Raw genomic sequence first — 144,179 nt, 5'->3', positions numbered from 1 at the left:
CAAAAGACACACTTCAATGCTGCTAAAATCATTACCCCCTTGCAAGATACAACATGACAACAGTGCCATGTCACCCAACCCCTCCCCAGCACCGCCACCCAACACACCATGACATGTCATGCTATGTGAGAGCAAACAAAGGAATCCCCAAAACATGACACAAGTGTCACAAAGTAGAGTGTCCAGAATGGAAACTGGCCACACACAATATGCTCCCATTAATGTAGAACTGACAACACACATGACCAAATACTTACCACACTACAATGCAGCTACCCAACCCCAAACATAGCATTCACATGACAGTACTAAGTTAAAGGATACGTAGTCTTACAACCTGGTGATGCTAGCACATCGACCACTTCCAACTGTACAGTGTTGGTGCCACGCAAATCTGGAAGTGCACTGCTTACAACATGAACTCCATCTCCAAAGTAGACGGCCTTGTGAAGACATGAGGAATGAACCTGCAAATCAGGAGGGAGACATGGATGCACAAGCACACATCAATACACCACGCAGTGTACAATACTACAACAATATGCACTAGGAATGTATACACAGTATTGACTACAGACTGACCACACATGTCATAGGAGTCCAACGTCGCGTGTAAGTCACTGTCACTTGGGCACACCCTTTGCAAGCCCATGGAAACGGGAAGCAGGCGGGGTGTGTGTCTCACGAACCCAAGCATCAAACCCAAACTCAGGACACGCCTGCATCTGCCCAGCCGGAATACAGTGGATGCCCACGGGAGCCACACAAGGCAACACACTGTAACAAAAAATCAAAAATCAAAAATGGCCATATGGGGGTCAGGGGGGGTGTGGGAGGCCACCCAGGAGGTCCGAGGACAGGGTGCACACCAACAGCCACCTGAGTGGATGTTGCGAAAAAAAAGACCCCCATGGGCTCATGGCCTGCACGGCTACGCTATTGTGAGAGATTCAGAATCGCTGTGGTCGCTCACATCACTCTGTGCTGCTGCCGCCACAGGAGGTGGTGGTGCAATGGGAGGTAGCCCACGCAAAGCCCTAGTCTGGTCCTCCATGGCAGCAAGCATGCGGGTGTGGAAGGTCTCGTTCTGGAGGAATATGGTGCAGATATCCCCATGCACCACCTGACGTGATGCCCGGACCTCCTCCCGAGTTCCCTGCACCTCTGCTGAGAGCGTACGTGTGACCGGCTCCAGCAGCTGTTCTGTCCTCATGACAGTGGAAGCCTCAAGGTCCACAAGAGTCTGCCTGAGGTGATGGACTTCTACCCTCAGGGCTTCTCTCTGGCCCTGGGACTCTAAAGAAATGGCTTCCCGCAGAGTGTCCAGGGCCGCCTGTATGTCCCTGTTGGATGACAACATGTCCTCCCTGAGTAATTGGCAAATGGAGTCTGTTGCCTGCTGTAGTTGCTCCATCTGCCTTTCTTGGGGGACAATGGAAGTGGCCACCCTCTCCATTGCTTGAGCCATCATCTCAGATGATGCTGCCTGTTGGTTTGCCATACCGTATATGAATTGCTCCCAGGCGGTATTGCCTGGTGGCGTACGGCCACCGCGTCGGCGGGCACCAAATCTGTCTGGGGCAAGGCGAACTGTGCCTTGCTGTGTCGGCACTGCCTGAGGCTGCAGGACTGCATTCCCCCTCTGATCTGCTGGCCCAGGAACAGGATCAGATGTTGCGGAGTGTGGCCCTGCATCCGTAACCACCAAAGGCGGACCTACCAACACTGACATCCCCATAGTGGGCTGTACCCCTGGTGCAGGTGGGTTGTACAGAACAAAATCCCTTCCAGAAACACCTACTTGCGAAGCCACATAGGTCTCATCATCCGAATCAACACCAGAATAGAGGTCTGGGGAGGTGCACCCATAGACACCCCTGGAGAGAACGGTCTGCAGCAAGAGTGGGTTCTCACCCACCACCACAACCTGTCCCCCACTGGTGCCCGGTCGTGCCTGAGATCCCTGCTGGGTCTGCACCATCTCTCACCCTCAACAGCATCAAGTGCGTCATCCGCTGCAAAAACATGAAAGACAAAAAATGGAAACAGGCATTAGCATCATGGCACACAATTAGGCCTGACAAGCTACAGAACCAGTACTTCATTGACACATGTCCCACATGACTATAACCCTCCCATGCATGCACTGTCACTGAGTTTGAAGGGGAGGAAAATGTCAGACACTGATGACACCAAGATGGAAGAGCAACACATTAGTTGCATGCTGGCTAGCAGTGCCATCACACATTGGCCTGTGAGTGGCATCTCCAATCCACATACATGACACATGCCATCACACAGATGGCATGTACCATAGGCATGTCACATATTGTTTGACAATAGGGCTGAGAAATGCGTAGTGAAAGTGTAGGAATTGAAACAATCAGCCTGAATGAACACTGAAAAATACGGAACAATGTTGTTGCAAGATGCTACTTCAAGGGCAACTGGCGTGATGTTGCACACAATGTCTACTGTGGGCAGAAGGGATACTGTAATACCCAAATCCAGGGGCGCAGAATGTTTTGGATGAAGCACATGGGTGACCCAAACAACTCAGGCACACACACCCTCACCTGGCACTCAATCAGAACCCCTCACACACACAACATACACATGGATCACACACACATGCATGTGCACTCACCGGACAATGACTCGTAATCTGGCAGTTCTCCCTCACCTTGGATCTGTTCCTCTGTGACGTAGGTCCCAGCAACAGACTCATGTACAGTGAGTTCAATGTCCTCTTTTGGACACCCACTTCCAGTCACCAGAGTAGCGGCATGACTTGAGGCCAGCTTTTTCTGGTCATTCCAGCGCTTGTAGCACTCACCAGCTGTGTGCCTCACAAATCCAAGGGCACTTATGATGTCCGCGACAGTCTGCCAGTGTGCCTGACGTCGAGCAGGTGTGGTCTTGCACCCTGAAGTGATCAAAATTTCGCTGTCATGTGCGGACACATACTGCACAAGTGCATCACGTTCGGCATCATTGAAGCTAGGCTTCCTTGGCGTGCTGGACTGTGTAGCCGTATCTGGGGTATCAGCCTGTACTGGACGAGCACTCTTCCTCTTTCTTTTGGAAGGTGGTGGGGATCCTGAGTGGCCTATGCCACTCTGGCCAGTAGGGGCAGGAGCACCGGTGGACTGGGTAGTTGGAGTGTGGGAATGCACACTGAGCATGGGACTTGGTGCAGGCATTGGCTGAAGTGTGACGTAGTCAGGGGGAACGTTAGCAAGATGGACTGGGACCAACACTGCCCTGGCTGGGAGAGTCAGAGCTGGGGTGGATGGAGCTGCAGCTGCCCTTGCAGCCTCCCCACCCTGCCTACTCGGGGCAGCAGATGACATAGCTGCCCCTGATCCACGTGGCCTGGTGACACCAACTTGCACCGCCACACGAGGCCTAGACTTGACGACCTGGAAGTCAGCCTGGGAGTCACCAAGTGCCAGGTCAGGTGCCACAATGGGCCGGTCCAACAAGGGCTGAGCAGAGATGGTGTCAGCCACGTTTCCCTCAACCATGGGGGGGGCATGGGTGTCCCTGACTGGTCCTCCACACATGGGGGGCTAGGGGTACCCTGCAAATCCCGGCCACATCCCCTACCGCGCCCACCACGCCCACCTCTTGAGGCTCGGCCACCTTTGCCACCCTTACCTCTTGGTCGCCTCCCAACCATGGCACTGATGTTGTTGTGCTTATGGGAGTTGCAGTAAACTATTGTCCTGGGCAATTGGGGGTCAAAGGGGTAGGGTACGAGATGGAATTCGTACCCTAGTGCTCTAGCAAGGCTGTATGTGACCCCTGGGGAAAGATGACGGGTCACGCAACGCACAGGCACCCCAAAAACAGAAAATAACGTGCACGCAACCCCTCGTAGACCACATGCATGGAAAAATTAACCCGCACTACGCTGTGGCACCCAGAAACACAAAAATGAACGTACGCGTCTCACACGCAGCCTACAATGACCTCTGAAGTGGTACACGACACACGGGGCAAGCACAGTTGGTAAATATGTGCGCGACTCACCGTCTGCCTGTAAAAAGAGTGTGAAAAATATGCGCGTGTGCGCGTTGGCAACACCCCCGCCAAAAGAACAATTGCACGCTGTCTGAGGAGACAGGACAAAAGAAGAAGTGAACTCTGTTTGAGGAAACAGGCCCAACAGAAATCAGAAAAAAGCTGTCAGAGGTAACAGGGAGTACGAACTAGAAACGCTGTGAAGTAAATCGCGTGTGAACCGACAAGAAGTACAGAATTCACCCACTCGCTCTCCACGAAAAAGCACGTACAAGTAAATGACATCCTTTTGAACCGGCCCACACGTCCAACCTCACTTCCGCGTATACGAGCTAAGGCTGTATCCTCCAATTACACGAGCTGACACTCTGAAGTGCAGTTCTTGGACGTGTAACATGCACCCGGGTTCAGGGAAACGCCCCCGCACGCACGTCACAGACGCGCTTATGCGCTAAGGGCCTTTGGTCCAATGAAATCGCGTACATGTGCTGACGTGCTTACGCGCTAAGGGCCTTTCCTCGAATTACACGCTGACATGCAAGATTTTCACGTGCAAAATCACTCCGTATCAAGCTGGCCACGTGTTCGCACAGGGAAGACCACGCTCCTGCCCAGAAGGCCGAATTACTGCCCCCCAGAGTCCTGAGCACGCTCCCACCTGCCATCTGCTGCTGTCTGATTGCCTGCTGCCCACGTGCCCTGCCATTTGCTGCCTGCACATCAGCCTGGGGTGCTGTTGCTGTGACCACCCCTGCTGGAACCGAAGACTCCCGACTGCTATTCCATCGCTCCACAGCCCAGCCCCAGGACCCAGTTGCCCACCCACACCTGCCTCTGGGGTTGCCATGTCGGGCACTACACCATCTGGCACCACTGGCAACCCCCAGCCAGAGAGGCAGAGGGCCACCAGCTTCACTGCCACAGAAGTTGGTGTCCTGGTGGAGCAAGTCCTGGGGCAGTATGATGCCCTCTTCGGAAGGTCGGCCGCTGACAAGGAAGGACGGACTCGGATCTGGACGGACATCGTAACTGCCATCAACGCGGAAGGGGTGGCAGTCCGCGACTTCCAACATGTCAAGAAGCGCTGGGAGGACTTCAGGTCCACCTGTCGGAACATCAGATGAGGGTCCTGGAACGCATATGCCCAGCGCTCCACGTCCAGGTCCTTGAGAGGCAGACCCGTCTGGAGTCGAGCGGTAAGTGTACATGCATACTGATTGGAAGCTGTGCATGTGGTGGTGTGCCAGTAGTGTGCAGGTTGTACATGTGGTTTTGTAGGGCCATGTATGGATGTGTATGTACAGGGCTGTGAGGCTGACACATGCAAGTCCTTTCATGTGTGAGACACATGGATGGTGTATGTGTGGGTAAGCATGCAGGCCAAATGCAGATGTGTGAGCACACATGTTTGGATTACTGTGTATGTAAGTTGGCATGGTTGTGGTGTCACACATGGATGTTGGTTCCAGCTGCATGTATCTGCACTGTGTACATGTGCATGTGTGTGTATTTGACATGGGTGCAACAGTGATGCAACATGGATGCATGTGAGACTGATATGTAGAAGACTGATTGCCAGATGTGACATGGATGCCAATCTCATCACTGCGACAGTTGGCGGAGGTGTACACATGCATGTAATTGTGGTGGCGTGTGTGCATGTCTAGTGCACTCCCTGTGTTTCATGTGATGTCTGGCTCACCTTTGGCTGCTCATGCTGTTGTATGTGTATTGATAGTGCTGGCTGTTGCAATATGGCTGTGGAATAGCTCATGTGTGTGAATGCAATGACATGCGTGTTGGGGATTGTGATGCCATGTCTGCATTTTGACAATGCCACTCATGTAGAACTGTCATGTGTGTATGAGTCCATTGTACAGTGCCCTGATGCCTGTCTCCTATCTCTCCCTGTCTGCAGCGTCAACTAATGAAGAGGGCGGAGAATGTGCTGTGGAGCACATCGGCAGGGATCGCACCGCCAGCCAGAGACGCAAGGCCCGGCTCCCCTCCCAGGTTGTCATCTCGTCGGGGAGTGAGGAGTCCGGTGCCGTGTCCCAGGTCGCAGCTGCCAAGGGGAGGTCCAAGAGGCGGAGGTTGGAGTTGGACTCCTCGGCAGCCGAAGGGGCAGCTGAGACCCCACAGGGCCCGACAGAGGAAGATGGCACGGAGTCATCCAGGTTGGTGTGGGGTTTGGTGGAGGAGGAGGCCGTGCAAGGGGCAGAGACGGGTTCTGGAGGTAGGGATTCCACTGGTGCTAGTGGTGCAGTGCAGGGGCAGGTACAGGAGGCAGCACAGGCCACCGCGGAGGTGTCTGTGTGTAATCCTGTCCCTGATCCTGTGACTGCATCATCTTGCACCAGCAGGGATACCTACGTCAAGACCCGTTCTCAGGGAGGGGATTGGCTTACACCAACTGGCCTTCCTCTCCCTGCGGATGTGGCTATCCAGCACCGGGTTGAGCCTGTCCTAGGTGGGGTGGCGTTGCCTCAACGTGCCATGCGAGCTGACCTGCAGTCTTTTCATGATGAGACTGCATTTCTGCTCGCATGGCTCGTTGACCGCGTTGACCCACTGGGACAGCTCACCAGGGCCGGATTCTTCCTTTTTCTGGACCTTGTTCCGACCCCCACCTCAACTGAACCCCCTATGCGCCAGTCGTCCTCCGTGCCATCTTCCCACCCATGTGTCACCTGGGAGCCCTGTGGAGCTGCCTCTGATCATGCGGCCAGGCTGGTGGAGGACACATCCCTGCCACAGTCGGGAGTCGGACGTCAGCAGGGGTGGCCACCTCAACAACTGCACCCCAGCTGGAGGAGGATGTGCAGGCAGCAGGAGCCAGGCCACAGGCAGCGGCACAGCAGCAGCAGCAACAAGGTGGGAGCCATGATGGCTCGGGGCCTTCATCATCGGAGGGGCAGGCATCGGCCGGAGGGCAGGAGGACCCTGGTCGGGAAGTGTCTTCCGTGTGGCAGCGGTTGGGCATTTTGTGATAGATGCGGAGCGGCAGCAGGCGGAAGAGGCACGGCTCACGATGGTCAGGGCGGAGAACTCCATGCGTAGGGCCCTTAGGCGGGCCGAGTGCCTCAAGGCCATTTGCAGGGACCTGGAGTTCCAGATGTCATTGTTCCTGCGAACCCTCGGGGCCATGGAAGAGGACCGCCTCCGGGACATCAAGCAGGAGTTCGATGATGCCCTAGCCCAGGACATCAACATGTGAGCCGTTGGACTTGCCCGCTGCCCTTGTAAATAGTTAGATAGTGTTAGGTTTCCTTTGGTTTTTTCTTTATTTTGGTTGCGCTTGGACAATGGACCACGTTTCTGTATATAGTTTTTCATTAGGTAGTATTTTCGATAGGTTTCATTCCTTCAGTTGGGATCATGGACCCTGGATTGTTCTTCTGTATATAGTTCACTATTGGATTCATCTTTTTTTTGGGGATTTCCCCATGGAGCAATGGTTTTCACTTTTGTTTTACCCTTGGATTTGCTTTGTTGGACTGTACTTTGGACACCTTTCCTTTGGATTATGATTTCTTGGTTTTCATTTTTTTACGGACATGCAGCTTTTCTTTTTTTATTCGCATTGTTGTTTGTTTGATTTTAATTCCATTCATGTTGCTTTTAATAAATTTTTTCTTCATACTTCCATGTGTGGTTTTATCTCATTGGTTTCATGCATGTCATGATATGGGTTTTGACATTCACTTGCACCCATTGTGTGTGTGTGATGGACATGTGTTCATTTACATACTTGCCATTGGGGTTGTATCATGTAATTGGCATTTCTATGTGGGTGGATGCAATATTTGGGTGGGTCTTTGGCATGTGGAGGCTGGCCATAAGGGCCAGGGATCTAGATTGTGATGACATGTTTGCTGGGGGACATGTGTCGGGGCCTGCTGGCAGGTGCCCTGCACTGCTGTGGGGTGGGGGTTCAGGGGGTAATGTGTTGGTTATCACTAGTGCAAGGTGACATGTGGCTTGGCTGGGGGGGCATGCCCATGGTGGATGGGCTGCCTGCGGGACATGACCAGGGGTGCAGGGTAGTCCCCTGTGGTGTGGTCTGCCTGCAGGGGCCGTGGAGGGTGTAGAGGGAACACCTGGGAGGACCCACACTGCCAATTCACGTGAAGAACTTCCCCGCACCCCTGAAATACACGTACCCTGCTGAAATCGCGTGTGGAACTTCCCGCGCACCCCTGTAATACATGTACCCTGCTGAAATTGCGTGTTAAACCTCCCCGCACCCCCGAAATACACGTACCCTGCTGAGATCACGTGTGGAACTTCATGCGCACCCCTGTAATACACGTACCCTGCTGAAATTGCGTGTGGAACTTCACGCGTACCCCTGTAATACACGTACCCTGCTGGAATTGCGTGTAAAACTTCCCCACACCCCAGAAATACACGTACCCTGCTGAAATCGCGTGTGGAACTTCCCGCGCACCCCTGTAATACACATACACTGCTGAAATCGCATGTAAAACTTCCCCGCACCCCTGAAATACACGTACCCTGCTGCAATCGCGTGTGGAACTTCCCGCGCACCCCTGTAATACACATACCCTGCTGAAATCGTGTGTGGAACTTCCCACGCACCCCTGTAATACACGTACCCTGCTGAAATCGCGTGTAAACCTTCCCCGCACCCCAGAAGTACACGTACCCTGCTGAAATTCCCGCGCACCCCTGTAATACACGTACCCTGCTGAAATTGCGTGTAAAACTTCCCCGCACCCCCGACATACATGTACCCTGCTGAAATGGCGTGTGGAACTTCCTGTGCACCCCTGTAATACATGTACCCTACTGAAATCGTGTGTAAAACTTCCCCGCACCCCCGAAATACACGTACCCTGCTGAAATCGCGTGTGGAACTTCCCGCACACCCCTGTAGTACACATACCCTGCTAAAATCGCGTGTAAAACTTCCCCGCACCCCAGAAATACACGTACCCTGCTGAAATCGCGTGTGGAACTTCCCACACACACCTGTAATACACGTACCCTGCTGGAATCGCATGTAGATCTTCCCCGCACCCCAGAAATAAACGTACCCTGCTGAAATCGCGTGTGGAATTTCCCACGCACCCCTGTAATACACGTACCCTGCTGAAATCGCATGTAAAACTTCCCCAGACCCCAGAAATACATGTACCCTGCTGAAATCGCGTGTGGAAATTCCCGCGCACCCCTGTAATACACGTACCCTGCTGAAATCACGTGGAAATCTTCCCTGCACCCCCAAAATACACGTACCCTGCTGAAATCGCGTGTGGAACTTCACGCACACCCCTGTAATACACGTAACCTCCTGGAATCGCATGTAAAACTTCCCCGCACCGCAGAAATACACGTACCCTGCTGAAATCGCGTGTAAAACTTCCCCACACCCCAGAAATACACGTACCCTGCTGAAATCGCGTGTGGAATTCCCACGCACACCTGTAATACACGTACCCTGCTGGAATCGCATGTAGATCTTCCCCGTGCCCCAGAAATACACGTACCCTGCTGAAATCGCGTGTGGAACTTCCCGCGCACCCCTGTAATACACATACCCTGCTGAAATCGTGTGCAAAACTTCCCCACACCCCAGAAATACACGTACCCTGCTGAAATCGCATGTGGAACTTCCCGCGCACCCCTGTAATACACGTACCCTGCTGCAATTGCGTGTAAAACATCCCCGCACCCCTGAAATACACGTACCCTGTTGCAATCGCATGTGGAACTTCCCGCGCACCCCTGTAATACACGTACCCTGCTGAAATTGCGTGTAAAACTTCCCCGCACCCCAGAAATACACGTAGCCTGCTGAAATCGCGTGTGGAACTTCCCGCGCACCTCTGTAATACAAGTACCCTCCTGGAATCGCATGTAGAACTTCCCCGCACCCCACAAATACACGTACCCTGCTGAAATTGCATGTGGAACTTCCCGTGCACCCCTGTAATACACGTACCCTGCTGAAATCATGTGTAAAACTTCCCCGCACCCAGAAATACATGTACCCTGCTGAAATCGCGTGTGGAACTTCCCGCGCACCCCTGTAATACACATACCCTGCTGAAATCACGTTTAAAACTTCCCCGCACCCCAGAAATACACGTACCCTGCTGAAATCGTGTGGGGAACTTCCCATGCACCCCTGTAATACACGTACCCTGCTGGAATTGCGTGTAGAACTTCCCCGCACCCCAGAAATACACGTACCCTGCTGAAATCGCGTGTGGAACTTCCCGCGCACCACTGTAATACACGTACCCTGCTGAAATCACGTGTAAAACTTCCCCGCACCCCAGAAATACACGTACCCTGCTGAAATCGCGTGTGGAACTTCCTGCGCACCCCTGTAATACACGTACCCTGCTGAAATTGCGTGTAGAACTTCCCCGCACCCCAGAAATACACGTACCCTGCTGAAATCGTGTGTGGAACTTCCCGCGCACCCCTGTAATACACGTACCCTGCTGAAATTGCGTGTAGAACTTCCCCGCACCCCAGAAATACACGTACTCTGCTGAAATCGCGTGTGGAACTTCCCGCGCACCCCTGTAATACACGTACCCTGCTGTGATCGCATGTAGAACTTCCCCGCACCCCAGAAATACACGTACCCTGCTGAAATTGCGTGTGGAACTTCCCGCGCACCCCAGTAATACACGTTCCCCGCTCCGCGTTTGCTGTTTGCCAGCCCTGTACACTGGTCCAGGGTTAGCGCAGCCCTTTGCGCTGAATTGGGAATTTTGATGGCTTTTCCTTGCGCGAGGGCGTTCTTGGGGGCGTAACTGGCGCTGCTGCAGGGTCGCTGCGCCACTCTGCGCCACGGCTGGTTTTGGAGGGTAAAATCCATGAATACGCTGTGCACGGATATCGATTTTAGCGCACGTGGCTGGCGCAGACATTCACACGCGCACACTGTGCGCCAGCGGCGTGCGCCACTTTTGTGAGACATTCTATGAATTACCCTTATAAGTTAGCCTGGTAAGCCCCTTGTATTATTTGGACAGAATAAGTGAATTCATCTAAGCACAGAGGCATGACAACAGAAATCCCTGCAGCGGGATTTTAAATTCTTAAATTTTAATGTGTTAAGCATTACTGTAAATTGCTTTTAGGTTGTTCTTAACTTCATACCGGTGTAATGAGCATTGGTTCTTAGATACCCTAGAGTTGGACTCTCTCCAAAGACTTGAAATGGGTACAGCCCTATTCTCTGCTGCAAAACCTGCCACAGCCCCAGGTGGGCCATTAGACTACCTTTGCGGTGGAGATTAATCTCTGGTAATGCAGGGTATGATAGAACTCTTGACACTGATTTTGCATATTAAGTATATTACATAACTGTGTATTGGCATAGTGCATGATCAGCTCTAAAAGGGTATCCTGGAACTACAGACAGATAACAGCTGTGTATTGCTACCAATACACAATAAATTCAATTTTACACGTTTTATTAACCATGGGAAGATGAAGGTCTCAGTTGACACATCAGCATCAGCTTCCAATGCTGTGACCATGAATCCAAACACAGAGCCCTGTTGAAATTCTTTAGTACACTGAGCCACAGACCCCTAATTGCTTCATATGTTAATCCACAGCTATAGCATACCCCTCAATGTGACTATTATTGTCCCCCGCAGTCCCTAAACTCTCTGGCAGCGTTCAGCGGCGAGCATGAAGGCAAGTTGGTTTTGGTTTGCAGGTTCCTTGAATTGGTGATCAAGGAGATTGGAAGGACCTCCTCTGAAAAGACACAAAAAAAGTTCTTCATAAAGGATATGGCTCTTTGGGAATGTTGCTCAAATGGTAGATCTAAATCACAAGTAAACATCTCACATAGTCTATTTATATCTTGTAAAGGCTACTTTATTTTAGAGACAAAGGCAAATGTAGAGATCTGAAGCATTTCAGACTTGAGTCCTTCTTCCCAAGAGTTTCATAGCATCGACCAGATATCTGACTCCTGCCTCTCTCAATAGCGCCTGCAGGTAGATTTTCAGGGTCCTGCTAAAGAGCAAGAAAAAATGCATGACTGATTTGTTGACCACATCGCATAGGCGACATGTACTTGTGTTATTTGGTTGCCATTTTTGGATAAAGGAAGCCAACAGGAGAGTCCCCATTCTGAATCGCAGGTACAGAGCCTTTTCATAGGAAGGATAAATAACATCCAAATATGATTTGTACCCTGGTTGGTAACTTTAATAACGATAAGCAGGGCCCAGTTTCAGGCTTGAGGTGTCAACCAGGATGCAATTATTGCTTCTCTGCTTAACCATTTTTTTCATATTATCAATGAAATGCGAACCGTGAGGTGGAGCGCGATCCACACTTTGGTCAAATTGTGGTCCTGGTACTGGGACCTGACGTGGGATGCCCATTGTATGTTCCTTTCTCCTACCATAGCTAGCAGGTGAAGTGCTGCATTTAAGTAGCCTGTCAAACCCTGGTGTGTCCTTAGCTTAGCCCAAAACAATGAGGGTCTTGCACGGATCTGGTCGGCAACCGGGGTGCAGCAAAAGTTTCTTCAGAAATGAATGTTTGTTTTTGGATAATTTCGGAATATTACTATACCCCCAGAGTTCAGAGCCGTATATTGCAGCATGCATGGCTTGTTTCTGATAGAAGTCCAGGGCTGGGGATACTGCACCTCTTCCGTGTTTTGCATAGAATGCCACAATTGCGCTGCTTACTTTTTAAAAAGTGGCTGTAGATTTTGTAATTTGGGCACCCCAGCTACCATGTTCTTTAAAACGTAGTCCTAAATGATCATAATAGTAGACCTGGTCAAGCACTAAACCCTCTAGTTCAATCTTCAGTACTTTACTCTTAATAAATTTGGGTCTAAAGACCATCAACTTTGTTTTATCGGTGTTCAGATCAAGCCCCCTGCATTTTTTCAAAAGCACAGTTAGTGTCTTCCTCACTCCTTGCGGTGATGTTGAGATGAGAAATGCATGGTCGGCGTAGAAAAGAGCTGGGAATTTTTTTTGTTTCTATTTTGGGGGCAATTTTGGCGCTCACTCAGCAGTGCATCTACAATTTCTTGTATATAGATGTTGAAAACGAGGGGGTCACAGTGCAGCCGTGCCTAACCCCCTTTTCAACATCAAATGCACGAGTTATAACTGTTGAATTATATTGACCAGAGCACCTGGTGCTCTCTGCTCGTTTAATATCTGCTATAGTGTTTCTCTGCAGACGCAGCGAATATAAGGCCCATCTTTTTTAAAAAACAATATATTTCTGTAAAAAGATCAAAAGCATAAAACATTGGTCTATTGTTCCTCTTTTTTCTCTAAAGCCCGCCTGGAGATCGCAGATTATTGATTCACTTACAACTCAATCTTGTAGATGTTTTAGAATTACTTTTCTGAAAAGTGTACCTATCCTATCTAGAAGTGAGATTGGGTGGTAGCTTTCCGTTTTATCTCTACCACCCTTTTTATAGATGGGTATAATTCCAGGATTCTGGGACTTCTCCCCTGCTCAGTATTGTATTTAACACCATACAAAAGGCTGGCACCCAAATATCTACTTCATTTTTGATTAAATCAATGGGGATAAGGTCTGGACTGGCTGCTTTGATGCTTTTAAGAGAGTCAAGAGCTATTGTCACTGCTTCAATTGTTATAGTGAAAACTTTCACATCCAATACTTAGTTATTCAGGAGAGTTGTCAATGCCATGGGCATGGCCATCCGTAAAAGTTGGTGAAATGTAATCGGCAACAGTTTTCATGGATATGGCAGATCGACGGTTGCCCACCCCCCTTATTTAAACAGGGCCAATTTCCAAAACAGTGAGTAGTCCCCTGAATTTATGGCAATATGAAGGGCATTCCATTCCTCCTGGATGAAGTCCCTTTTTTTTCTTAGCATCAGATTTGTGTATTTTGATCGGTGCTCACAGAGATTTTGCCTATCCAACATCCCACTTGATATAATACAGTTTAGGATATCAGCCTTTGCCTGGCGACATTCTCGTTCATACGACCCTGCCTTTATTAATGTTTGGGGGTTTATATCTTTTGCTTGCACTGAGAAGTGAAGAATTAGATTTGTTTTTAAGTTTCGAAGTTCTGCCACAATCCCTTTGGCGCTGGAATTAACATCACATATTGCTTCCAAGTTCTCAAGTATGGAATTGTAAAGATTGGGTTTAATTTCTGGCTTCATGGAATTGGACCACCTAATAGTTTTTATAGCATGGCCACTAGCCGATAATGGGTTGGGTTGTATATTGTCACTGTTAGAACCCATGGGCGTTGCACTCCCCCTCATTGTCAAGGTTAATGGAAGATGATAACTTTCCATTTTTTCGACTACTTCAAAGTCTCCTCGACCAATCCCGACATGATATAAAGATATAATTCATATGTGAGTTCCCTGTAGGGCCCATAAAGGTCAGTTTTGAAGGTTGATCTTTCCTAAAGTGCCCATTACACGCACTCAGATTTGGGTTAGCAAACATACAGCAAGTCTCTGGGGCCAATCTGTGCGACCCTTTCAGGGAAGTGGCTACCAAAGTTGGGATTTCCCCTCCTTGATCCTGGTCAACCCACACATTGTCTAACTTCCTGACTGGTTCACATTGCAGATTAATGTCCCCTGCGAAAAGAATACTGCTTCCTGACAGCTTGGATAGGGGGTCTGTTAGATATGTGCTCTTCAAGGGAAAACAATGTGGATCGATTGAATGTCGAGGGTGGTCTGTTATAGATATTATATAGATAAGTAAAGTTGGTAGAGTTTGTCCTGATCGAAAGTGCCAACAGGTCCACCGAGCCAGTTCGAATCTGTTCTATCCTCCAACCCAGAGTAATATTGATCCAAATCAAAAGGATGCCACTAGGGCACCCCCTGGGACCTTTGGTGGCTGGGTTTGCTAATGTCTGATCCACCTGTAAGTGAAAGCAGTGAAAGCACAATGGCTAATGCCTCATAGTTTGTATTTGGGTTTTTCATCAGCAACGCATCAAATGTGCTTGACTCCTTTTGTTTAGGTATGCCATTAAACATCCCTTTGTTTGTGCATATCTTTCACTTCATATGTCCATGCTTTATCATATATTTTTAAATTGTGAAAGAAATGTTAACTGTGGCACATAAGATCAGCACACTTTTAATTTAGGATTAACATCCCAAAAATGTACTATACCAATCACACATGCATCACAACCTGACAAACTCAGTGCTCACCCATTGAATTTTACTCTGCTCATCTTATTCCATGCTATACGTGCTGCGCAATACCAACCCAGATTATTCCAGCAGTCAGACCAGATCTTTATATGGGGCATTTTCTAACAATGCAGCACTTGATTTGTAATGTCTAATCCATACTATCACATTTAGATGGGGTTAACAGTTGGGTTAAACATGAAATGCTTATTCAAGTGAGGATATTCATTTGGTTTACTGGTTGAGCTGAACCTGAACAACATAGTAAATGCCTGTGCCTTAGTAGGTAATGCTAATGCAGCAGAACTGGTGAAGAATATCCTATCAAACTCTATGGGTAATTGGACTTTAATGTAACAGAGAATATGGGCTAGCATCCATTTTGGCCCACATTTCAAACAATGAAAGATCAATTGTCAACCATATATCTCAGGGATGGGTGGGCTCCAGTGCATGCAATGGTGCTTACAATTATACTACCCATAGTGTTCTAGATGCAATACAGTGATGGAACATACTTTCAAATCTGTCACAGAAACGCTAGACTCAATTTCACATATATTTTTGATGATTAAACTGAGCATACAACAATTAGATTTGCGAGCATGTGCTGTACTGTTAAAATATGCCCCATGTTCAACTTTGCTCTGAAAGCTGGAATAATCTGGAATGGAATTGTGCTGCTCAAATAGGGAAAATAAGATGAGGAAAATAGAGTTAGAGTAGACACTGGACAAGCATGGATTGTGTCTCAGTTGCTTATTACCGTTCCACAGTTGCAACTAAAACATAAATCCAGGCTCTGTGACACCCTCCCTAGAAGGCATGTGTAAAGTAGGGAGGCCATGTGCACTAGGCGGGTGCACCGCAGCAAGTACCCTCAAGTACCGCTTGGCCGCACACTCTCTGCGCTACAAGGGACAAGCGAACTGCCTTTTTTGCTATCAGCGCTTTCCTGGACTTATATTTCGCTACTACATACTGTGTGGACTTCAACATCCAGCAGGTGAATGCGTTAGGTTAATATAAGGACTATTATATCACTTTAAATTGTATTTTAATTGTATTTTCTTTGTTTGTGTAGGTTCTGTGACACACCCCCTAGAAGGCGTGTATAAAATAGGGAGGCCGCGCGCACCGCACGGGCGCACCGCAACAAGTACCCTCAAGTACCGCTTGGCCGCTTTGCCGCGTAGCTGCAGTGCTGCGGCATAATGCTTTTTGTCCCCCCCTTTTGTCTTTTTATTTTTTATTTTATTTTATTACTGTGAATGTTTACTTCCATGAGACAATTATAGTGCTTAACCAAGTTAAGATAATACACTATATCTGCAGAATTCAATTTGTAAGTACATATACAGAGTCCGTAGAGCTAAGATTTGACAGTTTTTCATGCTTTCTTACACGCTCAAATCTAACATGCCTGACTTACTTGAACTTCCCTTGACTACCACGCCAAAACCAGCGAAATCTGCAGCAAAAACAAAACGTCTGTCAACTCGAAAATCCATAACGCTTACACCTGTGTCAAGAACGCAACATCTTAATCAAGATATACACACCTTCTGCGTGTTACTGAAAAACGATGAAAATCCGGTGGTAACGGATCCTCAACAGGTGGAAATAATTAGAACGGCTGAAAGAGAGAAAAGTCAAAAACAACAAAGTGGCGAACAAATAATCTCTGACAATACTCTACTACATACGGTGAAGTCACCTAGTAACAAACAAAGACAAAAGGCTCATTTAGCACTGGTGGAGAAAAGTGCAGAAAATGATGAAGTATTTTCAAACATTTCAATACATGCAAGTATCGCAAACATAAATTTGTCTTCAATTTCAATTTCCCCGGATTATCGGGCCCCCTGTTCGATGGATTCCAGCATATCACTTGCTGCATCATTCATTCACCCGACGCCATGACGACGTCTTGTGACTGTAGAACAACCTGCCATAGTAACAACCAATGGCTTGTTAGAAATTACCTTAACAGCTGTAAATTCAACGATCAAAAGTCTTCATAAAATGTTCGAGTCACTTGAGCTCAAATTACAACAACAATCAATTCAAACCGAGAAAATAGTAACTTGGATGGAATCACATTCTCAAGCGTCGAATACTCTTAACTTGGAAGCAATTTCTGGTGAAAATGGTGGTAATGGACATCAACATGCTCAATCCCCTAATTCAGGTGGTGTTAAAACTGCGGTGCCAATATTTTCACAAATAATTTGTCCTGTTGAATGCAGAGACGTTGTCAACGTAGATGCAAATTCGTCTTGGATTAGTGTTGATCAACCACTAGCCACTTCACATCAAGTTGCCGCTTTGGAGCCATATGAAGTCTTCAGTATGCAATCTCGCATCACAAACCGTCCAAGACACTTAATTTCAAAACCATACCAAAACAATAGTAAGCCCAGAAGAAAGGTGAAGACGAAACTACGGGTTCCAATTGTAGCTCCAATTGTAGATCCAACACAAACTGCAATAATAACAATCCCTCATGCCGTGACTCCAACACAAGCTGTTCCGACTGAAACTCACCCCCCAACAGTTGTAATGTTGACTCAAATGACAAGTGCATCTGAGCACAAAGTAATTAAGGATGGTGTTCAACTACCCTTAACAACGAAAAACTCACCTGTTCACTCACCATTAAATGCATTAGTGGCAATTGCAGAGAAATCGGCTGAAGAACGAACTAACGCACAAGCGAATCTGATGGAACAAAAGAAAATCGCAAGTCAGTACACACTCGACTTGCCAATGCCGCAAGATACCTCAAGTCAGCATTACATCAACGAAAGTGCTGACCAAATTAAAGCCGCAGTCGATAAATACTTACTGCAGAGGATAACAAATTGTAAATCAGCAGTTCCTATTAAGATGCCTGTCGTGGAAACTCCTTCACAAATTTATAACAAGGACTGCACATCAAGAGCTAAATTTGGTCTACCTGGAGCTCAAAATAACAATCCAACTAAGTATACAGTTTCCGAACACAATGAAGCACAGAATTGGAAACTAGAAAAACATAGTAGACCAGAGCAGACCAATGAAGACAGAAACGAAAAACAATCAAAGAAGGAAATTAAAAAAAATAATTTCCTAAAATACCACACTCTAATACTCAAATGTCGGAATGCTCCATATGAAAAATACAACCTGTGCAGATCTAGTATTCTGAATATCTTCAACGAACTACAAGAGCTGGAAGACATCTCATCAGCAGGCATCGACCAGGTTGAATTCCTATGTGACAGCAACCTTTCAATCGTGCCACTTTGGAATAAATCTGGCTTAGTATTAAACACACTATGGAGAGCAAAAATTGCACTTTTCGAAATGGGCTTCTTATTGGCCCAAGATCCAGAAAGAATTACAAACGTAAGCAACATTCAAACACCATCAGAAAACCAATCTCAATTAATCAGACAAGTCCAACCAGAGTGCCAATGCACTTTCTGCAAAATAGCACCATTACCGGTCACAGCAGGATGTAATGTTTCCTTGGCTTGTTGGAACTCCAGAGGGCACAATCATTTACAAACGGAACAACATACTAGTTTAAATAACTTTGAAATTGTGGCCCTCCAGGAAACCTGGGTGATGACTGCGCTGATATGGGATGACCATTCATTAGCTTTTATAACAGCAATCCCCTCAGCAAAGGGTCGGCCGATGGCAGGCTTATTAATGACTGTCAAAAGTAGTGAAGGCTTTTCTATACATGAATGGGCATCTCCAAACAATTTTATGCAGTTGGTAAAAATGTCCAAAGGCAACACAGATATAGCCTTGATTAACCTATATAGGAAACCGGCTGCAATATCTGATAACATCTTTTATAAAGATCTATCTAGCTTGCTAGAAATGATAGCAAAAGCACCTAAAACCACGGCAACCATAATCGCAGGAGATTTCAACCTAAACAATATGGCATTAACCATCAGGAGCAAACTCGAAGAAATTCGAAGAGGGCAACATTTCATGAAGGACTGGAACCTAAAGATGGCGAATGGCTCTTTGCCAGGAGACATACCATCAAAATCGACTTGGCAAAGAGGCACTTCTATAAGTACTATTGATTATATATTTCTGTCTAAAGAACTATTCCTGAATGCTTCCAGATTCGAGATCTTGAAACAATCAGCAAGCGACCACAACATCTTGCTCCTAACTTGGCCATTCATCAAGAACATCAGCAATGGATGACACCAAACTTAAAAATTAATAATGCTAAAACTCGGTTCAAATGAACTCATTAAAAATTAAACTCAATGATTGAGATCTTACAAGCCCATGAATCACTTCCAACTTATGAATCTTATCTCAATGTGCTGGTGTTGTTTAAGAATGTACAGAACATACATGTTCTTGGCCCAAAGAAACATAAGCATACTTATGACAGCCAATTACATCAGGAAAAGACAAATTATAGGAGGGCGCTAAGAGCAACTTGTAACCTCCGGCCGAGTGAAAGACAGAAAGCCATAAGCGCTATCAAATGTAAATACAAAAACTGGACACGATCACGCAAGAGCATCATGTACCAAAATGATAGCAAACATTTCATGTCATTGATACACAGCAAGAATACAACCCAAATATGGTCGTTACTGAATGAAATGACAGGTCAAAATCAAGTCAATACACAGTTAAATGGTGTATCCGAAGCCCAATGGATAGAACACTTCACAACTGTCAGGGTAATTCATAGAATTTCGCAGAAAAGTTTCGCAAGCGGCTGGCGCAGAGTGTCCGCGTGCGATTGTCTGCGCCAGGCACGTGCGCTAAAACCGATTTCCGCGCACAGCGTATTCATGGATTTTAGGCTCCCAAACCAGCCATGGCGCAGAGTATCGCAGCGACCCTGCAGCAGCGCCAGTAACGCCCCCAAGAACGCCCTCGCGCAAGGAAAAGCCATCAAAATCGCAAAATCATCGCAAAGGGCTGCGCTAACCCTGGACCAGTTTACAGGGCTGCCAAACAAGGAACGCAAAGGGGGTAACGTGCATATCAGGGGTACGTGTGAAGTTATACACGCTATTAGCCAGGGTACATGTATTACAGGGGTACGCGGGAAGTTTAACACGCGATTGACCAGGGTACGTGTATTACAGGGGTATGCGTGAAGTTTCACACGCGATTAGCCAGGGCACGTGTATCACAGGGGTACGCGGGAATTATCACACGCGATTTGGCTGGGTACGTGTATTACAGGGGTACATGGGAAGTTTTACACGTGATTCGGCTGGGTACATGTATTACAGGGGTGCGCGGGAATTCTCAGATGCGATTTGGCCAGGTACGTGTATTACAGGGGTGCGCGGGAATTATCATACGCAATTTGGCTTGGTACGTGTATTACAGGGGTGCGTGGGAAGCTACACACGCGATTAGGCTGGGTGGGTCCTCACAGGTGTTCCCTGTACACCCTCCACGGCCCCTGCAGGCAGCCCACAAAACAGGGGACTACCCTGCACACCTGCTCATGTCCCCCTGCACCCCCACCCCCCAGCAGTGCAGGGGCACCCTCCACCAGGCCCCCACTCATGTCTACCACCACCCCCACCCCCCAGCCACCAGGGGAACCCTCCACCAGGCCCCCACTCATGTCTCCCACCACCCCCACCCCCACCCCCCAGCCACCAGGGGCACCCTCCACCAGGCTCCCACTCATGTCTCCCACCACCCCCACCCCCCAGCAGTGCAGGGGCACCCTCCACCAGGCCCCCACTCATGTCTCCCACCACCCCCACCCCCCAGCAGTGCAGGGGCAGCCTCCACCAGGCCCCCACCCATGTCTCCCACCACCCCCACCCCCCAGCAGTGCAGGGGCACCCTCCACCAGGCCCCCACCCATGTCTACCACCACCCCCACCCCCCAGCCACCAGGGGCACCCTCGACCAGGCCCCCACCCATGTCTCCCACCACCCCCACCCCCCAGCCACCAGGGGCACCCTCCACCAGGCCCTCACCCATGTCTCCCACCAACCCCACCCCCCAGCAGTGCAGGGGCACCCTCCACCAGGCCCCCACCCATGTCTCCCACCACCCCCACCCCCCAGCCACCAGGGGCACCCTCCACCAGGCTCCCACCCATGTCTCCCACCACCCCCACCCCCCAGCCACCAGGGGCACCCTCCACCAGGCCCCCACCCCCCAGCAGTGCAGGGGCACCCTCCACCAGGCCCCCACTCATGTCTACCACCACCCCCACCCCCCAGCCACCAGGGGCAGCCTCCACCAGGCCCCCACTCATGTCTCCCACCACCCCCCAGCCACCAGGGGCACCCTCCACCAGGCCCCCACTCATGTCTCCCACCACCCCCACCCCCCAGCAGTGCAGGGGCAGCCTCCACCAGGCCCCCAGTCATGTCTACCACCACCCCCACCCCCCAGCCACCAGGGGTACCCTCCACCAGGCCCCCACTCATGTCTCCCACCACCCCCACCCCCCAGCCACCAGGGGCACCCTCCACCAGGCCCCCACTCATGTCTCCCACCACCCCCACCCCCCAGCCACCAGGGGCAGCCTCCACCAGGCCCCCACTCATGTCCCCTATCACCTCCACCCCCCAGCAGTGCAGCGGCACCCTCCACCAGGCCCCCACTCATGTCTCCCACCACCCCCACCCCCAAGCAGTGCAGGGGCAGCCTCCACCAGGGCCCCACCCATGTCTCCCACCACCCCCACCCCCCAGCAGTGCAGGGGCCTCCTCCACCAGGCCCCCACTCATGTCTACCACCACCCCCACCCCCCAGCCACCAGGGGCACCCTCCGCCAGGCCCCCACCCATGTCTCCCACCACCCCCACCCCCCAGCCACCAGGGGCACCCTCCACCAGGCCCCCACCCATGTCTCCCACCACCCCCACCCCCCAGCAGTGCAGGGGCACCCTCCACCAGGCCCCCTCTCATGTCTACCACCACCCCCACCCCCCAGCAGTGCAGGGGCAGCCTCCACCAGGCCCCCACTCATGTCTACCACCACCCCCACCCCCCAGCCACCAGGGGCACCCTCCACCAGGCCCCCACCCATGTCTCCCACCACCCCCACCCCCCAGCCACCAGGGGCACCCTCCACCAGGCCCCCACCCATGTCTCCCACCACCCCCACCCCCAGCCACCAGGGGCACCCTCCACCAGGCCCCCACCCATGTCTCCCACCACCCCCACCCCCCAGCAGTGCAGGGGCAGCCTCCACCAGGCCCCCACTCATGTCTACCACCACCCCCACCCCCTAGCCACCAGGGGCACCCTCCACCAGGCCCCCACCCATGTATCCCACCACCCCCACCCCCCAGCCACCAGGGGCACCCTCCACCAGGCCCCCACCCATGTCTCCCACCACCCCCACCCCCCAGCAGTGCAGGGGCAGCCTCCACCAGGCCCCCACTCATGTCTACCACCACCCCCACCCCCTAGCCACCAGGGGCACCCTCCACCAGGCCCCCACCCATGTATCCCACCACCCCCACCCCCCAGCCACCAGGGGCACCCTCCACCAGGCCCCCACCCATGTCTCCCACCACCCCCACCCCCCAGCAGTGCAGGGGCAGCCTCCACCAGGCCCCCACTCATGTCCCCTATCACCCCCACCCCCCCGCCACCAGGGGCACCCTCCACCAGGCCCCCACTCATGTCCCCTATCACCCCCACCCCCCAGCATTGCAGGGGCAGCCTCCACCAGGCCCCCACTCATGTCTACCACCACCCCCACCCCCCAGCCACCAGGGGCACCCTCCACCAGGCCCCCACTCATGTCTCCCACCACCCCCACCCCCCAGCAGTGCAGGGGCAGCCTCCACCAGGCCCCCACCCATGTCTCCCACCACCCCCACCCCCCAGCAGTGCAGGGGCACTCTCCACCAGGCCCCCACTCATGTCCCCCTGCCCACAGGCCCTGACAATCCTCAAGCATGTGCCTCATGGCCAGTCACCACAGCCCAAAGACACAACCAAGTATTACATGTGCCCATGATACTACCCCAATGGAAACAATGTAAATCAACACATGTGTCTCACACACACACAATGGTTGCAAGGGAACCTGAAAACCCATATCATGACATGCATGAAAACAATGAGATGAAACCACACATTGAAGAATGAAAAAATCAAAATAATGTATTAAAAACAACAGCAATGGCTATCAAAATCAACCAAAATACACAAGTAAAATAATCAAAAAATTAAGCAGGCTGTCTCTTTTCAAAATGAAATCAATAAATGACAATACGAAAAAATATCTTCCAAAGTTCAAGTCCATGAAAAGTAAATGAAGGTAAAAAAGAAATAGAAAACCATTGCTCCATGGCAAAAAATATTCATAGTTAAAACAATATCCAAATCCAAAGTCCAACTATGTACAAAGTATTCAGAGTCCATCATCCCAAGAGAAGAAATGAAACCTACCAAAAAACCTATCTAAAATGGAACTATATACAAAAGGTGGAGCAGTGTCCGTCGACTCCAAAGAAAAATAAACTGCAAAGGAAACCTATCACTAAATAACTATATACAATGGCGGCGGGCCAGTCCAGCGGCTCACTTAGTGGTGTTCCGGGCCAGGGCATCATCGAACTCCTCGTCTATGTCCCGGAGGCGGTCCTGTTCCATGGCCCCGACGGTCCGCAGGGACGCCGACATGTTCACCTCCAACTCCCTGCGGATTGCCTCGAGGCACTCGGCCCGCCTCAGGGCCCTCCGCCTGGATTTCTCCGCCCTGACCATCGTGAGCCGCGCCTCTTCTGCCTGCCGCCGCTCCGCATCTATGACGTGGCCCAACCGCTGCCACACGGAAGACACTTCCCGTCCAGGGTCCTCCTGCCCTCCGGCCGATGCCTGCCCCTCCGATGTTGAAGGCCCCGAGCTATCGTGGCTCCCACCTACAGCCTCCTGCTGCTGCAGCTGCTGCTGTCCATGTGCCCTGTCCGATGGTGCCTGCACATCCTCCTCCAGCTGGGGTGCAGTCGTTGACGTGGCCACCCCTGCTGGACGTCCGACTCCCGACTGTGGCAGGGATCTGTTGTCCACCAGACTGGCCGCACGGTCGGAGGCAGCTCCACAGGGCACCCAGGTGACACATGGGTGGGAAGATGGCATGGAGGATGACTGGGGCATAGGGGGTTCTGTGGAGAAGGGGGTCAGAACAAGGTCCAGGAAACGGAGGAATCCAGCCCTGGTGAGCTGTCCCAGTGGGTCAACGCGGTCAACGAGCCATGCGAGAAGACGTGCAGACTCATCATGAAAAGACTGCAGGTCAGCTCGCATGGCCCGTTGACGCAACACCACCCCACCCTGGACAGGCACAACCTGGTGCAGGATAGCCACATCCGCAGGGAGTGGAAGGCCAGGTGTCGTTAGCCAATCCTCTCCCTGAGAACGGGTCTGGAGGTAGGCATCCCCGCTGGTGCAAGATGATGCAGTGACAGGAGCAGGGACAGGATTGCACACAGGCACCTCCGCGGCGGCCTGTGCTGCCTCCTGTCCCTGATCCTGCACTGCACCACTAGCACCAGTGGAATCCCCACCTCCAGACCCCGCCACTGTCGCTTGCACGGCCTCCTCCCCCACCAAACCCCCCACCAACCTGGATGACTCCGTGCCATCTTCCCCCGTTGGGCCCTGTGGGGTCCCAGCTGCCCCTTCTGCTGCAGAGGAGTCCAACTCCAACCTCCGCCTCTTGGACCTCCCCTCGGCAGCTGCGGCCTGGGACGCGGCACCGGACTCCTCACTCCCCGACGAGATCACAACCTGGGAGGGGATCCGGGCCTTGCGTCTCCGGCGGGTGGTGCGACCCCTGCTGCTGTGCTCCACAGCACCTTCTCCGCCCTCTTCATCAGTTGACGCTGCAGAAAGGGAGAAAGAAAACACAGGCATCAGGGCACTGTAAAATGGACTCATACACACATGACAGTTATACATGAGTGGCATTGGTAAACCTCAGACATGGCATCACAATCCCCAACACACATGTCATTTCAACTTGCACACATGAGCCATACCACAGCCATAATGCAACAGCCAGCACCATCCATTCACATACAACAGCATGAGCAGCCAAAGGTCATCCACACATCACATGCAACATAGGGAGTACACTACACATGCACACACAACACCAAACTTGCATGCATGTGTACACCTCCGCCAACTGTCGCAGTGTTTTGATCGACATCCATGTCACACCTGACAATCATTCCTCCACATCCTGTGCCATGCAAGCCCACACACACAAGCACCATCCATGTGTCACACATGAGACCCCTCGCATGTGTCACCCTCACGGCCCTGTACACCCCCCCTACTTGGCCACATAAAAATACATGTTCAACCTGCACACTCCTGGCACACCACCACACGCACAGCTTACAATCAGTATGCATGTACACTTACCGCTCGACTCCAGACGGGTCTGCTTCTCAAGGACCTGGATGTGGAGCGCTGGGGATATGCGTTCCAGGACCCTCATCTGATCTTCCGACAAGTGGCCCCGGCGCCCCTTAGCATCCGCTTCCTTCAGGAGGCGCCGGGCCTTGTTGAGGGTCCTGGACCTGAAGTCCTCCCAGCGCTTCCTGACACGTTCGTAGTCGCGGACTGCCACCTCCTCCGCGTTGATGGCAGTCACGATGTCCATCCAGATCCGAGTCCGTCCTTCCTTGTCGGCTCGCAACCTTCCGAAGAGGGCATCATACTGCCCCAGGACATGCTCCACCAGGACACCAACTTCGGTGGCAGTGAAGCTGGTGCCCCTCTGCCTCCTTGGCCGGGGGTTGCCACTGGTGCCAGATGTTGCAGTGCCCGACATGGCAACCCCAGAGGCAGGAGTGGGTGGGCAACTGGTTCCTGGGGCTGGGCTGTGGGGCGATGGAAAATCAGTCGGGAGTCTTCGGTTCCAGCAGGGGTGGTCACAGCAACAGCACCCCTGGCTGATGTGCAGGCAGCAAATGGCAGGGCACGTGGACAACAGGCAGTCAGGCAGCAGCAGATGGCAGGTGGGAGCGTGCTCAGGGCTCTGGGGGGCAGTAATTTGGACTTCTGGGCAGGAGCGTGGTCTTCCGTGTGTGAACGCGTGGCCAGCTTGATACGGAGTGATTTGGCACATGAAAATCCAACACGTCTGTGTGTAATTCGAGGAAAGGCCCTTAGCGCGTAAACGCGTCGCCAGCGTATGCGCGTCTATGAAGTCACGTGCCCGTTGAATTGGGCACACGTTGGAAAATGTTGCGTGTGAAAAAAATGAAAGACACGTCCGAGTGTCAAAGCGTGTAATTGGTGGGAATGGGCCTAGCGCGTACACGCGGCAGTGACAAAGCGTGTAATTGGTGAAAATGGACCTACACGCAGAAGTGACAAAGCGTGTAATTGGTGGAAATGGCCCTACACGCAGAAGTGACAAAGCGTGTAATTGGTGGAAATGGCCCTCTACGCAGAAGTGACAAAGCGTGTAATTGGTGGAAATGGCCCTACACGCGGAAGTGACAAAGCGTGTAATTGGTGGAAATGGCCCTACACGCAGAAGTGACAAAGCGTGTAATTGGTGGAAATGGCCCTAGCGCGTACACGCCGCGTAAGTGACGCTGGACGTGTGGGCCTGCATAAAAGGTACGTGTAGAACACCATTTCCTTGTACGTGCTTTTCGTGGAGAGCGAGTGGATGAATTCTGTACTTCTTGTCGTTTCACACGCGATTTACTTCACAGCGTTTCAAGTTCGTACTCCCTGTTACCTCTGACAGCTTTTTCTCTTTTTTCTCTTTTACTGGTTTACCTGGGCCTGTTCCCTCAAACAGTGTTCCCTTCTACTGTTGTCCTGTCTCCTTAGACAGCGTACAAATCTTCTTTTGGCGGGGGTGTTGCCAACCAAACGCGCTCCTTTTTCACGCTCTTTTACCTGGCAGACGGTGAGTCACGCACGTATCTAACATCTGTGCTTGCCCCGTGTGTAGCCTACCCCTTCAGAGGTCATTCTAGGCTGCGTGTGACACGATTACGTTCATTCTTGTGTTACTGGGTGCCACAGCGTAGTGCAGGTTTTTCTTTCTGCACACGTGGTCTAGGAGGGGTTGCGTGCACGTCATCTCCCTTTTTTGGGCCTCCTCTGCGTAGCGTGACCCGTCATCTTTCCCCAGGGGTTACATTCAGCCTTGCTAGAGCACTAGGGTACAATTAAAATCTGGTACCCAACCCCTTTGACCCCCAATTGCCCAGGACAATAGTTTACAGCCACTCCCATACGCACATTAACATCAGTGCCATGGCTGGGAGGCGAGGATTCCGTAAGGGTGGCAAAGGTGGCCGAGCCACAAGTGGTGGCCGTGGTGGATCCGGTAGGGGACGTGGTCGTTACTTGCAGGGTGAGCCTGTCCCCCCATGTGTGGAGGACCAGTCAAGGGCACCCATAATCCCCCCCCCCTCCCGTTGAGGCTGATGTGGCTGACACCATCCATGCTCAGCCCTTGTTGGACCAGCCCATTGTGGCACCAGACCTGGCTGACTCCATGGCTGACTTCCAGGTCAGCAGGCCTATGACACGTGCGCTGGTGCACGTTGATGTCATCATGCCACGTGGATCTGGGGCAGCAAGGTCATCTGCTGCCCCAAGTAGGCAGGGCGGAGAGGCTGCAGGGTCAGCTGCGGCTCCATCCACCCCAGCTCTCACACACCCAGCCAGGACAGTGTCAGTCCTAGTCCATCCTGCTGACATTCCCCCTGACACCATTACACTTGAGCCAATGCCTGCACCAACTCCCATGCTGAGTGTGCAATCCCACACTCCTGATACAGAGTCCACCAGGGCTCCTGCCCCTAGTGTCCAGAGCGGCGCAGGACACTCAGGATCACCACCACCTTCCAAGCGGAAGAGGAAGAGTGCTCGTCCGGCACAGGCTGATGCCCCAGACACGGCTACACAGTCCGGCCCGTCGAGGAAGCCCAGCTTTACGGATGACGAACTGAATGCACTTGTCGAGTATGTGTCCGGACATGATAACGAGATGGTCATTGTTGCAGGATCCAAGACCACACCTGCACAATGCCAGGCACACTGGCAGACCGTTGCGGACATCGTAAGTGCCCTTGGAATCGTGAGGCGCACAGCCAATGATTGCTATAAGCGCTGGAATGACCTAAAGCGCAGGGCAAAGAATAAGCTGGCCTCAAGTCATGCCGCAACTCTAGTGACTGGAGGTGGGTCTCCAGTAGTGGACATGGAACTCACTCCACATGAGTCAGTCGCTGGGACCTACGTCACGGAGGAACAGATCCAAGGCGTGGGAGATCTGCCTGATTACGAGGCATTGTCCGGTGAGTGCACATGCATGTGTGTGTCATCCATGTGCATGGTGTGTGTGTGAGGGCTTCTGTTTGTGTGCCAGGTGAGAGTGTGTGCACCTGAGTCGTATGGGTCAGCCATGTGCTTCATGCAATACATCCTGCGCAGCTGCATTTGGCCATAGGAGTATCCCTTCTGCCAACAGTAGACATCTAGCCCAACAGCACGCCAGTTGCCCTTGAAGTGTCACCTTGCCACAACATTGTTGCTTATTTTTCTCTGTTCATTCAGGCAGATTGTTTGCATTCCACCACTTTTACTAGGCATTTCTCAGTCCTCTAGTCACATGTCTGACATGGCTATGGTAAAGTGGAGTGACTTTGTTACCTGGATATCATTTGTTCACACATGTCCCTGTGCAATTGGACCATTTTGGACTGGCAGCTCCAGGTGAAAAATCTGACCTGTTTGAATTAGAAAAGCTATTACATGCGGGAACTGGACTGAATGAATAGGTGCTGCCCTCCTCTCCATCTTCACTCAATAGCAATGGTACATGCCATCTGTGTGATGGCATGTGTGTTTCACCTGGCAATCACAGGCCAATGTGTGATGCCACTGCCAGGCAGCATGCAGAAAATGTGTTCATCTTCCATCTTGGTGTCATCAGTGTGTGCCATTTGCCTGCCCTTCATATGCAGTGAGGGTGCATGCATGGGAGGGTTTTAGTCATGTGGGACATGTGTCAATCAAGTACTGGTTCTCTTGCTTCTCAGCCCTCATTGTGTGCCATGGTGCTAATGCCTGTTTCCATTTCTTTGTTTTTATGTCTTTGCAGGGGAAGACGCACCTGATACTGCTGGGGTTGTGGAGATGGTGCAGACCCAGGAGGGGTCCGAGGGCCGACCAACCACCAGTGAGGGACGTGGTGTGGTGGTGGGTGAGAACCCACAAGTGCTGCAGGTCGTGCTCTCAAGGGGTGTCTCTGGCTGCACCTCCCCCGAGCTGTACTCAGGTGTTGATTCGGATGATGAGACCTACGTGCCGTCGCAGGTGAGTGTTCCAGGGAGGGATTCTGTTCTGTCCCACCCACCTGCACCAGGGTCAGATCCCTCAATGGGGATGTCAGTGTTGGCAGCTACGCCTTTGGTGGTTACGGATGCAGGGTCACACTCCGTGACATCTGATCCTGTTCCTGGGCCAGCAGATCAGAGGGGGAATGCAGTCCTGCAGCCTCAGGCAGTGCCGGCACAGCAAGGCGCAGCTCGCCTTGCCCCAGACAGGTGTGGTGCCCGCCGACGTGGTGGCCGTACACCACCTGGCAATACCGCATGGGAGCAATCCATTTACGGTATGGCAACCCAACAGGCAGCATCATCCGAGATGATGGCTCAGGCCATGGATAGGGTGGCCACTTCCATTGTCCCCCCTGAAAGGCTGATGGAGCGACTACAGCAGGCAACCGACTCCATCTGCCAGTCACACAGGGAGGACATGTTGGCATCCAACAGGGACAGGCGGGCGGCACTGGCGACTCTGCAGGAGGCCATCTCCATAGAGTCCCAGGGCCACAGGGAAGCCCTGAGGCAGGAGCTGCTTCACCTCAGGACGACTCTTGTTGAGCTTGAGGCTTCAACACACCAAAGGACAGAACAGCAGCTGGAGTGTCTCACCCGTATGCTCTCAGCTGAGATGCAGGCAACGAGGGCGGAGGTCCGGGCATCCCGTGAGTTGTTGTATGGGGACCTCCACACACTCATCCTCCAGAACGAGACCTACCACACCCGCATGCTTGCAGCCATGGAGGAGCAGACTAGGGCCTTGCGTGGGCTGCCTCCCATAGTGCAACCACCTCCGGATGCAGCTGCACAGGGTGATAATAGCGACAGCAGTGATACTCCCACAATAGGGTAGCCGTGTGGGCCATGAGCCCATGGAGGTGTTTTTTTTCCCAGGATCCACACAGGTGGGTTTTGGTGTGCACCCTGTCCTCGGACCTCCTGGGTGGCCTCCCCAGCCCCCCGAGCCCATCAATGGCCATTTTTGATTTTTTTTTATTTTTATTTTTATTTTTATTTTTATTTTTATTTTTCCCAATTTTTTCGGGACAATTTGTTGCCTTCCGTGGTTCCTGTGGGCATACGCTGCATTGTGGCTGGGCACATGCAGGCTTGTCATGTATTTGGTTCAGATGCTTGGGTTTGAGTCACACACACCCCTCCTGCTTCCCGTTTCCATGGGCTTGCAAAGGGTGTGCCCAAGTGACATTGACGTACATGGTGACATTGGACTCCCACTACATGTGTGGGTAGTCTAGTCAATACTGTGTATACATTCCTAGTGCATATTGCTGTTGTGTTGTACACTGCATGTTGCATTGATGTGTAACTCATCATCTGTGTCTACCTCCCAATTTTCAGGTCCCTTCCTCATGTCTACACAAGGCCCTCTAGTTTGGAGATGGGGTCCATGTTGGCAGCAGTGCACCTACAACTCTACATGGCGCCAACACTGTACAGTTGGAAGTGGTGGGAGTGCAGGCATTTCCAGGTGGTGAGACTACTAATTTATTACATTTGTGATGTCATGTTAATGGTAGTACCTGCTCAAGTTTGTTGTTGGTCCTGCATTACTGTGAGCATTTCAGATGTTGCAAGTTTCAATTAGGGACACTGTACATTGTGACACTTGTGTCATATTGTGGGGATTACTTTGTTTACCTGCAAATAGCATGACATGGCACGGTGTGTCGTGTGGCGGTGCTGGGGATGGGTTGGCTGACATGGCACTGTCCTCTTGTTGCATTTTGCAAGTGGGTATTCATTTTAGCTGCTTGAATGTGTTTCTTCCAAAACTGCATTGGTGGTGTCTGTGTGGGTAGGGATGCACACATTGTAACACTTCCAGGTGAACAATCTCAGGCTGATATGGTTTTCACGGTTGATTCTCCAGACATTCAGGATCAGTGTCAGGTTGAGTCATCATTGATTGTCAGATGGAATGTGCCAGGGCAGTGTGCATTCCACAAGGGTGTGATTTCTATGTGAAGTAATTAGCCACTAGCTGTGTACGGGCTGCCTCCCCCCATGCCCTTTCCCCTCCCATGCGCAGCGGCTGTGCATGTGGTTGGGGATGTGGGGCCACCACCATGTCCACGGCCAGGCCCCGGTGTGTTGCAACGTTGTGCAGGACACATGCTGGCACTATGATCCTGCACACTACTGGGGGAGCGTATAACAGCTGCCCGCCAGAACGGCCAAGGGAGCGAAAGCGTGACTTTAGCACTCCGAATGTGCGCTCCACTATGCCCCGGGTTGTAATGTGGGCTGTGTTATATCTTACCTCGGGTGGCGTGGTGGGGTTCCGAATTGGCGTCATCATGTGGGGGCTGAGAGGGTAGGCACTGTCCCCTGTGGAGGTAGTGATTGGTATCATTGGTGGGGTTGTGACCTTGCTCAGTATCTGACATGCATGCATGTGCAGTGGCATTCATACTCACCAAGCAGCCATGTATCGCCATGCCGCCCAGCTTCTAGGTCCCTGCTTAGGGTGGACATTCGGTAAATGAAGCTGTCGTGGGTGGACCCGGGATAGTTGGCATATACTGAGGTGATGATTCCCTTGGCATTACATACTACCTGCACGTTGATGGAATGCCAGTGCTTGCGGTTCCTATATATTTGCTCTGATGCCCTGGGGGGACGCAGAGCCACATGGGTGCAGTCGATGGCACCTAGCACTTTGGGGAATCGTGCCACACCGTAAAAATCCAGGGCGGCAGCATGCCTTTCTGCAGGTGTTCTGGGCAGGTATATGTGCCTGCGGACTGATGGGCGTGCAGTGATGATGTTCAAGACCTGGTGTAGGCAGCGTGACTGGGTGGCCTGTGATACCCCACCCACTATGGCACTTGTCCGCTGAAATGATCCAGTGGCTAACAAGTACAGTACATTGAGGACCTTCTCCAGGGGGCTGAGTGCTTGGGAGCACAGGGTGGGTGATGTGAGGTCATCCTCCCACTCACTCACCAGGTCCAGTATCATGTGTGGTGATAACCTGTACCTCCCATACACCTGGTCATCAGGCATCCCGAAAAGGCTGGTTCTGGGTGTGAATATTCTGGCCCTGACTATCCTCCTCCTCCTCCTTTGGTAGCCCACGGCCACTGCTGCTAGGAACGGTATGTTCATCCTGGGTCTGAGCTTGTTATTTTGTTAGCGCGCAAATGTATGCGTTACGCGTGTTGTAGGCGAGCGTGTGACCCGCGCACCCCTGAAATCCAGTACCCAGTCCAATAGCGTGTGGAAATTCCCGCGCACCCCGGGATACAGGTGCGCTGACGTACTTGCGTGTGTAAGTGCCCGCGCACCCCTGAAATACACGTACATAGGCCAATCGCGTGTACGCGCACTTTTGTCCAATTACACGCGATGACACTCTGACGTGCAGTCTTTCCACGTGTGCTCCGTCATCACGTGCTGTGTGGGAAACACCCGTGCGGGTCACGTCACAGAGGCGCTTACGCGCTGAGGGCCTTTGGTCCAATGGAATCGCGTATGCGTGCTGGCCCGCTTACGCGCTAAGGGCCTTTCCTCGAATTTCACGCTGACGTGCAGGATTTTCACGTGCCAAATCACTCCGTATCAAGCTGGCCACGCGAAAACACATGGAAGACCACGCTCCTGCCCAGAAGGCCGAATTACTGCCCCCCAGTGCCCCGAGCAGCCTCCCACGTGCCATCTGCTGCTGCCTGCCTGCCTGCCTGCCTGCTGCCACCGTGCCCTGCCATTTGGTGCCTGCACATCAGCCATCTGCAGGGGTCCAGTTGCTGTGTCCACCCCTGCTGGAACTGAAGACTCCCGACTGGGATTACATCGCTCCACAGCCCAGCCCCAGGACCCAGTTGCCCACCCACACCTGCCTCTGGGGTTGCCATGTCGGGCACTTCCACATCTGGCACCAGTGGCAACCCCAGGCCAGAGGGGCAGAGGGGCACCAGCTTCACTGCCACCGAAGTTGGTGTCCTGGTGGAGCATGTCCTGGGGCAGTATGATGCCCTCTTTGGACCGTCCCGCGCCAGCAAGGAAGGACGGGAGAGGATCTGGGCCGACTGTGTGGTTGCCATCAACGCGGAGGGGGTGGCAACCCGCAACGTCCAGAAGATCAAGAAGCGCTGGGGGGACTTGAGGTCCAGGACCCTCGTGAAGGCCCGGCGCCTCGTGGAGGGGGGCCGGGGCCGCATGAGTTCCATCCAGATGAGGGTCCTGGAACGCGTACGCCCAGTGCTCCACGCCCAGATCCTTGAGAGGGAGACCCGTCTGGAGTTGAGCGGTAAGTGTCCAAGCATTGCTGTGTGAGACAGGGCATGTTGCGGTGTGCTGGTTCTCTGATACTTGCCTGTATGTGTGACATAGGCCATGTATGCATGTATGTGTGCAGGGACATCATGGTAATGCATGTGCGACCAGTGATGTGTGAACCACATGGTTGTTGCATATGTTTAAATGCCACATGGGGAGCCCTATGCAGATTTTGAACATGAGAGCATGCCAGTCTCTGTTCCTGGACATGGGTGGGGGTGAGGGATGGGTGCTGATGCCAGGTACATATATGGTAGCCATGTCTGTGTGCCTGACCTGCGTGTCTGTGACTTGTGAATGCCATGGATGCATGACACATGTGTGTGACAATGCACAGATTCACTGATGCAGCCTAGTTACTCTTGTATCCGCTGTGTTTGGGGTGTATGGGGCCAGATGGATGTGACTGAGGTGAAGTGTGTTCATGTGATAGGCATGACCCATGATGCATGTGAGTTCCATATCATTGTATGTTTCAAGAGTCCATTGGACATGTATGGAAATGTCCATGGCATGCACCATGCCTGTTACTGTGTGTGTTTTGCCTGGACTGACCCATGTGTTGTGGAGGGACATGATAGAAGTGTACTTTGACAGTGGTACTCATCTGCTATTGCTTCCTGTCTAGGGGACCATTGTACAGTACCCTGATGCTTGTGTTCTTTGTCTCCCTCTACGCAGCGGCTAGTGAAGAAGAGGGCGGAGACGGCGCTGTGGAGCAAGGCGGCGGGGATGCCCCCACAGTTGCAGCGGAAGGGGTGGGTGAGCCCCCACAGGGGCCTGCTACAGTGGAAGACGGTGAGGAGCCATCCAGGTTGGTGGTTTTCACAGAGGAGGAGGAGGCCGCCACAGGGGCACACATGGGGCCTGGTGGGGGCATCCCTGCTGGTGCAAGTGGTGCAGTCCAGGGCCAGGGGCAGGAGGCAGCACAGGTCAACGTGGAGGGGCCTGTGCATGTCGCTGTCCCTGACCCTGTGAGTGCACCACCATGCACCAGCAGGGATGCCCCGTCCCAGGCCCGTCCGCAGGTAGAGGGGATGTCCATGTCACCTGACTCCCCTCCACCTGCGGACGAGGGGACCCGTGTCCGTATGGAGAAGGTCCTGATTGGGGTTGCGATGCGTGCGGGTGCAATTCGTGATGACGTGCGTGCTTCCCGGGAGGAGCACGCACATCATCACGAAGAGCACCGTGCCGACGTGGCCCAATTGGGATCTTCCATGTTTGGGGGTTTCCTGCATGTGTCGGCCAATCTGGCGGCCCTCTCCTCCTCTGTGGAGGCTATACGCCGGTCGTTCTCCTTGCCGTCTTCCGGGCCAGATGCCACCAGTGCCCCCTGTGGACCTGCCCTGACCTATGCAGCCAGCTCGGTGGGGATCCCATCCCTGCCACAGTCGGGAGTCGGAGGTCAAGCAGGGGTGGACACCACAGCAACTGTACCCCAGCAGATGGAGGATGTGCCGGCATCATCAGGCAGGGCACGTGCACAACGCCGTTGGTGGATTCCATCAGCCTGGATGCCGTCGTGCTGGCAGAGGCAGTTGCGTCGGAGGCAGCAGCAGAGTCAACGTGGGAGGCATCATGGCTCGGGGCCATCAACATCGGAGGGGCAGGCATCGGCCGGAGGGCAGGAGGAGCCAGGACAGGAAGTGTCTTCCGTGTGGGTGCAGTTGGGCCAGCAGATAGGTGCGGAGCGGCGGCGGGCGGAAGAGGAGCGGCTCACGATGGTCAGGGCGGAGAACTCCATGCGGAGGGCCCTGAGGCGGGCCGAGTGCCTCGAGGCAATCCGCAGGGGGTTGGAGGAGCAGATGGCGTCGTCCCTGCGGACCCTCGGGGCAATGGAACAGGACCGCCTCCGGGACATAGACGAGGAGTTTGATGATGCCCTGGCCCGGAACACTACGGAGTGAGCCGCTGGACTTGCCCGCCGCCTTTGTATATAGTTCTTTAGTTTTAGGTTTCATTTGTTTATTCTTATGATTTGGAGTCGACGGACACTGCTCCACTTTTTGTATATAGTTGCATTTTTGTTAGGGTTTTTTGTAGGTTTCCTTTGTTCAGTTGGGCTTATGGACCCTTGGATATTTTGTACATAGTTCTTCATTGGATTGTTTTATTTTTTAATTTTTTATTTCTTCTCCATGGAGCAATGGTGTTTGGATTTTTTTTTTCTGTCGGATTGATTTCATTTTTATTGTGACTTTGAAGTACATTTTTTTTGGATTTGGTGTTTTTAATTTTTTTGTACGGACATGCACCTTTTATTTTTTTCATTGGCATTGTAGTTTGTTTCATTTCATTTGCATTCATATTTTTTTAGTACAATTTTGTTTTCATACTTCACTGTGTGGTATCATCTCATTGGTTTCATGCATGTCATGTTGGGTGTTTTTCAATTCATTTGCAACCATTGTGTGTGACAGACATGGGCTCATTTGCTTTATGTATGTTGGGGGTGTAACATGTAATTTCCATTTCCATGTGGGTGAATGGGTTACTTGGTAGGGCCTTTTGGCTGTGGAGGCTGACCATTACGCAAATGGTTGGTGATTGTGAGGACCTGGGTGCAGGGGGACATGGGTGGGGGCCTGGTGGAGGGTGCCCCTGGATGCTGGGGGGTGGGGGTGGTGGGAGACATGGGTGGGGGCCTGGTGGAGGCTGCCCCTGGATGCTGGGGGGTGGGGGTGGTGGGAGACATGGGTGGGGGCCTGGTGGAGGCTGCCCCTGGATGCTGGGTGGTGGGGGTGGTGGGAGACATGGGTGGGGGCCTGGTGGAGGGTGCCCCTGGATGCTGGGGGGTGGGGGTGGTGGGAGACATGGGTGGGGGCTTGGTGGAGGGTGCCCCTGGATGCTGGGGGGTGGGGGTGGTGGGAGACATGGGTGGGGGCCTGGTGGAGGCTGCCCCTGCACTGCTGGGGGGTGGGGGTGGTGGGAGACATGAGTGGGGGCCTGGTGTAGGCTGCCCCTGGTGGCTGGGGGGTGGGGGTGGTGGGAGACATGGGTGGGGGCCTGGTGGAGGTTGCCCCTGGATGCTGGGGGGTGGGGTTGGTGGGAGACATGGGTGGGGGCCTGGTGGAGGCTGCCCCTGCACTGCTGGGGGGTGGGGCTGGTGGGAGACATGAGTGGGGGCCTGGTGTAGGCTGCCCCTGGTGGCTGGGGGGTGGGTGTCGTGGGAGACATGGGTGGGGGCCTGGTGGAGGGTGCCCCTGCACTGCTGGGGGGTGGGGGTGATAGGGGACATGAGTGGGGGCCTGGTGGAGGCTGCCCCTGCACTGCTGGGGGGTGGGGGTGGTGGGAGACATGAGTGGGGGCCTGGTGGAGGGTGCCCCTGGATGCTGGGGGGTGGGGGTGATAGGGGACATGAGTGGGGGCCTGGTGGAGGCTGCCCCTGGTGGCTGGGGGTGGGGGTGGTGGGAGACATGAGTGGGGGCCTGGTGGAGGCTGCCCCTGGTGGCTGGGGGGAGGGGGTGGTGGGAGACATGAGTGGGGGCCTGGTGGAGGCTGCCCCTGATGGCTGGGGGGTGGGGGTGGTGGGAGACATGAGTGGGGGCCTCGTGGAGGCTGCCCCTGCACTGCTGGGCGCTGGGGGTGGTGGGAGACATGAGTGGGGGCCTGGTGTATGCTGCCCCTGGTGGCTGGGGGGTGGGGGTGGTGGAGACATGGGTGGGGGCCTGGTGGAGGGTGCCCCTGCACTGCTGGGGGGTGGGGGTGATAGGGGACATGAGTGGGGTCCTGGTGGAGGCTGCCCCTGGTGGCTGGGGGGTGGGGGTGGTGGGAGACATGAGTGGGGGCCTGGTGGAGGGTGCCACTGGTGGCTGGGGGGTGGGGGTGGTGGGAGACATGAGTGGGGGCCTGGTGGAGGCTGCCCCTGGTGGCTGGGGGGTGGGGGTGGTGGGAGACATGAGTGGGGGCCTGGTGGAGACTGCCCCTGGTGGCTGGGGGGTGGGGGTGGTGGGAGACATGGGTGGGGGCCTGGTGGAGGGTGCCCCTGGATGCTGGGGGTGGGGGTGGTGGGAGACATGGGTGGGGGCCTGGTGGAGGCTGCCCATGCACTGCTGGGGGGTGGGGGTGGTGGGAGACATGAGTGGGGGCCTGGTGTAGGCTGCCCCTGGTGGCTGGGGGGTGGGGTGGTGGGAGATATGGGTGGGGGCCTGGTGGAGGGCGCCCCTGCACTGCTGGGGGGTGGGGGTGATAGGGGACATGAGTGGGGGCCTGGTGGAGGCTGCCCCTGCACTGCTGGGGGGTGGGGGTGGTGGGAGACATGAGTGGGGGCCTGGTGGAGGGTACCCTGGATGCTGGGGGGTGGGGGTGATAGGGGACATGAGTGGAGGCCTGGTGGAGTCTGCCCCTGGTGGCTGGGAGGTGGGGGTGGTGGGAGACATGAGTGGGGGCCTGGTGGAGGGTGTCCCTGGTGGCTGGGGGGTGGGGGTGGTGGGAGACATGAGTGGGGGCCTGGTGGAGGCTGCCCCTGGTGTCTGGGGGGTGGGGGTGGTGGGAGACATGAGTGGGGGCCTGGTGTATGCTGCCACTGGTGGCTGGGGGGTGGCGGTGGTGGGAGACATGAGTGGGGGCCTGGTGGAGGCTGCCCCTGGTGGCTGGGGGGTGGGGGTGGTGGGAGACATGAGTGGGGGCCTGGTGGAGGCTGCCCCTGGTGGCTGGGGGGTGGGGGTGGTGGGAGACATGGGTGGGGGCCTAGTGGAGGGTGCCCCTGGATGCCGGGGGGTGGGGGTGGTGGGAGACATGGGTGGGGGACTGGTGGAGGCTGCCCCTGCACTGCTGGGGGGTGGGGGTGGTGGGAGACATGAGTGGGGGCCTGGTGTAGGCTGCCCCTGGTGGCTGGGGTGTGGGGGTGGTGGGAGATATGGGTGGGGGCCTGGTGGAGGGAGCCCCTGCACTGCTGGGGGGTGGGGGTGATAGGGGACATGAGTGGGGGCCTGGTGGAGGCTGCCCCTGCACTGCTGGGGGGTGGGGGTGGTGGGAGACATGAGTGGGGGCCTGGTGGAGGGTGCCCCTGGATGCTGGGGGGTGGGGGTGATAGGGGACATGAGTGGGGGCCTGGTGGAGGCTGCCCCTGGTGGCTGGGAGGTGGGGGTGGTGGGATACATGAGTGGGGGCCTGGTGGAGGGTGCCCCTGGTGGCTGGGGGGTGGGGGTGGTGGCGGCATGAGTGGGGGCCTGGTGGAGGCTGCCCCTGGTGGCTGGGGGGTGGGGGTGGTGGGAGACATGAGTGGGGGCCTGGTGGAGGCTGCCCCTGGTGGCTGGGGGGTGGGGGTGGTGGGAGACATGGGTGGGGGCCTGGTGGAGGCTGCCCCTGGTGGCTGGGGGGTGGGGGTGATAGGGGACATGGGTGGGTGCCTGGTGGAGGCTGCCCCTGGTGGCTGGGGGGTGGGGGTGGTGGGAGACATGAGTGGGGGCCTGGTGGAGGGTGCCCCTGGTGGCTGGGGGGTGGGGGTGGTGGGAGACATGAGTGGGGGCCTGGTGGAGGGTGCCCCTGGTGGCTGGGGGGTGGGGGTGGTGGGAGACATGAGTGGGGGCCTGGTGGAGGCTGCCCCTGGTGGCTGGGGGGTGGGGGTGGTGGGAGACATGAGTGGGGGCCTGGTGGAGGGTGCCCCTGGATGCTGGGGGGTGGGGGTGGTGGGAGACATGAGTGGGGGCCTGGTGGAGGGTGCCCCTGGATGCTGGGGGGTTGGGGTGCTGGGTGACATGAGCAGGTGTGCAGGGTAGTCCCCTGTGGTGTGTGCTGCCTGCAGGGGCCATGGAGGGTGTACAGGGAATACCTGGGAGCACACAGCCAAATCGCGTGTAGAATTTCCCGCGTACCCCTGTCATACACGTGCCCAGCCAAATCGCGTGTGGAACTTCCCGCGCACCCCTGAAATCCACGTACCCGGCCAAATCGCGTGTGGAACTTCCCGCGCACCCCTGAAATCCACGTACACGGCCAAATCGCGTGTGGAACTTCCCGCGCACCCATGAAATCCACGTACCCTGACAAATCGCGTGTGGAACTTCCCGTGCACCCCTGAAATCCACGTACCCGGCCAAATCGCGTGTGGAACTTCCCGCGCACCCCTGAAATCCACGTACAAGACCAAATCGCATGTGCAACTTCCCGCGCACCCCTGAAATCCACGTACCCTGACAAATCGCGTGTGGAACTTCCCGCGCACCCCTGAAATCCACGTACCCGGCCAAATCGCGTGTGGAACTTCCCGCGCACCCCTGAAATCCACGTACACGGCCAAATCGCGTGTGGAAAATCCCGCGCACCCCTGAAATCCACGTACCCGGCCAAATCGCGTGTGGAACTTCCCGCGCACCCCTGAAATCCACGTACCCGGCCAAATCGCATGTGGAACTTCCCGCGCACCCCTGAAATCCACGTACACGGCCAAATCGCTTGTGGAACTTCCCACGCACCCCTGAAATCCACGTGCCCGGCCAAATCGCGTGTGGAACTTCCCGCGCACCCCTGAAATCCACGTACCCTGACAAATCGCGTGTGGAACTTCCCGCGCACCCCTGCAATCCACATACCCTGACAAATCACGTGTGGAACTTCCCGCGCACCCCTGAAATCCACGTACCCTGACAAATCGCATGTGAGACTTCCCGCGCACCCCGGTATACATGCACACGTTTTTTTTGTCAGCGGATGTCCGTGTTTGTGGGTACCCCTTTGCACGTCATTTGTCCTGGAGGGCCACAGTATAGGACATTCATCATGGCTGTATATAGGTGCTATTTGTTGGCGCACCTTTTGGCGCACATTTCTTACAGGCGCAGAGACGCTACCGCCTGCTTTCTTGTGGCGGTCGTGTTTGTGCCTGTGCGCTGGTTTGAGCGTGCGCTTTTTTGCCCTATTCTATTCCATGAATACATGTTGTAGGCGAGCGTGTGGGCGTTCCGCGCACTTGTACCCTGTACTTCCCCCGTGACGCCCACATTTTGGCAAGTTGTTCCCCATTTCGAGTGTTACGCCCCATGTTCCGCCTACTTTTGTTGCGTGCGCCGCGCTATGTGCGATTTTCGCTGTGGCCTGTGCGATTTTCGCTGTGACCTGGCGCACGCAGTTCGATGGCCTGTGCGCCAACGTGCGCCGCGCACTTTTTTATCGCACATCCGATGGTTTTCTCGCGCACGGCCTTCCATGAATCGATGTGCGCTGCTTTTCGTGCGATTTTCGCACTTCCACTGCGATTTTCGCTATTCCACTGCGATTCGCACGTTTTTGGCCACTTGCGCCGCACTAATTATTCCATTAAATCGGCCTGTGTATATCAAGATAGAAAATTTGACGAATATCAATACACCATGCAGTCCAAGTCATCATGGAACATAGAATGTACAATAGATATTATCGAAGAGCTAATCACCAAATCCTCATCATCGCGTGCTGCAGGACCGGATGGTCTAAGGAATTACATAATGAAAGAACATCCGAGGCAATGGGATATAATAGTTAACAATATATTTCAACAGATTCTACATATACAAACCATTCCAACTTCATGGTGTACACCGCTCATTGTCCCAATCTTTAAAAAAGGAGATTGTGGCGCGCCGTCTAATTACCGCCCTATAGTGCTCCTCAACACCCCTGGAAAAATCTTCACTCACCTAGTACGGATAGACTTTAATCATTGGACCAACGCAGCAACGCAGCACAGCAACGAGACCCAAATCAAACATCCTAAATTTAGGACAGCCTAATTTGAAGGTACCACCCTTAATTCTCAGGGTCCCCTTCTTTGGAACACATTTTCAGCTAGGATATGGCAGATCCAAAGCTATACCGTGTTCAAGCGTGCTGTAAAGACTCACTTCTTCAACTTGGAATAATCCTCTGACTCTTCTATCCTTCTGTTTAATGCGTGTTGTCTTCGTCCTTGTTCTGTTCAGTCTGTGCCCTGAGGCCTGCGGGCATGTTGGCGCGTTACAAAAATTTAAATTAAATAAATAAATAAATAAAAGGATTCGTAGCAGGAATGGGGACTGCAATAAATCTCATCACAATAAATGCGCTAAAAAACAAGCTCATTATAGTAAAACACCCATATATTTTGCTTTCATTGATTTGCAAGCCGTGTTTGACTCCGTCTCAAGAGTCAAATTGATCAATAAACTTAAGGAAGCCCAATGTCCAGCGTGCTTAACTTAACTATATTATCTATATCCACATTCTGCTACATCAGTATGGATTAGACTTTCAATAATGGGTCTTTTGTCCTCTTCCATTAAAACTGCGAGAGGTTTAAAACAAGGTTGCATACTTGCTTCGCCCTATTCAACTTTTTCATCCAAAACATAAAAGTAACCTTTAATGATGTAGACTCAGATTCACCAAAAATAAATAATGTGGCTATACAAGCTCTCTGGTATGCAGACGATCTTGTCCTTATATCAAAAACCCCCAGTGGGCTTCAAAAACTCCTCACAGCCCTTACTCAATATTTTGACGATAATGATCTCATCATAAATTTGAATAAATCCCAAATTGTTGTATATGTTCCTAAAGTCTCTATGCGCAATAGAATGGCCTGGAAAATCAAAAGCGTTCATCTGGAAATTGTACCAAATTATATTTATCCGGGTCTTGCTTTTGATGATACACCAACTGCAAATACACAAATGTCCATAGTTGCAAATAAGGTGACCCCAGCCATATCACAAATCAGGCTTATACTATATAAATTTGGCAAATTTTCCATCATAGCTGCAATTCAATACTGCCACCAGAAAGTTACTGCAACCCTCCTATTTGGGCTAGAAACTGGTGTTCCCATCAAAGACCACTTCTTTGAAAAATTAGAAGCCACATTTTGGTGACAAATATTGGGAGTTCCTCAATGCACCCCAGGCCCATGGTTAAGATATGAGCTGGGTCTCACCTCCTTACATGCAAAGTACCACTGGCAGTTATGCGCACTGTTTTGTAAATGTTTATTGTACAAAAAAAACCAACACCTTGTTGACGACAGTAGCAAATTACATGTTCAGTTCGAAACATCGATTTGTACAAGAATGGACTAAAAATGTGATGTCAATCATGGCTGTAGCGGAAGTCACAGTGGACAATTTAATTAATAACCCTGACAATGCTAAAAAGAAAATCTTTATGCAGGATTGGATAACCACACGCTCGATTTGCCTCGCCTATAAACATTTTAATCCACAATATTTTTTGATAAAAAACTTTGTGTAACAGAGACGTATTTATGTAAAGCACCAAATCCCAGAATACGATCAGCAACCCTACGTCTACGTTTGAATTTATGCCCCCTTTTGGACATTCTAGCGCAACGGAAAAACATCAGCCAAGAAGATAATTACTGTTGATTTTGTACTAATCTATCTGTCAAAGAGACGCTTGAACATCTTGTAACAGAATGTGTAGCATTGTGTCAAGTGAGAGACATATGACTGAAATGTCTTATGTGTTACCTGAACATAGATGGTCAACAATACATCATACAAAACAACAACACAAAATATGAGCATTCACATAGCTACAACCGGATTTCTGAATGCCCTAGACTTAGAGGGGCTGATTAAGAAACTGAACCAAACTTTCATGAGATAACTGCAAAATACATTTCATCAGATACAAGCACTGTATAGATAATTAAGCATAATTCGGTTTGTAATTCAATGTGATTTGGTAGTGGTGGTGTGAATATGGTTTTGCGACCAATTTGTATAAACTGAAAAGTTGAGTAATCAGCTAAATCAATAGTAAAATTAAAATAATAGAGTTTCACAGGGTGGGCATTGAGTTTTTCAGGTTGTGATATATCTATACTTGACTCGATACAATTTTGGGGTGCTAAGTCTGAATGAAAAGTGAGCTATTCTTATACTCCACAGTAACCATTTCTTTCACAACCTAACAATTCATGATAAAACATGCACAAATGAAGTGAAAGATATGCAATAACCATGTGATTTATATGAAAAGAGGTGGGTACATTTGTTGGATCACTGCATAAAATCTGAAATGCAAACTATGAGGCCTTATCCATTTTGAATTCACCTCCTTCACTTTGCTTCAGAATTTCTCAAAAAACCTTTACCTGGTGAATTTCACCTGAAACGCCAAAAGACTTTAGTTGTACAGGCAAAAAACATTTTAAAAAGAGAAATAAAGATATAAATAGGAGAATGCTACACACTTGAGTTTTTACAAATATTTGGAGGTTTGTGAAACCAAAATCTAGATATGTTGTAAGGTGTTTTTTGCAAAAGAAAACAGTAGAAGTAATCATTAAAAAAGCTTTTCATATGAAAAGAACATTGTTAATTTTTGTATTGAATAAACTTATGAAATTACTTAAGGTGACTACACCATTACATAAAAATATAGAAACAGTTCATGTACTCACACGTGCCAATAGTGGAAATAAATTTCTCATACAGAAAGATATTTGAATAAGGAGATTTACATTAAAGGAAATAATGTTCTCCTTGCTATAGATGAGAGTGGACGTAGCTATGAAGTCCAAAACAGTGTCATTTCTAAAAAAAAGTGCAACAGTTACCATAATAGATATGCTAAGAACCTTTGTACATTAACTAATAGCAAGGTGAATATGTATGTTGCAAGTGGTCATACAGCAACACTTAAATATGTATGCTGCAATTGGTAACATAGCAACGCTTACCCTAACACTAGTGTACAATGAGACAACATTGTAAAAGATGTTTGGAAACAACTTTATCCGTATTTGTTTGTAAAAGAACGAGTTAACACAAGTGAGGGAACACTGACAGGGTAATTCATGGAATAATTGTGTGCCGAAATTTGTGTATGAAAAAGCTAACGCACGAATCGCACGCATGTTATTCATGGAAGGCCCTGCACGTGTTTTTCCCGGGATGTGCGCCAAATCCGCACTTAACTTACACATCACTGCGACTTTCCAAACGCGTGCACGACAGGAAAGAGGAAAGCGCACAACTTCTTGCGCACACACCTAAACAGGGGGCGGAACACGGGGAATGGGGAACAACGCATGAAAATGTAGCCATGATGTGGTAAGTACCACTGGGAAACACACGCAACGCCCACATGCTAGTGAACAACACGTATTCATGGAATCGAATAGGGAAAACCCACGCACGTCAAAGCACACGCACAAATACATCTGCCACACGAAAGCAGGCAGAAGCACCCCTGCGCAGCATAAAAGTGTGCACAAAGAACAAACAAGCATATACAGCTACGATAAATGTCCCATTCCTCGCAGCAGTGATCGAGGGACACCGCAGGAGGAGAATAGACAGGCCCCCCGTTTTCTTGCCTAGGACCAGCCTTTTTGGGATGCCTGATGACCAGGTCTATGGCAGGTATAAGTTTCCACCTCATATCATCCTAGACCTGGTCACTGAGTGAGAGGATAAACAAGCATAACCCACCCTGTGCTCCCAAGCATTGAGCCCCTTTGAGAAGGTTCTAAATGTACTGAACTTTTTGGCCACTGGGTCCCTTTAGCGGACAACTGCCATAGTGGGGGTGTCTCACAGCCCACGCAGTCACGTTGTCTACACCAGGTGTTGGCAATCATCACTGCGCGCCCCTCAGTCCGCAGGCACATATACATGCCCAGAACACCCGCAGAAAGGCAGGCCATGGTCCTGGACTTCTACAGGGTGGCACACTTCCCTAAAGTGCTCGGTGCCATAGATTACACCCATGTGGCCCTACATCCACCCTACATAGTGGAGCGCACATTTGAAGTGCTCAAGTCACGCTTCCGCTCCCTTGACCACTCTGGCGGACAGCTACTATATGCACCCCCAGTAGTGTGCAGGATCATTTTGGCAGCATGTGTCCTGCACAATGTTGCAACACAGCGGGGCGTACCGGTGGACATGGTGGTGCCCCCTCATCCCCAACCACACGCATGGCCCCTGCCCATGGGAGGGGAAAGGGTATGTGGCGAGGCAGCCAGTACCCACCTTGTGGCCACATTTTTCACCTAAACTCCAACCCCTGCAGAGTGCACACAGGCCTGACACATACCAGGTGACAATCGATGATGAGAAATGGACAGGTAACGGTCACAACCTTACCACCCTGAGAATGTGCCACATTGTGTGCATCCCTAACTACTTAAACACAACCAATCCCATGTTACCAAAAGGAACACATGCAAGGTGCACATCCCCCCTCTCCCCTGCATGAAAGTACTGGTATGCCACCCAAACCCTCACAACCCCCAAGTCCCCTGTCAGCCATACCATACCATGGTATGCAACGGCAAAACATCAAACCATGTGCACAACACATACAATAGTCATGAAGTGCCACATGAGAAATGTAAATAGGCACTAGACAATTACACCTGACATGGAATCTAAATAAATGAATGACCAGAATCTTGCACCCTGAAAACTGTGGCACAAATGTATGCCACCAGTGGTGCAAGTAACAAAAGTCAGAATACCTGTTGCCATGCTCATTGGACAATAACAAATTGGCATTACAAACACTGTGTGCTGCGTGTGTGTCCCCTGCAACACACCGCTCACCGGACAGCACAGTGAGTGGGCATTGCATTGGGGAAACCCCTTGAGCATAATGAAAAATTAGTACAATCAACAAAATATTAGTCTGTGATGCATGTAGACGATCAATGAATCGGAAGTGAACATGGATTGTAGAGACACAGCATGCCTGAGAAGGCAATCTGGGTGCACGTGTGTGCATGGTGTCGCCGTAGTTGGTGTGGGATAGCGTTGCCTAAGTGTTTGTGTCAGTAGGGACATGCATGAAATACATGCATGTGAAATGAAGTGAGCTTCAGTGTCCTGTACACAGCATATGTGAACATTGCACTCAAGGATCCCCCTGTGTGTTAAACCACACCAATCCCCTGTCCCCTCAAAATCAAACCCAACATAGGATCAGCCATTCACCAGCAGAACATATCATGTACAGAGTACCCCACATCGACAATGGTGACAGTGATCAATCACTGATTCATTGAAAATCCTTATAGGGCCTATACACAAAGTGCATCAAAGCGCCTCAAGGAGGGAGGGAACAAGGGAGAATAACAGTACCTTCCTACAAGTCCTTCAAACAGTCCAGAATGTGAAAATGAACAATCAAATCAAAGTACATAGTACAAGTGCTTGTAACAATAAGGGAGAGTCTAGGGACGGAATGAGGGAAAAAAAAGCTAGCATCAACATCGCTATGCCTGATGGCAATAGTTGCAGTGCCGGAACCACATAAGGGGGGGGGTGAGGGAAGAGGAAGGAAGAGGTGAGGAGAGTAACAAAACAAGTCACAAACTATGGAAGGTCGACGGCAATAGTTGCAGTGAGGAGTCACATAAGGAGAGTAGTGAGGGAAGAGGAGGGAAGAGGTGAGGAGAGTAACAAAACAAGTGACAAACTATGGAAGGTTAATGAATAATCAAGATAGTGCCAGGGAAGGGGAGAAGAAACACAGAAGGGAAAGGGGGAACAGACAACCTGGAATCAGTGGTGGAGGGACTGATGATAAAAGTAAGTGCCAAAATAAAACTCAAAAAGGGGAAGGTGGGGGGTGGATGGACAGAGGCAGAGGGGGGAGTGTCTGCAAAGAACAGTTACACACCACCATGCCTGATGACAATTGGGGTAGTGCCAGAAAAAGACAGACAGAGGAAAAGAAGGAAGGGAAAGGGTGGTGGAGAGGGAGAGGGAGGAGAGAAGGAAGGAGGGGGCCACAGTGTAAAGGCAGGAAAGGGGAGAGGGGGAAAGAAGGCACACACAGGGGGCAGGGGGAAAGAAGACAGTGCAGAAGGGGGGGTGATGGTGAAGGGGGGAGACAGAGGGAGACTTGCCGGGGGCAGGTGGAGACTGGCAGGGGCAAGGGAGACAGGGGGAGACTGGCAGGGCACAGGTGGAGACAGGCGGGGGGCAGGGAGACAGGGGGAGACTGGCAGGGGGCAGGTGGAGACAGGCGGGGGCAGGGGAGACAGGGGGAGACTGGCAGGGGGCAGGTGGAGACAGGCAGGGGCCAGGGGAGACAGGGGGACAATTAAGGGAGCCATAAGGGTGGTAGACAGGGATGGACAGGGGTAGACAGGGTCTCCATTGTGGGCCTTTGGTAGTGGTGGCAGGCTCCAGCCTCCTGGTTGGCCGGATTGTCACAAGGGCCAAGTGCAACCAATGGGAGGATGGAGCAGGTCCAGGCCACAAACATGAAGCCAAGTCAAAAGCAATGTGGCCATATTTCAAATTGCACAACAAAACACCAGACAGGGCTGCAAGATGGCCAAAGCAGGGCAAGCAAGGAATTGGGTGTTGTTGAAACTTGTGGTGTCAAGGATAACTCAGCGTGCAGCGTTCATGTGGCTTATCAAAATCACTGTAGGCCAAGCGTCCCAATGCAACATTGTCAGCACACGGACCCCCCCCACCATCAGTGTGTGTTACACAGCCAAAGGGTGCATGGTACCACCTACAGCAGGAAGTGCATGAACATTGACAGTCAATTCATAAAAAAATCATAAGCAACATGATGAAATGCACAGTCAACAGAATACTCACCAAAATTAAGTGCAGACATGCATTGGAGAAGCCATCCGGAATACCCACTAGGGGTGTAAACACAAGTAGGACTGCAGGCTGGCCACAGATATGATGGAAGCCCAATGCCCCTGTGTGAGAAGCTGTCACACCGAGCCATCCTTGCGAGCCAATGGAAGGGGAAGCAGGAGTAGCAAAAAACATACACGAGACAAGCCTGAATGGGCCCTGTCGGAATACACAGTGGATGCCTTAAATGCCACAAAGCTCCACACTGTCACATGAATGCACAATAGACAAAATAAGTAAAAATAAAAATTACTTGCAGAAAAAAAACACTTGCAGGATTAAATAAAAGAAATATTACTACAGGGTGCACCTCAACCCCCACATGTGTAGATGTTGAGATTAAAAAAAAAAACGAAGAATGTAATTTTGTATGTTTTCTCTAAAGTATAATTTATGAGACCAAGTTTGAACATATTTTGACATTTGGAACGTGAGTATACTGTTAATTACCTAATGTTTAACTACATGTATAGAAGGTTACACTGAATGATAACAGAGATTGCAGAAATACATAAGTGGTTTGTATTAATGTGTGTTCACATTAAGCATTGTCATATGCATTTTTTTATTTACTTTATTTTAGAAATATTAGGAGGAATTTACATGGAGCAATAAAGAAACAAGAGGTACATCATTAGCATATCAACATTCATATACCCAATCTAAGATTGTTTATAAATTGGGTTGTTGATCATGGCAGCATAAGCTGGTTTTATCCAGCTCAGTGATAAGAATAGTACTCTCTAAATACTTACTGTAGTTAAAAGATTAACTGCATATGACCGCTTGTGTTATTCACGATTTTTTTACTACTTTAAAATGGCCGCCGGCACGTGATGACGTCATCACGGTGATGACATCATCACGTTGCGCGCCGGCGCCATTTTCTACATAAAAACGCACAGGACAACCAGCAGAGCGTTTTCACGCGTGCAAGGTGCCCTGTTGCTGCCAAATGGACTGGAACTATAGGTAAGATTCCCACTGTGGGGAAGTGAAACTATAGTTATTTGACCGCACTGTTAATGATACATATAGATTTCATATGCACATTAATTATTGTCTAGGTTACCAGAACACAAAGGATGTTAGACAAAGGAAACACAACAGTTAAGAGAAATTAGCACGTTTAAGTGGAGAAGCAATTGGATTACTTTCCAACAAAAGAACAAAGTGAATAAGGCCAAATATTTTGAGCAACATTTTACTCAGGTACTTTTTTTCTGAAAATGTTCAACACACTTGAGTTTATGGTTAACATAAGATCTTTAATCCAAGAATGTATGTAAAATATTGAAGTGAAAATTGATTTTATTTATTTTTTTCTTCTTTCTTATTTCTTTCTTATTATCAATAGTCCCTGATGAAGGTCTAGTATAGACCGAAATGCATTGGACCTAACAATGTTTGCTAAAGGCCTCAGCAAAATATCGTTTGTCAAATAAAAATATGTCTATCACAACGAATGGAATTAATTAACATATTTTTTAAAAACCATTGGATAATAATAGACTTTTGCATAAGAATTCAGTGGATTTCCCACATAGGTCCTTCCAGTAGACTGGTAGAAATTAACCAGTCAACATCATATCATTAATTCTTACCTTCCTAAGCAACGGGAAGGAATCTGGCGACAGGACCCAATACTACACTTAATATAGATTATTCTAATAACACAAGTAGTGCCCACTCATTTTTTCTCTTTTGGACTACCATTCTGATTTGCACGAGTGAGAGGCACACTGAACTTTCAAATTATAAAAAGAATGTCATACGAAGAACTAAGTGGTTTAACCAATAAGAAAGCGGAAACGTTGGGATTTACTCCCGAAGAGGCTAATGCCATACTTGACTCTATAAGAGATACAGGAGGAAGTCCACATACTATAGATCCTAATGCAAGAATAAAAACATTGGAACGTCTCATACGTAAAGAGATTAATAGAAAACTGCATGCAGTAACACTCACCAAATACTATAGAGCACAAAGAATCCCGAGAGGATTGAGGATTCCTTTGAGACCCACCCTATGCAAGGAGAGTCGTGAGTTTGTAAATAAATGGGAACAAATTTTGAACAAATGTTCATTAGATTTAATATTGCTGACAGTCCAAGAACTTGCTAAAGAACTTGATAAATTAACAACAGAGATTGCAGAAATACAAGCAGAATTGACTGAATCATTAAGTACAACAGATTTAGAAAAGATTTTAGAAGATATTAACAATAATCTTGCAGAATACCGCAAAGAACTAGAAATTAAGAAATTGCGCAAATACCGGAGAGACACGTATGATTATTTGAACGACGAAGTATATACTTGGATGAACAAGTACAATCAGAGACCGTTTCCAAGAAACTCCACAAGCTCATCTGATCCAGACACCAGTGGTCCTGAATCGTCTAGTGCTGAGCGTCAAGATGCAGGAGAAGGAACCAGCACAGGCGAAAAACGCCCCACAGGAAGAGGTACTCACTTCAGAAGCACTTTTTTAGACAGAGGTCAGCGAGGAAGAGGACAAGGAGGGGACGTAGACAGAAATCCACAACGTCCACATACACGATTGAACCCCAGGACAACTTAGTGGTTAATTTATCACAATACAATTTATCCAAGGAAGAAAATGATTTACTACAAAAAGGACTCAATTTTGTTCCAACGTATCATTCCACATCGTTTGAGAAGCAAGTAGAACTTTTTAAGTTTTCAAGAAAGTTACGACTCAAGGCCTTTTTTGCAACCATTGAGGAAGATACTACGGAACGTTTACCATCTGATGTAGAGTATAAAGAGTTTAAACCTAAAAGTACTTTCATACCTCCGATCAATTATCCCATAATTGACTTGTTTCAAAGGATGGTTACTTCTGACCTAAAGAAACTTTCATATAAACCACCACGATATGGGAATTTCAGTAAACAAGATTTAAACATCATCCGCAGATTATTTTCAAATGATAAAATCACATTTAAACCAGCGGATAAAGGGGGAGCCATGGTAATTCAGAATACTGATGATTATCATCATGAATGTATGCAACAACTTTTGGATAGATCAGTATATCAACCTATAGACAAAGATCCAATTAATGAGATTCAACGCAATTTGGAATATATTTTAGATCTAGCAGAAAACAACAAATGGATCACTGAAAAAACTCGTCATTTTTTAAGTACTGCAAATCCTAGAACACCAGTGTTTTACACTATTCCGAAAATTCATAAAACATTAATAAAACCACCAGGAAGACCTATTGTATCAGCCACCAACAGTATTTTGCAACCTTTAGGCACATATTTGGATTATTTTTTACAGCCTATAATTCAAAATACCAACACTTATATTAAGGATACCATCCATTTTTTGAACATACTTACGAACATTTCTACGAATGAGGACATCATTTTATTTACTGCAGATGTACGCAGCTTATATACTTCAATTCCACACAACCAAGGACAAGAAGCAGTGGAATGGCTTTTGTTGAATACTAGAGAGGTGGAAGTCTCAAAAGAGTTTCTAATGATTCTTCTGGACTTCATTTCACAAAATTCATATTTCCGTTACAAGGAACAATATTATTTACAGACAAGCGGTACCTCTATGGGAGCCACAATGGCGCCAAGTTATGCAAACAGTTTCATGTACAAATTTGAAACAGAAAAAATTTTGAATCATGACATCTGGAAGCAACATCTTCAATATTGGGGAAGATATATTGACGATGTATTCGGTATTTGGCAAGGTAGTGAAGAACAATTTATACAATTCACAGGATTTTTGAATTCCATTGATACACATATACAGTTTACTACAACCTATAGTAAAAAGGAGGTTAATTTTTTGGACGTCACTGTAAAACACCAAGATTCTAAACTCATTACTACTTTATACCGTAAATCAAGTGATCGTAATAACCTATTACATCGACTCAGTTTTCACCCTCAAAATACACTTATGAGTCTCCCTTATAGTCAAATGTTAAGGGTTAAAAAAATAGTGCAAGATGAAGTAGAATGTGGTAAGCAAATAGAAGAAATGGCTAGAAGATTTCAACAAAGAGGTTACTCAACACAAGAGATTAATAACTCTATTCTTAAAGTGGCCAGAATGGATCGAGAGGAGATACTCAAGAAATTACCAGTAACTAAAGAAACACCACTTATTTACGTGACCAAATTCTCTACAGAAAGCAATAAGGTGAAGAAAATAGTTCTGAAACATTGGCACTTTCTATCAGAAGATAGGTCATTGGGATATCTTTATACTACCCCACCAATGTTTGCTTACACGAGAAGCAAGAACATCAAGGATATGTTGATACGGAGTGATATTCAAGCACACAAGCCAAGATCTAAGAGGAAGGGCACCTACCCATGTTTGAATTGTTCGAACTGTAATATGGTCCAGAAGGGGGACGTGGTGTTCCATCCAAATACAGGTCGTAAAATTTATTTGACAAAATTTGCAACATGCGACACTATGAATGTCATATACAGCATAAAGTGCCCATGTGGCAAGTATTATGTGGGTCAAACGGCCCGCAAAGCGAAAATAAGATGGAACGAACATCGTTCGAACATTCGTACAGGCAACATCAAATCCCCGGTGGCAAGGCATTTCAAAGAAGCTCAACATCAGATATCTCAAATGAAATTTCAAATTCTTGATGTACTAGAGGTTACCTCAGGTCAGAGAATGGACATCAACAGACTTTTAAACCAGAAAGAAACTTTCTGGATTGAAAAACTCAACTCCATGCAGCCGGATGGTCTCAACGAAGAATGTAATTTTGTATGTTTTCTCTAAAGTATAATTTATGAGACCAAGTTTGAACATATTTTGACATTTGGAACGTGAGTATACTGTTAATTACCTAATGTTTAACTACATGTATAGAAGGTTACACTGAATGATAACAGAGATTGCAGAAATACATAAGTGGTTTGTATTAATGTGTGTTCACATTAAGCATTGTCATATGCATTTTTTTATTTACTTTATTTTAGAAATATTAGGAGGAATTTACATGGAGCAATAAAGAAACAAGAGGTACATCGTTAGCATATCAACATTCATATACCCAATCTAAGATTGTTTATAAATTGGGTTGTTGATCATGGCAGCATAAGCTGGTTTTATCCAGCTCAGTGATAAGAATAGTACTCTCTAAATACTTACTGTAGTTAAAAGATTAACTGCATATGACCGCTTGTGTTATTCACGATTTTTTTACTACTTTAAAATGGCCGCCGGCACGTGATGACGTCATCACGGTGATGACGTCATCACGTTGCACGCCGGCGCCATTTTCTACATAAAAACGCACAGGACAACCAGCAGAGCGTTTTCACGCGTGCAAGGTGCCCTGTTGCTGCCAAATGGACTGGAACTATAGGTAAGATTCCCACTGTGGGGAAGTGAAACTATAGTTATTTGACCGCACTGTTAATGATACATATAGATTTCATATGCACATTAATTATTGTCTAGGTTACCAGAACACAAAGGATGTTAGACAAAGGAAACACAACAGTTAAGAGAAATTAGCACGTTTAAGTGGAGAAGCAATTGGATTACTTTCCAACAAAAGAACAAAGTGAATAAGGCCAAATATTTTGAGCAACATTTTACTCAGGTACTTTTTTTCTGAAAATGTTCAACACACTTGAGTTTATGGTTAACATAAGATCTTTAATCCAAGAATGTATGTAAAATATTGAAGTGAAAATTGATTTTATTTATTTTTTTCTTCTTTCTTATTTCTTTCTTATTATCAATAGTCCCTGATGAAGGTCTAGTATAGACCGAAATGCATTGGACCTAACAATGTTTGCTAAAGGCCTCAGCAAAATATCGTTTGTCAAATAAAAATATGTCTATCACAACGAATGGAATTAATTAACATATTTTTTAAAAACCATTGGATAATAATAGACTTTTGCATAAGAATTCAGTGGATTTCCCACATAGGTCCTTCCAGTAGACTGGTAGAAATTAACCAGTCAACATCATATCATTAATTCTTACCTTCCTAAGCAACGGGAAGGAATCTGGCGACAGGACCCAATACTACACTTAATATAGATTATTCTAATAACACAAGTAGTGCCCACTCATTTTTTCTCTTTTTGAGATTAAAAAAAAACCCTCACTGGGCTCAGCGCCTGCACGTCTTGACCTATGTGAGAGATAGGTTGTCGTCGTCACCCTCTGGATGGAAATCTGAAGGTGGACGCGGCACAGTTGCCTGACCACGCCTATCCGCACCTTACCCCTCAGCGGCAGCAAGCATGCGGGTCTGGTAAGGCAGGTCCTGCATGGAAATGACACGTAGGTCAGCATACATTACCTCACATGTCACATGTGCTTCCTCCTGCAAGAACTCACATGTAAGACGGAGTTCTGCCTGCATGGCCTCACATGACATATGGAGTACCTCCCTGATTGCATGGAGTTTAGCTGAGATGGTTCTCTCAAGCCGCTCCATCCTGTCTTCTGCCCGCCTACTGTCGTCCATCATAAGAGCACCCAGAGTAGATTGGATTGTTTGGTGTTCGAACCTCAGGGACTCAAGGTGTGCCTCTGCCTGAGCAGACATTGCTTGATGCAGAGCCACCATTTAAGCCTGGCGTGCCCTGTCAGAGGCCGCCATGCCCATCCTGAGTGATAGGCACATGGACCACCTAGCCTGCTGCTGGAGTTGCACTTGCCTTTCAGGGGGAGGATGGAACGGGCCACACTTTCCATACCTTGAGCCATCATCTCAACTGCTCCCACCTGTTGCTGTGCTATGGCAATAACGGCATGCTCTCCCTCAGTTGACCCTGGTAGTGCACGGTCACCACGTTGCAGGACATGACACCTGCTGGGCCCAAAGAGACGTGGTCCTTGCTGGGTTGGTGCCACCCGCGGCTGCATGACTGCATCCCTCTGTCGACCTGATGCCCCAGGAACATGACCAACTGGTGTGGAGTGTGACCCTGCACCCGTAACCACCACAGGCAGACATTCCAACCCAGCCTCTGCCCTTTACTGCAGGTGTCACAGACAGAAGATCATCCAACACAGGATCACTTACCGGCCATGACACATCATAATACAGATCTGGCTCAACATAGTGGTCAGAAGACACATCAGAGCATGACTCAGAGTCTGCTCTGGACACGATGGCCTGCAGCACCAGTGGGTTCTCGTGGGCTGCCACCCCAGGACCACCACTGGTGCCTGGTTGGTCATGTGAACTGACCCCCATGTCTGGGATGACATCTTCATCCTCTGCCTTCAGTGCATCATCACCTGCAACATAAACAAAAGAAACAAGAACACGCAAGTCAGTAGCACATACCACACACATACAGATCACAACATTGACAGCCAACACATGAAGCAGACATGTCACACGCAACTCAAAGCCCAACATGCATTCAGTGGCATTGCAATGCAAGGGTATCCCGAAAGCAGAAAAGGATGTGTGCAAAATGTGAAGCCAACACATGTTTTGCATATTGCCCATCACCTGCATCACACACAACCTCTAGCAGACACATATAAAAGGCAGAAATGAGAGATGGCAAACAAGAGATGACACGTAGCATAAGCATGTGGGAACATACCAATAGCCACAGCTGGGAATCACACCAAACACACCATGACACAAGTAACATGCATGTTCATGTTCAAATGCAGCACTCAGCAACCATTGACTATGCAGAGTACATGTGTCACAGGAGGCACCTACGCTACTGCGTTTTGATACAGTGAAAGGGGGCACGGCTACATACATTGGAGGTCAGTATCACACAGCAGCATTGTGTTGGTATGCTGAAGGGGTGAACTTGGCACATGAGTGGGTGTGTGAGGTGCAGTGCATATGTACCCCCTCAACTTCCAACATTAACACGTACGTAGTGATGTCAATCTCCAAACGTGACGGCAGTGTAAGGGCAATTACAGCCATCATGTGCAACTGGCATGCACTATGTAGCATGGATACCATGAAACACCACCCTCTGGGCAATATCAGGGAGGCGCTGTATGGCAATGAAAGGTTCACCACAGAACTGTACATTGGCAGACAGTGTTGGCATGCGTCTATTGCATGTCGTCAGTCAAATGTCACTACAGCCGATGAGAAGTGGACATTTTGCAGGAAAGATGAGGAACCATCAGTAGTACACAGATGCATGCAGAAGACACAACACCAGTTGAAAAGTGGAAAGGGTCCTGTAACAGGGGGAGCCATGTGCACGACACAGATGTGTACACCCTAAAGTCATGCGTGATGACACACAGACCCACAGTGAGCATGAAATGGCTGTCCAAATAACATGAAACTTGGATCATCTTGGAGACATACTACAATGAGCAGGCGGTCAAGGACACCTAGGGGCATAAATGGAATGCACATGTGCACGGGGAGCCACTGCCATCAGCACAGTCAGAGTGATACACACTGCACCAAGGACAAAGGATGTATATGACATGATATGACATCTCATCAAGATTGCCTTCGTACGCGAGTGGCTCAGAGCACAACCAAGCAAAGGGAGGGGAACAAGGGAGAAAAGGAAATTAAAATAACGATCATACTGCGCACAGTGACATTGAAAACACGCAAGTACATGGAGAAGGGATAAAGGGTTATAAACCCTGGAAGGGGGAGAAGTGGAATGTGCCAAACAGAGGAGACCAACGAATGAAAATGAAGTCCAATGATAGAATAGGCATTCAAAAGGTGGTAGTGCAGCCAGCAAGTGGCAAGTGCAAGATCTTTTGGAAAGGGAAAATCTGATGAGTACAGATGAAGAGTGGGGTTCTGTATCGGTACACGTACAGGACCGATTGCAATGGGAGGCCTGGAGGCAGTGCAGCAGGAAGGCAGGGTGAGCAGGTACCTGCGCCCAAAGGACAGAGGTTGTCCAGGTGCACAGTGTCAAGAGAGGAAATAGTTCAGCTGGGGAGAAGATGGGCTAATGCAGGAGCAAATAGGAAGGTCTTGAGGTGCTTCCGGAAGGGAAGCAGAGATGTTTCTCCTCAAGTTTCAACGTGGCAGGTAGGCTGTACCAAAGGGAGGTCCCAGCCGTAGACACAGATCTTCCGCCAGCTTGTTTCTTCGATAAACGACTGACCAGGAGGGAGTGTGAGGTAGAGGAGCAAAGGGCTCGAGAGGGGAGGTATTGGCAGAGGGATAGTTGAAGGTATTTTGGACCCAGGCCCCAGAAATCCTTCTCCACAATGCAGAGGGTCTAAATTTGAATCCTTACATTCACTGGTAGCCAATGAAGGGATTTCAGAGCTGAGAGATAGGATCCCGGGGCTTGAGGCCAAGGACAAGTCTGGCAGTCCTCTACTGGATTAGTGGTAAAGGGTGATGTGGTGGCAGGTAGAATTTTGAAAAAGCCTGTCACAGTAGTCCAACCTTGAGACAACCGGAGCTTGAGAGACAGAGAGCTTGTAGGTGAACGAGAGGAAAGGCACAGTACCCCTGAGGAGTTTAAGCAAGAACTTAATATATTTTAAAAGCTGCCAGAAATGTGTGCGGAGAAGGAATGTGTGGAGTCAAAGGTGACCCAGAGGTTGTTGGCCTTGCAGGTGGGGGTCAGAGGAGTTCCAAGGGAGGCTGGCCAGATAGTGAGGGGAAAGGATGGTGAAGGTGGACCGATGAGGAGGATGCCAGTCTTGCTGGCATTTAGACAGAGATTGTTGGCAGTACACCAATTTCAAATGGCAATGAGGCGATCAGAAATGAGGGAGGGAGAAGAGGTGGCCGAGGGCAGCCTAAAAATGAGTTGAATGTCATCAGCATAGCACAGGAAGTTGTAGCAGAAAATGAAAATGCAGTAGGCGAGAGCTGCCAGGTGCTGTTTGGAAAGCCAGGCCGAGAGGTAAGACCCCTGGTGAACACTACAGGTAGAGAGGGACATCCATGAAAGGAAGGACCCAAGTTGTAGCTGGGAGGGACACACCCGCCAAACACACATGTCATTGAGTAACATGCATCAATACTCACCGGATGATGCATCTTAATCCATCCTCTTTCGCACTCCACGGATTTGTTCTTCCTAAATGAACTCTGCAGCGATCACCTCATGCTGAGTGAGTTCATCCTCCTCTGGTGCTGGCCCACCATCAGTCACCTGAGACATGGAATAATTGGAGGCACGCTTTTGTTTTGCACAGCGTCGGAGGTCATTCCAACGCTTGTAACAGTCTTGGGCCGTGCACACCTAGAATCCCATGGCTCTCACACCATCCGCAATATGCTGCCAGTGGACCCAACGGTGGGGAGGCGTTGTATGGCACCGTGGGCCCACAAGCATATTTCGTCGCTGTGCCGACTCCTAGTCCACAATGAAGTCCAGTTCCTGCTTGCCAAAAGGCTTCTTCCTCGATGTGCCGGAGGCCGGACCCATGTCTGGGGTCTCAGCCTCTTGTGCAGGAGCATACTTCCTCCTTTTGGGAGGTGGTACTGATCCTGACTGGCCAATGTGGCCCTGATCAGTGGGGGCAGTGGCGCTGGTGGACTGGAACAAGGGAGTGGGTGTTTGAATGATGACGGAAGGTCTGGCTTGGGTCTGACTCACTGCCAGGGTGGTGTTGGCTGCATCTGCACATGCAGTTAACACCACCCGGCTGCCTGAGGCAGCAGATGTCATAACGGCCCCAGATACGTGTGCCCCGGTCACAGCTACACTGGACACATGTGACATGCACCTCTTGACAAGATGGAAATCATCCTGGGAGTCCTCATCATGCAACGCAACATGCGTTGCCCGACCCCAGGTGGTGGTCCCCTCAGCTGCAGTTGCAGCTACCACCACCGGTGGGCCCGTGACAGCAGATGAAAGTTGCTGTTGGGTCCTATGGGTGCCAGGTTGTGATGCAACAGCTGCATCTCCAGGAGCCACAGGGATTGATGGCATGTCTGCACCAGCACGTGGCTGGGCATCCTGCCCCAGTGGGGCACCCCTGCCTCTTCCCCCTCTGTAGCCACTCTGGCCACCCTGGACTCCCTGTCCCCCCTGGTCCCTTTGCCCATGTGCCCGACTACGCCCAGCCCTGGGAGGACGCCCAGCTTTGCCGCCCTTAGCCTTTGGTAGCCTCCCAACCATGGCACAGATGGTAAATAGCCGATTGGAGGTGCACTCAACAATTGTCCTGGGCAATTGGGTTGCAGGGGGCAGGGTACTGGATGGAATAGGTACCCCTGTGCTCCTGCAAGGCTGTCTGTGACCCCTTGGGAAAAATGACGGGTCACGCAACGCTCGGGCACCCCCAGAAAATGTAAAAAGTAAAAAAACAAATTGAAAAATGAAAAAATTAAATAAGTAGTACAATTTCAAAAGAAAAACAAGCACGCGACCCTGGTAGCCCATGTGTGTGGATTTTACCTCCAGCAGTACGGTGTGGCACCCACGGACTCAAAAACAAATACACGTGGAACACGCGGGCTACCATGACCTCGAAAACGGTATGTGATGCACAGGGGGAACCACAGTGGGAAAAATAGTGTGTGCGACTCACCGCCTGCCTTGCGTGAAAAAGAAAAAGAAAAACACACGTGCTTGTGCGTGTAGGCAACACCGCGCCAAAAGAAGAGGTACAAACTTCAAACGCTGTGAAGTGATCGCATGTGAATGCAGAAGAGTAAACAGACACATCAGTCTCCACGATCAGCACATACAGTGGACTGCTTCCCCGCTGGACCTTTAACCCAGGCTGAAAGCAACGCCCGCACGCATAGCGTCACTGATGCGCTTATGCATTAAGCCTCTTTCCTTGAATTACACGCATTCACATGCAGACGTGCTGTTTTTTCACGTGCAGATTCATTATGCACCCGTATGAGGGAAACGGCCGTGTGCATCACGTCACATACACGCTTATGCGCCAAGGCCCTTTCCTCAGATTACACGCTGACATGCTGTTTTTTCACGTGCCAATTCACTCTGCATCAAGCTGGCCACGTGACAACACACGGAAGACCACGCTCCTGCCCAGAAGGCCATTTTCCTGCCCCCCAGAACCACGGGGAGCCTCCTACGAGCCATCTGCTGCTGCCTGCCTGCCTGCCTGCCTGCTGCCAACAGTGCCCTGCCATTTGGTGCCTGCACCTCAGCCATCTGCAGGGGTCCAGTAGCTGTGACCACCCCTGCTGGAACAGAAGACTCCCAATGATGTTCCATCAATCCACAGCCCAGCCCTAGGACCCAGTTGCCCACCCACACCTGCCTCGGGGGTTGCCATGTCTGACACAACACCATCCGGCACCAGTGGCAACCCCCCAGCAGAGAGGCAGAGGGCTGCCAGCTTCACTGTCAATGAAGATGGCATCTTGGTGGAGCAAGTCATGGGGCATTATGATGCCCTTTTCTCACCATCGCGCAACGACAAGGAAGGACGGAAGAAGATCTGGATGGACATAGTGGGTGGCACCCCGTGACATCAAACACGTCCAGAAGCACTGGGAGGACTACAAGTCCAGGACCCTCAAGAAGGCCCGGCGCCTCTTGAACGCAGCGGATGCAGTGGGGCGCCTGGGCCACCTTACAACCCAGCAGATGAGGGTCCTGGAGCGCATTCGCCCAGTGCTTCACCACCAGATCCTCAAGATGCAGGCCCATCTGGAGTCGAGCAGTAAGTGCCCATGCATTCCCGTTTAAAACAGTGCATGTTGCAGTGCGGTGGTAGTTAGCTACTTGGCTGCATGTGTGACATGGGTCATGTATGGATGTGTGTGTGCAGGGACATGATGGTGCTGCATGTGAGTCCATTCAGGCATGACCCACATGGATGGTGTATGCGTTAAAATGCACCATGCGCTACAGCATGCGGAATGCACACATGTATGCATGCCTGTGTCTGTACTTGGACATGTTTGGGGTGTGAGAGATGGGTGCTGCTGTCATGGACATGCATGGTGTACATGTCCGTGTGTCTGAGTAGTGTGTGAATGACTGGTAAACACCATGGATGCATGACACATGTCCGTGACGATGTGTTGATTCACTGATATGGCCCGGTCATCCTTGTATCCACTGTGTCTGGGGGTATATGGGCCAGATGCATGACGTGCCAGTGATGTGTGCCCATGTGTGTATATGGCCCAGTCACCCTCCCAGGTAATTCTATCATCCAGGAGCGAGGGGACTGGTGCCGCATCCGCCACTATGGCTGCAGCGGAAAGGGCTTGTGAGCCCCCACAGGGGCTGATGACGGCGGAAGACGGTGCTGAGCCATCAGGGTTGGTAGTGTGTACGGAGGAGGAGGAGGCCGCTTCAGAGCCGCACATGGGGCCTGTTGGGTGCGGTTCCACTGGTGTAAGTGGTGCAGTCCAGGGGAAGGGGCAGTGGGAAGCACAGGTCGCTGCGGAGGAGCCTGTGCATGTCACTGTCCCTGACACTGTGACTGCATCACCATGCACCAGCAGGGATGCCCCGTCCCAGGTGCATCCGCAGGTAGGGGGAGGTCCACGTCATCTGGCACTCCTCTACCTGCGGATGTGGGGACCCATGACCGGATTGAGTCCGTCCTGATTGGTGTTGCGTTGTGCACACGTGACATTCGTGATGATGTGCATGCTTCCTGGGGCAACCACGCCCGTCATCACGAACAGATGTGTGCCAACATGACCCAGCTCGGATGGCTCATGGTCGGGGGTTTCCTCCATGTGTCGCTCTCTCTTGCGGCCCTCTCCTCCTCTGTGCATACTATATGCCAGTCCTTCTCCGTGCTGTCTTCAGGCCCACATGCCACCAAGGCCCCCTGTGGACTGCCCCACCCAACGCAGTCAGGCTGGTGGAGATCCCATCCCTGTCACAGTCGGGAGTCGGAGATCCAGCACAGGTGGTCACCCCACCAACTGGACCCCTGGCAACGGACGATGTGCAGGCACATACAATCAATCAGGGCACATGCACGACGGCCCCTGGTGTTGCCATCTACCCGGAGGCAGTTGCGGTGGTGGCGGCAGGCAGCAGAAAGGCGGCGGCAGGCTCGGTGTAGGAGGCATATGGCTTCGGGCCCTCTTCATCATCGGGGCAGGCATCGGCCAGCGGGCAGGAGGACCCAGGATTGGGAGTGTTTTCTGTGTGGCAGTGGTTGGGCCAGCGAATAGATGCATAGTGGCAGCGGGCGGAGAGGTCACGGCTCACAATGGTCAAACCAGAGAACTCCATGCACCAGACCTTGGGGCAGGCTGAGTGCCTCGAGGCAACTCGCAGGGAGTTGGAGGAGTCCATGGCTGCATCCCTGCGAGACCTCAAGGCCGGGGAACAGGCCCGCCTCCAGAACATCGACATGGAGTTCAATGATGCCCTGGCCCGGGACATTAGTGAGCCGTCGGACTAGCCCGCCTCCTTTGAATATAGTTATTTAGGTTTAGGTTTCATTTGCTCTTTATTATGATTTGGAGTCCACGAACTTTGCTCCACTTTTTGTATATAATTGTATTTTAGATAGGATTTTAGGTAGGTTTCCTTTTGTTTTGGGATAATGGAAACTTCAGACTTTCGTTTACAATTTTTCCCGACATGTACATACTTTCTTTTGTAGATGTTCATATGGATTAATGTTATTTTATGCTTTTCAACTGATGATTTCTTTCTATGGACTTTGGGTATGGACCACTTATATTTGATCATGTTTTGGATTTCTTTTTTTCCTTGGATTTGACTTTCTTATTCTTATTGCACTATTTATTTCTTCATTTGCATGTGTGGTTTTCATTTTGACATTTGTTTTACTTTTTAATACATTTAATAATTCAACATTATTGGTGTGGTGTACTATGATTTATTTTTTGCATGTCTCCATGAGCATTGGCTAAGTCATGTGTTGCCACTTTTTGGCTCTGTAGGACATTTGTTGATGGGCATGGGATTCTTTTCAGACTATCATGGAATGGGTAATTTACTAGGGAGTGGGTGCAGTGGATCGTTGGGTGTTTGTACTGGGGGGTGGGTGTGTGGGATTTGGGTTGGCATTAGGGCCATGGGTCTGTATAGTTATGTCGTGGTGTTTGGGGAGACATGATTTGGGGCCTGCTAGCAGGTGCCCGACAATAGGGTGGGGGTGGAGGGGACATGAGTCGGGGACTGCTGGCAGGTGCCCGTCAATGGGGTAGGGGTGGGAGGGACATGAGTCGGCCTGCTGGAAGGTACCTGTCAATTGGGGCAGGGGGGACATGAGTCCGGGCCTGCTGGCAGGTGCCCGTCAATGATGTGGGGTTGGGGGACATGAGTCAGGGCCTGCTGACAGGTGCCTGTCAATTGGGAGGGTGGGGGGGGACATGAGTCAGGGCCTGCTGACAGATGCCTGTCAATGGGGTGGGGGTGGGGGGACATGAGTCGGCCTGCTAGCAGGTGCCTGTCAATGGGGTGGGAGTGGGGGGACATGAGTCAGGGCCTGCTGGCAGGTGCTTGTCAAAGGGGGTGGGGTGGGGGGCATAAGTCGGGGCTCCCACGTGCCTGGTACCACGTGGGAGGGTGGATGGGCTGCCTGCGGGGCATGGTCAGGGTGGATGGGCTGCCTGCGGGGCATGGTTAGGGGTGATGGGCTTCCTGCGGGGCATGGGGATGAGTGTAGGGTGGACCCCTGTGGCATGGTCTGGCTGCAGGGGGTGTATGTGACTACTCACCACACTGCTGCATGAATCTGGGGGTACGGAGGTGAGAATTACATACGATTCTGCTTGCGCGAGCAGGGTACGTGTATTTCGAGGATGCGAAGGGAGTTTTACACACGAGTGTCCTGGCGCAAGCGGAGTAGGCGTATTCTGAGGGGTGCGTGGGGAGTTTTACATGCAATTGTCCTGGCACGAGCGAGGTACGCATATTCCGAGGGGTGCGCAGGGAGTTTTACACGTGATTGTCCTGGCGCGAGTGAGGTACGCGTATTCTGAGGGTTGCGCAGAGAGTTTTACATGCAATTGTCCTGACACGAGCAGGGTACGCGTATTCTGAGGGGTGCGTCGGGAGTTTTCCACATGATTTCTCTGGCGCCAGCGGGGTACGCGTATTCCAAGGGGTGCACAGGGAGTTTTACACACGATTGACCTGGCGTGAGCGGGGTACGCGTATTCCACGGGGTGTGCAGGGAGTTTTACATGTGATTTCACTGGCGCAAGTGGGGCACGCATATTTCGAGGGGTGCGTGGAGAGTTTTACACGCGATTATCCTGGCGCGAGCGGGGTACGAGTATTCTAAGGGGTGCACTGGGAGTTTTACACGCGATTTCGCTGCCAGGAGCGGAGTATGCATATTCCAAGGGATGCGCTGGGAGTTTTACATGCGATTGGGTTGTCACGTAGGGCTGAGTGGCATTTTTAGTGCATATTCGTGTTTGTGGGGCTGAATGCTGGTCCACTGTCCTTTGCACCATGTAGAGGATTTGTGTGATGTTTTTGGCACATGGGGCAGGGTTGGGGGCATAACTGGTGCTGCTGCAGGGTCGCTGCACCACGTTGCACCACAGCTGGTTATGGATGTTTAAATCCATGAATACGCGGTGCATCAAAATGGGTTTTGGCACACGCAGCTGGCACAAGCTGGCGCACGCTCCCTCTGTGCGCCAGCCACGTGCACCACTTCTGCGCTTGATTCCATGATTTACCCCCTGTGTTGGGTTTTATAATCAAACAAGTATACCTCTGAAAACTATCTTGGAAGACATAATAGTGCCTGATATCCCTGTATTTCTTCACAAATGTAACTTTTAGAAGTTATTGCCTTGCAAACTGTTCATCCTTCCAAGTTATTGTTATATTGCAAATAAAGATGTGAAACCTGCCTAGAAAATCATTAGTGCAAGGTGTGAGAGGCAAAGTTGTGTATTCGCATCTCAATTTGCAAGAAAATGTCAACACTCTAGGAGTGAAGCGTGACATTGCAGATTCTTTGTTTGTTTTACTGATTGGTGTTGCCACAAAAGATAAGATAATTTGGCAACAGCTTGTAGATATTGGACAAGTGAAAAATGCTTTGGTGTTTCTATTGGAGCACTATAATTTATTCAAAGGCATCCTGACTGTACTAGATTTGTCTATGCATGATGTTGAGTCAACAAACAAAAGCAGTGAAGGTCGGTTCCAATGTCTATCTGTTGAAGAAGGGAATAGTTTATATAAACATGACACGATTCATCCTCTACACTCATGTGAAATCATAGGCAACAGTTTACAATTGTACCAAATGAAAGCAATGAAAGGTGCACCAATCACTGTCTTGGAAAAGACATTAGAAACTTGTTGTTTCCCTATACTTTTTCCTACTGGAACAGGAGGCAGATTCAATGATCGCAATTTCTTCTTCAAAATATCGTTGGACATGAAGGTGTTCTGAAGATTTCTGATTCCGCAATAATGTTGAATATATTTTTCACTTATTGTATGAAAGTGAATCTTCAACATTATGGTATTCTGTTGCTCATACACTTCGGACCTGAAATAGATTTCGAAATCTTTTTGCATGTGAGATACTGCAACAGGTGAAAGAAAGTTTTAGAAGGTAAACTTAGGAACCAAGGAATATTGGTATAGGAGACACTCAGAGGTTAGATGCATGATCAGAAACGTGGGCCCTCCAATTTGGTTTGTGACTTTGAGTTGCGCTGAGTATGGTAGGGATGACCTTGCAGAGTGGTTCATGAAAGTAATACACAGAAAGTAGATATGGAACAAATGACACCAGGCGACTTGTATTGCTGTTCTTCCATCACAGATTTTTAGCCATTTTACCCTTTGTTTATAATAAAGAAAATGTGCACTAGAAACTGTGGAACATTTCATTTGGAACAAAGAGTACCAGGCATGTGGGGCTCCACATATAGATATGCTGCTACATATGCTGTTATGGATTAAAGATGGTCCTCAGTTTGGTAAATAAAGTGATGGCTGTTTGATGGAGTTCATAGAAAAATATGTTACTTGTTCCATTCCTGCTCAACATGTGAAAGCTAATTTACGGAAGTAGGTAGAAAGATTTCAAAAGCACAAATGTGGTAAGTACTGTCAGAGAAAATGCAAAAGTAAAGACAAAAACTAAAATCAGTGAAAATTGGTGTTTCCAAGGTCTGTGACACCAGTTGTCATCGGGTTGACACCATGTTACTGGTAAGTCACACAGAAATACCTATAATTTAAAAAGAAATAAGGAATACCAATTCATTAATGATTCCAATCCTGTCATTGCTCAGCTTTGAATTGCAAATACTGATGTGTAGTATATTGCTGATGATACTATAGCTGTTACTCGTTATGTTACAGCATTCTTGACAAAAGCTGAAAAGAGCAATGCAGCTGAAGTATGGGCAGACTTATCCTCAGATAAAAGTATTAGAAACATCTAAGCTTTGGTCTGAAGGTGCTCTCACAAAGAGAGTGTGGTAGTAACAAAGTTGCAGGTTAGCTAACTAGTTTTTGTCTGTATGTACATGGAATTCATGCACTTTGTTTAAGTCTTGACCCAGCTGGTATGAAATTCAGCAGTTAGCTGAAACAGCACCTGACAATACAGAGATTTTGAAAACCAACTTCATTGATATATATTATCCAAATCAATTTGTAGAGTTGAAGGATCTTTGCACAACACTACTCATATCTAAAAATTGAAGCAAAGAGTGACAGAGCACAGTTTAAAGTTCATGGATCTTCCTATTGTCTATTTAGACATGAGAAGGCAAGTCTCATCAACCACGTGAAACAGTCTTGAAAAACTGCAGAGAAAAACAAATTATTTAATTTTTTGTCTTTTACAGTTGTTCTTCCCATTGTGTGCAGAGTATGATTTGCTTGGCATTTTTTAAACTTTTGAAGAATATTTTTTTGCTAAAAATACCCTAATTAAATATCCAAAATTTGAGCAGGACTTGGAGTTACTGGAGAAAGAACTACATCAAGAAGAACTGTTGCAGCTGAATTGGGAAAAGAGATGTCTGAGGGCAGTCAAGATTGGAAGAAGTAGAAAGAACAATGCAAGAAACTAAAGTTACAGATGCAAATTATGACGAAATAGTAAACTTAATTTAGTGCAAAAAGAAGTTTATTATAAAATTAAAGATAGGTTCTTACTTAGTTTACAGCATGACATGCATGAATGTTCTTGTGTGCAATACAAAGCTCTATTTATGTATGCTAGTGGACAAGCAGGAACAGGTAAATCTTATTTAATTCATGCAATAAAACCTATGGTCCAAAATGTAACTGATCCAACAGGTTTAGCAGCATTCAATGTAGGAGGTGTTACTTTACATCGACTGTTGATACTACCAGTGGAGTATGACAACAAACTAAAGTATCAAAAATGTGTCTCAAGTGCGGCACAAGAAGTAGGAAAAGTTCTAAGAAAATGGAATACCTTGATTGTCGATGAACTAAGCATGGTGTCTATCTAACTTGATGCTAGTTTTCATTCACTTGTGAATGCAAGAGGTTTTGAAGACTGACTATAATGTCTTGTTTGGAGGTAAACAAACATATACTTGCTATTGAAGACTTACAATTAACTCCTGTAAAAGGTCAACCAGTTAAGAAGATGCTGCAATCTAAGGATAGTCAAAAATGATAGGGAATATTGGTGATTGTAACCTTTGAAATTGTTTTGAATTCCAGGAACTTACCTATTGGACAATCTGCTGACTTAGAGTATGCAGAAATGCTTAATAAGATTTGTATAGGTGTTCTTGAGGAGAATTTGTCAGCAGTATTAAAGAGAAGACTGGTTTCTAACATGTCACATGCAGATTGCACTGTGTCTAATGTCATGTTGACTTTTCAGGAAAGAAACATTTCTTGTGTTGCTTTGATGTGTAGGCTTCCTACAATTCGGCAGTAAGAGAAGCAAACTATTGTGGAGATAAAATCATGTCATGTTTTAGATGGTCTTGTTATGCAATTAGAGTTGGATGAAAGAGCAAAATCTTGATTATTTCAACTAGATGATTCAATTTCTAAAGCAGTAGGTCTAGAAGCAGTTACAAAGTCTGCATCAATGCATGAGTAATGGTAATGAGGAACTTGAATGTGGAAATGAGTCTAGTCAATAGAACATTTCTCACTTTTCCTCACAGTCCAAATATTGAACATATCCTTGTAAAATTTGATCATGTACAGGAACTGAATTTGATTTATCGGACCTCTGCACGCTTCATGCTTTTTAAGGATAGCTTTGTGAATATGCAGTTACTATTCATAAATCACAAGGGTTGACTTTAGAAGCAGCACTACTTGACACTGGGCATACAGTGTTCAAAGAAGGAATGTCATATGTAGCTTTGTTGAATCAAAAGTAACAGCTGTCATTTCCTGCATTGAAGAATATTAGAGATTATGTTTCCTGTATGCTCCTCACTTTGACCTTATACCTCTTCCTGCTATACTTTTAGCAAATACGCAAACAGTGAAGCTACGATCAAATAAAATGGTTCCTCTTAAGTCTGCAAAACAAGAGAATCTAGCAGTGTTGGAAACTAAAACACGTATGACATTCTCCCACTGTAGATTTAGTAATCTGTCATGAGTTGAATGCTATTCAAATGCAGCTTTCTGCATATAATTTCAAATAACATCACTGATGCAAGAAATTGCTTCAACAGTTGAGAAACAACTATGTGTGGAACTTTCAATGTGTAAAGTATATGTAGATGAAAGACCACAAGACACATATTCAGCAATGTCAATTCAAAGTATAGTAGCTGTTGGAAGAGAACATAGTGCAGGAAACAGTTTGTGTAGATAGATATGTAGGAATGTCTTACAAGTGGGTGCATGAGTGTCCACAATGTTACAAAGAGCAAATTAATCAACATGTTACAGAAAGGATTCTATACCGTCCGGTTCCTCATCAGAAAAGTGTAATTTTTTTTTCTGATATTGTAACAAAATGTGGTTGTTATATACCTTCAACACTGCAAAATCTAATTTTTAATAAATCCTGTTTAATAATGATTTAGAGATGTAGCATAGATTCTAAGAAACTTAGCACAGTAGTTATACATTTTTGTAAAAGTCAGGTTTCTATGTGCAACAAAACATTTAAAACAATTATTTTTTCATGAGGGAGCATACATTCACTGTGGACAATTCACAACATGGATGTGCACAGAAATAGATTGCTTGTCTGCAATGACTCTATAGTCACACACAAAGATAGATTGCCAAAGAGTTTACAGAATGCTTATTTAATGTTGCTAGAAGCAAAGTTTTAAAATATGTCATATATTCCTTGTGAATATAAACATTAAAAATGGATGTTTGAAATGGGAGAATAGGTAATACGTGTTTTATGTAAGGATAGATAGAATTAAATACATTTATATATTAGATTGTCAAGGATTAAATAAACTACAAAAAACACTATGCAATCTTCTACTTCTGTTTGATTGTGTAAAACAACGTATATGATAATATGTTAAATTGTTCACTATAAGTACTGGGTTGCATAACTGGTTCCATGTACGTTATTTTGAGTGATACGGAGTGTAGATGTTGATAACAGTTGAAACAAGTAAAAAGTTGAAGGTACAACAAAAAGAGAAACAAAGTACAGAGTGTTAAAAAGAAGGAAGATTTAGGTATGTTGTCATTTACTTCTTATGTGTGTAGGTGGCCAAATAAGGATGCACACAACCTTTACAAGAAGTATTGTAATTAAATTAAAAAGGAAATCAGCATACTTTGAGAACAAATTGGTGGATTCTCTGAAGTACTTCTATTTCAAGTGTGGTAGTTTCTGCAAAAGTCTGGGAATGTGTTCTGTGATGAAACTCTGGACTTTAAAAAATAAATAAATATGGAAAAAAATATATTTTTAAAGAAATATCAATACATTTGTATAGAATAGATTAAACAAAATTGCTATTAACTTCGTATGTGTGTAGCTGGTCATAAAAAGGACACACAGAGATTTGAAAAGAAGCATTTTAATGGCAATGTAGGTATAATTCAGATATTTTAAAGTGAACGTCTGGTTAATAGAATAAAAAGGGATTCCACACTCTTTGTTGAGACCCTGGTGTTGCAGAAACACATATTTCCATTTTGCTTTTAGGTCTTTTCTAACAAAAAATCATGTCAACTACCCCATTTGTGGAACACTGCATAATTTAAATATCAGTTTGTAGTGTTCCTGTGGTACATTCAAAATGGAGTTTATGATTTGGTTCACAACATGCAAATGGTATTCTACAGATGTAATGAAGCCTCTGTACAATGGAAGTATTAAAGAAAAGTAGCATTTTTAAGAAAAGGTTTAAAAGTTGAAATGTAAATTAGGAAATATTAACTTTTTATGTGAGTAGGTTGCTGAAACAAGGACACACACAGATTTCACAAGAAATATTGAAAAAGCATTTCTAAGATACTTGGTGTAGCTTGTAGTAAGCGTTTGGGTATTTACATAAGGAGAAAATGTTCTTGTCTACCTATTATTGTAAATAATGGTGCGACTAGACAGTACACAGATTTACACTCAAAATATTTGTACAATGTCTGTATGTAGGTTATATTTTTCAGTTTCCTGGTAAGTCTGCATAAACTGGCCTGTACATTTCATATGTTTTCTATTTTTTTCGATTGTATTTTATTAAAAGTCATATCAGCACAAACACGTCACATGCATATCACAATATCAAAATCAATACAGCACAATCTCAGTATCTATTTGAAAAGTTTTGCAAACTATTCGCAATCTCAAAGGGAGCTCACAAGTGTAAGCGTATTGCAATCTAGCGACGAGGTAGCTGTGGCTGCATGGTAATACGACATTGAGGTTGCCCAATGTTTGAGAGAGATAGAGAAGAATGGGTATATTACCTTATATTGCCGCCTACAGTTATCAGGAAGTGAGTTGATGTTTGAGTAGTGAGCAGGGACACAAAGTAGATACAAATTTGTGTTTATTAGATATTTGTTAATTTCACAATGAATATCTATTTGTATTACTCTTATTCTTAAGGGTCCTTTGAGGAGTCTTCTAGTTTACTAGAGTCCTGTATAGGCCTCGGCAGTGTTTCATGATATGGTTCTTGGAGCTTTGCTGTGTTCCTTAGTTGTACTGCACAGAATGGAAAAGTCCTTGAAGGTATAGTTGTTCTGAGTTTGTTGCCGTACTGCTGTAATTTTGTATTTCCTTAGTATGTTAATTGTGAGGATTTGCTCAGTATCCAATAGGATGGCTTGTTGCTTTCTTTTTTGTTTCCTATTTGGTTGTTTCTGTGGTACTTGGGTTGATAGTTACATTTGATTCAGACATTAATATTGCTTCATATAAATTATAAATATCTTGTTGAACTAAGATTCTTGTTGGCATGCTGGTTCCCACAACATGCTTATTCCCTCACCACGTGTTTCCCCAATATGTTAGTACTGGTTCTTCAGGAGGGTATGAGGAGATAGACCGGTGGAAAGTTATAGAGCTGAGTTTTCACTCTTGGTTCAGTGATGAATAGAAAACTTGGTTGCTAATTGGATAAAGGAAAAAATGCAAAGGGGTAATCTGTATTTGAATCGGGGTTGAATTGACAGATTAGTGTGCTCTGCTGTGGGGGTGCCATCTTTTTAGACATTCGGCTGAACAGTTACTTATACATGATTTTCTCATTAAATGAAATGTTAATTGGAATTAAAGCATAGTGCACTGGTGAGACTACTGGTGCAGATACAGTGGTAAATTTCTATTTAGAAATAAAGAAAGAAATAACTGGGCTCACTTTACCCAACTCGTTTAGTTAGGATGCTTGTTAGTATGCTATTTCCCTCAGTGAGCTGTTACTACCGAGTGACCATTGTTTGAGTCACACAATGTTTCATTCAAATTATGAAGCATTCCAATTTTCTGCAAAGGTACCAGTGTGTTTAACTTTAGGTTACAACTTTGTGCAGAGTTTTGTCATTCATGACATTTGAGCTTACCTTGCAAGTTTTTGAAATTTTCATGGGTGCCTTTATAGACAGTGGCACAAATTCATTCGAATTTAGCGCGGCAGTGCTTGTTGCGCATCAATAGTTATTGTACGCTGTGCTGGTGAGGAGTACCTGATGAGTGGGTGAAATAAGCAAAATGAAGCCGTGAATTATGGCTCTGACGGGGACGTATTCGCGTGTAAGCGGCGTCTTTACGTTTAGGCATTGGCTTGAAAAAAAAGATGGGTACAGTGAGCTTACCTTAATATGGTAGTCGAAATATGGAGAGAACAGAACACCGGTATGATAGCCGAGGTTTGCTGATAGTACGCGATAATACAAATGTCCATTCGTGCTGTGTAAATTTAAATAACGCTTAAGCGCATGTGTAAAATGCTGTGATTGGTTAGTGTCTAAAATGTGCATGGCACCATTTTGGATTGGGTTTGAGATGAACTTTAACCATGGGCCATTTGTGGTAGTGTTGTTTTAGAAATGTGTGTGTGTTGAGTTTAAATAACTGAAACATTTATCGTGGTTTGCATAAATCTTGTTTAAATTGCAAGTGATTGCACATGAAACGTGCTTAACATAGCCAGTGTGGCTAATAATGAAAAAACCTAGAAAGGTATTGAAAAGTCTGGTTGAGGTGGAATTGATTGAAATTGGAAGGTGGTACCTGCAGGATGATCACACAAAGTTTAGGGTGTGTATTAGTGTGTGTGTTTAGGATTTGGGGAAATGATTTGTCCCATTGTGAGGATGAAGTCTGTGTTAGTCAGAGTTTTTGTACTATTACTAATTCAGAGAATGTTGTTAGTGAAAATTGTACATTTAGAGAAAATGAATCAGCTCATTGTCTGTATTGAGGCCGGTATGGAAGCAGTCCATTAAACAGATCTACTTTGCTTCTTGTTGGCAAAGTAATCATTCCCAATTGCCCCCTCTGGGGGGTGAGTTGACTTTTTGGATCCCAAAATGTTTTATTGATTCAATTGGATCTAGTGGATGTGTAGTAAAGAAGTGAAGAGCCAATGGCAAAGTCATATCTGTGTTCCTGATGTTGCGAATATGTTCTGATATCCGGATTTTTTGTTTTCTAATTGTACTTCCTATGTACATTTTGTGGCAGGAGCATATGATTCTATAGACTACGTATTTGGTCTTGCAGTTAATAAAATCTCGAATGAAAGCATCTTTGCCATTTGGCAGTTTGAAAGACTTTTTGGCATCCTCTGAGAATTGGTAAATGCTGCAGGTGTCACATTTGAAATTCCCTTGTAGTTTGGCTTGGTTCCATAGTTGTTGGAGGCCTGGTTTCTTGTTGTGGTATTGGAAATGTGAGGGGCAAAGTATGTTCCTTAAGTTCAGACCTCTCCTGAATGTTAAGTTCGGTTGGTCTGTTAAGTGATCTATGAGGTCTTCATCTGCTTTAAGTATATTCCAATGTTTAGACAACATTTTTTGGGATTCACTGCTGTAGGTAGTTATAAATCTTAGAGGATTTACTTTTGGTTCTTGAGTGGTAATTGTGTTCTATAGGAGTTCTGTTCTTGATCTCAAGGTTGTTTTCTGACGAGCTTTTTTGAGCAGACGTTTTTTGTAACCTCTTTTTTTGAATTTGGATTCTGACTCTATCATATGTTTAGTGAACTCCAATTCTGTTGTACAATTTCTTTTTATTCTGAGATATTCTCCAAATGGGATATTGATGATGTGCTGGGGATGGTTGCTGTTTGCATGAAGGATGCTGTTGCCTGCTGTTGGTTTGACATAAAGTGTTGTTTGAATAGTGCTATTTTCATTATAGAGTTGAAGGTCCAAACATTTAATTCTGGTTGTGCTTTCTTGCATGGTTAATTTGAGGTTGTAGTTATTATTGTTCAGATGTTGGTGGTATTCTTCAATTTGGGCCTTTGTGCCATTCCAAATAACCAAGATATTGGCCCTCATTACAACCTTGGCGGAGGACCATGGTGCTATTAGCACCATGGTCCATGCCGCTAAGGTTACTATTCCGCCATGGTGGATGGCGGAATTACCGCCCCATTCCAATGTGAGTGGGGCGGTAATTCCCCATTCACCATTTGCCCTTCCCCATTCCCATTTTTGCCCCATAGGGCATAATGGGGATGGGGAAGGAGCTAATTACGGCACCGTAAATTACGGTGCCGTAATTAGCACCAAGGTCGCTTAGCGCCTTGGACTTTAACGCCTGCAAAAAGCAGGCGTTAAAGTGTGAATCAGGCGTTAAGGGTTAACGGCGCCGACGGCGCCGTTAAACCCTTAACGCCTGACTTGTAATGAGGGCCATTGTCATTGTATAGTCCCCAGTACACCACACAGCTGTGGTCTGTAAAGAGGGTTTGTTTCTATGCATGATATAGTTCGAAATGCCCCATGTAGATATGTGCATATGTAGCAGCATATTTGGCTCCCATGGCTGTGCCCTGGGTTTGTCTGAAGATTTGGTTGTTGAATGTGAATATGTTGTTGTTGAGGGTAAAGTTTAGCATTTCCAATAGCATGAGGTTCTGTTGAAAACATGAGATGGATCTTGTTTTAAGAAAGTGGTGAGTAGTTTCCATTCCTTTGTTGTGTAATATTCTGGTATAGAGTGATGTAACGTCAAAAGTAACAAGGTGGAAATTTGGTTCCCAATTTACCGATGTTAGCTGTTGAATCACATGCTTGGTATCTTGAATGAATGATGCCATGTTCTTGGCTAGAGGCTGAAGGTGAATGTCAATGATTTCAAAATAGGTTCAGTGAGAGAGCCTATGCCATTGATTATGGGTCTGATAAGTGGCAGTTGTTTAAATGGTTTGTGAATTTTGGGTATGAAGTAGGTGGTGGCCATAATTGGCAATGGCGTGTTCATAAAAGCATTTTCATCTTCTTTGAGGAGGCCTGTTTTGAGCCATTGGTTGTTGAGAGTTTGCCATTCTTTGACTAAATCTGGTATTGGGTTGTGGTTGAGAATGCATAGCATTTTGTGTCAGATAGGTGAATAGATGCCATTTTGAGGTACTCCTTGGTATAATTTAGAACAATTTTGCCCCTTTGTCCGCTTGTTTTAAAGTAATTTCAGCATTCTTTTTCACATCTCTGATGGCTAGCGTTTCATATTGGAGTGTCTAGGTTGTAACACTCAAGGATGCATAATAGGAGTTATATTTTCTTTTTAAATCCATTGGTCATCAGATCATTATAATAAGCCAACATCAAGAGTAGGTTATTTAAGATAACGCACTGCCAACAAGCGTAATTGACCTTGCAGGTATAATAAAGCTAGTTTTAACTTGAAAAACAATCACAAAATGGCCGCAGGCACGCAATGATGTCATCATGTTAATGACGTCATCACGTTGCGTGCCAATGCTATTTTGGAAAAATGTAAAAGCAGACAGGACAGCAGGCAACGCGTATCCTCATGAGCGAGGTGCCCTGCTGCTTAGTGAAAAAGTGGAAATAGGTAAGAATCCCCAATTGGGGAGGTGAAACTATATCCTTATTGAAATGTACATATATCCTTATTGAAATGTACATATATTTAATTGGTTTATTTTACATTTTTTATCATCTAGATCAGATCATCTAGAACAAGTCATTTTTTGAGGAGTACTTACAAGACCGTAGAGAAAGTATGCATTGTACAAAGTGCCAAATCAGAAAAGTTGATATAGCTTGGAAGTGAAGGCAGATGTAATATGCAGTACAATTAGAATGAAAATGTAATTCAATTTTTGTACAGAATTTCACAATAACTCAGTGAGTGTGGATAAAAGGTTTGGAAACAGTTTTCCAAAAGGAAGTGCATAGGATTCAAACCAAGAATACAAAGGAATTGCATATAAAGGTACACTTTTGAATGTAGCAAACAATAAGGGTCAATTATGTTAATACATACATGATGTTTTTACTTTACCTCTTATTTACTATCATTATCATTCTCTGTTCTCTTACAACAGTCCCTGAAGAAGGTCATAGAACGACCGAAATGCATTGGACGAAATCAGTATTGCAATAGGCCTATTTCAAAGTGGTTTTGAACAATAAAGACAACTACATTTAAATTGACAAAAGTGTTGAAGAATTTTTGATAAACATGCAAATATATGGCGATTAATTAAAAGAAACAATTAAAGTGGACTTCCACATAGGTCCTTACAGTTGACTGGGAGAATGTTACCAGCCATTTATTTATCATTAGTGTGTACCACCCCACAGTGCAAATGGTGAGGCATCTGACGACAGGACCAAATAACTTTTCATCTTTTATCAAACCAGATCAACCTTAAGAGAGAAAGACAAGCGGTGCCCACTCACCCATCACTCTGGACATTATGACGTTTGACAGTGCCACTCATGTGCATTTGTTTTGTGTCTAGCAGACATTTGTTCAGTACCCTGATGCTTATGTTCAATGTCTCCCTATCTACAGCGATGATGGAGGAAGAGGGCGGAGACGGCGCTGTAGAGCCAAGCTGCAGGGATGCCTCCACCAGCCGGAGACGCAAGGCCCAGTCACCCTCCCAGGTTACAACATCTTCCGGGAGCGAGGGGACTGGTGCCGCGTCCACGACTACGGCCACTGCTGACGAGGGGATACCCAAGAGGGCGAGGTTGGATGTGGACTCCTCGGCAGAGGAAGGGGCAGGTGAGCCCCCACAGGGGCAATCTAGTGCGGAAGACGATGCAGAGGCATCCTGGTCAGTGGTGGTTGAGGTGCAGGAGGAGGCCGCATCAGACCCGCACATGGGGGCTGGAGGCGGTGATGCCACCGGTGCAATTGATGCAGTCCAGGTGCAGGAGTCAGCGCAGGTCGCTGCGGAGGGGCCTGTGCCTAATCCTGTCCCTGATCCTGCAACTGCATCACTGTGCACCGGCACACATGCCTCAGTCCAGACCGTTCCGCAGGTAGAAGGTGAGTCCACATCCACTGACCTTCCTCTACCTGCATACCAGGCAATCCGTGACAGGGTTGAGCCTGTGCTAGTTAGTGTCGCGATGCACACAGGCCTCATTCGTGATGATGTGCGTGCTTCCTTGCGGGGCATGAGGTAATGGTTTTTTACTTTTTTGAATTGGAACTGGACGACGGACTATGGATATGGACCACTTTCTTGGATTTCATTTCATTTTGGATTTCTCATTACTTTTGGATTTGCATTTCTTTTTCTTCTGCATTAAATTAAATGTAATTTTCATTTTTGATTTTCATTTTGTGTTTTTTTTTATTTTCAATACGCTTTCATACATACATATCTAAGTGGTGTCTGCTGTAAATGGTTTGGTGCATGTGTCACTCTTCATTGCATATGTAATGTGTCATTGCTGGTGATCATTGTTGGTCATGTCTTTGGCTGCATGCATGTCTGCATTTGGGGCATGAATTGGGGTGTGGCGCCAATGGATGTGTGTTGAATTACACTGTGGGGGGGCAACATGTAGTGGCATTTGGGTGAATTATCTTGGTACAATGTGTTTGGTGGGGGGGCATGAGTCGGGGCCTGTCTGCAGTTTGCCGTCACTGGTGGGGGGACATGAGTCGGGGCCTGCCTGCAGGTTGCCGTCACCGGTGGGGGGACATGATTCGGTGCCTGCCTGAAGGTTGCCGTCACTGGTGGGGGTGAGGGGACATGAGTCGGCACCTGGAAGCCCACAATACAGGGGACACCCCAACACCCTTGTCCATGCCCCGCAGGCAGCCTATCACCCGTGACCATGCCCCGCAGGTAGCCCACACCACAGGGGACCCCCCAACACCCATGACCATGCCCTGTAGGCAGCCCACACCACGGGGGACCCCCAACACCCATGGCCATGCCCCGCAGGCAGCCCACACAAAAGGGGACACCTCAACACCCATGGCCATGCCCCGCAGGCAGCGTACACCACAGGGGACCCACCAACACCCATGGCCATGCCCCGCAGGCAGCCCACACCACAGGGGACCCCCACCACCTGAGTCCATACCCTGCAGGCAGCCCATTACCCATGACCATGTCCCGCAGGCAGCCAAACCACAGAGGACCCCAAACACACATGACCAGGCCCCGCAGGCAGCCCACACCACAGAGGACCCCCAACACCCATGACCATGCCCTGCAGCCAGCCCCTCACCCGTGACCATGCCCCGCAGGCAGCCCACAAAACAGGGGACCCCCAACACTCGTGCCCATACCACACAGGCAGCCCATCACCTGTGACCATGCCCTGCAGGCCATGCAGTTCACACCACAGGGGACACCCAACACACATGACCATAGCCTGCAGGCAGCCCACACGACATGGGACACCCTCCCAACACCCATCACCACACACGCTGCCCTTTCCATGCAATTTGACTGGTGCGAGCGGGGTATAAGATTTCATTGGTGTGTGTGAGGCCATTTTCACGCGATTTTGCTGCCACGAGCGGGGTACGCTTCAATGTTTCACGCGATTACGATGGAGGGAGTCTGTGTGCTGGGCCAAGGGTCGCGTGGGCCCTTTGCGCCGTATTGGACATTTCACTGGCTTTTTCCTGTGAAAGGAGCAGTGTTGGGGATGTAAATGGCGCTGCTGGATGTTCACTTCACCACGGCTGGTAATGGCTCGGGAAATCCATGAATACGCCGTGCACAAAAAAGCTGTTTTACTCTGCACGAGGTGCTTGTGGGACTTCTGCACTGGATTCCATGAATTGGCCCTTTAAACTAGTATTCTGCATCCCTCCCATTGTAGCATAAATCAATGGGTAAAATGGCACCATATGTCGGCACTGTGAAGTCCCTTTTCAGGAGTGCAAAGTCACTTTGAACCGTGAACAAAATTCTGTGAATCAACCCCTTAGTCTTTGATGTTTTAAGTAAATTGATAATGTTTTGTACTTTCTGCCATTATAAGCTAGAATGAGGATGTGGAATGGAGCTGGAATGCAGGAGCAGAGTAAGAAATTAAAGTGCAGAAATTCAGATGTTTGCAGTATACGGCAGTGTAAAGTAAACAATGTGACATTTTTTCTCAGACATGTAGCACATGTCCTCTTGCTCGTGTTCTACTGTGTGCTGACCTGCATCTCCTCAGTTGTCTGGAATATTGTGATAGGTAAATTATCACCAAATCATCTGACATCCATACATACTGTTTCTATACTTAGCATTAATCTGTGTCTTCTTCAGACTTGGTCCATAATGTTTCCTAATTAACTTTAGCAAAGAATGGTATATCTCAAATGGTACAGGGATTTCGCAGATTTTAATGAGGCTTTGTTCTTACTGCATCTAAGTAACATGGAGCCAATTTGGAAATCTAAATCCAATTAGCTAGACGACTCAATATATTCAGCCTCATCTCAATTCTGAGGACTTAATGCATCTGAACTTGTGCTTATAGCACCTATTTCATGGCATGTCTTAGCAATTTGGTCTCAGCCACAGAATCTTCATCTATTGCCAAACTAAAAGTGCCATCACAAAAAGTACAATTGCCAAAGGACATGTACGTAATCTCCTTGCATTCGTATTATTTAGAAGCTGTTCGGATTCAATACCTTCCTATAAAAACTGATTTCAGAATGAATTACATTTTGTAATTTCTTCTTATTTTATTCTTATTTTCTTTTTTCTTTTATAAACATCATCATATATAAAGACAGTGTACAGAAATGACAATCATTAATTGACAATCACTAAAACCTCAATGAAAAAATACAATGAGAAATGGACTTATACAATTCCATTATACTGACACAACACACCATACTGTGATCTCACATACCAATTCATCCATATCAATCATATTCATCCTCATTCAAAAACCAATCATACTTGTGCAAAAATTGCAATAATAACCATTTGTTTAAGAAAACACAAGGTCTAACCATTCAACCTTTGATGCAAAATGATATTTGTCATCCGAAAATGCATAAATTGTTTAATATGGTACTTGCATATATTATGGGATTGTTCTTATACATTCAATTGCCACAGGCATTTATGTAAGCCAAAAACCATTGAGATCCTAAAAAGGAACTTGAACTGTTATTGTGTCAACTCTAGTTGTGGGCAAGGTTTTTGATTCAATTTTCCTACCAACACCTTCATCAGAACATAGAAAGCAATCTTCATTTTGGATCACCTTGGTGTATGTTGAATCGATATGGCCGAAAGGTTGTCTATTTTTTCTGCGTGTTGCACATTCCAAATCATGAGTGAACAGAAGGAACCACTGAAGAAAGAAAAACATACATGTCTCAATAAATCTCTGGGCCAACAATAATTCCAATATATAAACGTAGACATATCTATAATTTGTTTGCTCTACAGAGGTTAACTTCCAAAAAGTATTGAGTAGCCCACATTGTCGTCAATAAAATTGAGTAGATATGATGTTAAGTTGATCTATCTATATTGTTGTTATTTCATACAACAATTTAGAGATTTTTTGTTGAAACAAAAGGATAAAAACCTTGTCTTTCTGAAGGTTTTGAATGAACCACTTTGCCGGGAGAATCCGGCACCCCCCAAAAGCAACACTACAGTCAATGGAATAGAGATAGAAGATACATTTGTTTGCCCTGAGGAATGTTCCTATTTAAACGGTGAACTAAAAAGTGATTTGGACTGGAACATGTATAGCCACCCACAATTAATACTTTCACTTAGGAGAGTAGCACTCTATTAAGGAAAAAACCTTCATAAACAGTTTGCTTAGCGATGTTCAATTACAAGCATACGTCTCAAATGGAAAATGGACTGTCTCTTTTATCAACAGCATGGGTCCAATGCTGCACTATAATCAGCATGATACCTCTCTGCTGCTTGATGGCTCCACAGGTTGCCTCTCTCGTGTATTGAATACATGGGTTACATACTGGAACCTATTTATTATCATATATATGTTTCTAAAAGAATCCAATTAAATTCTAACAAAAAAGACACTGGAGGTCATTACGAGGTTGGAGGTAAAAAAACAATGCCGGTAAAGGATTACCGGCATCGCATACCGGTCTGGGCAATTCTGACCTTAGACCCCAGTATTAGAGGGACCGTTAATAACGTTGCCTCTAATAGCGGCAAGGGCGCGGGAATGCGGCCCATCAGGCTGGCAATACTGGGATGCCGCTAATGGGAGGACATCACAAGTCAGGTGGACATGCAAATACTTGCATCATGAAGGCGCTAATAGGGGATAACAGCATGCTGGTAATACCGGCATCGCAAACCACCTGTAAAATGCTGTGCACAGTGTTCCCAACTGCCACAGATGCACACAATCAGCACAGGTGGAGGCAATGGAGTCTGGGCCAGCACAAAAGGAGCACACCCACACACCACACCCCTTCCCACACCAAAATGATTCCACTAGTAGCAGCAATACTGGGGCTGGAGGACATGTTTGCATTGCTTCACCAGCAAAAACAACAACAACAACAGCAGGCACCACAGAAGAGACGCAGGAGGAGAAGGAGTGTGAGACAGGCCCAGCATGCCCCACTAGTGCAGCCAGTGGTACCACGCAGGCAGCCCCCAATCCCTCGCATTAGAGCCAGTCCATTCAACCTAACCCCTGAGCAGATCCACACCTGTACCGTCTGGACCGGGACGCTATCACCACTATTGTGGACATGATAGACCACGACATTGTCAGCCTCATCGAAATATGCACCGCCACCCCCCCTCTACTCAAGGTAGTGTTGGTGCTCCACTTCCTTGCCACAGGCACCTACCAGCACACAGTGGGGCACATGCATGGCATATCACAACCCTCATTTTCTCGCATGCTGACCCAAGTACTGGATGCCCTCCTGAAGCAGACAAGGGACTACATATCCCTACCTTGGACTCCTGTAGGATATTTTGTGCAAATTTGGGGTTTGGCAGTATTTTCTTACCGCCAAAAATGAGCAGTAGTTTGGTGATAACTTATTCTTGCATTTAGATTGGGTTTGGCCTCATATTATTTTAGTGACCGTACCTTGTTATATTATATTGGAGAACCTAGTAATATGTATTACTTACAGTATTTTATGGTAGCATATGGTTCATATGGTTTGCGGTATTTAGTGGTGAGCATAGTTTCCTTCCTTACATCATAACCCCATCATAAACAAAACCTTCCTTTCTATGAAAATACCTCCTAGTGATCTATAGAGAGCCTTGGACCTATACACCCAAGGAAGCCCAACACTATTATATAGAGTGCCACCTACAGCCTGTGGCCGGTATCACAGGCATATCTACACCTGTGATCTATGCGTCCGTAGGCATCATTACTGGTTCATAGACCCCCAGTAATTTATATATTATATTAGATCCCCTCCAAAAAACATGCACGGAGGACACACCCACACACACACCCACCTATTTTATCCCTACTTAGTCTGTTTGTTATTCTATCTGCATGGGCAAATTGACACATGTATTACCAAAGAAAATGAATTTCCCCTGTGTCCACATATGCAATGCCCAAAGCAATAAAAAAAAACTCTAAACAATCTGTTTTTATATATTGGTTATATTGCAGATAAGTACAATTCACAATGCACATCTTACCATATACATTTCACCATTATCTGCAATAAAATGAGAAGAAAAAAAAAACAACAGATACAGAGCAAATAAGCCTTTTTAAAAAAGTAGGCATTACTTTTTTGCATTATAAACATGACGAATTAAGATGCAGGGGATTTCCTTTGCTAATTTGCCTACATGACATTTTTAGATCAGTCATTCATCCAACAGCGCACAGTGACCCCACTTAAACTGTGTCTGCTTACCAAAGATATTTGTTTGAATCTCTCCCACACGACCTTGTGCTTGCTCCCCTCAGAAGAGCAGCCCCAGCCAACAAACAGCTCCTGTTAATCTTGGATGTTTGGAATGCACGGCGAGAACAGAGGGTTCTCCAGTCAGCGCTGAGTGAGACCAGGCACATCTGTCTCAGAGCCCAATCATCCCGAACTAACTTCTCTCTGTCAGTTTTCCCATTAGCAGAGCTCTGCACCTACCCACTTTGTCTATGTGATATATCTGCAGACACTTTAGTCCAATCAGGTTAAAAGGCAGCATCACCCTTCACTTTTACACAATGGGATCTTTACTCACTGAGCAACTGTTTCAATTATTATGTCCTTTCGCGCATACTTTCTGCTTTCTGCAAACACATAAAGAGAAAGAAAAATGCCAGTGCACATTTGAAAAACAAATTTCAGAATATCTATTTTCAGCTTATTTTGTAGATGGGACTACATTATAATGTTAAGGAGTTAGCATTAGTGATTAGTAATTGCTAATTAAATCAGTCAGTTATATAAATAGTGTTCAATAATGTAGTCTTCTATGCATGAGGTATTCAAGAGAAAAAAAAAATTATGCACTTATACTCTCTGCAGTTTCACATTGGGCTTTTGCTGCATTATGAATTCTATACCTTGCATGCCACCAGCAACATATTCACATGTTATACTGGCAGCATAAAATAACTATATGTGTGCGCCACATTATTTCTGGCAACAAAATGCCACCACATTTATTGAAGCGCTATATACTCTAAAACGCTATAAATATTATAAAGCGCTATATATATTACTACACTCCCCAGGAGATTTTTGATACAAAAGTTGGCTTCGATGCACTGGCAGGCATGCCAAATTGTATAGGTGCCCTCGACTGCACCCACGTGGAGTTGGTGGTACTGCATGCCATGGAGGCAGTGTACCGCAACTGCAAACAATACCACTCCATCAATGTGCAGATGGTATGTGACGCCAGCAAGATCATCACACATTGTTGTGCCCGACATCCCGGATCAACTCATGACTCAATGGTCCTGCGGAACTCCAAGCTATCACGCTACATGGTGGTGGTAAGTTGCATGACAGGCACATGGCAGTGAAATGGGAGGATAGATGCACACACCACCATGGTGTCAATGTTGATGTGACAGCACGATGTGCACATCACAAAACACTGTGCCCCAAAGAATCCCTAACTGAACATGACAACCAAATCCCATAGCAATGAAGTTAGCTGGACACCTATCACAACATGGCAAACTTAACAACACCCCACATCCCACAACACGTCCACCACCCATCATCGTACCTCACCCTCCGTAACACAATCCAGCAACATGCTGCGAATAATCACTATGTAAATCTCTTCAGCAAATCACTACACAGGAAATGCATCCATGGGAGTGCACTGAACAAAATCACCAAGGGAATCCACAACTTGTCACAGGGCCACCACGCCACCGAAGGGCAGCATATAAATAAAAAATACAAATAAAAAAGCATGTCACCATCGTAATAATGTGCGCTGAATCCCTAATATTGCAGAGCCTACTGCCAACACTGCCAGTTAGAAAATCATACAGTACACATCACTAATTTCACAAAAAACACAGCAGTATGCATCCACAATACATGAGCAACATCAAGGCAGTGTACATCGTGTATCATGTTGGAGATGCAACCCACAACATAAGTCCATGGCATAGAACACATTGAGGACATTGAAATTGTGTGCATACAACCAGGGACATGTGCATGTGACCAACGATAATCTGCAGGCATGTGGGACTAGTACAGCTGTCCATCATGATTCGACTGACATATACCTTTCATTGCCTCTCATGCAGGTGATAGTGGATATCCCTTGAAGCTGTGGCTCCTCACCCCTGTCCGAAACCCACAGAACAAGCATGAGGAGGACTACAATCGTTCCCATACCTGTACCCGTCTGGTCATTGAGCAGACCTTTGGCCTGTTGAAGGCACGGTTTCGCTGCCTTAGCCGGTCGGGCGGGGCACTCCACTACAGGCATGAGACGGTGGCCAAGATCATCATGGCATCTGTCATGCTGCACAACATGTGTATCCGACGGAACGTGCCCCTGTCCCCTGATATTGAACTGCAACCACCTGGCGATGATGAAGGGGATGAAGAAGATGTGAGTGCACATCATCACGGTGCCGATGCGCAGGAGGGACATGCTGTGTGTCAGTCAGTGATTAATCAATATTTCTGACACACATGGGTGCAGAGGCTGACATGAAAACCAGACGGAGGGCACTGGGTGTGGGATTACATGTACAATATGCACTGTATATCAATAAATGGCACATATGCAATAAGGAATGTCCACTCAAGAGTTTATTTTTCACACAACGGGTGTATTTAACTGTCCAAAAAATATTAAAGTACAGAAACCCTCCACCCCACACACCCTCACCCCCTCCCCCTCTCCACACAACTCCCCCACACACCCTCACCCCCTGCCCCTTCCCCACAACTAAGCTTTATTGGTGAGCTTGCTCCTTCACCAGTAGCCATGGCCCGGCTACTGTTTGCGGACAGGATGTTCCTGACTCGCAGGTGCAGGTCATCCTATCTCTTCCAGACATCCTTTGCGGTGCGGGGCGTGTTGCCTACTGCGCTGACTCTTTGGGCGACAAGTTCCCAGACTTCCTTTTTCGTGATCACTGCCTCCCTCTTGAGGAGGTTTGCGAACACGACCTCAGCATTGTCAGCAAGGGTCTCACCCAGCATGGTGAGCTCATCCTCATCAAAGCGCTCCTTGCACCGGCGGGGGGCATCTTTTTTAACTGCCTTGGTCATGATATAGTTGTTTGAGGTGGCTGTATGTACTCAGCAATATGCTCCAGGTCCTGGGTGCTGAGAATGGCAATGGATTGTGTTTTTAAAGATGGCCGCCGTGCTCTTTCCCGTTCCTTTGTGATGACGCTACTTCCGGTTCCACTTATTTACGGTGACCGGATAGTGATCACCGCTAATGCCGTATCAATTGATGCCAGTAGTCCTGTCTGTGCTTTCCATGATGCCGCTAAGGGCCATTTTTTGGACTTTAACAGCATGTCGGTAATGTTGTTACTGGCATGGCGTAAAGCTTGTGCACGCATACTCGTAATGGCCCTCTATTAGTGGGCTCTTTACTGCACGGACACAGTATTTGCTCCATGCCGGTAAGGACAGTTAATTACCTCCAAACTCGTATTGAGGCCCACTGTGTAGTCATTAACTGTTGACTGCTGACCAGCTCACCCAGGTATGATCTGTTAGAATGACAGAAAAGTCAAATTTACTCAAAAGGTTACCCTTAAAATAAAAAGGAATCCATCCAAAAGCAAGTCCATATCAGAACCCTCCACAATTTACAAAGGTGGGCCATGCACATTTGGGGAAGCAGCAAATCCAGTTGCTGTCTCCTGAACGCCACATGGCCCGAGGGGTTCACTGGGTAACTGGGTTCACTGGGCAAATGAGAGACGGATCAAGTGTTATAGATTGTTGGCACAGTATCAAGCGAATATAATCATAGCCACAAACGATGACAAAAATACAATTGTTGGTCTGATGGTGATTCTAGACTCAAGCGCATGCTGCAGGCAATAGGCTATAAACCAATCTGAAGGCATACATGCAGTCTGCAAAGCGGACCAAACGGTCCCAAAAGTCAATTTCCAAGAGCGGCAAGCTAGTTGCTGCTCCCAATTTTCGTTGCCCCTCAGCTCTATGGAAGGTTGTGATTGAGAGAAGAGTACAAAAGTGGCTCTTCCTGTGCATCCGAGCGTTAATTCATTTGCAAAGCAGAAAAACAAGGTGAGGAGAAACCAACCTATGGCACCTTAGTGTCCACAAATTAGAGAAGTCCTATTATCCACTGTCAACCCACATGTGGCAATCCCTCTGCCTACCAGTAGATATATATTAAGATCATTTTCCAAGTGGGAATATCGCATACGCATCCATAAAGTAGGGGGCTGGCCACTTGAAAAGCTGCACCTACCCTTTCCTTGTTCCACGATATATTTATATACATTAGAATGGTATTGTAATGACATGTTGTCAATGGTCGAGAGAAGCCTGTATCACGTCACACAGTATCTTTGTTTCCTGTTTTGAATCGGTTGGCAGCGACTGCCGCCATGATGGATTGGATACATTTCTTTAGTAGTAACTAATAACAAAATTGTCCAAAACACTGATTGTAAAGGGCAGAAACATACCCTTCTCTTGTGAGAATCTCAAAAACTACTTCAAAAAGGCCCATCAAAGGTGATACCCTCGACTTGATAACAAAAAGGTAATTTTGGTCTCCTTTGTTTACCCTTATGCTCATCATGTGCTAAAGCTCGACCTAAACACTTGTAGGCTTTTAAGCTCTCATTCTCAAAATAGCTCCCATATTGGTCAAACGTGTCTATGGATGACATGTAGTTTGAAGCTTGAATATGTTTACGAAAAACAAATTAAGATGGTTGAATTACTGTAGTCAGTGTTGTAACAGAATGGGCCATTGTATGTCCTCGTTCAGGCCAGTTTTGTGAGCTCTTAATCGATGAATCAAACGTTGCTCAAGTTTTAATAATCTATATTGCATAGAATACTGACTTGGGCCCTGCTTCAGTTGGTCAATCACTGTGCAATGTATCTCTTCTTCTGTGTGGGTTGCAGACAAAAAATGTTGTACAAATGGTGCTGCAATATTTTGGGTCCTGATCCGTGATCTGTGTTCGTTAATATGTGTGACAATTTTTCTTGTTGTCATGCCCACGTATAACAAATTGCACGGACATCTAATGACGTAAATAACATTACTTGATTGGCAGTTAGTAAATTGCTGAAGTTACCAATTGAAGTTGTCTTGATTAAATGTAGTTGTTCTAGAGGTAAATTAACAAGGGGGGTCCTGGGAGTCCCTCTGCCAGACATTAGTCCTGGTTACGAGAGACTTACCCAGAGTCTTTAGCTCACTATCTTTCACAGAGAAGAAATATCCCAAACATATCAGTCTTTGTCCTGCACTGGGGCAGTCCAGCACCGAAATGCTAGGCAATTCTCCTCTGAACAAGAGTACCAACAGAAACCCCAGACACGTGTTTCGGTCTTGTTGGACCTCATCAGTAGGGTGGATCTGTGCCTCTCTAAGAATAGTGAGCAAGGGGTCCACATCTGGATTCCCCTAGTAACTTAGGGTGAGACCCAAAGTTACTTAAATATGCAAATTAACAAGGGGGGTCCTGGGAGTCCCTCTGCCAGACATTAGTCCTGGTTACGAGAGACTTACCCAGAGTCTTTAGCTCACTATCTTTCACAGAGAAGAAATATCCCAAACATATCAGTCTTTGTCCTGCCCTGGGGCAGTCCAGCACCGAAATGCTAGGCAATTCTCCTCTGAACAAGAGTACCAACAGAAACCCCAGACACGTGTTTCAGTCTGGTTGGACCTCATCAGTAGGGTGGATCTGTGCCTCTCTAAGAATAGTGAGCAAGGGGTCCAAGTCTGGATTCCCCTAGTAACTTAGGGTGAGACCCAAAGTTACTTACATATGCAAATTAACAAGGGGGGTCCTGGGAGTCCCTCTGCTAGACATTAGTCCTGGTTATGAGAGACTTACCCAGAGTCTTTAGCTCACTATCTTTCATAGAGAAGAAATATCCCAAACGTATCAGTCTTTGTCCTGCCCTGGGGCAGTCCAGCACCGAAATGCTAGGCAATTCTCCTCTGAACAACAGTACCAACAGAAACCCCAGACACATGTTTCTGTCTGGTTGGACCTCATCAGAAGGGTGGATCTGTGCCTCTCTAAGAATAGTGAGCAAGGGGTCCACGTCTGGATTCCCCTAGTAACTTAGGGTGAGACCCAAAGTTACTTAAATATGCAAATTAACAAGGGGGGTCCTGGGAGTCCCTCTGCCAGACATTAGTCCTGGTTACGAGAGACTTACCCAGAGTCTTTAGCTCACTATCTTTCACAGAGAAGAAATATCCCAAACATATCAGTCTTTGTCCTGCCCTGGGGCAGTCCAGCACCGAAATGCTAGGCAATTCTCCTCTGAACAAGAGTACCAACAGAAACCCCAGACACGTGTTTCAGTCTGGTTGGACCTCATCAGTAGGGTGGATCTGTGCCTCTCTAAGAATAGTGAGCAAGGGGTCCACGTCTGGATTCCCCTAGTAACTTAGGGTGAGACCCAAAGTTACTTAAATATGCAAATTAACAAGGGGGGTCCTGGGAGTCCCTCTGCCAGACATTAGTCCTGGTTACGAGAGATTTACCCAGAGTCTTTAGCTCACTATCTTTCACAGAGAAGAAATATCCCAAACATATCAGTCGTTGTCCTGCCCTGGGGCAGTCCAGCACTGAAATGCTAGGCAATTCTCCTCTGAACAAGAGTACCAACAGAAACCCCAGAAGCCCCGGCCAAAAAGATTCTGGCCTCTATTGTTGGTGCCTTGACCCAAGTGTTGGTTCCCTGGGTCACTTACTGAGGAACTGGTGTCTGAAAAAGTGACCCACCGTTTGTTGATATATGGCCTATTTGAAATCTGTTGTTCCAATTCTGTGCTTTATAATCACTAGCCAAATATGGATATAGTTTTCCCTTCAAAAAAGCAGCAATGTCTGCTTTCAATTTATTGAATTTTTTGGGTAGATTGAACTTCTTAAAGACCTCCCATTTCTGGTTGACAGCATTAAGTTTATTTTTTACCTGTAAAATGGCCTCGCTAACTAGAAAGGTTGCTTCCTGAACTTCCAATTCCTGTTTTGTTTTGTAGGTAATCTTTATGCTGTGTTGATGGTCAACAGCATCAAGTCGCGACTGCATTTTGTGGAGATCTGACTAAAGCAGATTTTATATTCTTCATCTTCTAGAAATACTGCCAGAAGAATGTGAACCTGCAACCCTAGGTGGATCGTGTTAGATTTAAGATATTCTTTGAGCAAATGACCATGGAGTTCCGTCCGGAACCCCTTTTTCTTGGCTCGTAATAAAGCCTCTGGTGTTATCAAAGGATCACTATTTTCAACCTGTGGAATATCATCAAAAATGGTCGGACCACTAATTGCTTCCAAAATCTGTGCCTCTGTATGTCTCAAAGTGCCAGACATACTTAATAGCTGTGTCTTGACATCCTATCCTGTGGTTGGCTTTAACATATTTTACTGTGTGGGAAATAGGTATGTTGTATTCTAAATGTATGGGTGATGTTACAGGTTGTGACATGTATTACAAGAGGTAATATGTCTGCTAATTTGTGACATCTTCAATTCATTCTAGTAGGGTACAGCCTGTTTTACCTAGGTGTATGATTACCACTGTCCCCTTCATAAAGTCCAGTTTTGAGCCTAGCAGCACACACATGTTGCTTGATAATAGTGAGTGGGACCCAGTTATTGTCATACATGCTCATGGCTTCTGACTGATTTGGAAGAGTGGGCCCTGCATTCCCAGGACAATATTTGCCAGAAAATCAGATTCTCGGTGGAGTATGAAGCTAAATATATCCTAGCAAGAATCTCAGCAAGCTACCTGGGTATGTATGAACTCCACATCATTGTACAGTGGACTTAGGTGGACCACAATGACTAGAATCATAATTGACAATAGTACCACTACAAAGACGACAATCAACAAAACCATAACTGCCAATGCTCAATCAAACAAATGGGGTCACATTAAACAACAGGAAATAGAGAATCATTGCAAGACAGACCAATACAGACACTTGAAACACACTGTTCAAGTACAACTTAAAACTACAATGCAATAACATCAACCCATCAGTTGGCCAAAAAGACACTATTAAAAAAAGAAAAAACAGGAAACTACACCACATCTACCCATCAATGGCACCAAATCACATCATTCAATTATCACACAGGAACATACTCCGCATTCAGTCACACATGAAAAGAAGCAACCAGCTAGCATCTGCACTAGACCATCAATGTGGCAAACCTATTGCGCTTGTCCTATACATCACCAGCAAGTGAAGCCTGCTGCATTCAAACAAACATTCAATAATCAAACATGCAGCAGAGGCAGCATGATATGGAAGAGTGGAAGTCTCGGGCCATCATTAAAAGAGGCAGAACACCAGCACAGTGGAGCACACCTGCAGTCATGCACCTGTTCCACCCTCCACCACACATAACTATTAGCATTCAGCGCAGCAAGACATATGTGTAAGAAGCCTGAGGTGGACGGGTGAATTAGCCTATGTCAGTTTTCAGAGGAGATCAGAAGAGGACAAGCATCAGAGAGCACTGGGAACCAGCCCTCACATGCTCCACCCTCCAACAAATATATCTACTGCCTTTTAGTGTGGCAACAAGTGTGTGGCTACTTTGGCATGCTGGAGGAAGGAGTCCGACAAAGGGGTGGCATGGTATAAAATCTTCTTTATTCAACAATAGGATAAAATGCCTAACTCTCCCTATTATAAAGGGTATTCCCAACCTGACTAATGAAAGATCAGAAGTTTGTTGTCAGGGTGGTTGTCCAAATAAAAAAAGGCCCTTTCCTCTGTCCAAAACTACTTAACTCTAGCCCTGACACTATATACTCAAACAACACAAAGAACACCATGAGAATGACTACCTTCTCCTTGTTCACTGGTATTCAGCTTGGGATTGTGTTTCAAGACTCTTAACTAAAAGTTCATGTTGCACAAGGATATAATATACCATGAGGATGCCTCCCTCCTCCGGGTACAATGGTTAAATGTCTTGACACTATATTTGGCAACCGTCCCCTACCCACTACCCCCTTACCCAAACATATTTGTCTTCTGCACACTACCTTCTTTCCCCATACCTAGACTCTACCCTCACCCTGCAATGGCAGTTCCTTATCACTAACGTGGGTGGTAACTGCTGCCAAAGGGTCCTTTTTTTCTCTTTCAAATGTATTTTTCCCCACAACCCATATAATGGCCGTGGGGGACACCCCCTCAAACCTCAAAACCATCACACCATTTAAGAGGAGTGGGGGATACCCCTGCATCCCCCACTCTCCTTGATTGGTTGAATGGGATTCAGTATTTTTGTAGCTGCCGAAAGTACAGTAAAAGCGCATTCAGCTTTTTTTTTCTGTTCTCTCTTATGACCCACAACAGTTACTGAGATGAGGGAGATTACTCTAGAAGCTTTGATCAGCTTTACAACCATTACTGAGACTAGGGGGATCACTCCTGATGCACTTCACACTGACAATGCCACGCGTGGCACTTCTCCACCAACCACTATGATACATTAAAACACTCTTGATGCTTTGACCAGCTTTACAACAATTACTAAAATGAGGGAGATCACTCCAGATGCACTTCTCTGGCACTTCTCCACCAACCACTTAGATGATGGAGATCCCTCCTGATGCTTTGATCAGCTTTACAACACTCACTTAAACATGAGGTATCCGTCTTGATGCTTTGATCAGCTTTACAACAATTACTGAGACAAGGGAGATCACTCCTGATGCACTGACAAGCCCCTAATGGGTATCTCGTGGTTCCCTTGACTTCTTTCTTCCTGGGACCCTGGCACTGGTTTTTGTGGGACATTGGGACTGCTCTTTGGCATTCGCCATTCATTTCTGCACTTTCCTTACTTCTCTCTACCCTGCTTTGGTTCTGCAGGTCCTCCGGTTCAGTGGTAATGGCGTTGTTAAAGGACCAACTGGTGCACCACGCTGAGGTCACACCACTGTTCACCGGAATATCACTTAGGCATTGGTCGGGCCTCTTTCTAGCTCCCAATGCTTCCTCCAACCTTCCAACCACATCCTCTGGGCTGTGGACTTATTTCCTCATTTTGCGTCTCAGTTGCTGGGTTTGAACTTCCAGAGCAGGTGTGTCTTCATGCTGGCTTCTCTCTGGTTTCCCCGGTTCCCTTTCAGGCAGTCCTTTTCTATTTTTATGGTCGGTAGCAAGGTTCTCCCTAGCGCAATGTCAAAGTCTCTTCTCTGTGACAATGGTGCACACTTCGGGCCTCCTTTCTTGTCAGTACTTAGGAAGTCACATGAAAGACTAGCTTGTATAACTCCTGTATTCTTCTTCTTCACTGTATTTCCATAAGACAATTAATTAGGTTTTATAGGAAGAAGGAGTGGTGGGAGTGTCACAATGGCAAACAGTTGTACTGTCAGAGGTGTTTTTACAGATCTTGGGGATTTTGTGGGCTCAAAGGTAGGATGGTTAAGGAGTTCCACCTTGGAATGGGAGACACTATCCCCATGAGGAAAGTCCCTCCGTGTGAGGTCCTCCCACCTTTTACCACCCCTAGGGGAATATCGGGTAGCTGCCTCACCACAGAGAACATTCTCCCATGGGGAGAAGTGACGTGATCCTACAATTCTTCACAATACAAAATTCAGACATTGGGTTACACATTTGGTAGTCGCTTGTCTGTCTTTTCATCAAATTAAAGAACACAAGCTGTGGTAGTGTCTGGAGTCCATCTGCCAACAATATGAACAGAAAGTCCAGGGGCAGGATGTTACTGGGGTTGCAGGAGGTCACCTTCAAAGAGGAGAACAATGGGCAGGCTGGATTAAGGCAATAGAGAATCCCTAATGTCACAAAAGAAAAATCAGCTAGACCTAGAGAAATGTAGGTGATAGCCAAATAAAATGGCAAGATAGGATTAAGCAGGAACCTTGGCAGAAGCCAACAATAATGAGCCAGTAAGGTCAGTTGCAAGGTACCTTTCCAGATATGTCCCATCATTAGCATCCCTGAAGGGGACATTAGCCAGTCAGGATGCTCAGAACGTGGGCTGTATAGTATGGTAACGCCTGTGTTCCAAGTCTAACCTTCTCTGCTTCTCCTTCCCTACCCTACCCTAACCCTCTTCACCTCTTAGCACCTTTGTAGTTTCCTACGCAGCTGCTAAGAGTGTGTTTTTTTGTTTGTCGAAGAAACTTACTTTGCTGCACGACCTGGCACCACAAAGTGTTCTCCCTAGTCCGTTTTCAATGTGGATGATGTCACAGTTATCAACATTAAAAATGGACTCCGGAAAGCACTGTGCCAGGCAGCAAGATAAGTTTCTTGTTAAAAAAAAAACACAAAAAGACACACCATTAGCACCCATGTAGTGGGCTACATGGGTGCTAATGGCACTTTGCCCCTCGGTGTCGGCTACCGCCGTCTGCTTTAAGGGACCCTGGGCCTCATTACACGGAAGGCGGTAAGGGTTAACGGTCACCGGTAATGGTACCGGTGACCGTTAACCCTTACCGCCTTACTACGAGGTCCCTTTGCGGGTTGGTACTTTAACGCCTGCTTTTTAGCAGGCGTTAAAAACCAACCCGCAAAGGGACCAGGGTGCTAATTACGGTAGCGCAATTTGCGGTACCGTAATCAGCACCTTCCCCATTCCCATTATGCCCTATGGGGCAAAAATGGGAATGGGGAGGGGCAATGGGGGAAGGGGGAATTACCACCCCGCCAATCTTGGAATAGGGCGGTAATTCCCCTTTCCTCCAAGGCGGTGTCGGTATTTTACCGGCATGGACCAAGGTGCTAATAGCACCTTGGTCCACCGCCTACCGTGTAATGAGGCCCCCTCACTTCACTCTGGCCCTTAACTTGGGCGGCGGCTGTTACCGAAAGGGTCGGCCCGTCGTCTCAGTGCATGAAGCCTGATTATTGGCCTTCCAAAGAAGCTGACCTGAAGTGAAACTATGTCCCAGTCCTTCTGGGCATCCAAAAGAAAATGTGCAGTATAATATTTAGCTGTGTCTATTCTGCAAATACATTCTTACATGGGTACCACTCTGTTAGGACATTGTCACTTACGCTCTAGAATATGAAAGGATGTCATTGCATTAGGTTCGTTGTGCAAAACATTACTGCTTTACATTGGTGCAGGCTTTGTATTTTCTGATTGAAACGTGAATTCCCTAGTGCAGATTCTTTATTGGAATACCAGACCATTTGATGAAGTACATGCATGCATAATGGCTGTACATGACAATATGAGCATGCATATAGACATGTGAGGCATATATCTTCATTTGAGTGATAACCTGGTATGGCAGTTTATGGATGCATGTTGTGACTATGTACTAATGAGTCCATTCCCGCCCTGTCGTCCTAGTCTGCAGGCCTTCCGTTTTGGCCCTTTCTCCCTTTGCCTAGATACTGCATCCTGCTCATGTCCAGCTACACTTTCCCTGTTGGTTTGGTGCTTCTTCTTCGTGCCTCTAGCCAGTACCTGCACCCATGGTGGCATAACCATCAACACTGCGTGAGCACCTGGAAATACAATGACAATACTTGACTACACCTGTACATTTAATCACAGCGCCAGGACATTTGTTGTCCATGACTGGCCATTATACAAATACTTGATCTCCAGTGTGAGTACCAAAGAATATAATGCCCAGCCTGGTTCATGAAAGGGCAATGGCTGGAACGTCTTGGGAAGACATGGCCATTTTATAGCAGCACTTGCATATTATGAGAATACTATGGTAGTAAATAGCTAAATGAGGTGATTACATGCCGGATCATTCCACTTTTCCCCCCCATCCCCTTCTCTTGTGGACTCTGAAAAACTTATCCAATTTGAACTTTCAGATGCCCTCCAACTCATGCACTTCACCCTCTGTTTGCTTTCTCTGAATCTCTTACATATTTTCCCCCAATACAGCCAAGCTGTGAACTGCACAAAGGCCTACCTTTTTGGATTTGACACTGGTTGTTTTCTTTGTACCTACGTGAAAACCTGCATACCTATACGATAATATTATAATGTAGGGATGAGCCCGAAAGGATTTAGTTCTTAATTCACATAATGGGGAGAGTAGGTTTTGGAACATTAGTATCCCAAATGTCTACCATTAAAATAGGTCAGGAGACCTAAGCATAGATGGGTTTAGTTTGGAAGGAGTATATAGAATTTCTAGTGATATAAAAAAGTATATGTTGAAGGACCTCAACTTTTGTTTTTACATGTTTGTTGTCAATAGAAAAAAACTTATTATTATTTGAAACTGATTACATTCAGATGTTCCATCATATTTCAGATACAATCGACACTGTCATATTACAAAGTCCATTGTATGTGAAAATCGGTCATGGCACAAAGTTGGCATACATGAGATCTTGCTCAGTTGTCTTGCCACTCTGGATAGTATCAGTGGTCCAGCTTCAAAATGGATTTAGCCTTTCATTTTAAAGAGATAGCAGCACATAAGACCTGCCGGTCATGCAGAGTTCTGCAGTGTTATGCGTTCTCCCCATTGCTCATCAGTGCTCACTTGCAGCTACCGGTTGGGCTGATTAAGGGGTTTTAAATGAGATTTCAAATGTATGCCGATGGCACCCATTTGATTGCTGACCTGGTTGCTGTCTGGTGAAAATCTAGACCAGAATGCCTTAATGCTGGCAATTCGGAGGTCTTACTTCTATGTTGCGATTCTGAACCAGCACCCTCCCTTTTACCTTGCCCCAATCTCTAGCAACTTCTCCTGCCCCAGTGGGAGTGCTTGCTAGCTTAGTTTTCTTTTTCTGTAAATCGCTTCCTTTTGAAGCACTGTTGACTACCTGTTGTATCCTGTTTTCCTGGAAGTGTGGAGTGCATGATGTCAAAGTAAGAATGTTGGTATGTCACTGGAATATTTGTGGATGAATGGAGGTTCCAGCCCTGGCAGTTTTAGCCATGTAAGCATGGGTGGTGGATGCCAGTGAGTCTAGGTCCCAAGCCTGGCACCAGTTCCTATTCACCCTTTGATGTAACTTGAAGATCTTAAAAAAGTAACTTTGTTTACTTTTTATTTATTCATGTATGCATTTGTATGCATGCACCCAGCCCGTAGGCAACTAGCCACTGGTTACAGTCAGACAGCAGGAAACAGCGAGCAAAAACAAGGGGGGGGGTAGGGGAACAGTGTGTTAGTCAAAGATGTAGGTTTTGAGCTGTTTTATGAAGCTGACATGTGATGGTTCGTCTCAGAGGTGGCCGGGGATCTCATTCCAGAGTGTGGAGCATGGACTTGGAAGCTAGACCCACTCTCCCGTTTGCGGTTGAATCTGGCGGTGGCGAGGCAGTGTTTGTAGACTGATCATAGGGGGCTTGCCGGTGAATGACTTGAGAGTTCTTTAGGAAGGGGATTTGTTTGAGAGACAGTGATTGATGCGTGATGGACAGGATCTTGAAATTGATTCTGTCCTTTACCAGGGGCCAGCAAGCAGATCTTCTGGCTTCCGCTATGTGATTGTGTATTCCGATATCAAGTGCTGCTCGCAGTGCATTGTTTTAAATTGTTTGTAATTTGCACAGGTTTTTGATGGAGGTGCCACAACGTAGAGAGTTGCAGTAGTCGAGCTTTGAGCAGATTATGGCACAAGCAACTTCAATGTGGTTTTTGATGAACAAAAAGGTCTACTGGCAGTGATGAGCTTTGTGGCATATGCCGATATTGAAGCAATATGATTTACTTGGTGTGTCAAGTTGAGGGAAGATTCCAGGTAGATGAAAAGGGTTTTTACTGCTGCAGCGTTGGGGCTGTTGTGGCCATCAATAGAGAATGATTTGTAATCATGGGGAACCTTTGCTAGCCTCACCGGGGGGCCAACGAGAAGAAGCTCTCTCTTTTCATCATTGAGGTTGAGTGCGCTGAGAATTTGAGGTGGTAGCAGAGCTTGCTGTGGTTGACCCAATCAAACACAGTGAATAGGTCCAAGAGTAGGAGAAGATAGGAGTTGCATTGGTCATTGGTGCCATCAAGCAGAATTTCGAGGTCCAGTACTGCTGTCTCAATTCCGTGATTTTTATCAAGAATGGGTTTGTGGTGATGGGTTGGTAGTTGGTGGCAATGGTCGGGTCAACAGGGTTTTTTTTAAGTAGAGGGGATACCCAGGATTGTTTGAGTGCCAGAAGGACAGAGCAAGAGGTGAAGGAGGAGTTGATGAATGCAGAAATTAGCAGGAGAAGTGTTTCAGTGCAATCCTTTATGACAGGTGCTGGATAGGTGCCCCCCTCGCATCGAGAGGGTTTGAGGCCTTTGATAATGTGTCCAAGGGTATGGTCAATGATGGGTTGGAACCCAAAGGTAGTAAAGTCCCTGGGTTCTGTAAGTGGTGTGTATAACTGGGGGGGTGGTAACCGCTGAAACAATTAAGCCATTCTCAGATTTTGGAATGTTCTATTGCTATAGGGAACTGTAATGGTGTTAAGAGTAATCACCCTATTCCCAACATGCAAGTGTATGAAATTAGACTCACATTTCTAAGAAAAAACAGAAAATGTTTGAATAAATCATAAACACTGTTATAAACCCCTTAATTCAGGGGACTGATGTTTATTTACATGTAATATAAATGAAAATCAAATCAACATCATATTTGAACAAGAAAAAACAATGATATATTTGCTAGGAGGATTTTTCTTCATAGAAATCTGTCTTAAAAGCAATTGGTTCTTAATGTTTGAACCGAAGACAAAAAAGTGATCATAAGCAATTATGCTGATGCTGTAGTCTTCTAACAGAACTGGACTGGTCTGTAGTGCAACCAGTGTTATCACAGTGGATTATAATGCAATTATACCAAACGAAAACTATACCCAAAATTCAGTACATTTTGTTCTGTAAGTGCCATTTGGTAACTGTATACAAGACATTGTAGAAAAAGACATCTCAAATGCTTCATTTCTAAAAGAGCACAGAGCCTAACCCTTTTGGTTTGGTTAGTAAAGCCAAGTTCTTTTATTTGTGGTGAAATCTTGCACATTAGTGGGGTGATGGCCAATCCTTGGTCTACGTCAGCAAATAAAAATCCCTGATGTTTAACTGGAGGCAGGTAGAGGCCTGCTACAGTGACGTTTCGGCTTTAGAATGAACAGCCTTCTTCTGGGCCAAAAGGATTGTGATAGCCTAAAATAATGTGTAAGAGAAGAGAAGAAAAAATGACCTGTTTTAGATATAGGACATGCTCGTAAGATTGCATTCACGGCAAGTAATATTGGGTCAACAGTTAAAAGAAAAGACTCAGAAACACATGTAGATGTGTGTTCTGGTATAGAAGGGATTAAAAAGATTGACCTTAGGTATGTCCGGGCTGGGAAGGGTAGGTTAGGGTATGGAACAAACTTGGGCTGGGCCGTAGTGAATAGGATCGATCCAGTGGCTGAATATGTGCAGCGCCTTGTTAAGGCATTCTGGATAGCGGCTGTAGTCAGCAGTGGTGTCCGCTGGAAGGGCTGACAAACTAGCATACCAGAGAAGAAAAAGAAGTGTGAGGGTGCTGCTTAGTATAAGATCTGGCGGGTAGCAGACACAAAGCTAGTGGTATAAATAGTGAAGCATACCTGCCAGTTCTAGCCCATCATGGGGGCTGGCTGTTGTGTGGCTGCACCAGAGATGAATCCGTGTAGCTGTGGGGACCGTAGTTGATCCAGAGAAGATGCGGCTGGTACGTTAGTTACGCGGTGCATCTAAAGAAAGCAGACGGGCATCAATTAAAAGGGCACTCCATGGCAGAGCCGGGCAGCTTTGATGAGAGATGCAGCCCGGGGGAAGCCTGCTGCGATCTGGTGCCTACCTATGAAATACTCGGGAATGGAGCGAGATGAATCGCTGCTGCTCTGTGCGCGGTTGTGTCCGGGCTGGATCTTGCTGGACAGTGTGGTGTCTGTTCTGCGCATGTTATGTAGAGCAGTGACTGCAACAGTGAAGGGGAGGCGCCCAGCTGAACGCATGCGCTGGGAGTTAGTGTTGTAGCTCGGGGCACTGTGTGTTATCCTTAATACAGAGACGCTACTCCCCTCGTGCATGTGCCAAGGGGAGTGTGTTGGCGCTGGGAGTCGCGCAACTGCGTGTAGCGCCAGCCCTGGGGTAGAACAGCAAAAACGGCTGGCAATACCGCGTGGTGCAGTCACTGTGAGGGAACCATAGAGATTGGAGTCCTTAAAGGCCATGCCTGATAGACAGGGTATTGGTAAGTGAGGGCCTGTGTCTATGAATCGTGCCATAAAATGTGGATCCAGTGGATCCCTGTGAACGATCTGTTTAAGGTGTCCCGGGGTACAGGGTGGTCAAGGTCACTGGGCTAAGATTCTTGTGGAAATCTGACATGTTGAACCCACCCTGCTGAAAAGTGGGACAACGGTGTGGCAAGGGCTTCAGTTATGGTGGTCATTTTCAGGAGGGGAGGCTTCATTAAGTCCGTGTTTAATTGTCTGCAATTTAAAAATCCACCAAGCCTCTTTGTAATTTAAGGCATTTTTGATGTTAGAGGTGTATTGGATTTTGTCAAGGACCCACCATTTCAGCTGATCTTGTGTGTGTTTAAATTCCAAATGACCAGGGCTCACCAGAAGACCGCATCACCTGTGTGACCACTTTCGGACCAGATACTAACAGTATCAAAAAAATCATTAAACAATTCTGGCCTCTTGTCCACCAAAACCTCCCTGACGGACCGATACCCAGGATGGCACTTAAAAGGTTGAAAAACCTCAGTGAATGGCTATCTATTTAAATCGAGCACTGGGACATGAACAGGATGGCTGACATACATACCCAAAGCAAATCGGCATAACATTTTCAACACCGTTTCCACCCAGTACAAAGATGAAATTGGGCATTCTTCAATACCGGTTAATTAGGACCCACTTGAAACATGAAAATCTACTCCAGAAGAGAAATACAATTGTTTTACCACTAGGCTGCAAGGCAGGTGCATCATGTGAACCACAGTTAGAGGGTCACTCTTTATTTTAAACTTCTTCTCCTTAAGCCAAGACTGTTCCTTTCCAACCTTGCAATCTCCTACTCGCTGAAACAGTGAATACAGCATTTTCATGTGTGTTAAAAAAATAAGAATTAAAAACAAAAACGTTCCCATCAAAACATTTTTAGCAAAGAACCACTTGGTTGATTTTAGCTGCATCTATCTACCTCAGGGAGTTTCACACGTATTGCAGGAACCCAGAATGCTCTGAAGACCCATGTGTTTGTATTTTGTTTAGATACATTTGATGTTAGGATCCCAATCCCAAGAAGGAGGGTTTATTTGTTCGCATTGCATTTGCAATTTGATATCTGCTGTTGGCAGATCGTGTATGTATTATTTTATGTTTCGAATGATAGAAGGTGCTTTTTCTATTCCACCGGGCAAAAACAATATAGCAAAAACAAAGCACTCTGAAAGTTAACATCATGCATGGCAAAAAACACACATGCCAGTGTCCATGATACATTGTTTTAAAAGGGAATCTCTCACACGAACACCCCATAGTTTAGTGTAAAGCTAACAACTCACCGAATCTTACATTCGTATAACAGAGTGCAAATAATCAGTACTTTATTTCATCCAGACTGTGGGAGCTCAGACTGATTCAAAGGTTATGAGCACCTTTTCACGATGCACTCATGCAACAAGATGCAGAGCTTCCAGGATGAGAACATAATTCATTATAACATGTGCGATTGCGATATCTGGCCAGCCTTTCATTATGAAACTATCCAAAACTTACATAATCACAATACTATTTCAAAATGTGTACAATTGTTCATGCACAGAAGAGAAGGTATGGGGGAATTTGCATGAACTAATAGTTCTCTATTCACAAAGAATTGGGCATCTAAAGATAGTTTAAACTGTAAAATATACACATTTATTTAGATCCCCAATTTCTGGAAATGTGTGTGACCTGTGCATTTCTCAGGGTGAGGCATCAACACAAATGACGATCTATTCTCCTCCCTTGTCTGGACCTGGCAGTTGTATGACTGGCTTCTAGCACCCCGTTTTTCCTGATGTAGTGACATTTCAAAAAGAGCACAACAGAATACAATTCTGTCCCTTTGTGAGAGATAGACATGCAATCAGACCAGCATTACAGATCTAAAATCGACCATCTCATGCACTGTACATCCATCAGAGTCTGTTTCAACCAGGCATTGGTGAATGATTTTGGTTGTATTTCAAAGCACATCCTAATTGCGAATTTGGGAAGGTCAAAAAACAAAGAAAAAATAGCAACTTCAAGCCCCTGCTTTGCAAGATAGTAATAAGAGAAGAAAATATGAACATGCACTTTAGGGTTGTACCTAATTTCGGATCCAAGAAGAGTTCAGCAGATTCTGTCTAAATAAGAAATATTCAAAATGCATTCTTCTTCAAGTGTGGCAGTAATTCCATTCTTGCAAACATTCAGACAAGTCATTTCAGATGACCATAAATGCGACATTAAACAGAGCCGATGTCACTGCTTTAATTAAGTGCACGACTCAGCACAGATATGTGTCAAGTAAAACAACAGTTGTTTCCCTTACTGAAAATTGTCAGGCACACAGTGAGATTTACACAGTCACGAAAAAGTAAATTTGCACATGGTCAAAGAGACAGCAAGACGTGTGATATGAAGAGTATCAAAACTTGTAATGAAAGGATTTACACTAAAATAGCTAAGGGTACAAATGTCCATGGATAAAAATAAAATAAAAAGTCCAAAGTGAAACCTCATATTATTAAACTATTTACAATGGCAGCAGGCTACTCTGTATCAATGTCTGACAAGGTTTCCATGAGGGCTGACTCACTTGCCACATCCTTTGCCTGTAGGCGGGCCTCTGTTGTTGCCTGGAGGGCTTGTAGGCTGTCCAAACATCTGCCTCTCTGCCTCCTCCTCTGCCCTGCAAGCATCTTCCAGGATGGCAGTGAGCCTCCTTGCCCTCCTCTCCAACACCTCAGCCCTGGCCTTTAAAATGGCTGCCTCCCTATCCTGTTGGCTCTCCACTGCATGCTGCCTCTCATATCGAACAAGGACAGACACCAAGGCCCCTGGGTGTCTGCGTGCCTCCTTCCTCACGTTGGCCAAGAGGGTGCCTGTTTGCCTCCACTGGGTGTTAATGCACTGCAGCAACCACCTCCTCACTGTCACTATCCGTCGTTACCTGGCATTATAATTATATTATAAATGTTCTTTTATAACAAGCATAATACCAGAGATTGGTTTGAGAGCGCGGGATCGGGATTTGGGATTCAAACTTGTGTTGCACTGCTTTATCTTGCTTCCAGGACAAATTAATTGCCCCTGAGCCCCTTAGCTATGTCCCCTCAAATAGTGCAAGCTGCGTAGGTACCCAATGTGTGGGAGTGAGGGGTGGTTTAGGCCCCCGCCATACATTCAGTACAGATTGGACCACTTGCTCTTCCAATGCTAGGGGACACCTCCATTGCCCTTATGTTAACATCAGCCTTATGCTGGCATTGGCATAGATGGGGCTGTTGCGAGAGACACTTGGCATCCATTTTGTACACCCTCTACTCCATCTTTTGAACTAGGCCTCACTGTGATAATACGAAAAGGCTTTTCTCCCCTGTGCAGTGCCGCGCGCACCGCACACATGGCCCCCACCCGTTCTCACTGTGTCTGAAAGCTTCACAGCTCCATTCTCACGCTCGAGCCGGAGGCAATTGCAACAAAAAGAAATGTAACATCTCGCTCTTCCTCTGAGATCACTGTCCCGTGTGTGAACTGGCCTGAACCAGGCCTTGCAGCTCATCTGTCTCCACAAACCTGCCCCTGCCCTCTTACCCTTGCTGTTGTAAAATTACTGCCAGTATGACCTTGTGTCCCTGTAAGGTATTCTCTTGATGTACCAGATACGTTACACTGCCATGAAGCCCACCCCAGCATGCACTTAGCTAAAATCAGACCTCTATCACAGTATATTGCATCCTGCAACTAACGAACGTCAACATGCCCCCAGTCCCTTTGATGAGTTCAGACCCACCCCGCGATCGATGTTATCATACTGGTCAAGACCCTTAACTTGGTACCCCATATAAGTCCCAGTAAATAATGGAGTGGTTACATGTATGCAATTTATAGGTTTATGATGATTTGCTCAAAGGAGCTGTAATGACTATTGTTTATTGCATGTCTTATAGTAGTATCTCATGTTAGCTAAGTTAGCGGCCACCCTGCCTCCCAGCGACCTGACCCTCACCCCATTTGAACACAGACAGATGGACTTCGTTACGCTCACCCTCCCGCCAACCCACCAGCCAACCACGGAGGAGCAGCACCTATATGCGCCTATACAATGCAAGCTTGTGTCCAATCATAATGAACTTTACAACATTCATGTCTAACATCATTTATGATGCTTTCTGCCCTTATAATCAATTGTAAGTGTGTTGTTTGCCAGAGTGCTCTCAGCCAGCAGAGTTCTCTGGATGCCATTTCTTTATAAAGAAAGACTAAATCTCGCAACCTGTCTTCTTAGTCTCATTCCCCGTTGGGGTGTGTCTCATTTATTTGTATTACACGTGCTAAAACAGGGATGGGCCTTTACATTTGCTGACCCCCCCGTGACATGATTGGGACAGGTGCCTTGAGGCCCCATGCCGTGCGGCGAGATCCGGGACGCCCCCCAGCAAAACCATTGCCTCTGCAGTTGACCAGTCCGTGCGCACAAAGAGAGGGTCCAAGGATTCCCATTTTCCGAATACCCAACTAAAAACTGCTCGGCGAGGCGGGCCAGGGCTTGGTTGGGGTGTGCCCAGATTGTTGATAGACTGTGAACGGTGGCGCTCAGACCACCCGACTGAACACGTGAGTACCGGTTGCAAGACTCCAAGGGGAGTAAAGAGGGTTTGGGAGAAGGGGAACATATAACAGAGTGGGTACAATAAAAGAGGGCAAAGTTAGGGTGTGTGTGAATGTCACTGAGGCTTTGTCTTATCTATTCTTTATATGGCCATTAGGTTTTGTGGAGAAAATGAAAAAGAGGTAAAGAGGTACAAGGGATCCTAGCCCGAAGGAGGTAGAAGGTGGCACCGCATTGCATTGTCTCGTCCAGTGCAGGTATACAAGTGAAAATAAAGAGAAAAAAGTAGGAGTCTCATATATTTAGTAGACTCAGAGGAGTAATTTAGAATATTCTTTTTCTGTGTGAGCAGAACTCTTGGTGAGGTAGATTAAGGGGGCTCAGAGGTGGGGAATGCATGAGAAATCAAGGCTAAGGGGCATAAACCAAAATAATTAAATGGGAAATAACTAAGAAGGGGAGCAAAGCGAAGGTAGTTCATGTTATATGTTTATGTCTTTTTATGTTTATGTGCGACAGTGTTACACGTTGTCCTGTTAGTATGTGCCCATGTATCTGTGAATCGGAAAGAATTAAGGTTGATCAGGAAAATTGGCAATGAGATGTGTGAGTAATATGACAAACATGTTGAATATTGGCAAAAAACTAATACTTGTTTAAATAATGTGTGGTTCCAGCAAAGTGGTGTAAGTAAAAAGGTTGTTGAAATATTGTTGGGGCCAAAAGTCAAACGAGGTTGAATAGAAGTGTCATAAGATAGAGGTTGTGACCGATTGACTGTGTATTTATACTCAGAAGGTGAAGTGACCACAAATAAAAGTACAGAGACGCCATTATGTGGGGGGGCAACACCATTAGCACACATTTGTCAGCATCTCCTTTTGTATAGTGAGAAAATACAGAAGTATCATGATCAATGGGCGGTGGAAATAGAAGGAGACAGCGTAACACCTATATAGCCGGAGGGAGGGTCTTTTGACAAGAGGGTATTGGATCTGATATCCACACACTTGCTCACGAAATATAGGGGAAAGCAATTACAGAACAGAAGGGAAGTGCTAGATTTGTGGCAAATGTTTAAAGAAGTAGCGCCTACCGGCTAGGTAAGTAAGGACATGATAATTGAGAAAGAGAAGGTGCCGGAGGGAGGAGATGGGGCTACAGGGGGAGAATGTACAACAACCACAACAGAGAATGACCCTACTAGAATATACTCATTGATGACAAGGCCTTCAGTAGGATACAGTGAGCCCCTGTATGTGCCAGCATGCACCACACCGACAAACCCGGCAACGGCATCAGCCACAGCACTGCCCCGTATGAAAGAGGAGGGCTGTACGGCCCAACTTGTGCCCCTCCAGTGAATTTAGCGCGGCTAAGAGGAGATTTAGACAGGCAGCTGGCACATGCACAATTGTAGATAACGCGGTTGCGAGCCTTGTGCGACAGGGGTCAGATGTTGCCACACAACCACAGAACCATATTTTAATGAAGAAGCATACAAACAAAATCAAACAAACACAATTGCAATCCATAGCAGTGGACAATGGTATGAAAAAATCAATAATACCATCATGGAACAAGAAACACTGCTTTACAAAAGTATCCCCTGAAAACTAAGAATTACCTCTCCATTCCACTGAAGCAGACGTCCAGTATACAAATGGCCGTGCACGTCAATGTGTAACATTCCTAACAAATCTTTCAAATCTTTAAGTCAGTTCCTCAATCAGTATATGAAAGGTAAAGACAAAATCAAAATGAAAGTGCTGCAAAATATGGATATGTGTCCAATGCACAAATACACAGGACTACAAGGACAGTCATTAGCCAGCATTTCAGGACCTATTTGCAAAAGTACCTTCCATGGTATCAAAAGGATATCAATACATCATTCAAATGTAAGAAATCTAGTGTATGAACTGTACTATGCTAAAAGTCCATATTTAGAATTAGCCAATTTAAATAACACTCTTCTGCATGGTACACCCAAATACCTACAAGAAGAAGTTGACCGTATCCAGAGAAAATATTTTGGAAGTGAAAGCCACTTACAAAATGCAATAGTTTTAGAACAGACTAGCAACAATTCTGCACATAGCAACCTTCTATTACACACATACAAAAAATAAATTCTAAAAGTTAAAAGTACATCGGCTGAAGTAACAAACCATGTGTGTGTGTGTTGCTGCAGAACATTTTACAAAAGGAACACAAAAACTATAGATGTAACATACAAAATAGAAGACAATGAATATTCCAAATGGTTTGGATTAGCTCTCTACCTTTTAGCAGAAAACAAATACCAAATAAGTGAACCCCTCAAATGTTGCAGTTACTGCACTACAAAACTAGGCAACAACCAAACTCCTTCATGTTCTATCATATATAACTTGGAATTATTCCCACTACCAAAACCCCTGCAACAACTCAATTTATATGAGAGCATCATAATTCAAACAGTGCACCCATTTCAAGCAATAATATGCCTTCAACCAAAAACAGCAAAATTACCTCCCTCTGAATTGGTGAAAGGCATTTGTGGCAAAGTTTATTTGCCGTTAGATCTGACAGAAAATGTGCACACTCTAGGAGTGCAACATACAAATAGAACATTCCTTAATTGTCTTAGTAAATGGTGTACCAACAAGAGACAAACAAATTTAGCAACAACTGGTGGAATTTACATAAAGTTAGACAAGCCTTGCAATTTCTGAAAGACAATAACGAATACTACAAAGAAATAAATAAGGGAAACAACTGAAATAATTCAAGAGTCATCAGAAACTGGTGAATTTGAACTTCTGGATCCTGCTGCAGTATCCACTCTTTTGGACCATTACACAATTCATCCATTGCACTCTAATGAGAGCATAGATGATGCACTAGAAACTTACCAAATGCGACAAACCAAAGGGTCACCATGAGCAGGTGGGAAAAAAGTATAGAAGCACATGCTTTTCCACTGCTATTTCTTACTGACAAAGGCGGAAGATACGATGATAGACCCACTCAGAATACGGCATCAGAATACCGCTCATTACGAATGTATTCTCAAGATCCCAGATTTAGACAAAATGTGGAATACATATTCCACCTACTCTTTGAAAGTGAACTAGCAACCCTATGTTACGGAGTTGCACACATATTGCACATCTGGAACCCACTTTCAAAATATGTCAGCTATGCAATTAATACAAAAAGTGCAAGAAAAAGATGAGGTTTTAAAATCAAGTATAACAAATCTGTTTGCAAACATGCGTGGTACGAAAGAATACTGGTTCCGACGGCACGGAGATACACGTTGTATGATCAGAAACCTTGGACCACCCACTTGTTTTGTTACATTAATTTGTGCAGAGTATGCATTGAAAGATTTACATGATTTCCTACGCACATCAAACAACAACAAAACCAACATAGATATACTAACACCTGGAGAACTTTGCTCTCTAGATCCTGTTAATGTGTCAAGATATTTCTATCATCGTTTCATTGCTATACTGCACTTTATTTGCAATAAAACTGTTTCACCCCTCGGAGAAGTGCAGCACTTCTTTTGGAGAAAAGAATACCAAGCCAGAGGAGCACCACATATTCACATGCTTTTATGGATCAAAGGTGCACCTAAATTTGGTCAGGACAGTGATGCCACTGTTTTGCAGTTCATCCAAACACTGTTTTGCAGTTCATCCAAAAATATGTCACTTGTGAAATCCCTTCACAACGGACACATAGAGACCGTCATAGACAGACTTTACAATTTCAAAGACACACATGTGGCAAATATTGTTGTTGCAAATACAAAAGCAAAGGGAACTACTACACCAAATGCTGCTTTGGTTTCCCTAGACCAGTTACAGAAACAGGTTAAGTGAACAACTTCATGGGCCTCATTCCGAGGTTGGTGCTAGTCATAATGGGACTGGGGAAGGGCCTTGGTGAATGGGGAATTACCGCCCCCACTCACCTTGGAGTAGAGCGGTAATTCCGCCATTCACCAAGGCGGACACGGTAAAATACCGTCGGCAACCATGGCGCTAATAGCGCCATGGTTACCGCCTACCGTGTAATGAGGCCCATAGAAACAATTGCCAAAAATGACCCCAACAGCCAAGACATTTTAAAAAGCAATTTACTGGACACATATTATCCAAACAGGAGTACCACTTTGGAAACCATGGGCCTCATTACGACCCAGGCGGTAATCTGCCGACATTACCGCCATGGCGTAATGAGCGTTTATGCCGTGGGCCGATGGCGTAAAGAGCGCCACATTACGACCCATCGCGCACAAGCATTACGCCACGGCAGTAATGTAAATAACGCCATGGCGGAAAAGGCCCCTACCGGCATCGTAGGGCGAGCAAGGTGCACTTCCGGCACCGTAAGTAGCGGCCACCGTAATTAGCGGCCACCGTAATTAGCGGTGGCCGCAATTAGCGGTCACCGTAAAAAGCAGAACCGAAATAGCGCGGCGGAACGGGAAACAGCACGTCGGCCATCTTTAAAAACACAATCCATTGCCATCCTTCCGAACAACACCAGATCCAACCCTGACACCCATCCAACCACCCAAAAATGCCTAAAGTTGTTAAGAAGGCATGTGACCGCCAGCGCCAGGAAAGATTTACCCGGGAGGAACTCTGCATGCTTGCGAAGACCCTGCAAGACAATGCATCTGTTGTTTTCTCGCCGGAAATGACCAGGCCAGCGATAGCAAAAAAGAAGGCCATATGGGCCCTGGTGGCCGAGCGCGTCAGCGCGGTGGGACCCGTACTCCCGCTGGGATGACCTTCGCATACGGGTCAGAGCCGTCATCTCTGCGAACCGCAACCTTGCCATGGGTACCAGTGGAGGTTCGGAATACCCACTGAAACTCCGACCGTGGGAGGAGATTTGTGCAACCACGATTGGCATGGAAGGCATTGAAGGCGTCGGAGGGATGGAAAGGGGAGTTCCGACATCAGGCGATGAAGGTAGGTGCCTCAAACAAGACATGCCATAGTCACTGCAGTCCATTCATGTGTAGCACAATGTTGCCCTATAGTGTAAATGCAACACATTAGCTCCACACTGCCCATAGCCACATGCGAGCTCCACCCTGTATACACTGCTGGCACCCACATACCTGCATCCACATACCACACAAAAAGGAGACAACCTGCATGGCCCTGCCTGAAATCTGCCTCATCTACTGACCAGATTCATGTCAATCATTGTCATTCCCAAGTCCGCAGACCCATCAATAACGCCCTCCCTCCTTTGCTCCACCACAGGCACAGATTCACACCCCGAGGACCAGGACACCCCTGCGACGAAGAGAGCCAAGAAAGCCAATAATACCATCCCCGCACCCTCAACCTCAGCTGCAGTGAGGCAGACCCCATAACAAGCAGAATCCACTGCAAGCAAACCGGACGGCCCACCGGCAAGCACCCCAGAAGGCAGCAGGCCAGCAGCAGCAGCTCCACCTGTACCAACATTGCCTGCCACAGAAGGCACCGGGTCTGCGGCCAGCAGCAACATGAGTGAAACAGCTGCAATTGCTGCATGTTCAGACTCTGACATTGAGGAGCACGAAGTCAGAAGCCCCACTGACCTTCTACATTCCCCCTGTTTGTCAAATGCCAGCCCCCATGAGGATCACACACAGGGGCACACAGAGGAAGAGGAGTGGCCTTCTACCCCATGCCCAGTCCTCAGTCCACAGGAGGGGAGCAGCCCTTCCATCACACCACCAGCACTGGGCATGGCCCAGCAGGGGCAGCAGTCCCTCGAGGACATCATAGAATGGTAGCAACATCTGTCCACGATGCTGACTGAGCATGCTGCGGAATGTGTGGGGGCTAGGGCAACCATTGAACAGGCCACGGAGACCCTAAGGGCCGAAATAGCGCAGAGCACTGCCACCCTGAGGTTTGCTATGCAAGCCATGTCTAGGGACATTTGTGGTGAACTTGCCAGGTTGTGTCGTGCACTCACTGAGCTCACCCACACCCTACAGGACGTGCATGCACTGGGGCAGGCAGGGACATCCTCCGCTGCCAGTTCTGCACAGAGCAGCCCCGTCCGACGTTCCGGACGGAACCTGCGCTCCACAGCCAGGGGTGCCCCGGGGGCCGGGAGAGGGGGCTTGTAACAGACTGTGGCCACTGTCACAGGCATCTGTTGACATTTACATGGGGTGTGTTGGGGTGTGCAGGGGGGAGGGGGGAGGTGGGAGGGGGTGTGTTGGGGTGTGCAGGGGGGACGGGGAGGTGGGAGGGGGTGTGTTGGGGTGTGCAGGGGGAGGGGGGAGGTGGGAGGGAGTGTGTTGGGGTGTGCAGGGGGGCAGGGGGGAGGTGGGAGGGGGTGTGTCACGACGTTTTATGATTGAAATACACTTTTTGCTTTTCCGAAATGAAATGTGTGGACATTTTCATTGCATATGTGTGCTTTATTGGTGTACAGTCCACAGTGTGCATGTCCCAGAGACACACAGTGCCCCAAGTGCTGTCTCCATGTGATACACACCAGCCGTGTGTGCTAGAAGCAGTGGTCGATGAAATTTTGGCGCATTGCACGCCCCTCCTGTGCATCGCCTCCTCCATGGGGTGCCGCCCCATCTGCACCTTCCTCATCTTCATCGTCAGGTGGTTGCAGTTCTGCGTCAGGGGGCAGGGGCACATTCCGTCTGACGCACATATTGTGTAGCATGACACATGCCATGACGATCTTTGCCACCTTCTCATGGCGGTACAGGAGTGCCCCACCAGACCTGCTGAGGCATCGGAACCGTGCCTTCAATAGGCCGAATGTCTGCTCTATGACCACACGCGTACATGTATGTGCACGGTTGAAGTCCTCCTCGTGCTGGTTCTGCGGGTTCCGGACTGGTGTAAGGAGCCACCTCTTCAGGGGATAGCCTGCATCACCTGTATGTAGGCAAGAATGTATGTGTCAGTCATGACGTCTGATCAAGAACATGATGTGCCACCATGGCTTGCATCCAACTGTTACTTTGGCTCACTTCTACATGCACTAATTGATTCACACAATGCAACCAGTATATGCTCATGGCTCCCATGGCCTGTTTTGCATGCCATCACCCAATGTATGCAGAGGGGTGGAGTGCATTGTGAGTGCCCATCCACTGTGTCCGTTCCTGCCATTTGGTTAGTTGGCCTGGCACATGTCCTGTGATGGCAATGCGCACATCATTGCAACATTGCTGTGGGCCTCATCATGACCCCAGTGAGCAATGCTGATGTAGACAGGGACATTTTGGGGGCCCTGCTGTCTGTGTAATGGTGTGTTGATGTTTCTGTCCGTCATGTGCCTCCTTCGTGGGCAGTAATGGGGGACAGGCCTATCGGTTGATGGTGTTTGGTGACGTGCATGTAGGTGCTTTTCATTGTTGACAATGTGGTCTGAATTGGTCGAATGCACTTGCAGATGGTTGTGTCATGGTTGGGACACAACTTCATTCACATGGTAGGGCTGCATACATTGGGTATTGGCTTTACTGGTGTTGGGTGGAGTTTGGGTTGCTTTAGGGTATCATCTGTCTCCGTTCTCTCTGCTACTCACAGCCAATTGGAGTATGATGCATCATTCCCCCCCCTTTCAGCCAGGTGGAGTATGCATCACCCCCCCCCCTTTCAGCCAGGTGGAGTATGCATCATCCCCCCCTCCCCTTTCAGCCAGGTGGAGTATGCATCATTCCCCCCCTCCCCTTTCAGCCAGGTGGAGTATGCATCATTCCCCCCCCTTTCAGCCAAGTGGAGTATGCATCATTCCCCCCACCCCTTTCAGCCAGGTGGAGTATGCATCGGTACGTCATTCACCTACCCACTTCACATTTCCATGGTCATGACATTGGACTCACCGAGTAGCCAGGATCTTGGGCCTGCATGTCACTCCATGTAGCGTGTTATTGTGGAGTTCCTCAGGACCATAGAATCATGGGTTGATCCGGGGAATCGGGCACAACAATGTGTGATGATCTTGCTGGAGTCACAGACCATTTGCACGTTGATTGAGTGGAACTGTTTCCGGTTGCGGTACGGTACTTCCATGGCACGTGGAACCACCAATTCCACATGGGTGCAGTCGATGGCACCAATGCCACCAGGTATGCCGGCTAGTGCATGGAAACCCACTTTGGTGTTTGCAATCTCCTGGGCAGTCCGTGGTAATGAGATGTGGTCGTCTGTGTGCTTGAGGAGGGCATCGAACACTTGGATGAGTGTTCGTGAGAATAATGGTTGTGAGATGCCATGCAAGTGCCCCACTGTGTGCTGGTAGGTGCCTGTGGCCAGGAAGTGGAGTACAGACACTACCTTCAGTCGGGGTGGGATGGCGGTTGGAGTTTCTATCATGCTGACAATGTCGTTGTGTGTCATGTCTACGATGGCGGTGATGGTGTCCCGGTCCAAACGGTGCAGGGTGTGGATCTGCTCAGCAGTGAGGTTGAATGGATTGGCTCTGATGCGTGGGATTGGGGGCTGCCTGCGTGGTGGCACTGGCTGTGCTGGTGGGGCTTGCTGGGCCTGCCTTGCCCTCCTTCTCCTCATGCGTCTCCTCTGTGCTGCCTGTTGTTGTTGTTGCTGTTGTAGCACTTGCATTGCTATCAGGTCCTCCAGCCCCAACATTGCTAGTCGTATTGGTATCATTGTGGAGTGTGACTGGGTGTGGGAAGGGGTGGGGTGTGCTCTTTTTGTACTTCCTGAGTCTGTATTGCCTTCACCTGTGCTGGTTCTGTGCACCTGTGGCAGCTGCATTCACTTTACATGGCCATTTACGGTTGGTTCGCGATGGCGTAATTAGCACCATGGCGGTAAGGTACTTAACGGGCTGGGTGATGGCGTTAGGTGCATGTCCGCTTGGGTCGGCATTTGCGTACCTTTCCGCCATTGCGCTAAGTACGGTGTGGGAGGTCACGTGCGCGCCCCCTTGGCGCAGTTAGCGGCAGCGTTAACTACGATGCCGCTAATGGCATCGTAGTTAACGGTCACGGGTCATGATCGGACCTAGCGGAAAACGATGGCGGTAACCATTTACCGCCATCGTTTTTCACTTAGCGCCAGGGCCGTAATGAGGCCCCATGTGTCTATACCACATAGCCCAAAACTTCACATACAAAAATAATATAAAACCCAATAAGAGCAAATGTAGATATAGAGTGACAGATTGTGAAGGCAGCTTAGTGAAACCTACCAAACAAAGCTTAATTAATCATGTCAAATTGTCATTAAAAACTCCTCAACAAAAAGAAATATATTACATGTCCCTGCTAGAACTTTTTAAACCATGGAGAAAATAAGAAGAGTTACTAGATATCTATGACTCCTATGAAGACGCTTTCAAAGCAAATGAAAGCACTATAACCGATGTAAACTTTACACAGTACAAAACAATGTTGCACAATGAACAGCAACACGAAGAAGAACCTCAATCCCAACTAGATAAGGACACTTCTGACAGTAGCCAACCTTCTGTAACAGGAAGTCATGAACCACTAGGACAGCCACTAATAGCAAATGAGGCAGAATTAGCTATGACAGAAGTGAAAAACATCACGTGTCACTATGAAGAAGATATAGAAGACTTAACTGTACTACAATCAAAACTTAACAAAGATCAGCGCACCATATTTGAAGAAGTAACAAAGGAAATTGCACTTGGTGTATAACACGAAAATAAAGAATGTACCTTTCAAAATTAGAAACCTATACTGCTGTACGTCAGTGGTGAAGCTGGGTCAGGAAAAACATTCTTAATCAAAATCATGAGCAAGTTCCTTCAACAAATGACAAACAACAAACTGTCAGCTGTTGTGACTGCCCCCACAGGTTTAGCTGCCTACAACATAGGCGGTGTCACTTTACACCGATTACTGCTCCTTCCAGTTGAACACCAAAACAAATTAGACTATTACAAACTTTCTGCAGAAGCTGAGGTGGAACTACGCAGAGTATTAAAACAAATGAAAATGCTACTAATATATGAAGTGAGCATGGTCTCCAACCTAATGTTGGCTTTAAATCACCTCAGATTGCAAGAAGTACTTAAAACAAACTACGAAGAACTCTTTGCAGGGAAACACATTCTCGTTTTCGGAGATCTTCTACAATTGACACCAATGAAAGGTGAACCTATTTTTAAAACCTTAGGACACAAACTGTGCTGTAAAACTGTTGACAGCATAGGAAATGTCAACCTTTGGCAACATTTCCAATACAGAGAATTGACAGAAAACATGCGTCAATCTGCAGATCTCACTTACGCCAACATTTAAAAAAGTATTAGAGTTGGTGTACTATCTCAGGAAGCACGAGCAATATTGAAAAACTGGCACATTCATGCACTTTATGGCGATAACGCATGTGCTACTGATGTTATGGAACAATTAGCGCACAAAAATGTCAATTGTATGGCCTTAATGCCAACTCTTGCAAGCTGTTTTAAATTCAATGAAACAATGTTAAAAAAAGAAATGCAACCAATAATAGAAATTTGCTCCACAGACAAACTGGACGTACATGGTATGGCACTACCCATGTGTCAGCAAGCCACAACAAGACTAAATACCTTAGAAAATTCAAACTCCAACACAGCTGGGTTGGAAAAACTATTAAAATTATCCTTAAATTGTAGAGTAATGCTTAAACGTAACCTTCACCTGGAGCAAGGGCTAGTTATTGGGGCACTGGGTACAGTTGTTGGCTTTCAAACATACCCATATGACAACAACATTCAGTTTGTCAATATTCGCTTTGACAAACTTTCAGAAGTGAAAAGGATAGGGCGCTCAACAGCTCGATTCCTTCTCTTTAAAGACATGTATGTACGTAGACAACAATTGTCTCTAACTCTTGCTGTCACCATTCATAAATCCCAAGGTCTTACCCTAGACAAAGCATTGATAGATATAGGAAACACAGTCTTTAAAGAAGGCATGAGCTACTTAGCACTATCACTCTTACATACACTTGACAGTCTATTTCTAATCAACTTTGATGCAAGTAAAGTGAACACTGATATTCCTTGCATTTTAGAATACAACATACTGCGTTCACTGTACACCCCCCATCTGAAATCATATCCTATTCCATAAAAAGGAAAACATGGAAAAAGAAAACTAATTCAAACAGAAATGCAAGAGAATCTGACAGCAAATCCTTCAAAGAAAACAAAAGAAGCTAAAACTTCATCAATTACCACAAGCAAAGAAGAACCGATTAGGGAAAGTAAATCAGGTACTTCTTCAAAGAAGGAACAGAAACTCAGAAGAAATCACTCAAAGACAGAACTAGCTGGTCCATTCAAATTTTCAAATGAAACTGGTGTAAGTTGCTACGCAAATGTAGCAATGAATATTATTATTATTATTATTATTATTATTATTATTATTATTATTATTAACAGCATTTACTTACACAATAAAGACCAATTGTTTTTGCAAATGTTAGTCCTTCATAGAAATGCAACAAACAATCCTGACAACACGTATAGTGTTCACGGAATAAGACAAGAATTGGACTACTGTGCTGGAATGGTGAGATTCACTATAAACTCACAAGAAAATCCACAAGAATTTGTAATGTACTTACTACAAGAACTGGAAAACAAAAACATACCTATAAATGAAATCTTCCAGATTTCATACATGTGGAAACATACATGCACTCTCTGTAACAATGTGACACAGGAACAAATCCCAAATGAGCAATTTGTGTATGTATCCATACCTAATTGTGAATCCATTCCATTTCAGCAACTTCTACAGAATGCAAACCATGGCAGTTTATGTACTAGCTGCAATTCAGATAATTGCTCCACCTTACTGATACAAACACATAGTAACTACATAATACTAATGCTTCTAGGTTACAATGCAGATGGTACCAAAAACAACTGCAAGCTGACTGGATTCTACAGAATGCAAACCATGGCAGTTTATGTACGAGCTGCAATTCAGATAATCACTCCACCTTACTGATACAAACACATAGTAACTACATAATACTAATGCTTCTACGTTACAATGCAGATGGTACCAAAAACAACTGCAAGCTGACTGGATTCACACACGGTCAAGTGTCACTTGGTAAGAAAATATTTACAATAGGTATAATCTACCATGCACGAGCCACAACCAATGCAGATCACTACACTGCATATCTTAAAAAGATATGTAGATGGGTTAAATGTAATGAGAGTACCATTACTCTAAAGCAGAGATTGCCAGCAAATCTTACAAACGCGTATTTAATCTTCTTAAACCAAAATTTAATAACTAATGTGTACTTCAACATTAACAAAAATTCAAGTAAAACACTATAAACAGTTAGAATACACCAACAGGTATCTAACTGCCCAAGAGTGTATAACAACCACACAAATAAATGAATACCACAGATCTGTAACAAAAAATACACAGTTAGAATATGCCAACAGGTATCTACATGTTCAAAAAATCTGCAACAAGCCAACATACATAACATTAATCAAAAACAAGTGAACACTCAAAGGAAAAAAATAAATAGTTTGTAGCATAGCAAAGAAAGGTTGTTTTTAATCTGACAAGGGTATTTTTTTCCCCCAGACCAAAGGATTTGAAAAACAAACACAGAAACTGAGCAAAATGCACAGTACAATGGTTTGCAAACTAAATATGAGGGTAAAAAAAAAGTTAAAATGTCTATTGTACAATGTATTAAGTCTTTATAAAATACAAACACTAACATGCTCTTTTCTTTTATTACAGAAATTAAAAAAGGATATTTCCGCCAAGTACTAAAGTCATGTAAGAAATATATTGAATCTCAACGAAGTAAAAAGTAAGTATAATTTCACACTTGTCATATATATTTGAATCTATACGTCTGATCTATGGCAGTAATATGGTGCAGTGGCTGTAGGTAGGGCCTAGAATCTTGGATGTATAACCTATGACCTACGCCCTGCGGCCATGCACCCAAGACTCTAGGTCCAGCCCACAACCTCCACAGCATATCGCACCCATTGTGGCTTAAAACTTCACTACGTATAAATTTGCAGGCCGATTCATGGAATAAATGTGCGCCGAAAATCTCTGCGCAAGCGTGCAAAAGCGTGCGAATCGCAGTACAAGTGCGAAAATTGCAGTGCATGCATGCGAAAATCTGCGCACATCGATTCATGGAAGTCCGTGCGGGTGCAAAATCTGGGATGTGCGCTAAAATTCTGCGTGGCGCACGCGGGCGCACACGTCATCATACGGCGTGCACTACACGCACAGCGAAAGCACACATAGCGAGGCGCACACAACAAAAGTAGTCGTAACACGGGGCGTAGCACGCGGAATGGGGAACAATGCATGAAAATGTGGGCGTTACGGGGGAAGTACAGGAGGCAAATGCGCGGAACGCCCACGCGTGCGCCTACAACACGTATTCATGGAATCAAACAGGGCAAACTCGTGCGCAAAAAAAGAAGCGCTAATCTGGAAACACGAACGCAAGCAGGAAGCAGGCGTACACGGACCCGCGCAGCATAAAAGAGCACGCAAACAAAAAACAAGCTCAGACGCTACAATGAATATACCATTCCTCGCAGCAGTGGTCGTGGGACACCACAGGAGGAGGAGGATAGTCAGGGCCAGAATGTTTACAGCCAGGACCAGCCTTTTTGGGATGCCTGATGACCAGGGTTATGGGAGGTACAGGTTTCCACCTCACATAATACTCGACCTGGTGAGTGAGTGGGAGGATGACCTCACATCACCCACCCTGTGCTCCCAAGCACTGAGCACCTTGGAAAAGGTGCTCAATGTACTGCACTTCTTGGCCACTGGTTCATTTCAGTGGACAAGTGCCATAGTGGGGGGGGTGTCACAGGCCACGCAGTCACACTGCCTACACTAGCCATCATGACTGCACGCCCATCAGTCCACAGGAACACCTGCAGAAAGGCAGGCTGCCGTCCAGGATTTTTACGGGGTGGCACACTTCCCCAAAGTGCTAGGTGCTATTGATTGCACCCATGGGGCTCTACGTCCTCCCAGGGCAACTGAGCACATCTATAGAAACTGCAAGCACTGGCATTCCATCAACGTGCAGGTAGTATGTGATGCCAAGGGAATCATCACCTCAGTATATGCCAACTATCCAGGGTCCACCCATGACAGTTTCATTTACAGAATGTCAACCCTAAACTGGGACCTAGAAGCTGGGCGGCATGGCGATACATGGCTGCTTGTGAGTTTAAATGCCACTGCACATGCATGCATGTCAGATACTGAGTAATGTCACAACCCCACTAATGATACCCATCATCACCTCCCCAGGGGACAGTGCCTACCCTCTGAGCACCCACCTGATGACGCCAATTCGGATCCCCACCACACCACCCGAGGTAAGATACAACACAGCCCATATTGCAACCCGGGGCATAGTGGAGCGCACATTCGGAGTGCTCAAGTCACGCTTTCGCTCACTTGACCGCTCTGGTGGGCAGCTGCTATACGTGCCCCCAGTATTGTGCAGGATCATAGTGGCAGCATGTGTTCTGCAGAACGTTGCAACCCCGCCGGGGCCTGCCGGTGGACATGGTGGTGCCCCCACATCCCCAACCACATGCACGGCTGCTGCGCACAGGAGGTGAAAGGGCACGTGGTGAGGCAGCCTGTACGCAGATGGTGGCTAATTACTTCACCTAAAATCACACCCCTGTGGAGTGCACACAGCCCTGGTACATACCATCTGACAATCAATGATGATGACATAAGGGACAGTCAACTGTCACAAGCATACCAGCCTGAGATTGGTCACCTGGAAGTGTTACATTGTGTGTATCCCTACCTAACGAAAGACAACAAATGCTGTGTCACAAAAAGACACACATTTATGCTGCATGAATGACTACCCCCTTGCAAAATACAACATGAAAACAGCGCCATGTCACTGAACCCCTTCCCATCTCCGCTACCCAACACACCATGGCATGTCATGCAATGTGAAAGCAAACAAAGGAATGCACAACACATGCCACAAGTGTCACAAAGTGCACTGTCCCAAATGGAAACAGGCCACATACAATATGCTCCCAGTGATCAATAACAAACAGCACACATGACCAAATACTTACCAGCAACACAATACAGCAACACAGGATGAAACATTGCCAAAATATGACAGTACCAAATAAAAGTAGTGCAAGTTTTACAACCTGAATAAGACAGCACAACCACCCCTTCCAACTGCAGAGTGTTGACATCAGGCAAATGTGTCAGTGTACTGCATACAACATGAACTGCATCCACAAAGGAGACGGCCTTGTGAAGACATGAAGAAGGTACCTGTGAATAAGGAGGAAGACATGGATGCACAAGCACATATCAATACACCATGCAGTGTTCAATACAACAACAATCCTCACTAGGGTTGTACACACAGTTGTGACTACAGACTGCCCACACAGCTCATGGGAGCCCAATGTCACTGTGTAAGTCACTGTCACTTGGTTACACCCTTTGCACGCCCATGGAAAGGGAAGCAGGAGGGTGGTGTGTGTCAGGAACGCAAGCATCTAACCCAAACACAGGACAAGCCTGCATGTGCCCAGCTGGAATACACAGTGGATGCCCACGGGATCCACACAAGGCAACACATTGTAAAAAAAAAAAACAAATATCAAAAATGGCCATGTGGGGGCTAAGGGGGGAGGGTGAGGCCACCCAGGAGGTTCGACGACAGGGTGCACACCAACAGCCACCTGCGTGGATGTTACAAAAAAAAAATACCTCCATGGGCTCATGGCCTGCACAGCTACGCTAGTGTGGGAGGAGTGCTGCTGTTGCTCTCATCACCCTCTGCTGCTGCATCAGGAGGTGGTGGTGCTATGGGAGGCAGCCCACGCAAAGCCCTGGTATGGTCCTCCATGGCAGCAAGCATGCAGGTGTGGAAGGTCTCGTTCTGGAGGATGATAGTACGGAGATCCCCATGCAGCACCTGACGGATTGCCTGCATTTCTGCGCGCATGGCCTCCCGTGATGCCCGGATCTCCTCCCGAGTTTCCTGCAGCTTCACTGAGAGCGAATGTGTGAGCTGCTCCAGCTGCTGTTCTGACCTTAAATTTGGGAAGCCTCAAGTTCACCCAGAGTTTCCCTGAGGTTATAGAGTTCTACCCTCAGGGCTTCCCTGTGGCCCTGTGACTCTATAGATATGGCTTCGCGCAGAGTCTCCAGTGCCGCCCGTCGGTCCCTGTTGGACGCCAACATGTCTGCCCTGTGTGATTGGCAAATATAGTCTGTTGCCTGCTGTTGGTGCTCCATCTGCCGTTCAGGGGGGGAGAATGGAAGTGGCCACCCTCTCCATTGCCTGAGCCATCATTTCAACCGATGCTCCCTGTTGGGCTGCTATACTGTAAATGGAGTTTTCCCATACAGTATTGCCTGGTGGCGTACGGCCACTGCGTCGGCGGGCACCACACCTGTTTGAGGCAAGGCGACCTGCATTCCCCCTCTGATCTGCAGGCCCAGGAACAGGATCAGATGTTGTGGAGTGTGACCCTGCATCCGTAACCGCCAAAGACATCCCCATAGAGGGTTCTACCCCTGGTGCAGGTAGGTTGGACAGAACAGAATCCCTGCCAGAAACACTCACCTGCGACAGCACATAAGTCTCATCATCCGATTCAGCACCTGAATAGAGGTCTGGGGAGGTGCACCCAGAGACACCCCTGGACAGTATGGTATGCAGTAAGATTGGGTTTTCACCCACCACCACACCACGTCCCCCACTGGTGCTCAGTCGTGCCTAAAATTCCTCCTGGGTCTGCACCGCCTCCTCAACCTCAACAGCATCAAGTGCGTCATCACCTGCAAAAACATGAAAGACAAAAAATGGAAACAGGCATTAGCACCATAGCACACACATAGGCCTGACAAGCCAGAGATCCAGTACATGATTTACACATGACCCATGACTATAATCCTGGCATGTATGCCCTGTCAATGAGTTGGAAGGGGAGGCAAAAAGCAGACACTGATGACACCAAGATGGAAACGCAACACATTTGCTGCATGCTGGGTAGCACTGGATTCACACATTAGCCTGTGAGTGGCATGTCCAATACACATACATGACATATGCCAGCACACAGATGGCATGTGGCATAGCCATGGTACATTTGATAAGTACAGCCATATGTCAGTGAATGAGTACTGTCACCCATTCAAATGATATGGACATGATCAGATGAAAAATGCAAAATAGTGTGACAAAATACGCATGTGCCACACACTGCAACACATCCAGTGTACAAGAATACAGTGATGGCAGGCAGATATACACAACAATGGTTGGTCACTTCAACATGACAGGAAACAACTATCATGTGCCAAATGCAAACAGGCACCAAAAATCAATGTGAGCAGGCCAATACTCAATCAGCCTGAATGGTCTAATCATTCACATGACAAGGTATCAAATGTGGCCCAATGAGGGGTGTAATCAATGACAGAAGCATGTCACATATGTGACATTAGCGCTGATAAATGCATTGCAAAAATTGGAGAATTGAAACAATCAGCCTGAATGAACCCTGAAAAAATCTGAACAATGTTGTTGGAAGATGACAGTTCAAGGGCAACTGCAGTAATGTTGCGCTAATTGGCTACTGCGGGCAGAAGGGACACTGTCATTCCCAACTTCAAGAACGGTGAATGTTTTGGATGACCCATACCACTCAGGAGTACACACCCTCACCAGGCACTCAATCAGAACCCGTCACCCAAACAACATACACATGGATTACACACATGCATGGCATTCACCGGACAAGGCGTCGTAATCTGGTAGGTCTCCCATGCCTTGGATCTGTTCCTCTGTGACGAAGGTTCCAGCAACAGACTAATGTTCAGTGAGTTGGTTGTCCTCTGGTTGAGACCCACCACCAGCCACCAGAGTAGAGGCAAGATTTGGGGCCAGCTTGTTCTTTGCTCTGCGTTTCAGGTCATTCCACCACTTGTAGCAATCATCAGCTGTGCGCCTAACAAATCCAAGGGCACTAATGATGTCCGCGATGGTCTGCCAGTGTGCCTTACGTTGACTAGGTGTGGTCTTGCACCCTGTAGTCACCACCATTTCACAGCTATGTGCTGACACATAGGCCACAAGTGCATCAAGTTCGGCGTCATTAAAGCTAGACTTCCTTGATGTGCCGGAGTGTGTAGCTGTGTCTGGGGTCTCAGCCTGTACTCCCAGAGCACCCTTCTTCTTCTTTTTCAAAGGTGGTGCGGCTCCTGAGTGGCTTATGCCGCTCTGGTCAGTAGGGGCAGAAGCGCCGGTGGACTGGGTACTAGGAGTGTGCGAATGCATAATGACCATAGGTCTTGGTGCAGGCATTGGCTGAAGGGTGATGTTGGCAGGGCCAAAGTCAGTTTGATGGACCTGGACCGACACTGTCCTGGCTTGGAGACTCAGAGCTGGGGTGGATAGAGATGCAGCTGCCCCTGCAGCCTCCCCACCCTTCCTACTTGGGGCAGAAGATGACATTGCTGCTCCAGATCCACATGGCCTGGTGACAGCAACTTGCACCGCCACACGTGGCTTAGACTTGCTGACCTGGAAGTCAGCCTGGGAGTCATCCTGTGCCGGTTCAGGTGCCAAAATGGGCTGGTCCAACAAGGGATGAGCTGGGATGGTATCAACTACGTTTCCCACAACCATGGGGGGGGCATGGGTGTCCCTGATTGGTCGTCCACACACGGGGTCTAGGGGCACCCTGCAAATCCTGGCCACGTCCCCAACCGTGCCCACCACGCCCCCCTTTTGGAGGTCGGCCACCTTTGCCTCCCTTACCTCTTGGTCGCCTCCCAAACATGTCACTGATGTTGTTGTGCGTATGGGAGTAGCAGTAAACAATTGTCCTGGGCAATTGGGGTTGAAAGGGGTAGGGTACTAGATGGAATTTGTACCCTAGTGCTCCAGCAAGGCTGTCTGTGACCCCTGGGGGAAGATGACGGGTCACGCAATGCACAGGCACCCCGAAAACAAAAATTAACATGCACACAACCCCTCGTAGACCACGTGCGTGGAAAAATGAACCTGCACTATGCTGGGGCACCCAGAAACACATAAATAAGCGTACGAGTAATACACGCAGCCTACACTGACCTCTGAAGGGGTATGCGACACACGGGGCAAGCCCAGTTGATAAATATGTGCGCGACTCACCGTATGCCTGGAAAAAGAATGTGAAAAAGACGCACGTGTGCGCCTTGGCAACACCCCCGTCAAAAGAAGAATTGTACGCTGTCTGAGTAAACAGGACAAAAGAAGAAGTGGACACTGTTTGAGGAAACAGGCCAAAATAAGAATTGAACGCTGTCAGAGGTAACAGGGAGTACGCACTTGAACCGTTGTGAAGTAATCAAGTGTGAACCGACTAGAAGTACAAAATTCACCCACTCGCTCTCCACGAAAAGCACATACAGGAAAATGGCATCCTACACGTACATTTCAACCGGCCCACATGTGCAATGTCACTTACGTGTGTACGCGCTAAGGCCCTCTCCTCCAATTACACAAGCTGACACTCGGACGTGCAGTTTTTGCATGTGTACGATGAACATGCACCCGTGTTGAGGGAAAAGCCCGTGTGTGTCACGTCACAGACGCGCTTACACGCTAAGGGCCTTTCCTCGAATTACACGCTGACGTGCAATTTTTTCACGTGCCAAATCGCTCCGCATCAAGCTGGCCACGCGACAACACGTGGAAGACCACGCTCCTGCCCAGAAGGCCGAATTACTGCCCCCAAGAGCCCCGAGCATGCTCCCACCTGCCATCTGCTGCTGCCTGCCTGCCTGCTGCCCTTGTGCCCTGCTATTTGTTGCCTGCACATCAGCCGGGGGTGCAGTTGCTGTGACCACCCCTGCTGGAACTGAAGACTCCTGACTGGGATACCATCGCTCCGCAGCCCAGCCCCAAGACCCCGTTGCCCACCCACACCTGCCTCTGGGGTTGCCATGTCGGGCACACCACCATCTGGCACCACTGGCAACCCCCAGCCAGAGAGGCAGAGGGCCACTAGCTTCAGTGCCAGGGAAGTTGGTGTCCTGGTGGTGCAAGTCCTGGGGCAGTATGATGCCCTCTTTGGAAGTACGCGTGCCGACTATGAAGGACAGACCAGGATCTGGATGGACATTGTGACTGCCATCAACGAGGAGGGGGTGGCAGTCCACGACATCAAACATGTCAAGAAGCGCTGGGAGGACTTCAAGTCCAAGACCCTCGACAAGGCCCGGCGCCTCTTGAAGGCAGAGGATGCGCCGGGGCCACCTGTCTGACCACCAAATGAGGGTCCTGGAATGCATATGCCCAGCGCTCCACATCCAGGTCCTTGAGAGGCAGACCCGTCTGGAGTAGAGCGATAAGTGTACATGCATACTGATTGGTGCAGGTTGCAAATGTTTTTTTGTAGGGCCATGTATGGATGTGTATGTACAGGGGCGTGAGGCTGATACATGTGAGTCCTCTCATGTGTGAGACACATGGATGGTGTATGTGTGGGTAAGCATGCAGGCCAAATGCAGATGTGGGAGCGCACATGTTTGAATTACTGTGTATGTACATTGGCATGGTTGTGGTGTCACACATGGATGTTGGTTCCAGCTGCATGTATCTGCACTGTGTACATGTGCATGTGTGTGTATTTGACAAGTGTGCAAATGTGATGCAACATGGATGCATGTGACACTGATATGTAGAAGGCTGAATTCCAGATGTGACATGGATGGCAATCTCATTACTGCGACAGTTGGTGGTGATGTACACATGCATGTAAGTGTGGTGGCATGTGTGCATGACTTGTGCACTTCCCGTGTTTCATGTGATGTCAGGCTCACCTTCGGCTGCTCATGCTGTTGTATGTGTTTGGATGGTGCTGCCTGGTGCGATATTGCTGTGGAATTGCTCATGTGTGTGAGTTGAAATGACATGTGTGTTAGGGATTGTCATGCCATGTCTGAAGTTTGACACTGGCACTCATGTGTAACTGTCATGTGTGTATCAGTCCATTGTACAGTGCCCTGATACCTGTGTCCTATCTCTCCCTGTCTGCAGCGTCAACTAATGAAGAGGGCGGAGAGGATGCTGTGGAGCAAGGCGGCAGGGATCGCACCGCCAGCCGGAGATGCAAGGCCCGGCTCCCCTCCCAGGTTGTCATCTCGTCAGGGAGTGAGGAGTGCGGTGCCGCGTCCCAGGCCGCAGCTTCCGAGGGAAGGTCCAAGAGGCGGAGGTCGGAGTTGGACACCTCGGCAGCAGAAGGGGCAGCTGAGATCCCACAGGGTCCGACGGAGGAAGATGGCACGGAGTCATCCAGGTTGGTGGGGGGTTTGGTGGAGGAGGAGGCCGTCAACGGGACATACACGGGGTCTGGAGGTGGGGATTCCACTTGTGCTGGTAGTGCAGTGCAGGGGCAGGGACAGGAGGCAGCACAGGGCGCCGCGGAGGTACCTGTGTGTAATCCTGTCCCTGATCCTGTGACTGCATCATCCCGCACCAGCAGGGATGCTTACGTCCAGACCCGTTTTCAGGGAGGGGATCCGCTTACAAGAACTGGCCTTCCTCTCCCTGCGGACGTGGCTATCTCAGACCGAGTTGAGCCTGTCCTGAGTGGGATGGCGTTGCGTCAACAGGGCATGCGAGGTGACCTGCAGTGTTTTTGTGAGGACACTGCACGTCATCATGAATGCCTCGTTGACCGCGTTGACCTACTGGGACGTGTCACCAGTGCCGGATTCCTCCGTTTGCTGGACCTTGTTCCGACCCCCTCCTCACCTGAACCCCCTATGCGCCAGTCGTCCTCCATGCCATCTTCCCAGGTACCTTGTGGAGCTGCCTTTGACCCTGCGGCCAGGCTGGTGGAGGACACATCCCTGCCACAGTCGGGAGTCAGACGTCCAGCAGGGGTGGCCAACTCAACAACTGCACCCCAGCCAGAGGAGGACGTGCAGGCTGCAAGAGCCAGGGCACAGGCACAGCAGCAGCAGCAACAAGGTGGGACCCATGATGGCTCGGGCCTTCAACATCAGAGGGGCAGGCATCGGCCAGAGGGCAGGAGGACCCAGGATTGGAAGTGTCTTCTGTGTGGCAGCGGTTGGGCCAGGCCATAGGTGCGGAGCGGCAGCGGGCGGAAGAGGCACGGCTTACAATGGTCAGGGCGAATAACTACATGCGGAGGGCTCTGAGGCGGGCCGAATGCCTCGAGGTAATTTGCAGGGAGTTGGAGGTCCACATGTCCTCGTCCCTGCAAACCCTGGGGCCATGGAAGAGGACCGCCTCTGGGACATCGAGCAGGAGTTTGATGATGCCCTGGCCTGGGAAATCGGGAAGTGAGCCATCAGACTAGCCCGCTGCCATTGTAAATAGTTTTTAGAGTTAGGTTTCCTTTTCCTTTTCCTTTGATTTGGGGTGAATGGACTATGCCCAACACATTTGTGTATAGTTTTTATCTTAGGTAGTTTCTTAGGTAGGTTTAATTTCTTTCGTTGGGCTCATGGACCCTTGAAAATGGATTGTACATAGTTGGACAATGGATTTATTTGAACTTTTTATTTGTTTTTGAACTGGATTAATGGATTTTTCTTTTGGACAATGGATTGTACATAGTTGGACAATGGATTATTTTGAACTTTTTCTCTTGATTTCACCATGGATTAATGGATTTTAGTTTTTACGTTTCCTTTGGATTTGCGTTGGTGGAGGGAGAGTTTAGACTATTTTTCTTTCAGATTTCTTTGGATTGGTTATATTTTTCATTTACTCATCTTTTGCACATGCTTTTCATTTCATGTTTGCTATTTTGTCATGCTTTCATTTCATTGCTTTATTTTTGCACATAATACATTTTGATATTTTACTTTCATGTGTGGGATTTGCTCATTGGGTTCATGCATGTCAAAATGTGGGTTTATACAATCAATGCCAACCAGTGTGTGTGTGTGACGGACATGTGTTGATGTACAGGACCCAGGATTGTAAGTGTCTTCCGTGTGGCAGCGGTTGGGCCAGGCCATGTACTTGCGTGTTCTCAATGTCACTGGGCCTAGTAAGATCGTTATTGTTTGTGTTCTCCCTTGTTTCCCCTCCCTTGCCTAGTCGAGCTCTGAAACACCTGTGTAATGAGCGCGATACAAATAAAATATCATATCATATCATAGTTGACTTTTGATCTGTGTCTTGAGATAGGCATGTCAGTGTGGGGTGGATTGGGAAATCATTGTGTCTCAAGAATGGGGTGGCGTGCTGTAGTATTTTGGTGTAGAAGTGGGCCATGATTGTGCATCTTATGTAGGGGGGGCATGAGTGGGGGCCTGCTGGCAGGTGCCCCTCATTGCTGGGGGTGCTGGGGGACATGAGTGGGGGCCTGCTGGCAGGTGCCCCTCACTGCTGGGGGGTGGGGGTGCAGGGGGACATGGGTGGGGGCCTGCTGGCAGGTGCCCCTCACTGCTGGGGGGTGGGGGTGCTGGAGGACATGAGTGGGGGCCTGCTGGCAGGTGCCCCTCACTGCTGGAGGGTGGGGGTGCTGAGGGACATGAGTGGGGGCCTGCTGGCAGGTGCCCCTCACCGCTGGGGGTGGGGGTGCAGGGGGACATGAGTGGGACATGAGTGGGGGCCTGTTGGCAGGCGCTCCTCACTGCTGGGGGCTGGAGGTGCTGGGGGACATGATTGGGGGCCTGCTGGCAGGTGCCCCTCACTTCTGGGGTGTCGGGGTGCTGGGAGACATGAGTGAGGGCCTGCTGGCAGGTGCGCTCAATGCTGGGGGTGCTGTGGGACATGAGTGGGGGCCTGCTGGCAGGTGCCCCTCACTGATTGGGGATTGGGGGTGCAGGGGGACACGAGAGGGACATGCGTGGGGGCCTGCTGGCAGGTGCCCCTCACTGCTGGGGGTGGGGGTGCTGGGGGACATGAGTGGGGGCCTGCTGGCAGGTGCCCTCCACTTCTGGGGGGTGGGGGTGCAGGGGGACATGAGTGGGGGCCTGCTAGCAGGTGCCCCTCACTGCTGGGGGGTGGGGTACTGGGGGACATGAGTGGGGGCCTGCTGGCAGGTGTCCCTCACTGCTGGGGGGTGGGGGTGCATGGGGACATGAGTGGGGGCCTGCTGGCAGGTTCCCCTCACTGCTGGGGGTGGGGTTGCAGGGGGACATGAGTGGGACATGAGTGGGGGCCTGCTGGCAGGTGTCCTTCACTGCTGGGGGTTGGGGGTGCAGGGGGACATGATTGGGACATGAGTGGGGGCCTGCTGGCAGGTGTCCCTCACTGCTGGGGTGTGGGGGTGCTGGGGGACATGAGTGGGGGCCTGCTGGCAGGTGTCCCTCACTGCTGGGGTTGGGGGTGCCGGTGGACATGAGTGGGACATGAGTGGGGGCCTGCTGGCAGGTGCCCCTCACTGCTGGGGGGTGGGGGTGCTGGGGGACATGAGTGGGGGCCTGCTGGCAGGTGCCCCTCACTGCTGGGGCGTGGGGGTGCCGGGAGACATGAGTTGGTGATCATATTGCAAGGTGACATGTGGCTTGGCTGGGGGGCATGCCCATGGTGGATGGGCTGCCTACGGGACATGACTAGGGTGCAGGGTAGTCCCCTGTGGTGTGGGCTGCCTGCAGGGGCCGTGGAGGGGGTAGAGGGGACACCTGGGAGGACCCACACTGCCAATTCACGTGTGGGCCTCCCCACGCACCCCACTGGATACACGTACCCCGCTCTGACAGCGAAATCTCGTGTGAAACTTCACACGCACCCCCGAAATACACGCACCCCGCTCTGACTGTGAAATCGTGTGTGAAACTTCACGCACACCCCCGAAATACACGTACCCCGCTCTGACAGTGAAATCGCGTGTGAAACTTCACGTGCACCCCCGAAATACACGTACCCCGCTCTGACAGCAAAATCGTGTCTGAAACTTCACGTGCACCCCTGAAATACACGTACCCCGCTCGCACAGGGCCAATCGCGTGTGAAACTTCCCGCGAACCCCAGTAATACATGTACCCCGCTCGCACTGGGCCAATCGCATGTGAACTTCCCGCGAACCCCAGTAATACACGTACCCCGCTCGCACAGGGCCAATCGCATGTGAAACTCCCTGCAAACACCAGTGATACACGTACCCCGCTTGCACAGGGACAATCCCGTGTGTCGGGGGCCTGTATGCTGGTCCAATGGCCTGTGTGCCATGTACGGGATTTGTGCGCTGTGCATGGTGCATGGGGAGGGGCTGGGGGTGTAACTGGCGCAGCTGCCAGGTCGCTGCACCACTCTGCGCCACGACTGGTTTTGGATGTTAAAATCCATGAATACGCTGTGCGCGGAAATGGAGTTTAGCCCACGCGGCTGGTGCTGACTGTCTCATGCACACACTGTGCGCCAGCCGCATGCGCCACTTGTGTGCTGGATTCTATGAATTACCCCCTTGGTCTTGGCCCTCCCCACAACCACCTGATCGATATCACACGCATAGTGGCTTATAAATCAATAGCTCACCCATAGAATTACACATTTTAACTGCAGCATACATTCAATTTGCACCCAGGACTGTATGCCCTACCCACACCTACCAGATAGATATTCGATTATATGGGGGTGATGTGTGAATTTGATATGCTACAGTGGTTGTGGGCAGGGCCTAGAGTCTTGGGTGTGTGGCCTATGGCCTGTGGCCTGCGGCCATGCACCCAAAACTCTAGTCCCTCCCCACAATCACCTGATCGTTGTTCAATACTACGGTGTATCTATAGCTGTAATGTGCTGCGGTGGTTGTAGCCAGGGCCTAGAGTTTTGGGGGTGTAGGCATAGATAATTGAATCTGTAGGCGTCCAGTATATGAAACCCATGTTGGTTTATAAGTTCAGTGCTCTAGGTTTTGGCCACAACCACCACAGCATATCACACTAATTGTGGCTTATAACTTCACTACGTATACATTGGGGCTTGGGTGGCTGGCCTGCGGCCAAGCACCCAAAACTCTAGTCCCTCCCCACAACCACCTCATAGATGTTCGATACTACAGGTGTAGCTATTGCAGTGATATGCTGCAGTGGTTTTGGCCATGTCCTGGAGCCTTGGATGTATGGCCATAGATATTCGAATCAATAAGTGTGCAGTATATAAAAACAAAGTTGGTTTATAACTTGAGTGCTTATAACTTTGTTCTTGCGTGCATGGCCTTTGGCATATATCAATATGCAGTTCACGGAAGGGTCTGATGGGGTGGGGCAATGTTCTCCGCAATATTCTGAGAGTCATTCCAGAATGGATTGTTTGGCATGTTGTACATTCAATCATCAATTTGTATTCCTGGAGGTTTGGGATGAACCATCTTCCTGGATGTCTGCCGCAATGTGCTGTTTTGATGTGTGCGCTGGAAAGTGTAATTGTGCAAATGCTATTTGCAATATATATATATATATATATATATATATATATATATATATATATATATATATATATATATATATATATTACACAGCCACAGTAGTGGCTGTGTAGTTATGGTTAATTTGCTGTTTCCATAGGAAGAGCCCTTTTTGGGTGGCTTATAACTTCGCTCTCCCTGGACAAATCCTCACCAAACTTTGCAGAAAAAGTATATGAGTCACTCTGAATTTTTTTGCAAAGTTTGGTGAGGTTTGGTCCAGGGGGTCAAAGTTATAAGGGGGGTCCCAAAACTTCTTTTTTTCCCATAGACTGAATGGGGAAAAAACTTTGCTCACGTCTACAGCCCAAACCGCTGGATGGATTTTCACCAATTTTGGACCAGGAGCAGCGGCTTGGTCCCGAAAGCGTGCTTTTGCAAATTAGGTGAAAATCCGTCCAGTAGTTTTTTATAAAATGAGCAAAAAATAGATTAAAAAAAATTAGTGATATCTATGTTCGGTCCGCGGACACACTTCCCTGTTTGCTCCGCGGACGGTGTCCTGATTGGCCAATCGGCTTGCATCATTTCCACGGACATGCAACATGTTCGTTGATTGGACGGTGAAGAGCGTGAAGCGCGTCAGATTTTCAAGAACGCCCGCCATTGGGGACAGTGCGGTGAAACTTTGTTGAAAAATACTATTTAGTACAGTGTGGTGTTGTGTGAAAGTGTTTGGGGAGGGTGGGTGACAATGCGGATGTTCTAAAATGTTCTAAATAAATGAAATGGGGGTGTTCTGAGGACACTACTCCTGTACGTATTGTTCGCAAGCAAGCTGCAAGTGTTCTAAGAACACATCATGTGTCCTGGGATGTTCGTCAATAAATAAAATGGGGGTGTCGTGAGGACGGTATGCCTTTCCGTTCTGTTCGCAAGCAATTTCAAATTGTTCTAAGAACACATGTTCGCAAGCATGTTCAAAGTGTTCTTAGAACACATTATGTGTCCTGGGATGTTCCTAAATAAACAAAATTAGGGTGTCCTGAGGATGCTATGTCTGTACGTACTGTTCGTAGGCAAGTTCAAATTGTTCTAAGGACACTCATGATGTCCGCGGACATTAAAAGAGTCCATATGGCATAGTTGAAATGTTTGATTCTATGGGTGTGATATGCTGTGATGGTGCATGGGCATATGGCCATGCACCCAAGACTCTATGCCCTGGCCACAACTACTGCAGCATATCACACCCATAGTGGTTTATAACTTTGGGATCCAAGAACAAATTTATAACCAACAAAGTTATAAGCCACTATGGGTGTGATATGCTGTGGTGGTTGTGGGCAGGGCCTATAGTCTTGGGTGCATGGACAAGATCAAATTTATAGGCAGCAAAGTTATAAGTCACTATGGGTGTGATTTGCTGTGATGGTTGTACTTAATGTAATATACTTACTGTTTGGTTTAGGAACTGCAGTACATGTATTTCTTGTTTATTTCTGTGATAAAAGAAAAGATCATGCTAGTATTGGTATTTTGTAACAACTTATAACATTGAATGATCAACATTTTTTTTTACCCTCATATTTAGTAGACTACAAACCAGTGTACTGTGCAATGCGCTCAGTTTCTGTGTTTGTTGGTAAAATCATTGGGTCTGTGGGAGAAAAACAAATCCATGTTGGATTAAAAAAAAACTTTTTTTGTTATGTTATACTGTTTGTTTGTTTTCAGTGTTCATTTGTTGTTTCTGTCTAATGCTCTATATATTGGCTTTTTGCAGATTTTTGGAGCAGTTAGATACCTGTTGACATATTCTAACAGTCTATTTTTTGTTATAATGAAGTGGTATTGATTTATTTATTTGGATATTGTGAAAATGTGTGTTAGTTAGATACCATTTGGCATATTCTAACTATCTATTTTTTGGAATAATGTAGTGGTATTGATTTATCTGTTTGGTTATTGAAAATTTGGGGTAATTAGATACGAGTTGGCGTATTCTAACTGTTTATTTGTATATATAATTTAGTGGTATTCATTTATCTGTTCAGTTGTTGTAGAATCTTGGGGCAGTTATATAGCTGTTGGTATATTGTAACAGTTTATAGTTTTCTAATAAAAGTTTAGTTAATGTTTAAGTACAGTTTAGTTAATATGTTTTAGTTTTAAGAAGATTAAATAAGCGTTTGTAAGATTCACAGGTAATCTTTGCTTTAGAGTAATGGTACTATCATTACATTCGAACCATCCACAATTCTTTTTTATATATGCAGTATAGTGGCCTGCATTGGTTGTGGCTCCTGTGTGGTAGATTATACCTATTGTTGTGAAGGTTTTTTTTCCAAGTGATACTTGACCATGTGTCAATCCAGTCAGCTTGCAGTTGTTTTTGGTACCATTTGCATTGTAACGTAGAAGCATTAGTATTACGTATTTACTATTTGTTTGCATTAGTAAAGTGGAGCGATTATCTGAATTGCAGGTAGTACATAATATACCATGGTTTGCATTTTGTACAAGTTGCTGAAATGGAACGGATTCACAATTAGGTATTGATACATACACAAAGCGCTCATTGGGGATTTGTTCTTGGGTCACATTGTTGCACAGAGTGGATGTATGTTTCCACATGTATGAAATCTGGAAGATTTCATTTATAGGTATGTTTTTGTTTTCCAGTACTTGTAGTAAGTACATTAGAAATTCTTGTGGATCTTCCTGTGAGTTTATAGTGAATTTCACCATTCCAGCAGAGTAGTCCAATTGCTGTCTTATTCCATTAACACTATACGTGTTGTTAGGATTGTTTGTTGTGTTTCTATTAAGTACTACATTTGCAAACACAATTGGTCTGTATTGTGTAAGTAAATGTTGTCAACTATTGGTGGTAATTGAAATAGAATATTCATTGCTACATTTGCATAGCAACTTACACCATTTACATTTGAAAGTTTAAATGGACCAGGTAGTTCTGTATCTGAGTGCTTTTTTTGGAGTTTGTCTTCCTTTTTGAAGAAGTACCTGGTTTACTTTCCCTAATAGGTTATTTTTTGATTGTGGTACTTGATGAAGTATTAGTTTCTTTTAATCTCTTTGGAGGATTTGCAGTGACATCCTGTTGCATTTCTGTTTGATTTAGTGTTCTTTTAGAACATTTTACTTTTTGTGGAATAGGATATGTTTTTAGATGGGGGGTGTATAGTGAACGAAGTCTACTGTATTCTGAAATGCAAGGAATATCAGTGTTTACTTTACTTGCATCAAAGTTCTTCTTTAAAGACTGTGTTACCAATGTCTATCAATGCTTTGTCTAGGGTAAGAACGTGTGATTTATGAATGGTGACTGCGTATGCAAGAGTTAGAAAAAATTGTTCTCTTCGTACATACTTGTCTTTGAAGAGAAGGGATCGAGCTGTTGAGTGTTCTATCCTTTTCACTTCTGAAAGTTTGTTAAAGAGAATATTGACAAACTGAATGTTGTTGTCATGTGGGTATGTTTGAAAGCCAACAACTGTACCCAGTGCTCCATTAACTAGTCCTTGATCCACATCAAGGTTACGTTTAAGCATTACTCTGCAATTTAAGGATAATTTTGTATTTTTTCCAATCCAGCTGTTTTGAAGATTGCATTTTCTAAACTATTTAGTCTCGTTGTGGATTGTTCACACATGGGTAGTGTCATACCATGTATGTCCAGTTTGTCTGTGGCGCTAATTTCAATTATTGGTTGCATTTTTTTTTTAACATTGTTTCATTGAATTTGAAACAGCTTGCAAGAGTTGGCATTAAGGCCATACAATTAACATTTTTGTGGGCTAATTGTTCCATAACATCTGTAGCACATGCATTATGGCCATAAAGTACATGAATGTGTCGGGTTTTCAATATTGTTTGTGCTTCTTGAGATAATATACCAACTCTAATACTTTTTAAGATGTTGGCATAAGGGAGATCTGCAGATTGCCGCATATTTTCTGTTAATTCTCTGTATTGGAAATGTTGCCAAAGGTTGACATTTCCAATGCTGCCAACAGTTTTACGGCAGAGTTTGTGTCCTAAGGTTTTAAAAATAGGCTCACCTTTCACTGGTGTTAATTGAAGAAGATCTCCGAAAACAATAATGTGTTTTCCTCCAAAGAGTTGTTCGTAGTTTGTTTTGAGTACTTCTTGTAATATGAGGTGAATCAAGGCCAACATTAGGTTGGAGACCATGCTCACTTCATCTATTAGTAGCATTTTCATTTGTTTTAATACTCTGCATAGTTCCATTGAAGTTTCTGTAGAAAGTTTGTAATAGTCTAATTTCTTTTGGTGTTCTACTGGCAGGAGTAGTAATCGGTGTAAAGTGACACTGTCTATGTTGTAGGCAGCTAAACCTGTGGGGACAGCTGACAGTTTGTTGTTTGTCAATTCTTGAAGGAATTTACTGATGATTTTGATTAAGAATGTTTTGCCAGAACCAGCTTCACCACTGACGTACAGTAGTATAGGTTTGTAATTTTCGCAGGTGCATTCTTTGTTTTCATGTTGTACACCATGTGCAATTTCTTTTGTTACTTCTTTAAAAATGCTACGTTGTTCATTATTTAGTTTTGATTGTAGTATAGTTAAGTCTTCTTTATCTTCATACTGACACACAGTGGGCCTCATTCCGAGTATGGCGCTAACCAATGGCGCTATTAACGCCTTGGTTGACGCCGTACCCGGACCGGCAGCGCCTTGGTGGTTGGCGGAATTACCGCCCCATTCCAAGGTTGGCGGGGCGGTAATTCCCCAATCCCCATTTACCCTTCCCCATTCCCATTCTTGCCCATAGGGCATAATGGGAGTGGGGAAGGCGTCAATTACGCCACCGTAAATTACGGTGGCGTAATTAACATCAAGGTCCCTTAGCGCCATGGTATTTAACGCCTGCTAAAAGCAGGTGTTAAAAGCACCATGGCGCTAAGGGAACTCGGAGTATGGCGGTAAGGGATTACCGCCACCGCTCTCGTTAGCGGTGGCCGCTATCCCTTACCGCCATACTCGGAATGAGGCCCTGTGTTTTCTACTTCTGTCATAGCTAATTCTGCCTCATTTGTTATTAGTGGCTCTCCCAGTGGTTTTTGGCTTTTTGTTACAGAAGGTTGACTACTGTCAGGAGCGTCCTTATCTAGTTGGGCCTGCAGTTCTTCTTCGTGTTGCTGTTTATTGTGCAACATTGTTTTGTACTGTGTAAACTTTACATAAGTTATAGTGCTTTCATTTGCTTTGAAAGCGTCTTCATAGGAGTCATAGTTATCTAGTATTGCTTCTTCTTTTCTCCATGGTTTAAAAAGTTGAAGCAGGGGCATTTAATATAGTTCTTTATGTTGAGGAGTCTTTAATGACAATTTGATATGATTAATTAAATTTGGTTTGGTGAGTTTTATTAAGCTGCCTTCACAATTTGACAATCTGTATTTACCTTTTTTTTCATCAGGTTTTATATTATTTTTGTATGTGAAGTTTTGGGCTATGTGGTATAGACACATGGGGCCTCATTACAAATCAGGCGGTCCGGAAATAACAGTGGTGGTAAACCCGCCGCCACTGTTGTTTCCGGACCGCCTGATCCCGATTCCTGCAGGCGGGAGGTGATGTTCCTCCAGGTTTCACCTGGCGGGTTTAACACCGCCCGCCTGCAGGCGGACGAGGAAACACCGGCAGCATTATGAGATGCTGCCGGTGTTTCCATGATCCCCATTCCCATTGAGTCCCTTAGGACTCAATGGGAATGGGGATTAACACCATTCCGCCTCCGTGATTCCCGGAAAACAGGGGTTGTAATGCCCCGGTATATCCGGGAATCACGGAGGCGGAATGGCAATACGAGTCCAGCGGTAACCAGGCGGTTTTACCGCCTCGGTTACCGCCGGACTCGTAATGAGGCCCATGGTTTCCAAAGTGGCACTTCTGTTTGGGTAGTATGTGTCCAGAAAATTCTTTTTTAAAATGTCTTGGCTGTTGGGATCATGTTTGGCTATTGTTTCTATATCTTCGTATGATTTTAGAACTCTTTTCCTAGATTTACCAGCAGGACGAAGACTTAGCCATACTTTATTTTCAGAATTTCCATAAGAAGCAGTACCAGTTAAATGATCTGCTGTTTCATAGGAGCCACATTCTCTATGGGAGATCATTTTTATGCCCAAGCTGTATAATTTTTGAGACAGTGTTTTGTCAGATGACAGGTCATTCCAGAGATCTTGTAGCTCTGTTTTTTCTGCTTTTGTTAAATATTCTGTAACATATTGTGCAACTGCAGTGGAATTGTCTGCAATGTACTGTAGATCTATGTTTGCATTTGTCATAGTTCCTGGATCCAGCGCAGAAGCAGCACAAACTCCTTCCTCCCCTTTGCAGTTTTGGGGCCTGGGACTTAATGCACACAGGACACCGCAACCACCACTGGGAAAGAGAGTTAGGGTCATCGGGTTGGATGGGTACGGGGGTTGTAGGATCACCGGATAGAGGTTAAGGTAGAGGTTATGGATGGGTAGGGGGCTTGAGGGTAAACATGCTCCTGGTCTCTTGAAGGTGCTTGGTTGTTATGTGAACACCTTTTGAGGAGTGTTTTCATACATGCACTCCAAACTCACACACACTTAGTTGTACTGCACTATGTTTTTAGCTGGATGCTTAGCTTCTTGACACTGATTCAAAAGCTAGCAACCTTCATAGTTAGCTTCAGCGACATCATCTTTTTGATTTACACGTGCTTCAGTGTCAGACCAAATAGTGTTCTGCAGTACCTCAAACATAACTCAGAATTCTCTACACATTAGGCATAGATGCAGGTTAGAACCCACCCACACTATGTAGCTAGCATTAGCAGTACAGGTATTTGTACACAAATGTTTTTTGGTTTTGTACTGGCCCCAGCACCAGACTGTCAATAACACATTACAGATCTTGTGCCAATAGAACTGTAAAAAAAAACGTAGCTTCGGTACTTGTCCGTGGTCCGGATTGTCTGTGCCCCCAGCGGTGCCTGGAAACCGCGAGCTGCGTCTGTCAAATGAAAAGGTATTAGAACACTGTTCTCTGATACATGCATTTCACCAAAGATTACTCGCACACAACTGTTCAGAACGTTGTTCTCTGATACGTTGGTGTGTTTCACCAACGATTAACTCGCACACAACTGTTCATGTGGTTAGTGCACCTGTTGTCCAAATACACCCTATGGCTTTGCTTTAACCACGGGTTCCTCCGAGACTCACTCTCCCCCATGCCGTCATGCAGTTAGTAGTTCGGGGATTGAGAAATCTAGTCTAAGTTCCATGCAGGGACATTAAATGTACTTAGCTTTTGAGCAGCGGGGCTGCGGTGAATAGATCTGGGCAAGGGATGGGCCCGCATAGGAGTTTGCCTTCTCGGAGCTCTGGAAAACGCGTCGGTCCGTGAAAAGGTCGAGCGTGAACAGAGCCTTCGGTCTCTGCGCATGCGTGGTTGCTGGGGCGTTGTTTGTGTTGGCTGCAGGCCCCGTGTGCTCGTTCCTGGGCGTGCTGCTCCCGGGGGGCGCTGGGAAATGATGTCTGGAGCCGTTTCTTGCTCCTGATGCTGCCTTAGTTCAGCAGATGCCATTCGTCCCCATCTAAGATTACTACAAGTGGGACAGAGATGGCACCTTCTGGATGAATAAGTTCCCACACTGGTGGCGGCCACGCTAGGCCCCTGTTGGGCTCTGACAGTACATCCCCTCCCCGCAGAAGGCCGTGGTTTATTTGGGTAGATACAGTGGTACAACCGCAAGAGATGAGGAGCATGTATGTTTGAAGCTGGTTCCCAGGATCTTTCTTCGGGCCCATATCCAACCCAATCAATGAAGTAGTACAATTGGCCCCTCCTTCTACGGGAATTGCGAATAGCTTTCACCTCATACTCTGGGTACCCTTCTACTAGGATCGGGGGAAGTCTTACTATTCGGGTATGGGGCACTGCGGGTTTCAGAAGGGCAACATGGAACACCGGGTGGACCCTCATATGGGCGGGCAACTGTAACTTCATGGCCATGGGGTTTATCACTTGTGTAATGCGAAAAGGGCCAATGAAATGGGGCTTAAGCTTCCGCGACCCAGGCAATTTCAAGTGTTGGGTTGAGAGCCATACCTTATCCCCAATCTTATAGATGGGACATGCTCGCCTTTTAGTATCAGCATATCTTTTACTTGCTTCTTTTGCTGTGAGCAGGTGTTGATGCACCTTTTTCCAGGTCTGTGTTAGTAAATCCAACCGTGCTTGGACAGATGGCAAAGCACCTAAAACATCTTGAGAGATGGTGGGCTGGACATGTGGGTTATATCCGTAAGTGGTGTGGAAGGGCGAAAGCCCTGTAGAGTTATGGCGTGAGTTGTTGTACACTATTTCGGCCATCCAAAGGACCTCCACCCAGATGGCTTCCGTACTGTGTGTGTAACACCTAAGATACTGTTCCAGAGTCTGGTTCAAGCGCTCTGTCTGCCCATCAGTCTCGGGCTGGTAACTACAAGACATTTGTAGCTTAACTCCCACCTTTTGACAAAACATCCTCCAGAACTGTCAAGTGAATTGCGCCCCTCTATCAGACATAATGTTTTGGGGTATTCCATGTAAACGAACTATGTTCTGTAGGAATAAGTCTACTAGTTCACTTGCAGTTGGAAGTCTTTTACAAGGAACAAAGTGAGCCAGTTTGGAAAAAGAGTGCACCACCACAAGTATGACTGTGTACCCTTGGTCGGGGGGCAACTCTACTATAAAATCCATGGAGATGGTATGCCAAGGTTGCGTAGGCGTGGACAAAGGTTGCAGAAGTCCCATTGGTTTTCGATGATCAGTCTTACTTCGAGCGCAGACTTCACATTGTTGTACATATTTCTGGGTTTCCTTTAGAAGACCTGGCCACCAATAGTGTCGTTGTAATAACTCTTGAGTTTTATTTACCCCAGGATGTCCGGCCAAAGGGGAATAATGACACCACTTTAAAGCTTGCGCTCGCAGAGCAGCAGAGGGCAAATACACAGAGGTTCCATGATTGGGTATCCCATCCCGTAGATACTGTTCTTTTTTCGGGTCCTCCCACTGCAGTAATTCCTGTGCCGACATTGCTTCTCGTACCTGCTTGAACAATTTGTTTGTAACGCTTGCGACAACTTTTTCAGGAGGTATTATAGGTTTTGCTTGTTCTTCTGGACTCATCTTCGTGGGAACCTCAGGATATCTGGACAGTATATCAGCGTTTTTGTTTTCCTGTCCTGATCGGTATGTTACTACGAAATCATAATCCGCAAAGTACATTGCCCATCGTAGCTGGCATGGGGTTAGGGCACGTGCAAACTTGAGAAATTGGAGGTTGTGGGGATCCGTTAGTACCGTGATGGTGTGTCGTGCTCCAAGGAGATAATGCCTCCATTCTGCAAACGCAGCTCGAATGACTAGTCGTTCCCGGTCTGCTATGGTGTAGTTTTCTTCTGCCGGGTTTAATTTCTTAGAGGTCACTGGATGCAAATGACCCTTTTGATCCCGTTGGGATAAGATAGCTCCCAGAGCATAACTGGAAGCGTCTGTTTCCACAATGAAAGGTTGCTTGGGGTCGGGATGCAGTAAAATAGGCGCAGATGTGAATGCCTCCTTTAACTGGTTAAAACTATGGTCGGCTTCTGTTCCCCAAACAAACGGTGTCCCTTTTTTCAGCAGTTTGGTAATATTTAACACTTTTTTCGAAAAGTCCTGAATAAAGCGCCGATAAAAATTTGCGAACCCCAAAACTTCTTGGACTTCCTTAACACTTTTAGGGGCTGGCCAATCCAAGATGGCTTGTACTTTCCTGCTATCCATTTTCACCCCATCTGGATATAGGATGAATCCTAGAAACTCTACTGTAGTACATTGAAAACTACATTTCTCTAGCTTGGCATACAAGTTGTGCTCCCTTAGGCGTTGTAGGACTGTTTTAACATGTTGCACGTGTTCCTCCTCGGTAGATAAATAAATCAGGATGTCATCTATATATACCACCACATAGCGGTCGAGAAGACCACGAAGGACTTCATCCAGAAAGTGCTGGAAGGCGGTGGGTGCATTACAGAGACCGAATGGCATGACCTGGTACTCATACAATCCAAATTTCGGTCTAAACGCGGTCTTCCATTCGTCCCCTTCACGCACCCGCACCAGATGATATGCCCCTCTAAGATCCAGCTTGGTGTAGATAGCCGCTCCCCGTACTTGATCCAATAAGACTGGGATGAGGGGCAAAGGGTAGCGGTTCTTTATTGTGATCCTGTTCACTGCACGATAGTCTATGCAAGTTCTGAGTTCTCTGCCTTTCTTGGGCACAAAGAATAGTGGCAACGAGACGGAGGAGGTGGAGTGCCTTATGAAACCACTCCGTAGATTGGTGTTAATGTATTCTTCCAGATGCTTGTTCTCCACTTCAGCTAGAGCGTAGATACGGCTACACGGAAGCTTCGCTCCGGGTTCTAGGTCGATTCTACAATCAAAGGAGCGGTGTGGGGGTAGTGTCTCCGCTGCTGTCTTGCTAAAGACGTCCCTGAACTCTGCATATGCCGAGGGAAGCCCCGCCAACTCTTCTTGGTCTGCTTGTCGTGTAGCACCCAACACCCGCACTGGCCTCCCTCCATCTCCAACACGACGCCGAGCACAATGTTCAGAGACAAATGCGACCGTCCGCGTGTCCAATCAATAGCCGGATTATGTAGAGCCAACCATGGCAAACCTAAGATAAATCTAAACTGGGGGGCTGCAATTACATCGAAAGTAAGGATTTCACTATGACCTTGTATGTCCAATACTACCTTACTACCTCTTTGGTACGCACGGTCACGGGTCCAGATTTCAATGGCGAACCGTCTACTGCGCAGACCGGTTCCTGATTCTCTTTCTGACGTACAGGTATATCTAGGGTTTGCAAGTACGTTGCATCTACAAAATTGCCTATGGCTCCCGAGTCCAACATTAAGGTAATCACCTGGTTCTTTTGGCGAGTCTTCAGGAGTCCGGTCACAGTAATATGGGGGTTGCGAGTATGGGTTGCGTTAGCTAAGACATGAGAAAGGGCGTCAACAGGACTTGGGCTCGACAGATCCACCCCTTTCACTGGCGAGCGCTGGCGTTTCCTTGCGGTGTACTTCCCTTTGGTTTAGCTCCACACTCTTTAATGAAATGCCCTGACTTACCGCAGTACATGCAAAGTTTCTCCCGTCTCCACTTTTCCCTTTCTTCTTTAGTAATGGGCCCCCTAATGGTACCTATCTGCATGGGTTCGGGTTCTGATGTCTTATCACTTTTTCACACTGTTGGGGGCTTCTGATATTCTAGCCGAGTGGGATACCTTGTTTGCTCTCCCATCTTTTCTTCTCTTGACGTCTCTCTCCCTGTCTGTGATCCAGACAAAGTGCTAAGTCTATCATTCCAGTACAAGTGTCTGGCTGGGGGTCGACCTGTGCTATAAGGTCCTTTAGGTCATCTCTTAAACCTTGATAGAAAAGGGCTAACCTTTTTTCATGCGGCCACTCAGCTTCCACCACTAATCGATTGAAAGATGTTACATAGGTGATCAGTTCTTTGCTACCTTGTCGTAGCATCAACAACTCCTTGTCTCTGATTAGAGAGGCCGCCTTGCGGTTGAAGATCTTACTAAATTCCTCCTGAAAACCCCTCCAATCGTATAAAATCGCATCGTCCTTCTGAACCAAAGGCGTGGCCCAGGCCGCTGCATCCCCGGTGAGATATGAAATCACAAAAGCGGTCCTGAACTGATCAGAACGGAACACTGCAGCCTTGGTTAGAAAGTGTAACTGACATTGTGTGATGAAGGTTGTATACCTCTGTGGGTCCCCCCCATGACACTCAGGGGGAGCCAAAGGTATGGGTGCTTCTGTGGTGACATGTACCTTTACGGGAGCAGGGGCTCCATCTGTCAGATGGGCGGTCACCTGGGCGGTTAAACCGTGCATCCGGGTGGCTAGGTTTACATAGTCCTGGCGAGTGGCGGCTAATTCAGCCTTAAGTTCATGCAAAGCTTGGGCTATTTCCTCCATAGTCGTGGCAGAGTTTGTGCTGCCTGGGCGCTTACAATACGGGTTCGCCCTTCTGTCATAGTTCCTGGATCCAGCGCAGAAGCAGCACAAACTCCTTCCTCCCCTTAGCAGTTTTGCGCCTGGGACTTAATGCACACAGGACATTGCAACCACCACGGGGAAAGAGGGTTAGGGTCCTCGGGTTGGATGGGTATGGGGGTTGTAGGATCACCGGGTAGAGGTTAAGGTAGAGGTTATGGATGGGTAGGGGGCTTGACAGTAAACATGCTCCTGGTCTCTTGAAGGTGCTTTGTTGTTATGTGAACACCTTTTGAGGAGTCCTTTCATGCATGCACTCCAAACTCACACACACTTAGTTTTACTGCACTAAGTTTTTAACTGGAGGCTTAGCTTCTTGACACTGATTCAAAAGCTAGCACCCTTCATAGCTAGCTTCAGCGACATCATCTTTTTGATTTACATTTGCTTCAGTGTCGGACCAAATAGGGTTCTGCAGTACCTCAAACATAACTCAGAATTCTCTACACATTAGGCATAGATGCAGGTTAGAACCCACCCACACTACGTAGCTAGTATTAGCAGTACAGGTATTTGTACACAAATGTTTTTTGGTTTTGTACTGGCCCCAGCACCAGACTGTCAATAACACATTACAGATCTTGTACCAATAGAACTGTAAAAAAAACTTAGCTTCCGTACTTGTCCGTGGTCCGGATTGTCTGTGCACCCAGCGGTGCCTGGAAACCTTGAGTTGCATCTGTCAAATGAAAAGGTATTAGAACACTGTTCTCTGATACGTGCGTTTCACCAAAGATTACTCGCACACTACTGTTCAGAACGCTGTTCTCTGTTCATGCGGTTAGTGCGCCTGTTGTCCAAATACGCCCTATGGCTTTGCTTTAACCACAGGTGCCTCCCGAGACTCACTCTCCCCCGTGCCGTCATGCAGTTAGTAGTTCGGGGATTGAGAAATCTAGTCTAGGTTCCGTGCAGGGACA

This window comes from Ambystoma mexicanum, chromosome 2q (assembly GCF_040938575.1).
Source record: "Ambystoma mexicanum isolate Mex_15411 chromosome 2q, UKY_AmexF1_1, whole genome shotgun sequence".
NCBI classification, from domain to species: Eukaryota; Metazoa; Chordata; class Amphibia; order Caudata; family Ambystomatidae; genus Ambystoma; species Ambystoma mexicanum.
This window is presented reverse-complemented; position numbering follows the sequence as displayed.